At 33.6% G+C, this 144,179-nt stretch overlaps 1 protein-coding gene across 1 annotated transcript; it reads left to right on the plus strand.

The window, feature by feature from the left end:
* The first annotated feature begins 21,484 nt into the window (after positions 1-21,484).
* Positions 21,485-119,661, plus strand: LOC106664718 (AMP deaminase 2). Its single transcript, XM_014390671.2, has 15 exons — positions 21,485-21,702; positions 103,667-103,835; positions 103,892-104,048; positions 106,309-106,489; positions 106,599-106,818; positions 107,718-107,847; positions 109,658-109,852; positions 111,970-112,101; positions 112,175-112,338; positions 112,519-112,645; positions 112,713-112,876; positions 116,839-116,959; positions 117,035-117,208; positions 118,071-118,181; positions 119,130-119,661. The coding sequence occupies exons 1-15, from the start codon at positions 21,600-21,602 to the stop codon at positions 119,271-119,273; spliced, it is 2,292 nt and encodes a 763-aa protein (XP_014246157.1). The 5' UTR covers positions 21,485-21,599; the 3' UTR covers positions 119,274-119,661.
* Positions 119,662-144,179: the final 24,518 nt, after the last annotated feature.

The following is a 144,179-nucleotide window of genomic DNA, read 5'->3' on the forward strand; positions in this document are numbered from 1 at the left end:
CTAGTATCACCAAAAAAGTATCATTGAGGTTTTTGATAAGGAAGAAGAACAGTCCACAGCCCAAACCATTTTAAAGGTAAGGAAAAGAAATTACCAACTTGGGAAAGCCACGACGCGAAGAAATATTGGGAAACAAACAGAATGGCCATAGGAGTATCTGCAAGACCTAAATAGGCCCAAATTTTTTAATTCATAATAAGTTTAAAACGACATTAGAATGGGTATATAATAAAAGAAGAAATCGACTCTAGATGTGACAATTAAAGTAAACAGGTTCAAAAAATCCTCGTCAAAACTAGCACTTTTGCGACATTTGGACTAAGTAAGAGAAGCGGTCACAGGCATCTTAAACACACCTACATGACATACATTCAAAGATAACCATACTCTAGGATTTGTAATAAAAAGAAACTACTACCCTATCTTCGAATGCAAAGCAACCATGGAACAAAACCTAGGCTCCAACAAGACCAAGCAAATATAGTCAATGACCTTTTTCTTTTAAAAGAAAGATCAACTAAAATTAAATGAACTAAAGAACCAGGAAAAATAACAATAAGCCACAAGACTAAAGTGCTTGGGGAATACAATCTATCACTAATAATTCCCTTATCATTATCCTCATCAACACCAACATACAGAAGAACATCTTCCAAAGTATAAGAAATAAATTTCTTTCTGTGTTGCCAGAATTTTTTAAAAATTTTGTGTAGAATAAGAAAAGCGCAAAAGAGACGTGGTCTAAATTTTCATTTAGGGGAAAAAATTAATTTCCTTATCTATATCGAACAAAATTTGCAGAAATTTAATGTTAAACAAATTAAGCCCAAGTTGTTAAAGCCGATGACAAATTTAAATGCTTTCCAATCATTGACGTCATTATTGAAACGAGGTCGAGGTAAGCACTGCACTACTCAAAAATCCTTGTGGGATTAGTAAAGCTCTAGTTAAAAAATTAAGGCTTATTTTTTTAGAAGATTCTCAAAACGACATTCGTTTCATTGAGGGGGACGAGAGAGAAACGAATATTGCGTGTACATTAACGATAAGAAAGTTTTAAATAAAAATTTGTAATGTTTTTTGTAATCCAAGTCTTAGAAGTGTTTAGTGATCCTGGATTAAAACTGAGATAAAAGAAATAATTTTCAATACAGTTCTTGTGAAATATCAACACCTTTGAGTGTAATAATTAAAAAAAGGGTTAAATTATACCATGGCGAAAAATACCAAAAAAATGTTGACCTAACTCTGACTCAGTTCTTAAAATGAGAATATAAGCTCGCGACAGACAGTCTGGGGTGTCCCTTTTCCCCATTTGACGTTTAGAACTTTTTCCACCTCATCCTTTCGATTAATTATAGCAGTAGTAAGATCTCGGTGGTTTAGTGGTCCTCAATGATCATTGACGTCATTAGTGAAACTAGGTCGAATTATACATTCCCCCGAAGGCCCATTTCGGAATATCAAAGCAGTCCGTTTCAGATACACAAGGCGTAATTGGAAATCGGCTTTCAAAATTGATAGAAAGGTTTTTTTTTCAAGTTCGGGTTGAAGGAAAAACCAAGATTTACTAAGGAATTTATAGAAAATGCTTTTTTAAAGTTTAAAATGATTTAAGTTGTTCAGGTTTTCAATTTGACAATAGTAGCTTTAAAGTTTGAACACAAAATCCTTGTCAAGTTTCACCTTTCGTCGTCAGATGTAAATGATTCTCCTTTTTATTCGAAATTTACGTTTACAAATTCCTTCCGTCCACTTCAATCGCAATTACCTTTCCCTACTTTCACACTCGGCCCGAAGAAATTGGGTTAAACATAGTTATTTATGCCAATACTGAAGGAGATAAGAACCTGATTTCGGGAAGAGAGATACCCACGGTTTCAAACAGTTAATTCGGCCGGCTCAAGATGTTATCTTTTAAGTTATTGGTCTACACACACCTACATTGCGGTTTCAATTCATGTTTTTATAATGGGCCGTTAACAAATTGGAAATGCTTAAGTGGAGGAGGAGATGAATTTGCCACAGCTGAGGTGTTGCGACTCGCCCGCGACGTGTCAGCATTAACGAGTACTGACGAAATTCCGCCTTTCTTAACGGCGTTAATTCCCCCCCCCTCGAGTGAAAAAAAATGAATATATCCCAAACCGTTTAATATTCCGAAAGGGTTCGTAAACTGCTTTCCTTACTTGTCAAATTAATTTCAAACTGGCCTAGCACTTAACCGATGCGGGCCCGTTTCAATTTAATAACCGAAGCTGTCCATAAATGACGCGCCTTGAGCAGGACGAACCGTCTCATTACCAAATACCGTATTTTAGATAGTTTCACCCGGCTAACAAACCGTCCCAATGGGAAACAAACTTTTCCCTTTTCTTAAAAAGAAAACACAAAAATCATGGGAAATTTTTCCACAAGCTGAAGAAGAGATCTCTATAAAGCAGTTAAAAACCAAAATATTAATCCACTTGCCAAAAGTCAAGTTTGCGTTGGTCCGTCCTTTAGTGGACGAAGTCATGTTGAACGAATAAAACATAAAAATTTATCACTGAATTCGACCAACTTCAAATAACAACCTGTATTCTTTATTATATATTTCTTGCAACACGCACAATTCCCACGGTTAAATTTCTTTTCTCCTAGTCTTAAAACAGAGCTAAGATCTAGGAAATATGAAAAAAGCGCCAAAATTTTTAAATGCAATCGGGAAAAAAACATTAAGTAAAAATTTATAATCAACAACAATTTTAGATTACAAAACACAAGCATCATTCGATCATTTTTTTTCGTTTTATTTTATCACGAGGATTTTATTTTACGCCACAACTATTGTTATGTATAAAGAATATGAGGTAAATGTACTCTATTTGGCTAAATTCAAAAATTTAATATGGCTTAAATAAAGCTCTCTCTAAAATAAAGATATTGAAAGTACGTATTTGTTAATCTCGTAAATCATTAGAAAATAGTTTCATATTCTTGACGAAAAGGGTATATTTGATAGTGTTTTTGTTTCTTACAAATTCAACTTGCACCCGATATTTTATACGCAATTTAATTAGAAATATTTATTATAGTCAGAGCCAATTTAATTATAAAAAAAGACGGAGATAAACTGACGCGCATGAAATTTGTAATTCTAATTCCTTTCTTCATTTATTAGTACGAGGTCGTACGTAAAAAAACGTATTAGGGAAAAAGTAAAGATTGTTGAATTATTTAGAAAAATATATACATAATACTACAGAGCGGAAAAACGTTAATGTTTAATCCAATGTAAAAAGGGATTAGAAGCAACTAGTTCATAACAATTTCAAATTATGTTTTTTTTTTTTTTTAAGTCATTGTAATGTGCAATGAAATGAACGTAGATTTTGTCCACTTGCATAATATAAATTCTTAAATTTATTATGACTAGAGCCGTAATTTTAATTATTACACGTAGTTATTTAAAAAATCGCTTAAATCATTAGAAATAATTTAAATGAAGAAAAGGTCATATAAATTCGACTTATTCCTCATATTTTAAATTAAATGTATTTATTATTTTATAAAAATATTTCATATAATTAACGCCAATTTACTTATTTAAAAAAAAATCGGCGTTGAACAGAAGCGCGTTAAATTCGTAATTCAATTTTTTTTTCTTTGTTTATTACTGCGACGTCGCAGGTAAAAATGACGTATTCCAGAGAAAGTAAAGATCGTTGATATATTTGTTAAAAATATTTAGTTCGAGCATTTTTTCCCGTTTACTTATTTTAATAAAATATTATTTATAAATCGAGTAAATCATTAGAAACAGTTTCATAGATAAATTGCATCTATTTTATAATAATTTTCCCTCTCTCAAATTTGACTTATCTCTGATCTTCAATGGTGTACAATTTATTTATTACCTAAAGACATTTATTGTAGTTTAGAGATAATTTGCTTAAAAAAACTTAAAAAAAAAATAAAATAAAAAACAGTGGCAATGAACTAAGGTACGTGAAAATCATAATTGTATTTTTTCTTCATTTGTTACTGCAAAGCCGAACGTAAAAGAAGGTATGCGGGAAAAGATCAAGATAATTGATATATTTTAAGAAGATATTATTTGTTAACTGTGTTAATCATTAAAAACAGTTTTAAAGTTTTGATGAAAACACTTTACTGTATTTTTGGTTTCTTTCAAATTCGATTCATGCATGATCTTTTATAAGCACTTTATTCATCATTTCAAAAATATTTATTTTTGTTAGAGCAAATGTACGTATAAAAACCGGTCGGCGATGAACAGAAGCGCGCTAAATTCGTAATTCTTATTTTTTTTTCTTCATTTATTACTGCTAGGTCGTACGTAAGAACAACGCATTCGAGAGAATGTCAAGATCGTTGATTTTTTCTTTTTTTTTAATATTTAGTTCCAGCAATTTTTTTCGTTTATTTATTGTGAGAAAATATTATTTATAAACCGAGTAAGTCATCAGAAAGAGTTTCATAGTAAAGTGCATCGATTTTATAATTATTTTCTTTCTTTCAAATTTGACTTATCCCTGATTTTTACATACACAATATATTTATTATTTAAGAACATATAATGTGTTTACAGGAAAATTTCTTATAAAAAAAATAAAGTCCGCGATGAACTGAATTGCGTGAAATTCTTAATTCAAATTTTGCTCTTCATTTATTATGCGAAGTCGTACATAAAATAACTTATCCGAGAGAAAGTAAATATCGTTGATGTATTTTTAAAAAATATTTATTTCGAATAATTTTTTCCTATATTTATTTTAAGTAGTTGTTATTTGTAAAGCGTATAAATCGTTAGAAATATTTTCAAAGCCCTGATGAAGAAGATGTGATTTTAGTGTTTTTGTTCGTTTCAAATTCTACTTGTCCCCAATTTTTCGTACGAAATTTATTTATTATTTAAGAAATATTTACTATAGTTGGAGCCAATTTACTTATTAAAAAAGTGCGCGATAACAGAAGCTTGTGAAATTTATAATTCTGTTTTTTTCTTAATTTATTACTGCGAGGTCGTACCTAAAAAAAAGTATTCAGGAGAAGGTAAAGATGTTTGATATATTTTGAAAAAAATATTTAATTCGAGCAATTTTTTTCCGTTTATTTATTTTAAGCCGATATTATTTTATAACCGTGTAAATCATTAGAAATAGTTTCAAAGTTAAAGTATATTTTATAATTTTCTTTTTTTCAAATTGCCCTTTTCCCTGATCTTTAATATTTAATATAAAATTTACTTTTTAATTTATTTATTAAAAAGACAGTCGACGGTTAACTGAATCGCGTGAAATTCATAATGGTAATTGTTTTCGCCATTGATCACTGCGAGATCGTACGAGAAGAAAAGCGTGCATGTCTATGATTGTATACACTTTTCTACTCGACCTCGTACTAAGATTTAAAAACATAATATTTATATAAAAATACGTTTCAATGATTTTTCAGATGAAACATTTAAGGAAAAGTATATTGTTTAAAATTGCTGGGCGGGATTTTTCTGCAGGGATGTTTTTATGGATTCCCTTTTTTTACCAAAAGGCAGACGTTCAATGTTTTATAATTCGTGATAAAAATGGAAAAAATAGTAAATAATAACAGGTCTACTTTGTTTTTAAAGTAAATTAACGATGCTAAGTACTTTCTGAAAGTCTATTCGAGGAAAATTATTAAACCGAGTCACTTCATGAATCACGCGGGACGCTGTTAAATTCTCACCTTGATGCACGTATAAATAATCAGTTGGGCCGTGAATCTTTCTATAGTATTAAATGTGCATTAAAAGAAAATATATGTAAAAAATTCCCCGGCTTACCTTGTTTAGAAATGCTCGTCGGAAAGTATCCCTTGTGTGCCTCGGCTCGGCGTCCAGGATGTCAGCGCACTGCCGAAGAAGACGGAGGCGGAGGCGGTCCCGGACGCTCTCTTCTTCCATGGAGGACATTTTAATTTTTGTGTTCGGAGTCGCCGGAAGGCTTTGACTGACCGTTTCGTCCGTTTCCTCCGCCCTGGTGTACTTGTCCGGGTCCGGACTCCAGCTCTGGGTTATGTCTTTGAGGAGGCCGAGGCTCTTTCGACGAGCCTCCGTTCCGCCCTCCATGTCGATCTTCACACTCGGCACATTCGTTTCCATTGTCACAGCACTGGGCGGGATGCCGGCGAGAAAATTATTTGTACGACTCCGCACCCTTGTAATTTATTATTTTTAACGAAGGAAAACGTGTAGTAATTATTTTCTTGTGTAAATTTTATTTCAAAAATGAACAACTAAAAGCGGTTTAAGGGGAAAGGAAAAATAAAATGACGAATACCGTCTTATACCCGATGCGTGAAGTTTTTTAAAAAGTCTGGTGATAGCTGTTTGAAGCCGTGCGGAAGACTGAATGAGACGGGCAACCCTCCATCTGAGCTTTCTATCACCTGGAGAGGGGAGCTCAGATCCGTTTTTTTTTATCATTAATAGTTATTATTCCTATCATTGCAAAATTAATAGAAACGTTCTTCCAACTCTGAATGTCGTCAAGTTCAATCGAAGATCAGGCTGACGGCCCGAGCAATAAAGCTGTCGATCGCCGACAAAATAGAACACGCTCATATTATAATGCTTTACAGCACCGTGTAAACATGCGGGTCGTATAAAATTTAGAGATACATACTTTCACGTGGAAATATATCATAAAAGGACTCGCAATTTATCAACTGTAATGGTAAGACAAACAAAAATTATTCTGACAGCCTTTTGAACGAACAGCTCTCGCATTAAATAAGAAATCAACCTAGGTGATAAATCCTGCAGCTTGAAAAAGCGAAATTATCAAAATGAACGGACATTTCCTGAGTGAAATTGTAAAAAATTCAAGCATACCGAGAAACCTGTTATAAAAAATAATTACAATTTTCATTGCTGTTCTTTACTATAATTTAAAATTTTTCGTCTTTGAAAAACATCGTTATTTTCATTAGAAAAATATCTTGCGCAATTAAGTCAAAAAAATTCTCAATTTTCTTTTTTCGACATTTTTTCGACACAGGTGAGGAAAACTTAATTCCTCAACCACTTGAGCGTTGGAGACTATGGAGTCCTCAAACTCGAATATTTTTTTCTGAAGAGAATTTTCTTTTCCCCCATTCATTTTGCAACAAGCATATATTACAATCAATTTCCTAGAGTTGACAGTGCATTCCATGAGAATCATTGGTATTTAGCCTTCTTCCTAACCCTGACCCTACATAACCCAACCATCTCTAACCTAACCCGCCCTAAACCTACCTAACCTAACCATAAACCTGCAAAATGAAAGAGTGAAATGATAATAACGATCAGGTAGTTAATAAAGAAACATGTCAAAACTCGAACCATACCGATAAAAATGTTATACCTGATACACACTGATGGATTAACTCAAAGTTAAAATTTTGCGTCCTGATGTCGAGGGTTTTGGCTAATAATCATCCACAGGAAGAATATATTGCGCATTATGTTATATCTTTATTTTCGCAACATTTTTCTGAGACCTTCTTCTCCTCGTGGGTGAGGAAAACTTAGCACCTGTACCACTTAAACGTGGTTAGAGTCCTCAAACTAACTTTTTAACCTCAAACTTTTTTTTGTGGAGTCAATTTGCTCTTTAAAGTGCTACTAAAAGGACTAGGCCTAACAATTAATCAGTATATTATACCAAATCATTGCATGTAACGTAACTAGTTTCTAACTCTACCTAACCAAACTATTCTTAACCTATCCTAACCTAACCCGCCCTAAACCTACCTAACCTAACCATAAACCTGCAAAATGAAAGAGTGAAATGATAATAACGATCAGGTAGTTAATAAAGAAACATGTCAAAACTCGAACCATACCGATAAAATGTTATACCTGATACACACTGATGGATTAACTCATAGTTAAAATTTTGCGTCTTGATCATCGACGTCGAGGGTTTTGACTAATAATCATCCACAGGAAGAATATATTGCGCATTATGTTATATCTTTATTTTCGCAACATTTTTCTGAGACCTTCTTCTCCTCGTGGGTGAGGAAAACTTAACACTTTTACTACCTAAACGTGGTTAGAGTCCTCAAACTCACTTTTTAACCTCAAACTTTTGTTTTTTTGTCCCTAATCCTAACTAGGTATAAGCAAACCGTTGATAAAATACTTTCTATAAATCCTATATTATGTTATAACACACAATCAAGATCAAATGAAAAGGTGAAAGCGGAGATGTTCATTTTTCCTCGCTAATGAAAGGTAGAAAAAATGTTCAGAAAAATTGAGAATTCTTTTGGAAATAACTGCACAAGATATTGCTCCTGTGGATGATAATTAGCCAAAACTCTCGACATCAAGACACAAAATTTTGAATTTGAGTGCATTTCAGCAATCAAGTGTTTGTTTGTGTATTATAAAATGTTTTTCGGTATGAAAAGTTCATTTATTAACGTTTTGCTCTTTCAGATTTCAAGATTTATACGAAATATTTTGGGAATAGTCAGGTAGGGTTATTGTTAAGGGCTGGTTAAGCCACATATCATTAATTCGACGCGAGTTTATGTAGAGCGTGTTGATTAATTATTAGTCCTTTATTTTTGTTCCGAAAAATATTATTTGAATAATTTTACTTTATAGATATTTTTTTTACGGTGATAGTCAAATACGACCATACAATGAAGGAGTAGACAGTAGAAACAACCTAGTTCTTTCAAGGTAGGGTTTATTCGATCGTTCTAAATTATGCGGTTATCCACAATCGTCATTACCCAATAAATAATTATGTGCTTGGACAGATTTCAGAAGTTTGATATTAGTATTATCAATATGAACTAATTGTATTAGTCAAATTATATAATATTTGAAAAGTTGTGCAACGACATTCAAAAATATTGAAATTTTTGTCTTGTACACTCAATGCTCAAATAGGCTGCGGTTTTTCAAGTTGTTATATTAATAAAAAGTTAGCACGTTCCAACTGTATTAAGACTGATTTTAAAAAATATTTTAGCTGGTTCTTCATTTATCAAGGCATAATTGCACAATCACTGAATATAACACCTTCCCTCTTTTACATAATACTGAGAAAAATGTTATTAATGATTAATTAAGGTTTTCAGTTGAGATAAAAAAGTCAATGGCACGAGCGGTATTCGAACCCACGACCTTCTGCTAGATACGCCGCTACTCTACCACTTGAGCTATCGTGACTTCTATCCACTTGACTTTGATCGACTTCAAATCCATGCCATTGACTTTTTTATCTCAACTGAAAATCTTAATTAATTGTAAAATATTAATTGGTCAAGCGGACCACGAAACTAGTGAAGTTATTAATGATGCTAAGTTTCAAATGTGAACCCTGCAAATTTTCACCGTTATCCAACTCAACTTTGATTTAATTTCATGTAAAAATTATTCTATTAAATTTTTCATTTATTACTTAGCCAATTGAAAAACCGTTTCGTTACTTTTGCGTAGAATAGTTTATCTGTAACAAATAAAAAAATATTTGTTACCGATATGAGTATAATAGTTTTGTTTATTTTATTCTGTTGTATCGTATTTAACTTTAGACTCGTCTTCGACATTTTTGTAATTATCTTCATTACAATAGTTGTCTCATTTTTAAAATTTCTATCCTTTATATTTTTAATAAAGAACGCTTCTTAATTTTTTATTATTATTCTTTGAGAAAAGATGGAGTGGAAATATTTCGCCTTCAACTACGAGTATGGCAGTCCTGCCACACAAGACCGTCGTGTTAGAGCTATAAGTACGGCGCTGTCTTTTATTATTTTTATAATGGTTGATTGTTGCTGTTTTTCTACAGTTATAGACCGTTATGGACAACAATTATGAATTCAACTTTTAGTTTAAATTACATTAAAAATAAAATAAACGTCAAACACAAGAAAATGCTGTTTTAAGATGCGTTTTGCTTATGTTTTTCCTATTTGTTTTGTTTAATTCTAATTCTACTCGTTACATATTAAATTTGATACGCATTTCTTTTTCAGAAGAATCTTTACGTTCTGATTAACCAAAAAACACTAAAATTAAAGGGAAAGATTAGTTTATGTGGGGATTGGATATGTTAGGTTAAGAATGGCTAGGGTATAAGGTTAGGCTTGGGAGGGGAAATATTAGGGCATGGTTAGGTTTTCAATCCTTTTTAAAAAGATAGTTCCTACTTACAGTAAGTTTTTTGCAACGATCCGGATTTCGAGCCTTTTAGCTCATCATCAGATTGAAGGACTTCTACAACCACGTCTCTCGACATGAATTGCNAGGTATCAGCGGGTTCACTTTGGCAATTCATGTCGAGAGACGTGGTTGTAAAAGTCCTTCAACCTGATGATGAGCTAAAAGGCTCGAAATCCGGACGTTGCAAAAAACTTACTGTAAGTAGGAACTATCTTTTTAAAAAGGATTGAAAACCTAACCATGCCCTAATATTTCCCATCCCAAGCCTATCCTTATACCCCAGCCATTCTTAACCTAACATATCCAATCCCCACATAAACTAATTTTTCCCTTTCTACTTCCTCAAAGAGAGTGTTCCTTCCAAAAGACTAAAAATAATAGTAGTTTTTGTTATTAAGAAAAATGTTCTCTGGTGCCAGAGTTTGGTTACATTGGCTTACATATAAAACAGTGAATTTCGTTTTGATTTTGAAAATTTATCATGCTAGGAGCCCACCTTCCTACACAGAAAAACATAGGGTTAGTTATGGAAAAAACTTTTGCTGGGTAAGATACTCATCGTGTAAAATAAAGAATTTAGAATTGTCTCTGTGTCGAACTCACAATTAGATATGTACGAAATCCACCTTTCTTGGCTGAGTGAAGAATCATTTGGCAGACAGTCATAGAAATGCAACACAATAATCACAAAATATTTTGTAATCCCTTTTTGTGTGTTATATATGTTATTATTATTCAAAACTAACATCATTTTGAAGTTTGGGGAAACAATAAAAGAAAGGCGATTCTTAAATGTCTCAACCATTCCATCAACAAGGAAACCAGAAATCAACCTCTCAATAGGCAAAAATCAAGGCTTTTACACTGGCTATTACTTGTTAAAAAAATGCCTACTCTGTCATCAAGGTGCACATCAGAGCCTTTGGGTTTGCAAAATAATTAGCCCAGAAAAAGTACAGCCTCTTCGGAAAGACAATTTTGAAGAAATAATTAGAGAACGACTGCTGAGGCTTGCAAATAAAAAAGGGACAATTCTGCAATAAATCTTTTAGGTTTACAAAGGAAGACTTGGCTAGAAGTAATCTCGGAAAAAAATATTGAGTCTGCCTTCTCCATGATGCGTTTCAATCCCTTTTGAATTGAGTCATTTTGTAAAACCTATACTGAGAAAGATACACCAAATATAAGTAAATTCACATTTAATACTATAAATGAAGAGCATAAGCCTTCATTAATTAATTATTTGCGTGTTTTGAGGTTTAAATCAGAATCGAACAGATTGGTTCTATTTCATGATATTGTTCTGCAACAAAATTAATCTTTGAATGGTTTGAATTGGTATTTTGGTGATGTGGAACTCAAGCTGGTTGTTAAGTTGTCATTTATATAAATATATTATAGAATATTGATTCTATCTTATGTTTCTATAAAACTACTACTTTTATTTTATTTATTTTATTTCAGTGTTATTTTCTCGTTTTTTGTAGTTATGAACAAAATTAATTCAAAAAATTTTGATTTTTTTTCTGTTTCTAAATATTGCAAGAAAAGCCATGTTACAGGTGAATATTAAAAAAGTTTAATTTTCATTCTTGGGTCAAAATGTTTTGACGATACTCCCAGTTAAAATTGCAAATTCATCATCACAAAAATTTGCAGTCCTCGAAATTTACAATGAATCTGCAAAAATATAAACTACTTTTTTTCACAGCTTCATTGTACAAGAAACAGCAAATTCCTATACACTTTGTTGTACATCACACTCTTTAACTGTTTGTAACTTGATACTTTTGTTTTATTTTTTGTTTTGTATCACGACTCTTATAGTTGTTGGTGGTGGATGACCTGATTTTAATATTAAGTAGGCTATTTAGGATACCTAGGGAAGATGTAATCTCCATCTACATCTATCTAGGAAACATACTTATCATAGGCAATGCTAAAGACCTTTCCACCACAATAAAGGGCACATTTGATTAAACTCTTTCAACTGAAATGCTTCCAAATTAGTATGAAGTTGGTGTGAGGATATTGGTCTGGGTGTCTACCGTAACAAAGCTGCACTAACACCATTCACAAAGAGAAGAAATCTTCTGTAAACAATAGAAACATAACTTTCCGCATTGAGACAATGTATCTGGACATAAGACAAGATCAAAAGGCAATACAAAAAGCAAAGGTCACAACAGGTGTGAGCCAGTGTTGTTGTGAAATATGCAAAAATGTACAATAGTTTTTTTTTTCACTCTCACTCACTTTCACTCTTATCACCTCAAAGAAGCTGACGCCTTATACAAAAATGTCTTTTCTATACCGACATCCTTCCCTACCCCTTCAAAATCCAACGTATATAAACACAAAATAGCAAAATCTCACTGGCTCTCTCGACATGACACGCAATAATGGCACAATTACACAGAAGACAAACACATTGAGTGAATAGAAATAGTTTGATTGAATATATTAAAAAAAATATATTTTGCATTGTATAAATTCACTTTTCCACATCCAAAATGTAATTGTTATATGTAAACAATGTTTGTAAATCACAGGCCCTGAAGACTAACTAACCTAAACTTTCTCGTCTCTAAGTCTAACCGTAACTAACCTAACCTTTCCCGTCCCTAATTCTAATTATAACTAACTTCACCATGCATAACTAACCAACCTTTCCCGTCCCTAAGTCTAATTATAACTAACTTCACCATGCATAACTAACCAACCTTTCCCGTACCTCCCTAAGCTTAACCCTAACTAACCTAACGATGCCTACCTAATCTAGCCTTTCCAGACCCAATGCCCAACCCTAACAAACCTAACCATGCCCTAATATTTCCCCTCCCAAGTCTAACCTTATACCCTAGCCATTCTTAACCTAACATATCCAATCCCCACATAAACTAATCTTTCCCTTTCTACTTCCTCAAAGAGAGTGTTCCTTCCAAAAGACTAAAAATAATAGTAGTTTTTGTTGTTAAGAAAAATGTTCTCTGGTGCCAGAGTTTGGTTACTTTGGCTTACATATAAAACTGTGAATTTACTTTTGATCTTGAAAATTTATCATGCTAGGAGCCCACCTTCCTACACAGAAAAACATAGGGTTAGTCATCGAAAAAACTTTTCCTGGGTAAGACACTTATCATGTAAAATAAAGAATTTAGAATTGTCTCTGTGTCGAACTCACAATTAGATATGTACGAAATCCACCTTTCTTGGCTGAGTGAAGAATCATTTGGCAGACTGAAGATGATTTCAATAAAGATCGAAACGTTGGCACGATAAAGAAAATGTTTTTCTGAAACCTACATCACACCAGACCGCATCTCACGATTTCTAAATAAATATCGATTAACGGTCACTAATCACCACACACAAATGTACAATAGGTGGATAAATGATGAAAAATATATTAGTTAATGATAACTCCATAACAAGCAGCAATGACAGTTGATAGACTACTTTGCAAATGAAAGATCAGGTCAATTAAAATGAAGTAAGAAAATGTGAAAATACAATTTGCCAATATGCGCTAGGGGAGTAATCATTGCTTCCATGTCTCCTCCTCCTCATCATCATCAATTATATAAGGTGAGTTAGGTTTTCCAGTAGGGATAGGCTAGATTAGGTTAGGTAGGTTTAAGATTACAGTTAGGGACTGGTTAAATTAGGTTAGTTAGGGTTAGACTAAGGATAAGGTTAGAGAGGGGATATGTTTTGTATTGTAAGATCTACTTCCATACATTGAAGTATGTGCAATTGAGACATGTACCTAGTTCAATCTGAACAAAGGATACAACAAGATTATAGCTATCATGTCAGATAGCCAAACAGCTATCAAGTATTATAGTCAAACATCATTACCTCAAGGATGGTGTTGAATTGCAAAACTAAACTAAATAGATTAGGTGTGTAAATAAAGTTAATTATGAATGATTGCCGATTGCAGACTTCTTAAAAGAAAGCTCAAGTCAATTGAAATGAACTAGGAAAACCACAATGAGCTAGCAGTTACTTGTAAAATAACTGTATTCTTCCCTCCACTTCATCATCATCAATTATATAACAAGATTTAACAGAAAAAATTTCTACTTGAACAAAATTTAAATAACTTTATGATAACAATACAAATGATAAACATTTTACACAGCAAAGTGAGGTTATTATAAAAATTAAGTAGGAGATGCAAGAATAGTATAAACAAAATATGGAAAAATACTATTTCAAAGACAACATGTCACAAATAATTCTATACAAATGTTTTACATCCTAAATGAGAACTAAACAGAATGTGTTATAATAATAAATGTCAGGCCAAAGCAGATGTCCCCACAATGCACCATTCTTGGTCCCTTTCTCTCTCCACGATACAGATATTTCTGTCAATCCTGGTACTTGTCACATATAGCGAGACACTGCCATACTTTCAGTGAATCCTGTAGCCTTCAGAAACCTCCAGGACTCCTGTTTTGAAGACACAAAAGCAAATCCTAGCAAATAACCTTGCTTCCTCTGCTTTTTGGGACCTTACATAGCTGTTAGGCAAGTTTTAAAACTGCAAGTTCAAAAATATAAATTATCCATCTCTCGTGTGACTTTCAAAAGATAAAATAAGTAACTTCTTAAATGAGAAAATATAGATTAAAAGCATAACATTCTAATGATGTTAAGCAAAACAATAATGCCCATAACGAGTGTGGGCCAAAGGTTTTGTAGTGAAATATCCAAAACTAGTCTGCTGGCTTTATAGCCTTCTGGTCACAAGGAGACTTATAACAGTAAACTTATTATCACTGGCATTGGAACCTGAATTTTGGAATGGTCAAGTGGATGAAAAAACAAATTCAATTATCTGCCAAGCTATCATCCTATTTTAAGGTCATCGTTAGGGCAAAACAATCTTAAAGCTAACAAACCATGTGGAGACAAACAAAAACCAAAAAAGGACTATAATTCGTTATAAATAAACATTACAGGCCAGTACAAAATTATTGAAAATTAGAAACAAAAGATGGAAGCCCATACTTCTAATATTTTATTACTTAGACTCCAGCTAAATAAAACAATGATAATTTTATCAAACAAGTTAAAAATAATATTTAATCATGACAAAGACAATGAACTAAATTTACAAAGATGACTAAACATTGAATTACCCAGAAATCGTGAGATGCGGTCTGGTGTGATGTAGGTTTCAGACCGCATCTCACGATTTCTGGGTAATTCAATGTTTAGTCATCTTTGTAAATTTAGTTCATTGTCTTTGTCATGATCAAATATTATTTTTAACTTGTTTGATAAAATTATCATTGTTTTATTTAGCTGGAGTCTAAGTAATAAAATATTAGAAGTATGGGCTTCCATCTTTTGTTTCTAATTTTCAATAATTTTGTACACCTAAACATTTCTAACTAACCTAAACTTTCCCTATCTAAGTCTAATCATAACTAACTTCACTATGCATAACTAACCAACCGTACCTCCCTAAGCTTAACCCTAACTAACCTAACCATGCCCTAATATTTCCCTTCCCAAGCCTAACCTTATACCCTAGCCGTTCTTAACCTAACATATCCAATCCCCACATAAACTAATCTTTCCCTTTCTACTTCCTCAAAGAGAGTGTTCCTTCCAAAAGACTAAAAATAATAGTAGTTTTTGTTATTAAGAAAAATGTACTCTGGTGCCAGAGTTTGGTTACTTTGGCTTGAATGAATAACAATAAACATTGAATTACCCAGAAATCGTGAGATGCGGTCTGAAACCTACATCACACCAGACCGCATCTCACGATTTCTGAATAATTATTGCATTACCATCTGAACTGGTAGGTTTTCTAGTAACTTGGTCGAGGTAAAGAGGCCAACATTTAAATTTTCTTGAAAAAGTTTTTTTAAACTTAGCTGGCTGCACCAAATAATAATAAATAAATGTCACAACTGATGATGACTTTATTGAGTGGGTTTTTTTTTATTTCTTTCCATCGTTATGCTCCGCCCTATTTTGTTGAGGGAATTGTAAAAACTTTAAAATTTGTTCCTCGTACTCTTTGAACAATCTAAGAGCGATCTATGCTTTTATGCTATATTTTCTCCGCTATGTTACTTATACTATTGCATTTACTTTCTTTTGAAATGATTTACATTTTATAACTTGTGCAGTTTTAAAACATGTCCCGTACAAGGTTAAATAAATGTATCCTATCAGTCTTCCACACACACACTTACTGAATAATAAAATATAAAAATAAAGCAGCCTATGTGTGAATAAGGATTAAATTAATCCTATTTGTACCAGTTGTGTAAACAATAATAAAAGTAAAGAGGCAAAGAATTCTCATTTAACATTTATTGATACAACACTATTTCTTAATTAAATTAAAATTGAATTTTTCCAAATGGTTTCAGAGCAAAGAATCATTTAAAAATTCTCTTGACTGTACCAAGATTCAGATTATTCGTGAGTAAAAAGTGGTTGATACATCTAATACTTTAACTCTTAGAAAACACCTACAAAGCATAGATATATTTTTAGGTTATGTAATAAGGAAGAACCACCCATATTTTTGCAAAGAATTGCATCAATGACCTTACACTTCTTAAGAAAAGAAACGAGTCAATTGAACTGAACTAAGGGACTAGTAAAAGTATACACCAGAAAGCTGCAGTGCTTGGAGAATATCAAATTCCCAATAAGAGCAAAAGTGTGATATTGAAAACAAAACTGCAAGTTTATTTTACAGCCATTATTGAAAGCTGAAAATCAATCTCATTCAGTTCATTCAGTCTACCCATAGCAACAACTAATTAATTATTAAAAGTGGGGTGCCAGTGGCTTTGATTCGAAACTGAATTTGAATCCAAAATTCTTCCAGATGGGCTTTTTACAATGAAAAATACAGGAATCCACTATACTATTTGTTTTCCTTGGGTCACTTTTGACTATAATCTGCCTTTCTTCCCTTGTGACCTAAAAGATTGACCCTCTTTTTTTCCATGTACTGAAACGTGCAGTACCTTTAAAGAAGTTGAGCATTTTTGTGTTTCTCTAGGCGTTAATGTCACCTGTAGTTTTTCAGGCTTATGCTTTACAGTAACTTACAAGATGGCAGAGTTGCAGGTTTCTTGCTAAGTTTTTCTCAGTTTCTTAAGGTGGTAAATGGGCAATGGCCAGTAATGAGGCCTTTTCAATATTTCTTACCTACGAGCCTGTTTTCATTTTTGTATGTCATCTTCTGGATATATGTATGTATACAACGGAGGCAATGGCAGTGTCGCTTCTACTGCTGAAGTTGGGCAAGTATGTTAAGACATGCTAATTGTATTTTTGTTAATTAAATTGTATCTTCTTTTCCAAGGTTTTTGGCCACCATAATAAGTCTCCTCATGACCAGTCTATCCATTGTATACAGCCAGCAGGCTGTTTTTGGATATTTCACTAAAAAATTTTTGGCCCATTTGCATTTTTTATTGTTTTATCTAACAACAAAAGAGTGTTTTATTTTATATTTTCTTATATAAGGCACTTATTTTATGTTTTGAAAGTCACACAGCAGATAGATATTTTACATTTTATTACTTGCAGTTTTAAAACTTTTCGCTGTACTAGGCTAAAAAATTTATCGAATATGTCCGCCCTTTCATTTTGAAATGTAATTAAATTCCCCTGTTTATTTGATCACTTACTGCATAAGAAAGCATTGTAAAAATAAAGTAGCATATCAGTGACTAAAGATTAAATTAATCCTATCTGTACCAGTTGTGTCAACAATAATAAAAGTGAAGAGAAATGAGAGCCTGTAAACATTTATTTATACAACTACATTACTTCTGAATTAAATTAAAATTTAATTTTACCAAATGGTTTCAGTGTAAAGAAGCATTTAATTATTCCAAGTATGTTTTCAACTTTTAGAATTTTGCACTAAAGTGATTTGATTTTTTGTGGCTGGAACATTTGGTTGAACCTGAAGGTTCAGGTCCATCCAAATGGATTGATACGTAGATGAGTTGTTTATTCTATAGTGAGAGTTTCTGTTGTAAGGTTAAATAAATGCATTCTATCCGTCAGCCCTTTAATTTTAAATATATGCAAATTTATAATATTTTATTTTCAGTCAAGTATGGGGTTCCAATTGATTTAACTATGTAAAGTCCCGGACAGAAGAGGAAGTGAAGGTTATTTGCTAGGATGTTCTTTTGCTGAGTCTGATCCTCTACTCCTTGAAACATTCTTCAAAACAAGAGTCTTGTAGGTGTTGAAGGCTACTAGGTCTGGATTTGCCAGAAGTATGGCAATATTGTCTGCATATGTGGCAAGGTCAGTATTGATATATATCAGTAGTGAATACTGAATAGAGTATGGGACCAAGGATGCTGCCTTGCAAACACCCACTTCAACATACTGGCATTTATAAATATTATTCGTTTCGTTTACAACTCACTTAAGATGTAAAATTTTTTATACAACTATTTGATATATCTGGTCTTTGAAATAGTATTTTTTCTTGTTGTATTTGTCCTTGTACCTCCTATCTAATTGTTATATACTTGCTTATTTTACACTGCAATGTGAAATTTTTGTTTGACACTCATGTTGTTTTTATAAAGTTACTATTGGCGTTGCTCAGGGGGATAATAAAAAGTGTTTTTTAACACATTATTTTAAGTCATGTTGAACCAGCACAGGTCACTTACTGGATCTGTCTCTAGATCAAAAAATTTATGGGTTAAATTTATACATTTGAACCACATTCTTTTATTATTCCAGGTTGATTTTACCTTTGAAGTGTTGAGGTTTTAGGAACTTCAAGTACATTTAAGAAAGGTAATTAAATGAAGAAGTTTTGTATATGGTATGATATCCTTACAAACATATTTGTCGAAAAACAGTTATTTTTGGAAATTTATGAAAAGTTTTTCCATTTTTAAAATCCTTCCTTTTGGGTTGAATTAATAAACATACATCGTTGTTTGATAAGATTAAAAATAGCTCCTTCTTATAGAAAATGTAATGTAGTTGAAAATTGGAACAGATGCTCTAGATCCTGAAAAAATGCCAATTTATGGCTTCAAGTCGAGATTTTTTCCAAAAAAACACGTAAAAATTCATAACTTCCGACTGGATTGAGATAGAACAGTTCAATTAGTTGCATGTTTCTCTATTTAGGATGTACTATGACGCAATTTTTCACGGGTTTATGCTAGACCACCCTGTATAATGTTTTGTGCCCAGATTTTCAAATGGTTTTCGTCAGTTTTATAAAATTCAATGAACCTGATGAATCTGTAAATGGGGGAAAAAACTTTACCCACTTATTGCAATGTTGAAAAGTAAACAGTATAATAAATAAAATAAATAAATGAAAATAAAACATATTAGTCCTAACCCTAACCCTAAACCTTCCTAACCTAATCTAACCCATCACTACTTGTGACTGTATCTCTAAACTGACCTAACTAAACCTTACCCGTCCCTAACCTTAACCATAATCCATTTAACCTAATCATTCTTATCCTAACCCAACCACCTGCACTCCCTGGCAACGCAAAATCCATTACACAAAAATGATAAAGTAAAAAGTGTGTATCCAGCACAAAAATTATCCATTTTAAAACTGGCTGTCTCTAAATACTCCACTTAGAAGAAAATATATGTTTTTTATGCATATGCTCGATTTAACCATTTAAATGGTAACCTTATATTTTTTTTCCATAGTTTCCGTCAATGTCATATTTTGGCAATATCTTAGGCTTTTCTGAACCGATGTTCAAATGGTTTTCGTCGGTTTTCATAAAATCCAATGAACTTGATCAATTTAAATGAAATCGTTTGTTACCATTTGAAAAAATGTAGGTTTTGCAATGCTTGAAAGTAGAGCTTATTATACAGAAAATGTACCCCTTTCGTAACCCTATCCTCAATCCATCACTAACCCTAGCCTAAGCACAAATAAATAAAAACTGCACTTACTGCAATGTTTGAAAGCAGAGCTAATAAAATAAAAAAACCTGATCCCCTAACAATATCCTTAATTTAACCAACGTAATTTAATGTGACCCGTCCCTAATCGTAACTCTAGGTTAAACTAACAGTTTCTAACAGTAACTATAACCCACCAAACCTAATCATTCTTAACCTGGTACATTTTGTTTTTTGCCTTATATGATTAAATCATTTTTGCGATATCTGTTTTTCTGAACCGATTTTCAAATAGTTTTCGTAAGATTTCACATGATCGAAAGAACCTGATGAATCTAGAAATGAAAATGTTTGTTACCAGTAAAAAAAGGACTTTTTCCACTGTTTGAAAGTAGAGCTTATAATAAAAAATATATATATTTTAAAAACGTACCTCGTAACTAACCCTATAATTAAACCAATCCTAACTAATCTTTAACCCATTCCTATCAGTAACCATAAACCCTAACACTAACTCAACCCAGCCCTAACCTCATCATTCCTTACCGAACCCTACCCACGCGCCCTCCCTGGTAAAATCCATGACGCGAAAATATTAAAGCAAAAAATATGTATCCAGTCCAAAACTTATCCATCTTAAAACCAGTTTAGGTTGAGCTGTTTTTGAGAACCGATTTTTAAATTGTTTTGGTTATATTTGATAAAATCGAATGAATACGGTTTATCTGCAAATCGTGATATTTCAACCTGTGGTCTGTGTGCTGACGAACCTGAAATTTGGTCCTTTCGGATCATCTTTGTCAGCCGACCTTTCCTGGTATTTGGCCATATTTTAATGCCAAAGTGGCCGGGAGCCCTTGTGTCCGATTTTCATTTGTCTATTTCTTGTTCTGCCTATCCTCGCGGAGTTGGTCTGTCATAGGTTCGGTATTTCGCAGGTTAAGGAGTGTAAGTAGGCTTAAATTATATCATGGGTCGATGGTTCCGTACATATATAAAATTTTAGTGTGCTGTAGGTTTTGTGAGACCTGCACAGACACACTGAAGATGACAGACCAACCCAGCGAGGATAGGCATATCAGGGAAAAAGAAAACAACCGTAAACAAAATTTTGATTAATTATACTTTTTAACTAAGGTCTTGAATAAGATAAAAAGTAATTAAAATAATTAATTTGGTCAATTTTGACTACTAAATACATATGTGTAAATATAATGTTTATGCTAAAAACCGGGCTTAAACATTTTTCANTTGTGCCATAACGAATAAGCATCGTGAGAGACGATCATTTGAGTGGGTGCTGGAGAGGTGACGTCACCGGTAGCAAGAGAGTCGAAGCAAGCTATCAAGCATCTGTTCCAGTGAGTCAGTCGAGTCCCAGGCATTGCGCTGACAACACCCGCTGGATCGCGCATGAAGCCAACGTCGGTGGACTAAAAACGACGCGTTTCTGAATAATAAATCAACCATGGACGACACGTGCGTCGCGCCGAAATCCAACTCGCTCCACTTCAATCATTTCAGACCTGCTGAGGACGAGAGGCAGACAGACGAAATCAAAGAAACAAGCGGTCAGTTGATATTTTCTTAACGCTATTTTTTTTTCTATATTATAAATTATCGGATGGAATTCGCTTATGGTTGGGGAGAAAAATTTTGACATGTCGGATCTGGAGTGTCTAGCATGATCTTTCAACAAAAGGACGGTTAGTTTAATAGCTTAACAAAACAGTAATAAAAATTTTACATTTAAAAATAACCAAAATAACAAATACCTACATATATAATTTTACAACTGCATAGAAATAAATCATACTGTCAGGAAAATGAAACACAACAAATCTGCCTTTGATGTTTAATTATATTTAAAAAATAAGTAAACCAGACAAACTAATATAAAATAATTTAAAATATAATATTTTTTAATAATCTTTCAATGAATTATACAAAAATTACAATCTATACGTGCAAATAAATGACTAATTATCCTATAACCGCAAGATTTAAAAAAAAAGGTAAATTTGTCGTAATATGAAAAATAAAAATAAAAATAAATGAACCAAACAATGTAATATAAAATCATCTAAAAATATAATGTTTTGTAATAACCTGTCAGTAATTTATACGTGCAAATAAATGACTAATTGTCCTATAACCGAAATATTTCAAAAAAACAGATCAATCTGTCGTTCTATGAAAAAAAGAAAAATAATAAACCAGACAATCTAACATAAAATTATCTCGAAATATAATGTTTTTTAATAACTTGTCAGTAATTATACAAAAATTACAATCTATACGTGCAAATAAATGACTAATTATCCTATAATCGCAAGGTTTAAAAAAATGATCAATTTGTCGTAATATGAAAAAAAACAAAAACAAACAGAAAATCAAATATCAAATCATCTAAAATATAATGTTTTTTTATAACCTGTCAGTAATTTATTCAAAAATTACAATCTAAACGTGCAAATAAATGACTAATTATCCTATAACCGCAAGGTTTAAAAAAATGATCAATTTGTCGTAATATGAAAAAAAACAAAAACAAACAGAAAATCAAATATCAAATCATCTAAAATATAATGTTTTTTAATAACCTGTCAGTAATTTATTCAAAAATTACAATCTAAACGTGCAAATAAATGACTAATTATCCTATAACCGCAAGGTTTAAAAAAATGGTCAATTTGTCGTAATATGAAAAAAAAAAAACAGACAATCTAACATCAAATCATCTAAAATATAATGTTTTTTTATAACCTGTCAGTAATTTATACAAAAATGACAATCTAAACGTGCAAATAAATGACTAATTATCCTATAACCGCAAGGTTTAAAAAAATGGTCAATTTGTCGTAATATGAAAAAAAAAAAACAGACAATCTAACATCAAATCATCTAAAATATAATGTTTTTTTATAACCTGTCAGTAATTTATACAAAAATGACAATCTAAACGTGCAAATAAATGACTAATTATCCTATAACCGCAAGGTTTAAAAAAATGATCAATTTGTCGTAATATGAAAAAAAAACACCAGAAAATCAAATATCAAATCATCTAAAATATATTGTTTTCGTCTGAAAAGCTGGTCTATTAAATAGGTTTAAAAATTGTCAACCATTTATTTATTTTTACTTTAAATTTTACATTTTGATCCGTAATTTTATAATACATATTACATAGTAATTTATTGTCTTGTTTGTATGTATTTAGGTTTATTTTGCCTCAATTTTAAATTAAAATTTTCATTAACTTAAGGCTTTTTTTTGGTTGTAATAGCGAATATGGGTTGTGTAATTGACTGTTCTCTCCTGAGATTTTTCCCTGTTTGATTAATTCGATGGATAAACAAATAAATAAAACATAATATAACTTATCAATAATTATATAAAAATATACAATCTGTACGTGCACATAAGTGACTAAACGCTTTGATTAAGAAATGGGTCATTGAAAAAAAAAGAAAAACAATAAACCAGTCAATTTAATATAATAATCTAAAAAATAATATTTTTTAATAACCTTCAACAATTTATACAAAAATAACAATTTATACGTACGCATAAGTGACTAATTATATACTTTTAACTCAAAACTAGTACGGGAATGCCTAAATTATCTAATGGGCCTAGAAGAACACAAATTTTCTAAACACGAAAGTATAGAAAGAAGCCAACTGGGCGTCCAACTATCCAAACAAGGGCCAGTCCATGGGACAAGACCCACAACTAAGCTCACTGAATGGTGTGTCAAAGTTGGATCTGGAAAAATGGATGGAGAAAGAGTAGAAATGACTCCTGCGATACAAATAAATAAATCCAGTTCTAAGGAGAAGCCAGCACAACTTATAGATTGAACTCAGCTTGGACTGATCCCAAGTGAAGAAAGATACCCTTAACTTCCAGAAAGAGGAATTCCATAAATTAATGATAGAACAGGATGTAGGAGTAAAAGAGTCATATTACACCATAGTGAAACCCGTTGAACTCGTTCCAAATTTCTTCCATTCAGGCAGACTTTTAGCACAAAACTAGTACGGGAATGCCTAAAATGTCTAATGGGCCTACAAAAAACAAAAGGTTCTTGACTTTTCGGGAAGGTAGAGAAAGAAACTAACTGGGCAACCAACTATCCAAAGAAGTCCACGGCACAAAGCGCATTGGATAGTGTACTAAAGTTGGATCGAAAAAGAGTGGAAAAATGGCTCGAGAAAGAGTGCAAAAAACCCCTGAGATACGAAAGGAAACGGCTGTGGCATTCAAGCATATTTTAGAAGCAGTTAATAGAACACACCCGACTTCACGGCCGTTCCTTTTATACGAGGATGTGCCCGTGTGGCCTATTCTTAATCTAAGAGGAAAAAAACCGTCTCTGATGCATTGATTTCATCTAACCTGCCATGCCAGTCCTTCTGGTCTTAATCAGTCAATCTCTGTTTATTATTTTTGCGAATACTTTTATTTCTTAGTTTCAATTGACAAGTTCATCATTTTTGAAAGATTTTAATTAAAATATAGGAAAATCGCTAGATTTGTTAAATATCACATAGGAGTATAAAATATTTATTTGTATTAACAGAAGGGTTGGTCTAATATGAGTGGGTTGAATGCCCACTGTTTTGAGTGACACGATCCTAGACAATACTCGATTGATTGTGAGTAGTTCCAGGTCATTGTGCTTTCATCTAATTGTCGCTCGCTCGGAGCGAGCCTGTTTCTTCTATTTCCCAAAAGGGCCTGCAAATAGAATCTAATTTGTTTCTTCAGATGGCCGTCTATGTTTCCATTGGGCTAATGTTAGATTAAATTTAGAACCTTTGATCATTTTGTTAGCAAAGCTTCCAAAAAAAAGTGTTTAAAAACTGTTTAAAAATGGTTGTCGGAAATCTAGAAGAATCTCTTCTCTATGGTCCATCATTTTCCTTCAACTAAAAAACATAGTTTTATTCTATGCCAAATTATTTAAAAGAATGACTTCCGTGTCGGTGTTGAAACTGAATGTATAATTATAGATATACTTTTGCGAGGGACCATCAGACTATTCATTGTGTATTAAAATATTTTCCTCAATTAAAAAATTCCATAAGCTGTGCCAGGATTCGAACCCAGAACCTCTAGCGTTGCAAATGCGAATAACCACTCGAGCTAATCCCCAGTTTAACAATAGTTTAACGAATATTTTATCTACATAAAATGATGAACAGAAAAATCATATAATAATAACAATCATTTGACCTTTTCTGAACCTGAATAAAGTCAATGAGAGTATGCTTTTTGCTTTTTTTAATTTTCAGAAACACATACAATCATAAAAGAATCAATATGATCAGAGATAATGTTAAACTTCACAAGTCAGTAGTTGCCCAAGCCACCGTAATTTTCAATAGGTGGATCGGGTTTTTCTATTACCAGTAAGGCAGAAACTCAGCTGAATCAATTTGTGGGTCATTAAGCCCATGAAAAGTTCTCGTGAAAAACTATTGGCCAGTATTGACTTTAATTACTCAGTCGAACTTACTAACGAAACTTTCATATTGCTTATTGATCCCAAGCCCAACAGGCGAATACCGAGATTAGTAAAAAAACGTTTTTCCTTAAAAATTAAATTTAACGCTTTTTTTTAATCAGAAAAGAAACTTAATCCAATCCGTTTTTTTTCGCATCAAAGGCATACTCGATCAGCATTATCTATACTGTACAACCTTCTTAATTTTTTGAACTTTACTCAAAAGCGATTGTCTCAAAAATCAAATAGCTGGTATGGTATGGTATGGTAAAAAGGATACTAGGAAGCGGAGTTTGCGATCCCCAGGCACTGCAGCCTTATGGCTTATTGTACCTTCCTAGTTCCTTAGTTCAGTGCAATAGACTCAATCCTTCTTCTTAGAAGTATCAGGTCATTGACTGTCGCTGCTACAATTTCATTCCCTAAGTTTTTTCTTATGTTAGGTTAAACCTCCATTGAGCTGTTGCTTCGCATTCGAAGATGATATGAGTGGCTGTTTCCTCCTCCTCATTACATAATCTGCAAATGGGATCATCGTTGTATATGCCCATGTTGTGTAGATGTTTTCTCAGATGCCAGTGACCGGTTAGTAGTCCCACCACTCCTCTGAGTTTGGCCCTCTACAATTGCAGCAATGCTTTTGCCAGTCTTGGTGGGGGTTGTTTCATCATAAGTTTACTACGTCTAGCACCGCGATCCTTCTCTGGCCAGTCTGTCTGCTTTCTCGTTACCCGAAATTCCCCTGTGCTCTGGCACCCAAGATATCAGGTTGTTGTGTTTCCCCAGGTTTTGGAGATTTTGGACGCATTCACTGACTATTTTTGATATGATTCTTTTACATGCTAATGCTTTAATGGCTGCTTGGCTATCAGATCTTATGAGGATTGACCAGTGTAACTTCTTTTAAGATTTACCAGGGCACAAGCATTGATGGCATGTATTTCTGCTTGAAAGACCGAAGTGTACTTCCCTAATGAGTTTGATTGCTCATGTTTTGGGCTTGTACAGAAAACGTTGATCCGGTTCCTTCGTTTGTTTTGGAGCCATCTGTGTACCATATCATTGTTTCTGATTCTCTCCTGTGTTCTTCCTCTCCTTTAAAATCCGTTGAGACTTTATAGGATGATGTGAAGAATGTTTCCGGGGTCATATAATCAGTCCCCATTTCTAATAATGGGTGTCTGATTTTGTTGATTATGGTTGTATGCCCGAAGTGTTTAGTTCCAATTTAATTTTTTCTGGAGCCTAAGTTAGCTTTTCCTAACCTCTCCTTGTATGAATATTTCCAATTTAGGGAGGTTTAGCAGAGTTTCTAATGCATTTTTAGGGGTTGTTCTCATTGCCCCTGTGATACATAGGTTTGCTAGTCTTTGTATGCTGCCTAATGTTTGGGTACATACTTTTTGTTGAGCTTTGTTCCACCAGATTAGTGATCCATACGTTATTCTGGGTCTTATTACCAAATAGCTGAAATAAATACATTGATTTTTTTTTTCAATTTTATTGTTGCTTTTGACAGTATTTATTGGTTAATTACTGATTGATTGATAGATTTTTGTAAGTTAAGGGCAGGCAAAAAAAGTCCAATTTTGTGTACTTTCCTCAAAAGTCATTGTGTCAAAAATCAAATAGCTGGAGCAAATATATCAACATTTTTGATAGTTTTCAATTTGATAGTTGCTTCTGATAGCGTTTATTGGTTAATTACTGATTGATTCGTAGATTTTTTGCAACTTAAAAGCAGGCAAGACATGGAAAAAAACTACCAAATTTGTTCACATTTCTCAAAAATTAATCGAATTATTTAAAATATAATGTTAAATGCCGGTTTTGTGAATGTATGTCTAATAGTTGTGGCAAACAAAATTTTTCTAAAGATTGATTCGTAGATTTTTTGCAACTTAAAAGCAGGCAAGACATGGAAAAAAACTACCAAATTTGTTCACATTTCTCAAAAATTAATCGAATCATTTAAAATATAATGTTAAATGCCGGTTTTGTGAATGTATGTCTAATAGTTGTGGCAAACAAAATTTTTCTAAATTAGCAATTTTCTGTTAACGAGATTTTAAGTTTACTCATAAACTTTACTATATTTTTACAATTCCACAGCCACAAATATTCTAACACATCTATCTAATTATTTTTTAAAATTCTTATCCAAAATCGGTTATTAGAATTACGAGATAAGTAAACTTTCATGGGTGAAAACGTGACTTTAGTAGAACTCACAAAAAATTTTAACAATGATTTTTTGAACCTAAGTCCAATAGAATATCACCGAGAATCGTAAAACCAATTTACGTTTAAATTTAATACTGCTTTCTAATTATCTAAAAAAAAACTTAATTCAATATGCTCCTCAGTTATTTAAACGGCAGGGAGGATTTAAGATCAGACATGATCAACCTTATTTTATGTGGAATAAACCCTTCCAAGTTGTGGCTAACAAAACATTTCCTAAAATTAGTAGTTTTCTTTTAAAGACAGGTTAAATGTACGAAAAATAGTGGATTTTTCCTTACTTGAAACGTACGTTTTTCTCGTAAACTAAGTAATTTTTTTACAATTCCTTAACCACAAATATTCTCAAACGTCTAGCTAATTATTTTGAACTTTTGTAACCAAAATCAGTTGGTAGCATTTAGGGAAAAGAGAGTTCTATGGGTGAAAACGTGATTTCTCAGGGAAAGCAGAAAAATAACTAAAAATCGGCAATATAAAATATTTTTTAAAAAATTTGAAGACAAAAGAATTGTAAAATGAATTAAATTGTTGGTACTCCTGTTTCTTCCAAACTGATAAAAGGTAATTTCAATAGTGCTTGATTTTTTTAAAACACCATTAGATACAGAAAAGCCAGTAAATTTGTTAAATCAAATAATATAAAATCATTTTTTTATCTGCACTTAATTAGCAAGGTGTGGTGATTAGTGACCGTTAATCGATAATTATTAAGAAATCGTGAGATGCGGTCTGGTGTGATGTAGGTTTCGGAAAAACATTTTTTTTATCGTGCCAACGTTTCGATCTTTATTGAGATCATCTTCAGGGCCTGGGATTTACAAACATTGTTTACATTTAACAAATACATGTAGNTAAAGATCGAAACGTTGGCACGATAAAGAAAATGTTTTTCTGAAACCTACATCACACCAGACCGCATCTCACGATTTCTGAATAATTAAATAGAAAGGTTAAAAATCGAAATTTTGAAATCAACTTCGCTGGCAGGTTTTCCGCAAATTCATATTACATGCGGTAACATCCATGTGAAATAGATAAATAATAATAGGTAAGTACAAAACACATCGTGACATTGGTGTGTTAACGATGATTATATTAGAAGATAAATAATGGTCATCGTTAGAAATGAGATAACGACCATATTGCTGAATTTGTTCTTCGTGCTGTAGTTGTCCATCCTCCATTAATAATTGAGTATTATCAATTCAATTATTGTTATAATCGTTGACTTTTATTGATTAGGAAAATAAAAGTCAATGACAATCCAGTTTATTATTTCAAATTACTATACTTAGTCCAAAAATAAACTTAATGCTCATAAGATTTTTGTTTGGCCTAGTGAAAATTACATTTTAAGCTGGTTGATTTGTTCTTGTACGGACTATATGTTATTTGATCCATTAAATTTTTTAAAATGTGAAGGAGTGGACGTAGATTTATTCTAAATTTATTTTTTTAATAATATTAGCTTAATTTGGTGGTAACAATATTTTGGCACAAAGGCTTTTAATTATTATGATAATATGATTTTTCTTTTTATCATTTGGTGCTGATAAAATATTTGTTAAACTATTTTTACAATTGTGGCCCGTAGTAGCTTGTATCGTTATTCATTTCTGCCACGCTATGAAACATGGGATTTTAATTCAGTAAAATAAATATTTTAATCCACAAAGAATAATCTGACGGTCTTTCCCAAGCTGGTTTTGTTCAATAGAAATGTTTTCATTTTCCTGAAGGTTATTTATTTAAATAATTTTGCATTGAATAGAACCCATGGTTTATTTAGTTCAAGGAATACCAGACCATTGTTCAAGGAAAAAGATGGATTTTTGTTTTTCATTTCTACAGGCATTTCCCCACTTTATGGTGTTCTATATTTGTGTAACATAGTTTACTGAAATTCCATTCAAACCTTTGACTGATGCTTGGTATGATCTTTAAGTTATGGCCTGGAAAATCGCCTCTGGCACATAATTTTACCATCTCCTCTCTATGAGAAAATTTTTATATCTATCGTTCTATTTCAAAGATTCTATTAATCGATCCTGATTGGACAGTTTTGCAAATAAATGGTTGTCAATTGAAACCGGTGCATTTACACGAGGACCGACGTTATGAGCTCCACCCACTTATTTTAGTGAAGGCAAATTTTAAAAAAATAAATAAATAAAATACACGTACATTATGGTTTCTGATGTAATTTATTTTGGCTTATACAGATTAAATTTTTTCTCTAAATATTTGCGAATACACCAACCTACTTTTTTTTTCCAAATGGGGCCCTATTACTTTTTTCCAGATTTTTGATAATTAATTAAAGTTTTTAGTTGAGATAAAAAAGTCAGTGCCACGAGCGGGATTCGAACCCACGATCTTCGGCTAGATACGGCAAAAAGGAGCGAAAATTGAAAAGGTGGGGTTGGGTGGTAAGTTAGTGTCTGAGTGGATCGAGGTCACGATAGTTCAAGTGGTAGAACATCGGCGTATCTAGCCGAAGATCGTGGGTTCGAATCCCGCTCGTGACACTGACTTTTTTATCTCAACTAAAAACCTTAATTAATTGAAAGATATTAATTGGTCAAGCGGACCACGGAAACTAGTGAATTTTTGATAATGTTTAGTCTCCTGAACACATAGAAAAAGAATTTTTTAAAATTGGACATGCCTTTCAATGTTTCATTTTGTAAATGTCACAATGTCTCCGTTTTATGTGAAAAACAAAAATATTTTTTTAAAACTTCATTTCTAAATTACCAATAAAAATTAATTTTGAAATAAAATAAAAAAACAAATTTACAAAAAGTCAACAAATTTATCGCCAATAAAATAAACTGTCGATAAATGCGTTGTCGGTAGTTCTGCAATAAAAGGTGGAAAAAAATGAAATAAGTCGGATTGAAACCAACGACCGTCCTTGTCAACAAGGTTGTAATAAAATTGTTGTATAAATTTTTTAAAAATGTTTTTGTTTTCAACAAAAAATTGAAACGTTTTTAAGAAGGTGTGGAGTTGAGAATAAATTTACAAAGCCTTGTAAGATATAAAAAATTCTTATTCGATCTTTTCAGGAGACAACCACTATCAAAAATGTGGAAAAAAGTAATAGGATACCATTTGAAAAAAAACAGTTGGTTGGTGTATTCTTCCATATTAAAAAAAATCTGTATTACACAAAATGAAGTACATCGGATCCCATAAAATACGAGTATTTTATTTTTTTAAATTTATTTCTCTTCATTAAAAAAAAGTGGGTTGAGCACATAATGTCGGTCAGCTGTATATGAATTTACATCTCAAATGACACAACTATCCTCTTAGCATGAAGGATGAAATCTTCTTCGTGATGAGAAACAATCTTTTTTGTTCTGTCAACTAATCAATATTTGATACCTTTGTTTTGTTCCATTTGTACACGTTGGTATCTGTTGTTTCCTTATCGGATCCAAGGCCTTGGATAAAAACGTCCAAAAACATATCGTTATTCGTGACCTTCTCAGCGAAGATAGTAATTGAGGTTCTTGTGATGGATTCCGGAAAGTAATTTTAATCAAATCCACTTTCCACGGCTAATAATCTTAAAAGAGTTCGATCGCAGTCCGTCTGTACGTGTCATGAAAGCAAACATTTGCTCCGTTCAATTTTTTCCTCATGGGATGAATCGGGCCCGATTGAGGTTGCCGAACCCGGCATATTCTTGGAACGAGTCCCAAACCACTTTCGTTTACACAGTGACACAATTCCACCGATGTCCTGGAACCGGCGCCACTTAGCGCACAAGAGGAAGATTGCCAAACGATGTCAACTTTTTACTTTTAATTTTTGAACTTTTCATAAATCGTGAATTTCTATTTGCCAGCCGTACATCGTTTATCGTCCTGTATAACAAATATTGAATGCAACTTTTTAGAGAATTTTTCTTAATCAAAAATATTTTTAGAACTTAAAGGTTTTTAAGGACGAGGGTTGGAGAGGAGTTAGGTTAGGTTAGGGACGGGTTAGGTTTCGTTAGTTTTCATTTGGTTAAAAATAGGGTTACGGTTAGTTACGAGCTAGTTAGGTTATGGTTGGGTTAGGGAGGGCTTAAGTTAGGTTGGGTTAGGCTAGGTTTGGTTAAAAATAGGGTTAAGGTTAGTTACGAGCTCGTTAGGTTATGGTTGGGTTAGGTTAGGTTTGGTTAAAAATAGGGTTAAGGTTAGTTACGAGCNACACACACACATTTATTGAAATTAATTACGTTCATTGGATTCAATCTTTTAAACAAAAAGTAAAATTAAATTGCAGATAATAATATTTTTCGTGCTTTCGTTCCTAGATTGATTATCTGGTTAATTTTCCGGTCTTTTGTCATAATAAACTAGTCGATTTTTTTTCTAATGTTCTGTTTTTATTTGTTTTTATTTCATGTATCTTTTTCTGGCACATTTCTCTTTTCGAAACAATATCTAAACTTTTAAAATTTTGACAGATGTCGGCAACAAAAATGGAGAAAAACGCTGAATTTTTGATTTGACTGAATGTCTTATGCGATGATTTTCATTCAGGTCTTATCTTTAGTTAGTTCCTTTTAGTCAGTGTACTCTTTACCTGCTTTATTATGTTTTAAGGTGCATTCTTCCTATGCACTTTCGATTTTTACCGTATATAATTTAATAATCCGAAATAAGTAATGAGGAAATTCTCCAAGGGGCGTTTGACGGATAACGACCGCCTGCATCGAGCTAGGGACTTCATCGATTATTTGGAGTGTCACAATCTATTATAAACGCTATTTAAATGGCTATTATATAGAAGGTGTCATCACAAAGTTGGTCAGACAGGGATAACGCTAGTTCTATCGTGGTGCACATTTTTTGTTTTTGCAAAGTTGAAGGCGGAGGAGTTAATTTTTCCTTGCTAATGAAAGGTAGGAAAAATGTTGAAAAAAATTGAATTCTTTTGGAAATAACTGCACAAGATATTGTTCCTGTGGATGATAATTAGCCAAAACTCTCGACATAAAGACACAAAATCTTAAATTTGAGTGCATTTCAGCAATTAAGTGTTTGATTGTGTATTTTTTTATACTTTTTTACGAGTGTTCGCAACAGGGTTGGGCTATATCAACCCTCGGGATGGCGGTGTTTTTGAAAAAAAGCCCATTTGTATGTATGTCGGGTTAGAATTAAACGAAAACTTAAGAGATGATATGAAATGTAACCTTGTAAATTATAATTTCTGTATAATTGAGAATTTAAAAAAAATATAAAATAATTGGACGGCCATATGATTTTACTTAATTACTTTTAAAATTAAAAATCAAATGATTCTTCTTTTAATTTGAAAACTTTTTAAAAATACAAAATAATTAGGCCGCTGGATTCGAACCCGGGACCTTTACCTTACAGTGATGAGCGTGTCAACGCTAAACCGTTGCGGCCACCGACGATCCTTGAACGGTTATTATTTTCTTCGTTAATGAAGCAAAATTAAAGATTTATTGCAAGTTAAAAATGAAGCTATTACTTAGTTGAATTGTTTTAATTTTTTAAGTATTATTATTTCCCACTACTTGCATAAATTTGTTAATATTAAATCCATCATGAAAAATGGCAAAAAGAGGGAAAATTCAAAAGGTTGTAGGTTGAGATAGGGAGTTGTCCGAGTGGATCGAAGTCACGATAGCTCAAGTGGTAGAGCAGCGGCGTATTTAGCCGAAGGTCGTGGGTTCGAATCCCGCTCGTGTCACTAACTTTTTCATTTCAACCAAAACCTTACATAAAAAATTTGTTTATATCGCCACGTTTTGGGAGAGCGTTTGACACAAACGCTCGTAAAAACGATTTTACTAAAAAAATATCAATTATTGCAAAAATATTTATTGGATATTAGGATGAAATCCAACGATATTTCATCTTTTTAGACTCATTTTTTGGTGGAAATAATAATCCAAAGTTTTTTTGCCTTATCCTATAATATCAGGCCACAGTAATTTTACAAGGACAACGGACGCCCCGGCTGCCTGGAGGACCCTAGACACCGACAGTGAGCTGTAGGGGAAGGGGACATCTATAACAATCATGTTAACCTTATTTTCATACTGTGACCCCTTTGGAAATTGGATAAAAACCGTTACATCTAGATTGGCATGGAAAAGTTCATATCCCCCAGGTCACAGGCCTAACATGCCCGTATATCTAAAGCGTTATAATGGAGCTGTAATTGCAGGGGCCGGTGGTTGAAAATGATGAAAACTGGTATCAACGGGGCCAGATAATACTCTTGAAAATGACAGATCGTTCGGCCCAATGGGAAAATGGCGATCCTGGCTCTGAATCGAGGTCGGCCTAGTACGAAAATTCCAGCCGGATTAAACCGCTGAAAAATGAAAACCGCCGGTTTTCTTTTGCCAAACAGTTTATGCAGGTTGAACGATTTTCTTCAGAGTTGAATTTAACTCTGTGAAATTAATCAGTTGCAGTTACGGTTCACTCAGACTCGCTTTGTTGAAATAATGTTGAACAATGGTTAAAAGCGTGTCTTCTAGGCATTTTCCACAGGGTATAATATTATCCTCAGACCGTCATCGTTAGCAGTACAAAGATGATCAATCACTATCAGACTGCTGACAAAAAAGCAAACACAATTAACGGCAGACAAGACCAAACAATTATTTTATTTTCTTTAAAAATTTCTCAGGGTTTTCCACATCTAATGGAGTTTTCAATAAAAGAATCACAGCTCTGCAAGTTTTATTTTCATATATTGAATTTAAGTTTCGTAGTTAGGAAGAGAACAATTTGGTCATTTTCATATTCATTTTACTTCTTCAACTCTTCAACATATTTTTTCTTTTGAACTCTTTTTAATTACTTACAAATATTTAAAACAGAATTAAAAACAAATGTGTTTTATTTTTAATTTTGTCCGTTACATTAAGCCTTCTTAATTCGAAATTATACTTTTTAATTTCGAATTAACCCATTTTAAAGCAAACTAACATTTTTAAATTCAAATTCAATATTTTTAATTTCAAATAAACAATTTAATATTTCAAATTAATCCTTTCTTTAAAACATTAAAAAACCTTTGGAGATAGTACGAAATATAAGCATGAAAAGTAAAATCTCTCTATACGTTTGCAATATTTTTTTTAAGTATACAATGACAGGGCTCTCATATCATACACTGACAATCTAAAAAAATGGCCACCCTTAATATTTTAATTATTTTTTGAAATTATTTCTTAAACAATCCTCTAATGATTATCTTACAAAGATATTTGGTCCGTTTTAAAGGATTAGAGGTAAATAAAACACAGATGAAATCTCCAACTTGTGTTTACAATTGGATTTTCTAAATAAATCTTCGAATAGTCAACCTCGTTTTTGTTGGTTTATATGTAAAGCTTCTTCCTAACGTTCCAAACGTTGGTTTGATTATTTTATATTGTATGGATTCTTATCATCAAATACCACATGAAAAATAATTACAATCAAAATGAAAAATTATATAAAATTAAATGTGTAAAAAAATTCTTCTAGTAATTCGAGATTTGTTTAAAGTATCTACTAATCAGTCTATAAAAACATTATTTTGTGTTTTAAAAAAACTAGAATTAATCGTAGAACTTTTTTTAAAATTTCTAACGGATATTGAAAAAAATTGTTTTTAACCATTTTTAATTTCAAATTATTATTAAATATCGTATGAAAAATAATTACAATTAAAATGAAAAATTATATAAAATTAAATGTGCAAAAAAATTCTTCAATTAATTCGAGATTTTTTAAATTATCTACTAACCAGTCTATAAAAACATTATTTTGTATCTTAAAAAAACTCAAATTAATCGTAGAACTGTTTTTTTTATTTCTGACGGATACTGAAAAATATTTGTTTATTTTTATTTTTCCCCGTCAAATTAGCCCTTTTTACCTTCAAATTAACCTTTTTAATTTCAAATTAACAATTTTTACCTTCCAATTAACCTTTTTTATTTCATATTAACCTTTTTAAACTTCAAATTAGTTTAACTAAGCACAACAGTGATTATAAAGATAAGCTCGTTGGTTATTTGTACTTGGCTTTTTTTCCGTCGAATTAACCGTTTTTAACTTTGAATTAACCTTTTTTGATTTCATACATTACCTTTTTTAATTTCAAATTAACCCTTTCTTTGAAGTATTAAAATATCGTCAAGATTGTCGAGTGATTTTTTTATGAAAGATGAAACTAACGTATAACTTTTTGCCGCCAAATTAACCATTTTTAATTTCAAATCATTATTAAATACCACATGAAAAATAACTACAATTAAAATGAAAAATTATATAAAATTATTAAATGTGTAAAAAATTCTTCAATTAATTCCAGATTTTTTAAATTATCTACTAATCAGTCTATAAAAACATTATTTTGTATTAAAAAAAACTCGAATTAATCGTAGAACTTTTTTTAAATTTCTAACGGATATTGAAAACAAAATGTTTATTTTCATTTTTTCCCCGACAAATTAGCCCTTTTTTCCTTCAAATTAAAAGTTTCAATTTAACAATTTTTACTTTCAAATTAACCTTTTTTTATTTCAAATTAACCCTTGCTTTGAGGCATTAAAAAAACGTCAAGATTGTCTGATTTTTTATGAAAGATGAAACTAACGTATAACTTTTTGCCGCCAAATTAACCCTTTTTAATTTAAAATTAACCCTTTGTTTAAAGAATTAAAAAACTTAAACTCTGTTTAATTGTTTTTTAATCCTTTCTTTAAAGCATAAAAAAATTAGGAAATGATATTTTTGAATTAGTTTTAAATATAAAATAATTGTGCCCTCAGAAAATCATATGAAAATTAATTATAATTAAAATTAAAAAGTATTTAGAATTCAATATAGAAAAAAACATTCTTCTTTTAATTTGAGAATTTTTAAAAAGATAATTAAAAAGTTTACAAAAACCCAATTAGTTTATATTTAAAAAACGCATATATTCATACATAATTTTACTTTATTTATATTTCATACCTGTTTTTTAAAGCATTAAAAAGAGGGTTAATTTGACTGACGTTGCCGCACTTTTCTCTGGAGCAGCGGTCGTTTAAATGGGATTCCAGGATAACGTAATAAGGGTTTGGTAGGAAGCGTTTCGTTGTATAAAGGATGCCATGGTCTCAAAACTTATCAAAAGCCTGATCCAGGTACGCACCCCTCTTTGCGATCTAGAGCGACGAGAATGGTGTCAACGAAGCTAAAATCTAGGTGCATCGAATTGGTTGTTCCAAGGATATACAGGAAAAAGGATGGTTGGGCTATAAGAGAACATGTGGTTCGGAGGCTTGTGAGCTTTAGTAATGACAATGACTAGGTTTTCCTTCCAAGGTGCGATGGTGAAAAATACTTTTGCCTTTGGATAAAGTATGGTATAAGATATCTTAATTTGAAAGAAGATGCTTAAAAAAATATCATTGCTACTGTTGCCAAATGTGTCGTAATGACAAGCAATGATTAAAAACATAACAAAAATCGTTCTAAATGAAGGTTTTTAACGACCTTTTGGCTATAATTAAACGTTAAAAAAAGAAGAGAAAAGGCCAGTTTGTAGTTTCGAAAACAATGGTTCTATATGGACCATCTGTTATTGGAATTTAATTCACGATAAGTCATAGTCTTCTTGAAACTGACGATGACCGTCTTGACTCGGTTCATCACTCCAAAGAATACAAGGCGACTCAAAATTACTATTTTGGCTCATAAAATTAAAGCAATGATAAAATGTTAAAGTTATGACCATAATGAATACTTAAAGAGTAAACAATCTGTTTAAACTGTTTAAAGCATTTGCTAAAAAGAGCCCCTTGTTTATCTTCACTTCCCGTGGAGTGTAATTCTTGTATTTTCTCCCTGGTAATCACAATGCACCTCGACGATACGCCATGAGACGGTGTAGCGTTCTAAAGCGAACAGCATAGCTGTGAGAAGTGCGTTTTGCCCAAATCGATAACCCTACGGCCACTTCTCCCTCTCCAACAGCCGAAATTCTCAGTGGCGAAACATTATATTGCCACTGGCGGCTCCACGAGGAAGCGGTCGATTACTTTCGAATTCCATCTGCCTATTTTAACTAAAATTTCTTAGTAAAAATATAAATTGTACAGTATACATCTTTTCTGAAGGAAAGTGGTTGGGGCCTTGTACATCGTCATCGGCATTTAGGTTAACGCAAGTAGATATGCATAATATCGGGACGTCGGATTCAGAAATGAATTACCTCTCTGTCTCTCTCTTTCGAGGCTTTCCTGAAACGAAGCTTTCGTGTCAGACTGGGGTTCTTGCTCTTCAAAGCCATTATTAAGAGAATGGAGTATCCTAGGGATCAGTGATGAGCGTTACACTTTTCTCAGCACCAAATCCTCATCTGAGGCTTGCGTAAGTATCCAGCATATAGAGAAAATAGGATGGATCGAAGTCACGATAGCTCAAGTGAGAGAGCAGCGGCGTATTTAGCCGAAGGTCGTGGGTTCGATTCCCGCTCGTGGCACTAACATTTTCATTTCAACCATTACCTTACATAAAGATTAATTAATTAAAAGAAGTTATTTGGTCAATCGGACCACGAAATATAATGGATTTAATATAGAGAAAAGTTGTTCAATGTGTTTCATTTAATTGAAGGGTGTCATTCCTTGACTCTATATAGGGAGCGAGGAGGAATGTAATCCGGTATGCCTATCTATTCTGATTGTTGGAGGAAACAAACCTTTTTGTATTTTATGTAGTACATGATAGATATTTCGTCTTGTGTCAATTTTTATCTGTATATTCACCATAAATGTATTTATTAGCGAAAATGTGCAGTGTAGTATGTATGGTGGGTAATGAGCCTAAGGCCGGGACCTTTCAACTTCTGGACCTGAGAGTGAAGTTTACACAAGGACATTTACTTTTGGAGCGTAGTTTCGATGTGCCCCGTTTAACTGAATGATGTTGGCTCTATATAGGGAGCATGTAGGAAACCCACCAGGGTACCTGTTTCAATTGTTTGACGAAACAAGGATGTGTTTTACTGTAAATAGTATTCTATAGATATTTCGTGTTGTGTGGAGAAATAAGGAAAGAGGCACTAACTGAAGTGTAGCGCACTTTTTCGGTTATGATAGTAGAGTCAATTTTACAAATCTATTCTAAGTGCAAAAGATCAGTCACCAGTGAACACAAGGGAAACCTTTTTATCTAGTTCTCCTGCTACCCAACTCAAGAACCTTCTATGTAACCTCAACGGACGATGACCCCGAGTCTTTACTTATCATATTAGCCATGCATAAGGAGTTAAATCAACAGACTGAGCGCCATCGTTGGCTTCCTCCTCATAACAGCTGTCAGGAGCTTTGCCATCATTCTTTGTAAAAACATTACTTTTTTTACTGTGATGATAGTTTAAAAGCATACTAGGCACTCCTGGCAGAAAACTGTTCTTCAAACTAGACTTTATTTTTCTTCCTTTTACATCACGGTGATCATGCTGTTTGCATCAGTTATACTGTACTATAGTTGACTTAGTCAATGCCTCTAACAGCAAAATATGTCGAATCATTCCTTCTCTCTGAATCGAGTTTTAAACCGACTGGCAAAAATCGTTCACTGTCGGGAGGGTACGCTTGTCTCCTGGATACCGTTTTTCCGTTGCTACCCTGAGTCAAATAACCTCACGTCAACTTTTAACCTCGTACTTCGTCAAAAGAGTAAGTCAATTTCAAAAGAATTTCACCTTACTCGGCCTGTTTGCCCGGGTTCGCCGCACTTCGTTGTGTGACACAAGCAAATTAGAATTCGAGTTTACATATTCTAAGTCGTCATAAATATGTAACAGCTGTTTCCTTGTCAGTCAAGATAAGGCGGCCTTCGCTCGTAGCCCAGCCTCAGTTAAATTTAGTTATACGGGATACTTCAACGTTTCAAACAGTTGTTTTATATCGGCTTTCTGTCTTGTTTTTATTACAACTCAAGTGCCATTAAGAAAAAGCTGTTGTTGACCAACACATTTGCGGTTATTAGCGTAACTGGGCGTATTTGAAACAGAATCAGTGTGAAGTTTAAAAAATCTTTTGTCGTACAACTAACTCTTTGCTTCAAATTTATCGTAAGTAATACTCGACTTAATTAATAAACCACACTTTTCTTGACCCGGCAATACGAGTCGTCCGACTGTTTAATAACAGAGTAATAAACTATACTATTCATGCTTAGGACAATTCAACTGTAAAAAATCTAATAAAGACATTCAAGTATTGTATACAGTCCTATACAGTTGCACAGTTTAAATATTTTGATAATTATTTGAACATACAGTTTAGTAATGACATAAATAATCCGTATAAAAGCGATTTAGTTGAACAAATTATTCAACATTTTTACTTTGCCTGGTTCGTTCTCGTTGCCTTACGGTCCCGCCCATTATTCAAGAACAATGCAAGTTGGATTTCTAAGTATTGTCAGACGATGACAAGAGGTTTGTAATTATAATTAATGAGAACCCTTTGATGAATATATTGAGCGGTTTGAATGAAATACTGTCAAAATCAGGTTTAAATTAACCCTTTTTAATTTCAAATGATCCATATCTTTAAAGCATTAACCTCAAGTGTTGAGTGATTTTTAAAATGAAATATTAACTAAAATTAACGTACAGCTTTTTATCTGTCTAACTCACTCTTTTTAGTATTAAAATATCCTTATCTTTAAAGCATTAAATTAACCTCAAGAGTGTTGAGTGATTTTTAAAATGAAATATGAACTGAAATTAACGTGTAGCTTTTTATCTGTCTAGCTCACCATATTTAATTTCAAAATTTCCATATCTTTAAAGCATTAAATTAACTTCAAGAGTGTTGAGAGATTCTTAAAATGAAATATGAACTGAAATTAACGTGTAGCTTTTTATCTGTCTAGCTCACCCTTTTTACTTTCAAAATATCCATATCTTTAAAGCATTAAATTAACTTCAAGAATGTTGAGTGATTTTTAAAATGAAATATGAACTGAAATTAACGTATAGCTTTTTATCTGTCTAGCTCACCCTTTTTAATTTCAAAATATCCATATCTTTAAACCATTAAATTTACTTCAAGAATATTGAGTGATTTTTAAAATGAAATATGAACTGAAATTAACGTATAGCTTTTTATCTGTCTAACTCACCCTTTTTAGTTTCAAAATATCCATATCTTTAAAGCAATAAATTAACCTCAAGAGTGTTGAGTGATTTTTAAAAGTAAATATGAACTGAAACTAACGTATAGCTTTTTGTCTGTTTACTTCACCCTTTGTAATTTCAAATTATCCATATCTTTAAAGCATTAAATTAACCTCAAAAGTGTTGAGTGATTTTTTAAAATGAAATATGAACTGAAACTAAAGTATACCTTTTTATCTGTCTAATTAACCCTTTTTAATTTCAAAATATCCATATCTTTAAAGCATTAAATTAACCTAAAGAGTGTTGAGTGATTTTGAAATGAAATATGAACTGAAACTAACTTATAGCTTTTTATCTGTCTAATTCACCCTTTTTAATTTCTAATTATCCATACCTTTAAAGCAATAAATTAACCTCAGGAGTGTTGAGTGATTTTTAAAAGGAAATATGAACTGAAACTAACGTATAGCTTTTTGTCTGTCTACTTCACCCTTTGTAATTTCAAATTATCCATATCTTTAAAGCATTAAATTAACCTCAAGAGTGTTGAGTGATTTTTTAAAATGAAATATGAATCTAACGTATAGCTTTTTGTCTGTCTACTTCACCCTTTGTAATTTCAAATTATCCATATCTTTAAAGCATTAAATTAACCTCAAGAGTGTTGAGTGATTTTTTAAAATGAAATATGAATCTAACGTATAGCTTTTTGTCTGTCTACTTCACCCTTTGTAATTTCAAATTATCCATATCTTTAAAGCATTAAATTAACCTCAAGAGTGTTGAGTGATTTTTTAAAATGAAATATGAATCTAACGTATAGCTTTTTGTCTGTCTACTTCACCCTTTGTAATTTCAAATTATCCATATCTTTAAAGCATTAAATTAACCTCAAGAGTGTTGAGTGATTTTTTAAAATGAAATATGAATCTAACGTATAGCTTTTTGTCTGTCTACTTCACCCTTTGTAATTTCAAATTATCCATATCTTTAAAGCATTAAATTAACCTCAAGAGTGTTGAGTGATTTTTTAAAATGAAATATGAATCTAACGTNCAAACAATATCATTTGGAAGAGGATTAATAAGTGTTGACATTCATACAAATGAGTAATCCTGTAAACGTAAACAGAATATTTTATATAGATTTTTTTTAATGAAAACTTAAAATCCTGCATTATTTTCCGGACAACCCGATAAAATGCCACAGGAAAATTGATTGCAATCAAAATTGTATATAATTGACAGTGGGGACCGCATAGCGTAGAGTAGGGTAGCGTTGCATAGCATCGGGCAGATGTGCACGGGGGTAATGGACCTTATGGAAAATTGGACTTTGGAAATGCGTCGGGTAGCATCGGGTAGCGTTGCATAGCGTTGCATCGGGTGTGTTCACGGCTTAAGCGTTGTAGCCAATAAGTCTCGAGAAATTCGTGTTTGTCTTGTGAGAAGTTTTTACTGAACCTACGACCTTCGACTTATATTTGGTGTTGCGTTTTCGCAGCTTTGGCCGTAAATGGGTTGGGCCAAAAATTGAAAAGGACACAAAGACATTGTTGGTGTCTGACAAATCATTTTTCTAGCTCATCGATTAAAACGACTGTATTAAGTTATTCATTGTTTTATATCTCAACACAATCATATTTTCTAATCTTCTTTGCATTAAATAAAAAAAATCTAGGATCGTTTTTAAAGTTTTTAAAAATGAATCATAGAATATTTATTATTATTATTGATGTTTTTTGTTATTATTATTTATTTTAGTTTTGAAAATTATAGCTGGCCATACATGGCTTTAAGTAAGTCATTGTTGGCTTTCCAGAGTAATAATGTTTTAACTTCGCACTCCACCTTTGCCATGGCCGGTCGTAAACCGCTATACACGGCGTAATTTCTCGGTCTACCCGAGGTCTAGAATTTTTAAACGGATTTTCCCATTTGTATTGCATGTTTGAGACTACAAATCTCGTGCTCGCCCTTTGCTTAGCACTTTCATCCGCTTCCTCGTTAAAATCGATTCCTCCTATTTAACTCCTGGCTTCTAAACCGCCATCTATTTTTGACCAAGGATTGAAAGTTATCGTTTCATATTTCCACTAGTTTTATGTTTTTTAATTGTAAACTAGGTCGTCTATAAGAGATTACTTTTTATTTTTTTACTTGCCGGTATATCCGTAAAAAGGTCAATGGTGTTTCTAAATTTCTAGATTTCACATAGACTCCTTCTCTATCCCTTGGGCAATTTTACAGATAACCCATTATCATTGACCTAACCTAAACTAACATAACCTAACTCATACCTAACTTCAACCTTAGCTTAATCTAACCAAGACAAACATAATATAACCCATCCCTAAATCTCAATTTAGCTTAACCTAACACGCCCCTAACTCTAAACATAATCCATTCATAAAACGTATCCAGTCCTTATACATATTCTTAATCCTACCGTAACTCTAACCTAATATAATGTACAAAAAAAATCGGTGCTTATAGCAATGTTTGAATTTGGAGCTTATAATAAAAAACTTATCTTGTCTCTAACAATAACATTAACTTAACCCTAAGTCTAGGTTACAACTACCTAATAAAACCCATCCATTCATGTAACTCTAACCTTGACTTAACCTACCTAACGTAATAATTTCTAACCTAATTCTTGCGCACTGCCTGGTAACAAAAAATTCACGACACGAAAATGATATTACAAAAAATTTGTATACAGCCTAAAAACATATTCATGTTAAAACTTATTTGGATTGAGTTTTTTAAACCGTATTTTCAAATGGTTTTCTTCAGTTTTTATACAATCAAATGAACCTGATGAATCTACAAATGAAAATGTTTGTTATTGTACTAATCGTATGTAAAAAAACGAAAAGCTTGTATTGTACTTATTAAAATGTTTGAAAGTACAGTTTGTAATAAATAAAATCTCGTCTCTAACATTATCCTTAACCTAACTGTAACCTTGATTTTTCTAACCGTAACCGTGGAGTAACCTAACTTAACCTAACCGTTCGCAACCATAATCATAATATTTTTGCTGTACCTGATTAAATATGTTATTTTTGCAATATCTAACATTTTTCTGAATCAATTTTCAAATAGTTTTCGCCACTTTTCTTAAATTCCAATAAGCCTCGCGAATCTACAAGAAAAAAAAAATTTGTTTTACTATTTGAAAAATAAAAAGCATATTTAAAAAATAAATAACTGTACTTATTACAATTTTTGAAAGGACAGGTTATAACCAAAACCAAGTATAACGGCCTTAAAATTATACTTACCTTAACTTAATTAACCTACTTAGGCGTAACCCTAACTTAAATTAACCTAACTCGGCCCTAACCCTAATCTAACTTGCCAATTTCTAACCATAACAATAACCCCCAAACCAAACCATTTGTACTCTGGCAAATTTTTTACTGTACCTGATCAAATTAGGAAATAGTTTTCGTTCCAACAAACATTTTGTCGTACCCGGTCTTTGAATAATATCGCCTGCAGAGAAAACATGCAATGAAGGCCAAGTAGGAAGAAAAGATTGAAGAGATACACTTTTCTATTTGTGACATAAAAGTTTTCAGGAGCCGGGAGGGTAAAAAAAGGCTTTTACGTCCCGTACCCCCTATTGATCCGGGAGTTAGCAACGACGGTTCCGAGCCATGAGAAAAAATGTTCAATGCCACACTGAAAAACCCTTTTCGAGTCCAAGTAATGAGATATTTTTTAAGGTAGCAATAAAGAGGATTTAGCAGTCATCTGCTCTTTTATCACGGGATGAATTGTCTTTTATGACCCCGTATAAAATAAAAGTTTACTCCTCATGCTATCAAAGAAGATTTCATTAACAAATTGTTATACACTTTACCGAGAGGTGGTGCTTTATTTTTGAAGAACTTGTTAGAAATTAATGATCAAATTCTGACGTTCCCATCAAATAGAGTCCGTATTTGGGTTGAGTAAAATAACCGTTTTCAATTTCTTATTTATTCTGCTAATTACTTGTATGCCTTCCAATATTATTCGTAGTCTTTTATTACCCAGACTAACGCGAATCATTTGGAATTGCTTTCAGTTTGTTTTTGATAATGAATCTGCGTGGGTTTTACGCAAAAAATGATACTGATCTATATAAAAGAACATTTTCAACAGAACTTTTTCTCTTCCATCAAAAGTAAATCGCTACATGACATCTTGAACAAATCCGAAGCTGGAAGGTTTCAAACATGCTGTTAGCTCTTTCAAAGTCCTAACTTAAGTCTAATCTTTTTATTAGAAGGGTTATGTTGATGAAAGGGGACTCGGAAGTGGGGTTTTATATTCCTCGAACACCTTAGTTCCATCTGTCGATTCGATCCTTCTTTTAAAGGGGTATTAGTATTAGGTCAATAGAATTCCCTTACCTTAAGAGGTTTTTTTTTTAGATTTTTAAGTATATATGTCAGCTTGAAAAGCCGAAGTGTACTCCCGTAGTTTGTTTGCTCATGGTTTGGGCTTGTATAAAAAAACGCCAGATCGGATTCATCTCTATACGATATCATTGTATATGCGGTTCTCCTGAATTCTCCTTCTTTGTAGTCCGTTGAGACTTTACAGGATGTTCTAAAGAGTACTTTCAGGATCATGTAGTTAGTTCCCATTTCTAAAAATGGGTGTCTGATTTTATTGATTATTGTTGTTTGCCCAAAGTGTTTAGTTCCCATCTAGTTTGATTGTTTCTGGACCCTAAATGAGCTTTTCCTTGTATAAATATTTTCATCGAAAGTAGCTTAAAGCCGGGAATCCAAAGTCCAATTTTCCATAATATTGAATAACCCCGGTGCACATCTGCTCGATGCTATGCAACCCTACCCTACTCTACGCTCTGCGATCCCCACTGTCCAGGTTTTCGTCGGGTAGCATCGACTACAGTCGAAGACAAAAGAACCGGACACTCATATTTTTATTCAAACTACATGTATTAATGTCGTTATATTAATTACAACATACCTATTTTAATATAAACTAAATTAACCGAGATCATTCATTAGTATTTATTTAAAAAAAAATTAATTTGAATGCTTTGGTAGAAAATTGACCAAAACATTGGAATACAATTTTTTGATATAATGAATTTAACTAACAATTTATTACACGGTTTTGCTCATAAAATTACACTATTTTCGTCGAGTAGCGCCAGAACCGGACACTCGTATTTTTTGTATTTTATTTCGGACTATGTATATGTAATTTTGTCGTTATAAACTTGCTTCTATAATGTAAACCAAATTAAACGAGATCAAAAATTCATATGTTTTTATAAAAATTATTTAATTATGATGGTTATGAAGAAAATTTATCAAAACACCTGAATAACTTTATTTAAAACAATTTAGTTTAATAAACAATTTATTACGTGGTTGTGCTCATAAAATTTAAATAACAATTTATTACAAGATTTTGTTCAAGATAATGCATTAAGACCAAAGACGCGTTGCGGTTGTGATACTGATTATTATGATGCACGTGGGGCACGTGGCATGGATGTGCACACCCTACCAAAACGTGGCAAGGCGTCGGGTAGCGTCGTATCGCGTTAAGCCAGAAACACACTTACCCGATGCTACGCCATGCGACGCTACCCGATGCTACACGACGCAAATCCAAACTCCGATTTTCCATAAGGTTGCATTACCCGCGTGCACATCTACCCGATGCTATGCCACGCTAACCTACCCGACGCTCTGCGATCCCCACTGTCCAGATTTTCGTCGGGTCGCATGGAGTACAGTCGAAGACAAAAGAACCGGACACTCATATTTTTATTCAAACTACATCTATTATTGTCGTTATATTAATTACAACATACTTATTTTAATATAAACCAAATTAACTGTGATTAAAAATTAATTAGTTTTTATTTAAAAAATTAATTTTAATGGTTTGGTAGAAAATTAATCAAAACACCGGAATACGATTTTTTGATATAATGAATTTAACTAACAATTTATTGTACTCGCTTCGGCGGTACATATACTAAAATTGGAACAATTTATTACACGGTTTTGCTCATAAAATTTAATTAACAATTTATTTCATAGTTTTGCTCGTAAAATTACACCATTTTGTAATGTCGGGTAGCATCAGAACAGGACACTCATATTTTTTGTAGTTTATTTCAAACTAAGTACATGTAATTTTGTCGTTATATTAATTACAACATGTTATTTTAATGTAAACCAAATTAAACGAGATCAAAAATGCATAAGTTTTTATAAACATTGTTTAATTATGATGGTTAGGAGTAACTTTATTTAAAACAATTAAGTTTAACAAACAATTTATTAGATGGTTGTGCTCATAAAATTTAACTAACAATTTATTACAAGGTTTTGCTCAAAATAGTGCATTAAGAACAAAAGATGCGTTGCGATTGTGATAGTGATTATTGTGATAAACGCTGTGGAATGTACGCGACGTGTGCTTGCGTCGGATAGATGTGCACACCCGACCAAAACATGGCAAGGCGTCGGGTAGCATCGGGTAGCGTCGCATGGCGTAGCATCGGGTAAGTGTGTTCCCGGCTTTAGCATAGTTGTTTCCAATGGTTGTTTCCATTATCTCTGTAATGCATATGTTGGTAGTCTGTATGTTGCTTAATGTTTGGATAGCTTGTTTGTGTTGAGCTTTGGTCCACCAGGTTAGTAATCGATAAGTTACTTTGGGTCTCATTACTGCCGTATATTCATATAAAAGGATAGATTGACTTAATTCGAACACAGAGATGGATCGCAATCTTCCGGTCGCAAATCGGTAAATCGTGACGTTTCTATGGTTTTGGGCAGGGCCGGTGGATTCAAATACATGACCTTTACCTTACTGTGACGAAGCGGCCGACGACGCCACGTTTATAAACGAAGTTAAATCATCGAAAATAAAGGAAAAGTACACACTCAAAGACAAAAAGCAGTACAATCGTATTTTGTTGTTTATTTCAAAATAGACTGTTCAAAAATGAATAGGGATATTGCCAATTTTGTAGTGCTTACTTTCCCAAGTATTGTTATTTTATTTATTTTGACAAATAACCAAATAAAAGGTTTTAATTCCATTATTTTGTTTATTGGACACAATAATTTTTTTTGAAACAATTAAGACCGTGTCAACGCTTAAACCACCGAAGCCCTTCAACTATAAAACACTTATGGCACATGTTAAAAAGGCAGATTAGACAGCCTTCGCCTCCTCCAACAAGCGTTCTTCAGCGTCGAACCGCTCTTGAAGAATGGGATCTGTTTCACAAGAAGAGATCTTATTATTGACTACAAGACGAAATTATTTTCTTGATTCAAGAGATTTACGGCCATCCGCGAGGCCAGACGTCGTAAAACGCTTTATTAAGAGCAAAACTCGGTAATAAATTGTTAGTTAAATTTTAAACTAACGCTAAAATATTTTTCCAGTGTTTTGTTGAATTATCTTTCAAACCATTAAATAATTTTTATTAAAATTCATGAGTTTCTGATCTAGTTTAATTTGATTTTCATTAAAATAAGCATGCCGTAATTAAATCCTGAAAAATGAATAGGGATATTTGCAATTTATTTTTATATTAATTTAAATTAAATTAACCGATACATTCTTACTAGTTGTACTAACAGAGGACATTTTATTAATTATTATTATTATGATATTAACGGTATTAGTTGTTTAAAAAAAATTATTGTGTCCAATAAAAAAATGATTATTTGGAGATCGTGAGATGCGGTTCTGGTGTGACGTAGGTTTTAGAAAAACATTTTCATTATCGTGCCAACGTTTCGGTCTTTATTGAGATCATCTTCAGGGCCTGGGATTTATAAACATTGTTTAAATTATACAAATAGATGTAGGATGTGAAAAAAATGAATTTATACATGTTTTCTGTCCCAACTTCTTTCCCCACCCCTCCGAAATGACACATCTACACAGAAAACAAACATTTTGAGTGAGTAGAAATACTTTGATTGTGTCTAAAATTTCTAGCATTGTATAAAATCACGTTTTTTACATCCTACATGTATTATTTGTATAATTTAAACAACGTTTATAAATCCCAGACTCTGAAGATGATCTCAATAAAGACCGAAACGTGGCTCGATAAAGAAAATGTTTTTCTAAAACCTACGTCACACCAGACCCCATCTCACGATCTCCAAATAATCATTAACTAAAGGTCACTAAAAACCACACAAATAAACAAAATTATGGAATTAAAACATTTTATTTTCTGTGGTTATTAGTGATTAGTGGGCACTCTCAACACGGCACGCAAGAATGGCACAATTACACAGAAGACAAAAACTTTGAGCCCTGAAGATGATCTCAATAAAGATCGAAACGTTGGCACGATAAAGAAAATGTTTTTCTAAAACCTATATCACACGAGACCGCATCTCACGATTTCTGAACTTTTATTTTGTTATTTTTTAACATCCCTTAATTAAATTTTCCTTCAGTAACAAACACAATAATTTCTGATAAACTTTTAATTTAATTTATAATAAATAAAATAAACATGCTAGGGAAAGTAAATACTACCAAATTGGCAATATCCCTTATTCATTTTTGTGCAATTTACTTTGAAGTATATGAAAAATACGATTGTCCGGGTTTTTGTCTTTGAGTGTGTACTTTTCCCTTTTTTTCTTAATTTTGTTTATGATTTAACTTCGTTTATAAACGGAGCGTCGTTGGCCGCAACGGTTTAGGCGTTGACTCGCTGCTCATCACTATAAGATAAAGGTGCCGGGTTCGAATCCAGCGGCCCTGCATTCCAACCCGACATACTTACAGATGGGCTTCAAAATCATGCAACGGCAGCGTGTAGACCCGACATTTTTCCCTTTCCTGCTCGGTCTCTCAATCAGTTTAACAAGGGTGTAATTTACATAATGTGGATATCAAATTAATTGTAGGTGTATTTCACGTCAATCGTTATCTTTAGTTGCCTTGTATTTTTCCATAATGCCCTCAAAAATTTAAGGATCAACCTATTACAACTTCTTATCCCGATAGTATGGTCAGTAGTTTAGAACTAAGCAGAGTAATAAGAAAGGAGGAAAAGGGAGAATCGCGCTTGTCGGAGGACGGCTAGCGACTGCCCCGTTCGAAAATCCGACCGATAGCCGTCAGTCTCGTCTTGACCGGTCCAAACGGGTTTAGTCTGGCCGGTGTTTCCCCTTTTTTCGTCTCACATTGAAAAACGTTTCGCCCCGGGGACGGCAATCAATCGTCTTCCGTTCGACGCTAATGAAATGCCCGTTTTAAAAATAAATTTCAAGGGCATCATATTCCGTTTGTCGCTTGATACGTTCCGGGATAGGTCTCCCCCTCTATCGAAAAGCCTATCTGACCGTAATCTGTGGACAGCTCTCCGGTTGCACAGTAAACAAAACCACATTGGACGTCGTACTACGGAGCCATGTCGTCCGAACAGCCGACGACTCGGGTTTCCATGAGCTCGGACACGAGCAACCCAGGATCGGATCTCGGCCATCCTTCCCTCTCGTTTTATGGTAAAGGTGAGTTTTACTTATCAAATCCACCGGTTTGAACTTTTTTTTAAGACATAGAAAAGTAAATCGTTACCCTATGGACCTAAGAAAATCATGTCCTGCTTCTTTTGACACTACTGACGCCAGGACCTTTCTTTTTACGATTAAGGAAGTTTTCCTATTGCATTTTCTTAAGAACGAAATCTTCTTGCAGTTTTCTCATTAGAATCCTAAGATCTTTAATTATTATTATTATTATTATACCTAGGAATAATTGCTTTTAGGTTTTTATTTCTATTTTTCTGACGTGTAACAGCATTATTATGAAAATCCTATGCACCGAAAAACTCCTTTACTTCTCGGACCTGTTCATATTACCGAAGGTTATTCTGCCTGTGGGCCTGACAGAATTCACAAACAAATTTGCATTTCTAAACAAAGAGAAAATGTTATAAAATGAATTTTGAGACACCTTGAAACCCGTTTAAAAAGAAATGTTTTATTATGCTTGCCATTAAAAATCAAATAGACATAAAACAAACAGTTTCCGTAACGTCTGCTCTATCTATGAATTTTTAATCATTGAAAAATTAATTCAAAGACGTATAAAAAACACTTGATAGCCTTATCGAACCAATTTTATTTATTGGTACGTGAACAAAACTGGTACTGATAATCGTTTCCAAAATATGCCCAAGTTATATTGAATAAGAAAATAATCCAACATTCTAGTTGATCCGTTTTGTCCTTGTTTGTTTGATGATACGAATAAATATTTATGTTTTTTCAAAAATCTAACGGTTTACTCGGATTGTTTTTATCAAAAACTACTGGTATTGTGTAACATATTGTGTAAAACAATCGTTTATTCGTTTCGTTTTTTAGTTCGAGGAGACATTTTAAACTATCTGAAATAATAGCTATGTTGATTACTATGCAAATGATTCTTTGCATAAATGTTTTAATGTAATTTATGGAGTGTTTATCGATTCGGCTATCTAACAATTATCATTTTGCAAGTAAAAGTGTAAAAATATTTTTCAATCTCCTTGGACCCCATGGTCATATAAATATTACCATTATACCAATATTAGTATAAATATTTTAATAAATTGATTTTTATTTACCATCCAAAAAAAAAACCATTTTATTTGTATCGTCTAACCACGGTTGTTGTTATTTTACAAAATTCGTTTGGTTTTGGCTCGTCTTCCAAAGTTGAATGGCTATTCCATCTATGTAACCATTATTGATTTTTATTTTTTTATTAAGAATTTTCAAAAAATACTTTTAACCAACGTTGTTCGATTTCAATTTTCAATTTTTTTCACAGACAAAATTACTTATGACTGTTTATCTTTGGTCAATCTCGTATTTTGTTTTTTGATGCAAATTTGATTACAATGTATGCTGATAAAAGAAAAGATCTATTATAAGAGAGAAGTCATGACCAACCTGTAATTATTGACTTTTATTGTTTTATGTTCAACCTCATAACTTACAACTCATAAAAAATTTCAATAATCCGAGCTTCATTACAGTTACATTCTTGCGTCATAATTCCCATCGAATGTATTAAATATGATAAAACGTATTTGTTAATTCATTCTAAATTTATGTCTTTATTTTTTCTCTGCTTTAATCACCATTCGAGATAACTTCCGAAGAAAGGGGTCGTTGCTTTTAATTTACATTTTAATCAACAGTAGCGATAACGAAAGTCGAGTGGATTCTTGCTGGGGTTTTCGTTATACCCTTCCGAATTGGAAGACTAAGTAAAATCACTAGAGAATATTTTATCCACCTTTTCATTTCGTCAATAAGTGAGATGGCTTTTAGAAAATCAGAACTTTTCACTCTGTATTCGTTTTCTCATATTTAAACTAGCCCTTTTCTTTAGATTCTTCTTTGCCTTTTCTTCCTTTTTCAGGCTCTGACTTTATCACACAGACAATAAATTATTTTGTTTATTCTTATCATGTGTGTCAAAAAATAGTAAAATACCACTGAATTCTTTTTCATTCTCTCCTCCCTAGCAGTCTCACTGACGCCATGATCTTCTTTTTACTTAATCACTCAGTAACACTCGATTCACTCATCCACTCGATCTACTGTTTACTCGTTCATTCATTCGTATGTTTACTAACCTCCTCACTTACCCAATTATTTATTCATGCACACACTCATGTGCACACCAAGTCTAATCTCTGTAATAATTTCTTTACTTCTCTCTCTTGCTTTCGTACTCAGTCTCTCTTTCTCTCTCTCACTCTCCCTATGCTAACTATGTTAACCGATCTATCTCTTTATTTTTCTCTCTTTCTCCATATCGTCCTCTCACTTACTGACTCATTCAATCTCAAACACTCTCCTTTTGTCTCTCTCTCGGAGTCTATCTTTCTCTCTTTCAATCTCTCTCTCTCTCTCTCTCTCTCTCTCTCTCTCTCTCTCTCTCTCTCAGGCTCTAACATACTCACTCATTCAACCTATAACACTCTCCTTATTTTTTTCTCCCCTCTCTCTCACCCTTTCCCTTTCCTTCCTTCTCCCTCACCCCCCTCTCTCTCTCTCCCTCTCACCCTCACTCTCTCTCTCTCTCTCTCAGGCTCTCACATACTCACTCATTCAACCTCTAACACTCTCCTTATTTTTTTCTCCCTCTCTCTCTCGCAGTCTATCTTTCTTTCTCTCATACTCTATCTCTCTTTCACTCTATCTGTATCTGTCTCTCTTTTTTCTCTCTCAGTCTCTCATTTCTACCCTCATCCAACCTTTTTAACACGCACACACACTCTCTCTCTCCTTATCTTTTTATTTCTCTCTCAATCTAAATTGTAAACTCGTCATTACCCTCTATCTCTCTTTCTACCCCTCCCACTCCCACCTCCTCACAATCGATCACCTCACCCCCTCTCTATCTCTCTCTCTCTCTCTTAATCTTTTTTCTCTCTCTTCCCCCCCCTCTCTCTCTCTCTCTCAGGCTCTCACATACTCACTCAATCAACCTCTAGCACTCTCCTTATTTTTCTTTCTCTCTCAGTCTATCTTTCTCTCTCTCAGCCTTTATATCTCTTTCGCTATATCTTTCTCTCTATATCTCTCCCTTTTTTTTCTCTTTCAGTATCTCATTTCTACCCCCATTCAACCTTTTTAACTCTCTCTTTCTCTCCCTCTCTTGCCCTCTCTCTCTCTCTCTCTCTCTCTCTCTCTCTCTCTCTCTCTCTCACACACACACACACACTCTCTCTCTTACACACTAGTGTGCTACGCTTTTTCCTTATACCTCTGCTTTTCGTACTTTTTGACTCTTATATTAGACTTTGTGTCTGAATTTCCGTTCTTTGCTATTTTCATAAACCCTGCTGTTCCAAATGAATAAATGTTTCTAATGGCTCATCCTTGATTTTGTTTAATTTCTGAGTGTTGTTATATAAAATCTACGTTTGGTAGTCTAAGGTAGATCGTGTAGTAAAAGTAAAATCGGTATCAGAAAAATTCGGAAAGGTAGTGTAAAAGGTCAATGGACCCATAAATCTTCGTGTAACAGGTATTACTGAGGGAAAAACGGAAGATTGAGCGACTCGTGAAAATGCCAGTGAGTAGGGTTGAGTAAACAGGCCACTCCTGGTTTGAGTATATATTTAATAAACCTTCTGTAATTGCCATTTGCCTCGTTATTTATCGATCAGGCCGAACGCCTTCTTCTTTTCAGAGCGACGACACAGTTGTTGAACAGCTCACGCAGAGGGAAGATCCGGCACGCCACTATTCGACAAACTAAATCCGGTTTATACGGCGGATTTTTTTTAAAACTGGGTTGAAATTAAACGGACCAACTCCTCATCATAACATGTGATAAACCATTGCGGTCATGGTGATATAGTTTTAATAGTGCCGAATACTTGAAACCTTAGCACGTCAAGGAAAGAACATGTTTACCAAGTTAAGTACTGTTTTCTGTATATTTGTTGGAATTATTGTATAGAAAAGTTAAAAGACGTTTCATCACCTTGCAAATAGTCAACCTTGAAGAAAATTGGCGTCGATCTGAAGAGAGCTTAAACATTAAGCGCAACATCATAATGGCAGGTCGAGGTAGTATAAACTTAATTCGTACCAATTATGCTAATTATGCTGATTCATCACGATCGGAGGTCTCCTTGTTCAAAAGCACGCCCTTTCAGGGCTGAGCATCATGGTTTTAAATCTGCATTAAGTTAAATGTTGTACGGCCGAAGCTTAACGTAACCTTCTTTGAAAAGCACATCATGATATTAGGAATTTTTCTTTGAAATATGGCTGTGTATGACCTATACAGGGTGTCCTTTTTAGATGGCTCGGCTGAATTTCTCTTCAATGATAGAATATAAACAATAAAGGCAATTAATGTTTATTTTAGTGAAAAAGCCCATTATTGAAATTAACAACTTTTTGCCATAACTTTGTAATTTTTTGACCAATTTAAAATCCGATTGCACCATTGTTTTCGGCGTAAAATATATCATCGTTTACAATGATGGGTCACGATGTATAGGGTCATATTGAAATTTTGATGTTGAACTGGGCCTGAGGTACCCAGTATAATGTTTCTGCAAAAAAATGTAAAAATTTGAAACTGGACTAAAAAAGATTAAACCATTTTTTTGATGGCATCATTCGTTCAAGAGAAATTCAGCCGGGCTATCTAAAAAGAACACCCTGTATACTGCGATTCATTTGAGCTTGCCAATCCACTATCTATTTGGATTTTAGTCACTGGGGTCGGGTGGTGGTCATGGAACTGTTGCATGCATTAGACTCTTGTGCTCTCGACAGCTTTGAGCAATGGAGTGCGTTGTCGTGAGAGCCAGTGGCAGTTGTCGATGAGCCGGATAGTAGTGGTTGCCGATGTTGGTGGACAGTAGTATCTGTTAAACCGACAGTGGGTCCGTCTTTTTGATGCTACTCGGCATATAAGACCCAGTGCCGATTAAACATGTGTTCATCAACTCGCAGGCTAACATCCAATAGCAACTATAATACGGTACAGAATTTAGTTCCTCGGGCAGTCATCACCCATCAAATGTGTGGCTTGTACTTGCTGTTTGTTCATTAGCCATAAGTGACTCTAATTTATGCCGGTTATGCCCCCGCTTGAATGGAGGGATGCATGTCCATTGGGTGTTATTTAGAAAATGGAAGCATTGTCGAAGTAGTGGTGACGCCTAGAAAAAACCTTTAGTTAACCACAAAAACTTAACAATTCTTCAAGACATGACCTTACTTTATTCTGGTCTTACCTGATCTATCAAGACATTCGTGCTAGTTATCACCGAACTCAAGTTAAAATCATCTATTGCGGTTAGCTTGTATATGATCACCTGGTTCGTTTCCATAACTATGTCTGTTTTCTAAAGACCTCTCTAACCTCAAGATCTGTCAGTTATTATGGTCCTTCTAGGTTGGTCTTCTTATTGTTCATTCTCCACACACAAGAATTGTATGCACAAGTCGAGCCGGTTTGCCAGGTTTATTAACGCATGAAAACATCTCTACTTTTTAGCACTGTGATAATGTCATTAAAGAGGGCTGGACGATATGAACAGTCAGCATATTCTAGCAAATATTTTATGAGCAGTTCATAACTATGTACATTCGGACTTATCAGCCACGTGGCTGGCTGAGTGAATAATAAAATAGTTATCGAAGTTTCAAACCAACAATACTTCAACTGGATCCATTTGCCCCAATTGAACTGTGCGCCTGTTTTTAAAAAGTGATTAACTTGTGGGACCCAAAACTCATCCGACGAGCAGTTAACCTGAGAAGAGTTTTTATAGATCTTTCGAACCGCCATAACTATTGCTTTAGTCGTAATAGTTTTTTTTCCTTTGGTATTGGCATTATAGCCATCAACCATGTGACCCTCTTGCCGTGCGCCGTACAGAACGCCCAGCGAACCGCCAGAAAGGGCGCAGCCCCCCCACCCCCCGGTACGGAACCCCTATGAAAGCCAGTACTTCTCCCTAATTATTACTTCCAATTAAGCTTTTCTTTCCGTCTTAGTTATTACCAAGGGCTGACTACCTCCGAAGGATGTGTATGTGTGCCATGCCATTCACACCCTTCCACAGCAGGGGCTTAAACACAGAACAGTCACCGGAAATCCCACCAGAAGCGAGCCGACCACCCCGCAACCAGCGGCCCACCGTGAAGTCCACGCCACCACAACAATTAATTTTAATATATTTCCTTACACATTATGGTGTATTTTATTTAAATATTTGAACAACAAGTTATACACCTTTACACTCCCAGTACATAATATTGTATTATAATCAAACGGCGTCTCTATAGTTTTCCCTAGGGCATCAAACAATTCATTTCTTTCTTGATTATACTTTGCACAGTTCATAATTATATGCTCCATCGATTCTACTTCTGTGCAGTTTATGCATCTCGATAATGGACTCAGGTCTATTTTTGCCAGATATTCTTTACATACGGCATGATTACATCTTAACCTATTTATGGTTTTGCCGAATGCTTTACTCACGATTTCCTTTTTGAACCAATTAACTTTGCATAGTTTTGGCTGAATCCGTTTATAAAATAAACGTTTTATTGAACTACTATATTTCAACTGCCATTTCTGCTGAATAGCCTCTCTAACAATTGGAATTACATCTTCGAAATGTAATTTAAACAGGGAGGTGTGCCCCGAATTCGCTGCTTGTTTAGCTAATGTATCTACTCGTTCGTTAAACTTAACACCTGCATGCGCCCATAATAGTTAGAATCTTGGGAAGTTAACTGAGAAGAAAGAAGAGTTTATCGAAAATATTATAACGTTGAACAGATATGAAGATATAAAAAAACTTGTTGTATATACAATAACAAGATTAACTGCAATCAAAATCTATATGTAGAAAAATACCTTTGTTAAAAAAATCGGAGAACCTAAAGATTCTCTACCGTACTGGCACTGTACCCTCGTTATATGAAGCCAAGGAATGGCAACCTGGAAGCTATTATAGATTTTATCTGCTCTAGTTTTATCACGGCTTTTACTGTTTTGGTATTGACAAGACTTAACTTGAGATAAGACTTATTGTTCAGGGATAATTCTGTTCTTCACGACGGACAAAGTAAAGAACTAACTGTCAAGTTTTACGAACTTAAAGAGTCATGAAGTGTATTTCTTTTGATTTAGTCACAATGACGATCCTGGTATGATTTCTGTTATCCATATAAATACGACGGCTATAATCTTGAGTCCAAATTTGGTGCAATTTTTTGTGATTTTTTTTGTCCATTTGGCATCATAGAATCCGGTAGGAATTTCGCGCGGAAGTGTCCTCCTGCCGGAGACCTAGCCAAGGCACCTCTAAATAACGTAGCTGAGTCCCAAATAATCAAGTAATTTATTAGACACGGCCTGTTCCGTCGAGATGTTCAAATGTCCGTCTGATTTATTTAATCTCATAGCTGCATCTTCTCTACAAAACGGATAAGACCGTTTTAATGAATATTTTATATATAAAACAGTCAAACATTTTTCCTAATCAAAAATACACCTTGGAACGTTAAAAATTAAAAGATCTTTGATCGATAGAAACGCTGGTTCTTATCGTTTTGGGGATTTCCTAAAAAGTCAAATTACGGTTAACACTCTCATTTATAGGTTTCTAGGTTGTGCAATAACAAAATCAAATAATCTTTCAAAAACTTTCGTCCTTACTCAGTCTATCTTCTGCTCTCTCTCTCTCTCTCTCTCTCTCTCTCTCTCTCTCTCTCTCTCTCTCTCTCTCTCTTTCTAGTAATGTATGTCAATTCCTGTAANCAAATAATCTTTCAAAAACTTTCGTCCTTACTCAGTCTATCTTCTGCTCTCTCTCTCTCTCTCTCTCTCTCTCTCTCTCTCTCTCTCTCTATCTATCTATCTATCTATCTATCTATCTATCTATCTATCTATCTATCTATCTATCTATCTATCTATCTATCTATCTATATATCTATCTCTATCTCCCTCTCTCTTAAGAATCTATATCTATTTTTTATCTAATTTTGTTACACAACAATAAAATGCTCTGTATAAAAATGTAACTTATAAGTTCAACTTGTCTCACTTTATTCACTAACTTCATTGTTGATTTTACAATAATTTCTTATTTCTATTTTATGTCTATTGCGACTGGAAACAAATATTATAATTGTAATTACACGTTAAGTGTAAGAAAGGTCCTACAGATCTAACTTTTGCGTGTATTTTAATAAATAAACCGTTAATCTCTCTCTCTCTCTCTCTCTCTCTCTCTCCCCCCCTCTCTCTCTCTCTCTCGCTCACACACATCTTTCTCTTTTCTCTCTTCTCTCTCTCTCGTGCTTCCCCTTTCTCACTTATTCAACCTCTGTATTACTCTTCCTATTCCCCTGTTTTTTTTGTTATTTTCTTGACAGACCTTTCAACAATTGTGTAGTAAAATCAGTAAAAACGTGTGTGGGTTTTTAGTGACCGCTTGTTATTATTAAATTATTAAATTTGTTCGTGAGGAGTGGTCAAGAATGATGAGGTTAGAAAAACACACATCACAACAATTTCACACTACATCAATATGACACCACAAGAACAACAAGCACCACCTTTATGCCTTCAAGATGACCCGAATTAAGGTCGAAACGTCGGCAAAAAAATGAAAACGGTGTTTGCTAAACTACTTCACTCTTGACCGTCCCTCACGCATCAAACAAATTGTTAACAAATTAATAACAATATTTGATTATTTCAGTATCTTATCATGACCAAAAAAAAAAAAAAAAAAGGCTATAAGTTTTACTTTTTTCAAAGTATCGGAACAGTTGTGATTGTGTATCTTGGGTTTAAACAGGACAGAGAATTAAATAGGCTCGAACAAATTAATTTCGTAGGTTAAAAAAATAAAATCAATATGTCTCTTTCTATTAAATCTTACGGAAGTTGTGAAACTTATCATTCTGTTAACGATTATTTGGAGATCGTCTGGTGTGACGTAGGTTTTAGAGAAAAATTTTCTTCATCGTGCCAACGTTTCTATCTTTATTGAGATCATCTTCAGGGCCTGGGATTTATAAACATTGTTTAAATTATACAAATACAAGGAAGTTGAGACAGAAAAAATGGGTAATGTTTCGGCCTGTTCGGCCTGATTATCCTTTTAGGATTATATAGGTAGGGATAATTAAGAAAAAGGAAAGCTGAATTGTCGAAAAATTCGACTATGTAGAAATGTTTGATATGAGGAATGTAATGATCGTTTTATATGTTTAGTGTGATTTGATGATGATATTTGTATGTTACTGATATTGACATTTCACGATCTCCAAATAATCATTAACTAACGGTCACTAAACACCACACTGTTAATGGTTAATCCTGTTTCAGGGAACTTAAATTATAATAGGTTCGGGAGTGATGCACCCTCTTATCACGTTCAACATTAAATTAAACATTATAAATTACCCACAATTAATAAATGTTAGTGTTATGGCAGTCTCTGTGAATTGATGGATGCAACCGATAAATCCTCCCCCTCGGGCGATGATATTATCACCACATTTTACTCACCCACATCGTTTTACCCTCATTCTACTGGCAGCTAATCGGTGAATACGTTGTAAATTAAAAAGAACAACTTGCCCGTGGGGCCAGAGCACTTCCGTGTCTTTTGATCTTTAATACCCATTTACCCGTTTTCTTTTCTTCCTCCTACATTTTGGAAGTATAATACAAGACCTAGACTAAACAATCTCTATTGTCTAAAATTTGATTTTCAATTGTATTCGAGAAATTGCAATTTTTGTGTTACTACAACCATTCACAACTTTTTCCATAGCGTATGACGTATCACATAAAATTTTAGCCGTGATGTAAATTTAACTTTAAGCAAACAAAATACACAGTACTGCAGTAAATCCAGAGAAAAATGTCAGACTTCATTATTCAAGATGGTGGAGAATTTGAACATTTAATTTAATTCCATTGATTATTCTTTTTATGTAAGTTCTTGGTTGAATTCAAAAAGCTAGTGTCACGAGCGGGATTCGAACCCACGACCTTCGGCTGAATACGTCGCTGGATTTAATTTAATTTTTAGAAGGTTTTGTTTTTCATGTTCAATTTTATATCATAAAGTCTACTTTGTTTCATTTGTAATACTATCTTTATTTTTTAATAGTTTCACAAATCTAATGACCATTTTTTTAACCGTTTGAAACGAAAAATCAATTTACATTGGCGAGTTTTTGTTTATTATATTTTTTTTAAGTTTAGGGCCTAAACAACATTGGTTATCGCCTGCCTTCTCTTCCTTAGCTTTGTATTTCTTTTCTTATTTTTCTTGCGTTTTATACCTATCAATTTGTTTTTCTGTTTCTCCAGCTAAGTTACCATATTTTATGGTACCACTCTCTCTTTTCTTTGTCCTATTGCGAAACTCTCTGTACCCCGGGGCCTCGTCAATTGTGGATAAAATAACACAAATACAGCAACAAGATAAAAACATGATAGTCTGGTTCGCATTCACACTACCCATGAGTACTCGATATTCCTCGAAGTAATTGGGGATAGCCCCCCCTTCATTCACACTAATAAATTACATTCACATTTCATTCTCACTACCCCAGAGTACACGATATTCCTCGGGGTAGTTGGTAATGAACCAGTCCATTTACGCTAATAAATTACATTCATTCAGATTACCCCAGAATACTCGATATTCCTCGGGGTAATTGGGGATAAACCTCTCCATTCACGCTAATAAATTACATTCACTCATTCATTCACACTACCCCAGAGTACTCGATATTCCTCGGGGTTGTTGGGAATGAACCACACCATTTACGGTGTAATAAATAACATTCATTCAGATTACCCCAGAATACTCGATATTCCTCGGGGTAATTGGGGATAAACCTCTCCATTCACGCTAATAAATTACATTCACTTATTCATTCACACTATCCCAGAGTACTCGATATCCCTCGAAGTATTTGGAGGATAAGCCTCACCATTCACGCAAATAAGTACATTCGTTTCAATGTACGCATATCACACACATGAAGATGAAAAGATCCAGTTCTATATACAATTCAAAATATTTACGGCACTGAGATATTTGAACAGAGTCCTGTCCTTGCTGCCCTGCCTCACGCAGTGCATTTCGGATGTCGTATTTCTTTCTTTGATGACTTAGTTCGTTGTTATATCCTATAGCGTGATAAGCTCTCCACACAACGTACACCTACCTAGTCTCATCCCCGGAGGTGTCCGTGATCTTGGTATAAATAATTGACGGTTGGGTAATTAGTTACTTTTGTTTAAAAGTCATTATTAGAAACAATTTTTCTGTAAGCGCCAAAATTAATAATAAGTTCACTAATTTCGTGGTCCGCTTGACCAATTAATAAAGGTTTTTAGTTGAGATAAAAAAGTCAATGGCACGAGCGGGATTCAAACATTTGACGACATTTGAAAAATGGCAAAAAGGAGGGAAACTCAAAAAAAGGTGGGGCTGAGATGGGAAGTTGGTGTCCGAGTGGATCGACGTCACGATAGCCTTATGTGGTAGAGCAGCGGCGTATCTAGCCGAAGATCGTGGGTTCGAATCCCGCTCGTGCCATTGGCTTTTTTATCTCAACTAAAAAACTTAATTAATATTCACTAATTTCGTGGTCCGCTTAACCAATTAATGTTTTACTATGAATTAAGGTTTTTAGTTGAGATGAAAAAGACAATGGCACGAGCGGGATTCGAACCCACGATCTTCGGCTTCTCGTCATCGAGAATCCAATCCGATTACACGGTATTTGAAAAATGGCAAAAAGGAGGGAAAATTCAAAAGGTGCGGTTGAGATGGGAAGTTGGTGTCCGAGTGGATCGAGGTCACGATCGCTCAGGTGGTAGAGCAGCGGCGTATCTAGCCGAAGATCGTGGGTTCGAATCCCGCTCGTGCCATTGGCTTTTTTATCTCAACTAAAAAACTTAATTAATTGTAATACCTTAATTAAAACTATATTAATAATAAGGACTTGTTATTATGATTTGACATATTAGATAACCTCCTGAAGTATTGACTTCTTCTCACAGGACACCCTATATAACGGTAAGTGACATCACAACATAAACGAGTATAGTCAATGATGACCATATCTCCAGGTTATTGAATGCTTCAAATGCAAAGCAGCCAACTAGGATATCAAAAAGATCCAGGAAAGGGAATTCAGAAACGACAGTCAACGACCTAATTCTAAAGAGAAAAATCGAGTTAATTGAACTGAATTAAAGAACTGGGAAAAGTGCAATAAGCCAAAAAGTGGCAGTGTTTGTGGAGTACAAAACCCCATTCCATTCCAACAGCATCCCTTTTATTTTCTACCTCTTGGCGAGAGCCCATGTTTATGGTTTCTGAGGGGTTCACAGCTAACAATATTAGCTATTCAAATCATTGGAATAACCAAGAACCTGAACCAATCTATTTAAATCATTATTTGTAGATTTTTATAACCCCCGGTTCTTCGTATTCCATCATGGTCCTCCTGACAGACCATGTTTTGGTTTCTGTGTGATTCACAGCTAATCCGAGTTTTTCCTTTTTCCTACTGCGGCTTTGCATCTACCCCCAATATCCAAATCATCGGCATAACCAGGAACCTACACTAATCTATTAAATATACTTCCCGATGTTTGATTGCCATTATGATCTCAGGAAATTATTTTTACTTTTTTATTAGTTACAGTGCTTGGGGAGTACAAAACCTCCGATTCTATCCGGAAATCATTGTTTGTAGACTTTAATATTTATATTGGATCTACATATCCGGTAGGGTTGTAGTTGGATATATTTTCTACGGTTTATGGTCATTTAGGTCGTATGGGATCACAGGGTTTTAGCAATGTAGCAACTTCTTCGGTTTAATCCACTTCCCCATCTTCATTCTATTCATTCTAGGCACGGAGAGTTAAATGGGATCAAAGGATTTTTTTCGTCACGGATTACCTCGACAGGTCAGGGAAAAACAGATTGCCCGTTTCCAACCTACCTCTTCTCCGGTTCGCGTCGTTTCTCTTATTGTTCGTCGATCGATGATTCGAAGGGAGGACGCCGGGATGTAATTTTAGACCGGCTTTTTGGAAAAGCGCCCAAACGCGGGTTGAAGGATTTTTTCGATTCCCGTGTTTCTCAGTCGAGTGCTATCTTTCCAGGCGGTGAATAACGACGAGTCATGGCGCAGGGGCTCGGATTGCTCGACCCATTAGACAGTGAGTTTTCAACAAATCCTTACACAAGTTAAATCGGCTAACGTGCTTACGTTTTAACAGAGTTTAAATTCTTCAAAAACTATCTCGATAACAGATTTCATCTATTGCGCGCACATAATCAAACACCTTGAAAATTTGCTTGCTGAGCATTGCAGGAATATGCGATATGAACATATCAAACATACGATTATCTTATTTCATCGAATTGCATTTATAAAATTAACTAACCTTCAAATTTAATCGTTTAAATAAATTTACTAATCAATTACTAATCATAAGATATGTAATATAATATCTTAGAGGAAATATATTTAAATCTTAAAAATGAAGAATTAGAGTTATACTTATTTGCTTAATTTAACCGTCGCCTGCAGTAAATTAATAATTAATAAAAAAAAATCAAACTTTAAAAAGGTTGCAATAACGTTAAATTTTGATAAAATCCATAAGACTTATGGATTTTTAAATGGAAGGACATCGGAGTTGAGAAAATATCCCCTTATGGGATTATCAATCATCATTAAAAACTGTCAAAAAATCACAGGAAACATTACAGGTAATTAGTGCCTTACTGAATTTACGGAACTGCACAAACAAGGCCTCCGTAAATAAATCGAATTAGCAAATAAAAATGAAAAGTTTGAGCGTTTTTTTATATCATCAGCATTTTCTCTTACCTATAATGATGCAAAAACGAAAAGTTCTAGATATGGACTCAAAGGTTAAAAACGCAGCTTTCCAACAATCGTATAAAGTTGGCCTTTCCAATGTACAAAGCAGTATTTTTTAGGAGAATTTTTAAATAGAACACCATGTTTTTTGTTTGCTTGCTATAAAAATTCGTATTTAGGTTTTTTTTTATTTGTTTTATTTATTTATTTATTTTTTGTTTTACGAGGGTTCCCAACAGCAGAGGTTATATCAACTCTCGGGGTGCCGGTGTTTTTGAAAAAAGCCCATTTGTAAGTATATCGAATGCAGGGCCGCTGGATTCGAACCCGTGACCTTTACCTTACAGTGATGAGCGCTGTGTCAACGCCTAAACCGTTGCGGCCCCCGACGGCCCTATTTAGGGCTTTAAAATGGGCTTAAAACGAATCTAGCTTTCTTCTGGCAAAAACAATTTTTCGGTCTACCTTTCTAAAAGTATATTTTGGTTTACGTAACTTTTGTACATATCTTATCTCAATCAATACGAACCTGCTCATAACCATGGAAAACTTGACATGGCTTTAGAACGCAATAGAACAAACTAAGTATCCGTAATTAAATTAGAATTCAGAAATTTAAAAAAATTAAATTGAAATAAAATAAAACGGTTTTCGTTGACTTTTCTCACTTGGAAAGACATAAAATCTGAAGTTTGTTTATGTAAGCTGAAAGATGAGATATCGTCCTTTCAAAGGTGGTTTTACGTGGAACAGTACACATCGGCTATAAGAAAATTGACACTGGTTAATCAAGACTAAAAAATAAAATAAAAAATCACAAAATAAAATAATTTTGAAATATTTCCACAAATCCACAGAAATTTACAAGGTTTTAGAACCTTAGGAATTAATGCACAAACTGGGAATCTGTAAATAAATCGGAACCGTAAATAAAAAATTGTTTGAGGAGTTTTTGTTGATTGTATTAGTATTTTTCTCACTCTCTGACATTAAATCTAAAATTTATGAACCTAGGCTAAAATGAGGATAAATTAAGCTTTCTAACTGTTAATTAAGGTTTTTAGTTGAGATAAAAAAGTCAATGGCACGAGCGGGATTCGAACCCACGATCTTGGTACGCCGCTGCTCTACCACTTGAGCTATCGTGGCCTCGATCCACTCGGACATCAACTTCCCATCTCAACCGCACCTTTTGAATTTTCCCTCCTTTTTGCCATTTTTCAAATGTCGTGTAGTCGGGTTGGATTCTCGACGACAAATGGAATGGCCGCGGAGAGCTTTAGTGAAGTATGCTTCATTTTTAATCATTAAATTCACTAATTTCGTGGTCCGCTGGACCAATTACTATATTACAATTAATTAAGGTTTTTAGTTGAGATAAAAAAGTCAATGACACGAGCGGGCACGGCGTATCAAGCCGAAGATCGTGGGTTCGAATCCCGCTCGTGCCATTGACTTTTTTTATCTCAACTAAAAACCTTAATTAAATGTAATATATAATTTGGTCAAGCGGACCACGAAATTGGTGAACTTTCTAACTGTTTTATCAACGCCAAATTTGAATAAAATCAAGAAGGTGTTACAAATTTTTAATTGAATCACCGGACATGGAATACAAGAAAATTGAACCCTGCAAATCTTGCTCCTATGAAAATTCGGAGGGTTTTAAAGAATGCTTGAAGCAAATCCATAAGGTTTTATCAATAAAAAAAATAGATAAATAAATATCCGAAGTCTCCTATATAGACAAATCAAGCAGAAAATATAATTTTTCCTTTTGTCACGATTATGGATGAGAATGTTGACTTTTCCTATTGATTTCAAGCATTTTTCAATTTTTCCCGTGACCCATTTTTCTTCTTCAAACTGTTTTATATATTCTCTTTAATTAAACAATGAAAAACCTCACTAGAAAGAAAAAGTAACAAGTGCTTAAATCAAAGTTTCTTTTCTCCACTTGACACGAGAGATTTGTTATTTTGTCGATGGTCTCGCCTGGTTTAAGGTGCTTTGATTAATTGAAAACCCAAGGATAAAAAAAATACTAAATTGGTTTTCATTCGAAAAGGCCTTGGGTCAATAAGACACGAATCCATATCAGACAACAGCCAGTCTATACTAACGTAATTTATTTTGTCAATGTCTTTCTCGCATTGATTGATCCAAAAGAAGATTTATTTGTTTTATTTATTTAGAAACTAGTATAATACAGGATTCATTTGTCCTATGTGCGCTGATAGGACTATCTTGTTCATAAGAAAGGAGAAAATATCTGATAGTGACTGTACTCGGATCGAAAAGGGGCCTAATCCGTTTACGTTTACCTATTGTTTTGTTATTGCATAATCTCCTTTAACATCCAGGCTGCTTCGGCCGGCTTCTCTCGCCCGAATAAACAACGAAAATGCGACACAAGTTGTGACGTAGTTAACATATGATTGGTTAAATTATTAGTAATATTTTGGATAACTGTGTGGTTTTTATTGACCGTTAGGCAATGATTATTTGGAGGACTTGAGATGCGGTCTGGTGTGACGTAGGTCTTAGAAAAACCTTGTCTTTATCGTTCCAACGTTTCGATCTTTATTGAGATCATCTTCAGGGCCTGGGATTTATAAACATAAAAAAATGAAGTTGTACAATGCTAGAAATTCATTTTTATTCACATCCTACTTGTATTTGGAAAATTTAAACAATGTTCATAAATCCCAGGCCCTGAAGATGATCTCAATAAAGACCGAAACGTGGCACGATAGAGAAAATGTTTTTCTAAAACCTACGTCATACCAGATCGCATCTCACGATCTCCAAATAATCATTTTTGATAAAAATTAATATTGTTAAATTAACCCTACCTGGCAGTAAGAATTTAGCTGATACAGATTATTTGTTTAATTTAAATGCGGATTTCTAGTAAGGTTATAAGGTTTCTAGTTTTTAATCTTCACTTCCCGGATGAAAACTCGGCCCGGGTTGTTTTTCCCGCGGAGGTGAACAGACCCGAGGAAACCTGTTTACATTCTATTTTTGTCCAAAGGATGTCACTTCTCTTTTTAGAAGCACTTATTTGGAGATTATTACACGATATTTTAGCAAGTTTATGTGCATTTGACTTTCTTGGTACAATTATTTTGTGTACCTGAAAACTGGTTTTAAACGCCCGGTTGAAATAGGTTAGATTAAAAAGGAAAATGAAGAGGATTCCAAGATAAACTGATGAAAAAAATTACAACACTAACAGTCTGACAGTTTGAAATATAGATTGAACTAAATAAAAATGCTGCCACGTTTGTGGTATACCAAACCTACTATCCTCATCATTTTCTTTTCAATCTGTCCTATTTTAACCTGGAGTTTAAAACCAGTTTTCAGGTATAAAAAATAATTGTTGAGATCTTACGGAACTGAGTATACCATGATCAACACTGTCGATTGCCCTAATATAGTCAGTGGAAAATAAAAAACTAATTTGTTTATCATCAATACCAGTTTTATGTTATATAACAATGAAAAATGGCAAACAGGAGGGAAAATTCGAAAGGAAGGTTGATATGGGGTGTTGGGGTCCGAGTGGATCGAAATCACGATAGCGCAAGTGGTTATGGCGCAAGAGCAGCGGCGTATTGAGCCGAAGGTCGTGGGTTCGAATCTCGCTCGTGACACTAACTGTTTTAGTCACGATGGTTCAAGTGGCAAGAGCAGCGGCGTATTGAGCCGAAGGTCGTGGGTTCGAATCCCGCACCTGACACTAACTTTTTCATTTCAACCAGTACCTTGTATAAAAAGAGTAATTAATTGAAAGAAGTTATTTGGTTAATCGGACCACAAAATATAATAGATTTATAATATAAATAATTATAATTTATAACAATTTTATTTTAAAAATTTCATTACTACTGTTCGTCCGGTATCCAGCTTAAAATATGTGAACAATATTATTACTTTCAACAAATTGATACAAATTTATGAAATATTTTACTGAGACATAATAAAATATTAATGGCCGAAAATCTGAACAATCACTAGGACATTGTTTTAGGTTTTTAGGTACAGGGGAGGGTATTATATAGGACCATTTTCAGTCTTCGGGATATGTCCCACTATAGACAAATGTGTTGAAGATATTAGCAAAGATATGACTATTTTATTTATAATTAATTTGAGAAGAACGATAGATATTTCGACTGGACAAGTGCTTTTGAGCTTATGGTATTTACACTTTTAATAATTTCTTCGTCTGTTATTTGTTTAAAACTGAATTTTTGTGGATTTATGGTTTGGTATTGTTATAAAATTCTACTAAGCTTTTATTTACACAAATAGTACTTCCCATCGTAGTGCATACTTATTTAACACAGCAAGCGGAATATTGCGGTCTTTCTATCAATTGTTTAAATGTGTTTGTTTATTTACAATTTTTTATAAGTTTTTAGGATTATTCACATTTTTAAATTGGTTGTTTATATATTGATGTCGTTTATTTCTTATAAGGTTTGTAATTTTATTACGTAGCCTACGGTAGTTATTCCAGTACTCGTCAGTCTTATTTCTTTTTGGTATAATATAATGAACTAATTTCAATTAATTAATCTTTATGAAAGGTATTGGTCGAGATAAAAAAGTCAGCGTCACGAGCGGGATTCGAACCCACGATCTTCGGCTAAACACGCCGCTGCTCCATTTGAGCTATCGTGACTTCGATCCGCTCGGACACCAACTTCCCATCTCAACCCCACCTTTTGAATTTTCCCTCCTTTTTGCCATTTTTATTTTAATTGCTTTATCTCAACCAAAACCCTAATTGAAAAAAAATTATTTGGTCAAGCGGACCAAGAAACCTAGTAAAATTATTACTGTTGGTGAAAATCTTCCCATCTCAACCTCACCTCTCGAATTTTCCTTCCTTTTTGCCTCTTTTCAAATGTAGGGTAATCTATTTGATTCTCGGCGACGAATGAAATGGCCACGGAGAGCTTTCGAAGAATCCAGGAGGGAAAATTCGAGAGGTGAGGTTGAGATTGGAAGTTAGTGTCCGAGCGGATCGAAGTCTCGATAGCTCAAGTGGTAGAGTAGCGGCGTATTCAGACTAAGATCGTGGGTTCGAATCCCGCTCGTGACGCTGACTTTTTTATCTCGACCAATACCTTTCATAAAGATTAATTGAAAAAAGTTAATTGATCAATCGGACCACGAACTGTAATGGATTTAATAATGAACTAAGTTTAACTAAATCTATAGTTCATATGAGACAGAGAGAAAGACGAAGAATAAGCATATGAGAAGAAAGGAAAAACTGTTTGAGAAAAAAGAAAGAAAGAAAGAGAGAGAGAGAGAGAGAGAGAGAGAGAGAGAGAGAGAGAGAGAGAGAAGGAAAACGAGATAAAGAAAGAGAAAGAGATAGTGAGATATGTAGAGAGAGAATTTACTGGTTTAGTAACACAGATCCCAGATCAACTTTTGGGAAGGAGGAAGATTCTAAATTCTTCTTTGCTGCTTGGCTGTCTCATAGTATGTACACTGTGAGGCAAAAAATTAACCAACCATAATATTTTTAATTATATCCTAGACAACCCTGCAATGAGTATTTTACAACAACACTTGGTCCGTTTTAAAGGATTAGAGGTAAATAAAACACAGATAAAATCTCCCACTTGATTTTACAATTGGATTTTCTAAATAAATCTTTGAATAGACTTTTCTTTGTTGGTTTTTTCGTCAAAGGCTTTTTCTAACGTTCCGGTGGTTTGATTATTTTTAATTTGAACCATTTTAAAGTAAAAAATTTGTTTGAGCGATGGTTTAAAATGCTACAGATTCGGCTAGAATCATAGCATTGTTGAAAGATGTAAGAGGTCAAGCGTATGTGGTCAGGGTGGCTAACACTCCCAGAAAAAATGTCTGAAGCTTCCATCGCTACCAAGATACCGTAGGTTACTCAAGAAAGCATGTATTACGCATCGTGTCACATCTCAGAGAGATAATCGTTTTATTGTTTCGAATGTACTCCGTAATCTAAATTCTATTCTCTATTCTATTCTATTCTCTTATTGAGATCAAGCAACGTCTTCAACATGTTAGAAATGTTAACGCCAGTGTACGCATTATAAAGCGAAGACTTTCAGAAGCTGGATTCTGTACGAGAAGGTCTGCCACTAATCTAGAACTTCTGACAAGGCACAGAACAGCTCGATTAAGTTTCACAAGAAATCACATCAATTGGTATGAGCTAAAATGTACTAAAATCTTATTTTTCGGATTAGGCAAGGTTCGGTTTGAGGCTTTTTGGCGGCCGATAAAGGGTTTGGAGAAGAATAGTAAAGTGATACATCCCCACAACATTTTCACTCCTCGAGAAGTTATGGTGGTGTTACGGTTTGGGCAAACATTTCTATGGAAGGTGGCACAAACTTGATCTTCATCGAGGGTTCCCTAACAGCTGCTTGATTCATTGAAGATGTGTTATTAGAAGAAGTTGTTCCTCATATGCCACAATTGGCGATGGTTATGTTTTTATGCACGACTTTGCAAGACCCCGCGTAGCTAGGAACGTTGGTGACTACTTGGAACCAGCTTCAATTCAATGTTTGGAACGGCCAACACGAAGTCGGGACTTAAACCCTATCGAACACCTTTGGAACGAGTTGTCAGAAAAGGCAAAAAGTCACCCAGTGATGCCAGAAAATGTGCAGGAATTAAGAACTGAGCTGAGTATGAAAATAGTCCACAGCACTGCTTCAAAACATCATAAATTACTCCGTACTGAATTGAATATTTTCTTTATTTTATTAGGTTTCGTGGTCCGCTTGACCAAATAAATTCTTTTCAATTAATTATGGTTTTGGTTGAGATAAAAAAGTCAGTGTCACAAGCGGGATTCGAACCCAAGACCTTCGGCTAAATACGCCGCAGCTCTACCACTTGAGCTATCGTGAATTCAATCCAATCGGGCACTAACTTCCCATCTCAACACCACCTTTTGAATTTTCCCTCCTTTTTGCCATTTTTGAAATGTGTAATCTATTTGATTCTCGGCGACAAATGATGAAGTGGCCACGGAGAACTTTACTGAAGTATACTTCATTTTGGTTATTACATTTTATTAGGTTTCGTGGTCCGCTTGACCAAATAAATTCTTTTCAATTAATTAAGGTGTTGGTTGCGGTAAAAAGATTTTCGTCATTGTTGCCGTAGAAATTGTTTTACTCCGTTTAATTGTTTATCTATCTTCATCTTATTTTTTTCTTTAAAAATGTCCAGTAAACACCAAAAAAAAATTATAACGATTGACAAATATTCACCAAAAAAATGCGACGGTGGCCACTTTTTTTGCCTCTAAGTACATAGGAGTGCATCAGTGCATTCTGTGCGCGTTATGTTAAGCCAGGAGGTTTGCTAGTTCAAAATTTGGTCCTCCAGCCGCTGTCCCTACTTACCTTTCCAAATTGAATAATTTAGTGCCCTGATGTTCTTTATAAAGACGTCTTGCAACTGACACCTGGCCAAACTCGTTTTCGTTCGTCCTGCCGCAAGTCCGACCGGTAGTATCAAATTTCCAATTATTTAATTATAATAATTATTACCATAATCAATTGGCAAATGGCTGATTTGTGCGTAATCTCTCGTCGTAGGCCATGCTGACACACTCTCATTTCAGCCCCGGTGTGTTCAATATTTTTAATTAATTATATGTCGAAATTGGACGGTGGACAGCGGATTGAATCATTCACCCCTGATTAATATCACTGGTGAGTGTGCCCCCTGGAGACTTGCCAGATTTTAATGATAATATTAATCTCGGCTCAAAGACAATGACACTAAACCGGAAAGGTCCAATTTGACAAGGGAAACAAGAAAAACCGTCAGAACCCCCATGGCGTCAACTTCTTTTTCGAAGGATTTTGAAATAATTCGGTTGATTATTTCTTTGACGGCGGCGTTAAGTTTAAAAAAATATTTATACATATATCGTTTGAGAATTTATGAATAAAGGTTATTTTTGTACATATGCTTTAAAATAGAACGGGTTTAAATGAATAGCGTAACGTATTTCAAATTTAACCTGCCTCCGGAAGCCACTGTCCGACAAAATCTTAATCATTTTCCGTTCAAAAAAAGTAAGTCCGTGATTTCTCCAAAACATTTTGTTAATTATGTACTTTCTCTCGTCTTCTCTCATTCTCATACATTAGAAACAAACCTTTCCTATTAAACTATACAATTCTTCTCTCTCTCTCACTCTCTCTCTCTCCCCTTCCCTCTTTCTCTCCCCATTTTCTCTCTTCTTCTCTCTCTCTCTCTCTCCTTCATTCTTTCTCTCCCCATTTTCTCTCTTCTTCTCTCTCTCTCCTTCATTCTTTCTCTGCCCACCTTTTTCTCTCCTTTCTTTCTCTCATTATTTTATTCTCTGTCTCAACTGAAAAGAAATGTAGAAACATCAGCTATTCTTCTCTACGTTCTCCTCATTGAAACGTTGAACTTTCTCTTACTTTTTCTATTTTTCTTAACTACTCGAAACATACCATGAAAATTTTCTCTCTCTCTCTCCTCTCTCTCTTTATATATATATCCCTATCACATTTTCATGTTGTACAAGCTACTGTTCCTTCCTCCTCCATATTTCCCCTTATTCTTGATAACTTTGTGTAACCAGTTTCGATGGTTTTTTGCCGAAACTGTCCAGATCATGTCAGTACGGGTTTTACCTCTTCATATATTTACAAAAAAGCATATATTTGTAATCGGTGTCTAGAAAACCTAAAGGAGTAATGACCGGTAAAAATGTAGTAGTTGAGTGAACATCAAGCTGAGCTTAGTGCACCAAACAAATAGATAACAGTATATATATTTTCGCCATGGAAATAGATCGACTTTTATATCTTTACATTTGTTTTAATCAATTGAAATCAATTCAAACGTTTCAGGATTATTGGAAGATCGTGAGATGGAGTCTGGTGTGGCGTCGGTTTAGAAATTTTTTTTTTTATCGTGCCAACGTTTCGATCTTTATTGAGATCATCTTCACGGCTCAACGTTTTCGTTTATCGTGGAGATGTGTCATTCTTGTCTGTCGTGTTGAGAATGCCCTGCCACGACCCGGGAACATCTACGCGGAAAACGAAAACTTCGAGCTCTGAAGATGATCTCAATAAAGATCGAAACGTTGGCACGATAAATAAAATGTTTTTCTAAAACCTACGTCACACCGGACCGCATCTAACGATCTTCAAATAGTTTTTAAAATATTTTTTTATTATTATAAGCTCTACTTTCAAACAATGGAACAAGCCCCTTTTTTAATAGTAACAAACATTTTCATTTCCAGATTCATGAGGTTTATTCGATTTTATGAATTCTTACGAAAACTATTTGAAAATCAACTGAGAAAAACATTAGATATCTCACGATCTGCAAATAATCATTAACTAACGGTCGCTAAACACCGCACATTTGTTAAATAACTTTTTTCTGCATGTGTTCTATGTGGAAACTATTCCAAAAATATTTTCTCTTTGCCACATCGGAAGGAGAAGAAAACTGGGTGCACCCATTTCTCTCATTAAAACCGTGTTCACAACGGGCGAAGTCAGAGATTAATAGGGCACACCGTTGCTTCTTTCGATTTATCAATTTCTGGCATCGAAACAGTGAGCTCTGTTTTCTTCTTCTTTGGCGACTAATCGCTAATCAAGATAGTTTACCCATTTAATTTGTAAACAGCATATATATATATTTCTCGTTTCTTGACTTCGGCCAAAACCTGAAGATGAGTAATGTCAAACTATGTGGCGTGTGACGGACGCCCTGTAGTCCTTGGCTTATTGAATCAGCTTAAGCTCTACTTAATTTATTATTTTTAACATTGTAGCAGCCGAATTATAAATCGCAAATTTATTTTGCTGTATTTATTTAAGTTAACAAGGGATTTCAGTAGATTCAAGCTTGGATATCAGCCGAGTTTGGATAAAGCACTTACGGCATAATTAAGCGTTCAAGTACCAGGCAAGGCATTCATATAGTTAAGGCAAACTTCAATCTAGTTTGGCAGTGCCTAAAGGCATTTCGGCGTAGGTCGTAGGTTGGAATGCAAAGTGCTTACTTCCAAGCCGGCGTTTCACCCTCATTGTTTCACACACACACACACACACACACACACACACACACACACACACACACACACACACACACACACACACACACACACACANAGGTCTGGTGTGACGTAGGTTTTAGAAAAACATTTTCTTTAACGAGCCAAAGTTTCGATCTTTATTGATATCATCTTCAGGGCACACCAGACCGCATCTCACGATCTCCGAAGGGAGAGAACTCTCTCTCTCTCTCTCTCTCTCTCTTTATCTATCTATCTATCTATCTTCTTCACTCCCTTTTCCATCTTATCTCTATATCATATACTTACTCTTCTATCCTCCTAAATTCACTTCTCCTTCTATTCTTCTTCACTAACATTTTTTTTCTAATGGCAGGTTTAAAATATGCCATGAAAATATCTCTTTCCCTCACTCACATTCTCTCACTCTCTCTTTCACTCTCTCTCTCTCTCTCTCTCTCTCTCTCTCTCTCGCTCTCGCTCTCTCCCCCTCTCTCCCTCTCACCATCTCTCCCTCCCGCTCTCCCTCGCAATCCTTCTCCTTCTCCCTCATCCTCGCCAACTCCCACTCCCTCTCCTTCACCCACTCACACTCCCTCCCTTGCTCCCACTCCTACTCCCTATCCCTCTCCCTCTCCCTCTTCCTCTTCCTCAACCCCTCTCTCGCAATCTTTTTCATTCTTAACTGTAGATAAAGATGTGGGAAACGACTATTACAGATTCTCATTAATAAATATTGACATAGTGATTATTCGAAGATCGTGAGATGCTGTCTGGTGTGACGTAGGTTTTAGAAAAACATTTTCTTTAACGAGCCAAAGTTTCGATCTTTATTGATATCATCTTCAGGGCACACCAGACCGCATCTCACGATCTCCGAATGATCATTGACTAACGGTCACTAAACACCACATATTGACATAATGTTAACCCAGCAACCTCAGTTGAAGAACTGCGGAAAAGGATAGAAAATGCTCGTCAATCCATCTCCCCTGACTCTATCTCTCTGAGCACCGGTGAAGAGGGGTTAAAAAGAGCAAATATTTGCTTCTTTACGCAAGGCAGGCAGTTCAAACATGAATTGTTATTAATAAATAGCAAAACAAGTGTCTGTTTTTTTCAAACTTTGTAATTTATTGATTAATTTAAAATCCGATCGCACCATTGTTTTCAGCATAAACAATCCTTTAAAATCATGTGTCAGGATGTATACATTTTGAAGTAACTGGGCTTGAGGAACCCTGCATATTTTTTTCTCAAGAAAGGTATAACTGTGAAACTAGAATCAAAAGTATTAAATACGTTCATATTTTTGATAGCGTCATTGGGTCAAGAGAAATTCAGCCGCGCCGTCTAAAAAAAACACCCTGTATACATTTTCCATTCCTTTTCTATTTTCCCTCCACTTTTTTCTATTCTCTACTGTCTGAGCTTACCCTTTGAATTTTCGCTTTTAGCTAAATAATACACATACAGCCGTTCATAAAGAATAAATATTTCTAATCTCACATATCCGTGCTTCCATTTGAGGTAATAAAGTAATTTCTGATAACAGGAACTTCGAACTTTCGTTGGCAGTCGCGGACGAAGAGAAAGAACGATTTTGCAGTATTTTTCCCCCGAATTACTTACATTACACATGTCGGGATTCGAACCCAGAGCCGCTAACGTAGCAAATACGAATCGGACCGTATAAACTCGGCCCTGCGTCCGTTTATTTACATATATACAACACTTTCCCTCCTACGTTTTGTTTGTATACGTTTGTCTATCTTTCCCTCTCATTCCGTCTCTCTCTTTTTTGTATTTTATTCCTATGTGCAATGCGTTTTTGCCTAATCCTCAATCCTCACCTTTTTTCTGTATGCTTTTTGTTTTTTGTCTATCTATTTGGCTAGGGTGAACTTTTAACATTGAGTGGAGGTTTAGTCTAATATCACTAATACAATAAAATAATTGACTCATTTTAGGATTCTAATAGTCTTACCATCTTTAAGATTAGGGTAAATCTGAGGCAACAACATTCCAATGTGATGATGGCAATACTGCCATTTACAAATGGCAACAAAACGGAGGTAAAAAAAATAATTAAACAAGTATTAAGTCGATTGTTTAAAATGCTTGTAAATTGTCTTCCTCTCTCCATATGCCATTGTTTTTTAAATTCTCCACTTTATTTATGCGATGATCGACCCGTCCATTGACTGGTCTCAACGAATCATTGTATTTTCCTTTCTCATACAAGAAAAAATAAGATATATATATATATATATATATATATATATATCAAGCCCGGGAAAACGTTTGTTCTTTTAAGAAAAGGGTGGCCAACCTGTGACACGAACGCCTGATTTTATCACGCGACAGCACTCCGAGAAGAACGCGATGGATCTGGAAGTAACGAAACATCGCCTGGAATATTATCAAATTGATGGTTATTTTATTTTTACGATGTCAGTTTGACTCGTAACTCTATAAAAAATTTCTCTAATGAGAGCTTGAGATGAACGTCGATTCTAATTACATCCGGCGGTTTTTTATAGATGAAATGTATTTTTTTATTTTGCATCTACGATTGACCTGTAGAACTGTGGAATTCGGATTTAGACATATGCTCACAGGATCATTAAATTTTTCGGGTGATACTGGGTCCTAGGAATAAACAATAAATTAAATGTGGTTTTTGCCTCCTTGGTTAAAACCAAATCCACTGATATATATATATATATATATATAGTAACCTTGAAACACACCTACAGGCTTAGAGCATATATTGAAAAACATATTTAAAAAAAAGCTAAATTGTTTGTCTAAATTGCATGCTCGCTCGGACTCTAATATCTAAAGACCAAGTAACATCCAAACAGTCCTGTTTTTAATAATTTTGTTTTTTAAATAATGAGACACTTTTACAACAAATTTAGATTAATAAAAATAATTTACTAAAGTTGATTAGTAATGCCCATGGGTTGGGTTAGGTTAGGATTGGTATGGTTAGGTAGGGTTCGGGTTGGGTTAGGTTAGGATTGGTATGGTTAGGTAGGGTTTGGGTTGGGTTAGGTTGTTTGAGTTATGGTTATGGACGAGTTAGGTTAGCGTTAGGTTACATATTATTTTTGTTATTAAAAAAAGTAATTTTAGTGTTTTTTTGTTATAAAAATTCATATTGAATGGATTTAAAAGGTGTTTAAATGAATGTTTTTATTTTTTGCCTACTTTACTAATAGCCTTTCATGGTTTCTGTAACTTTATACATGTCTCATCTTATTTAATACGACTCTGTGTATTATTTTCTTATCCTATGTAAAAACATAATCGAATGATATAGAATAATATTAAAATACATGCAAAACAGACGCAGGTAACCAAATTAAACAGATAAAATTATGTCAATTATTTTAGAATATACTATACGTACTATATACGACCCATTGTCACAAAAAAAGTCGTATTGCTAGTAATGTACATTTACGTAAATATAATGAAAGTTTGTAAATATTTAGTTCATCAATAATAATTTCCTCAAGTTGATCCTTATTGCGCATGGTCAGGCAGGGTTAGTGTTGGGTTATGATTAGGATTAGTTTATATAGGTTTTTTATTATTAAAAAAAGCCTAAAATAAGTCTTATTTTTTGTTATGGGAGAGATAATAGTAATAATTTAATATTTTAAACATAAAGTTAATTTTTAAGTGAAACCAGGGACATCGGTGAAGAAGTTACTCCTGTGAATCTAGCTCAAAATATTTATTTTTCTATTGCTATAAAAATTCGGATTTAAGGGTTTTAAAGGTTGCTGAAAACGAATCCAAAGAGTTTTTTTTTTCAAAAATATTTTTTTTATTATTTACATTACAGTAGCATCTTTTCATTTTTGTAAATTTTTACTTTTGTAATGTTATTTAATATTATTATACGGCCCTGTATTTTGTTTTCAATCTTTCGCGAAAAGGCAAATTGACTGACATATAGTACAATTGAAATACAAGCACGAATAAGAAATATGAAAGCTACTTAAAAATATTTTCTCTCCTCCTAGGGCCCATTTGCAAAAATGCACAGATACGTGTTTAATATATTGCAACGTAGTATCAACAAAAAAAATGCAATTGTTAATAGTTAACAATTTTGTAAAAATAATGAAATGTACATATTTACATTTCAAAAATAACTTACTCAAATTGGTCCCTAATGAGCATGAGTTAAGTTAGGTTAGGAATGGTAAGGTAAGCTAGGGTTAGTGTTAGGTTATGTTTAGGAATGAGTTAATATTACAGTTAGGTTTTGTAAAAATTTTATTATCTAAAAATTAGTTTTATTTTTTTTTTGACAAGAATAAATGTATTTTTTAAATTTACATTTTCTTTTCATGTCCTTGTTCGTGGAACAGAAAATAAACAATAATATTTAATCCATTATGTGTCGTGGTCCGATTGACCAAATAACTTCTTTCAATTAACTAATCTTTATGTAAGGTATATTATGTAAGATTAGGAAAAATGGCAAAAAGAAGGGAAAATTCGAGAGGTGAGGTTGAGATGGGAAGTTAGTGTCCGAGCGGATCGAAGTCACGATAGCTGAAATGGTAGAGCAGCGGCGTATTAAGCCGAAGGTCGTGGGTTCGAATCCCGCTCGTGACATTAGCTTTTTTATTTCAACGAATACCTTACATAAAGATTAATTAATAATATTTAGGTTTTTTTATGTTTAACTATTTATATACAAATATAACAAAACTGACTTAAAATTCACAACATTATAACCATCGTAACACTTTATTTTTTTTTTAACCTATCCTAAAAGTTAAGTTTCAGGTAAAGCAAGTTGTTTTAATTTGGTATGAAAACTGGTTAAAACTGAAAAACAACTTAAACCTGTCCACCCAACTATTTTTATATTAAGGTACGAATGGGAAAAGTAGAAAAAATTGAGGTGAAGTTTCTTGTGATAAGCGACATCAATTCTAGCCGGTCGATATAAGAAAACGTAGCAATCTTGTTAACCGATCTTTTTTATTATTATTACTATTATTATAAATTGATTAATCTTCTTTGATTGCGAAACTGTCTCAAACAACATATATTGTTTTTTTTTATGCTTATAAACTTAATTTACCGAGATTTGAACTAAGTAAAACTTCACGTAGAAATCACAACTTACCCAGCTCAAACTTTATTTTTAACCCATGTCGACTTCAATTTTACCAAGTTTTATCCAATAGCGCATTGTTTCCTTATCCGTCAATTTACGTCGTCCGCGACCTTTTTCCATTTTTTCGCTCGGTGACCTCAATTTACTACTCCCAATTTTGGGCTTGAAACAAGGACGAGAGTTTTGTTTATTAATCGCAAAAAAAAACGAGCCGGAGAGTAAACAGAATGTTGAATTACAACTTGGCCAACAAGGCAAGTTGAAAAACTGTTTACGATTCGATAAGAAATTTGACAGGTTCTTCCGTCTAAATATCGCAGTTTTATTTAGACTTTTGCGACTTCATGCTGTTTGCTTCCTTCACTTCGTCCAACATTTCTTTACATGAAACGATTGCAGAAGAAAATACGGCAAAAATCATTTTTGCAAAATATCTAAAGAAAAAGAAAATTGAAGTTGGGAAGGATAAAAATGGTTTACTTGTTAATTTGAATTTACAAAAATAAGAAACGTTTGTCATTTCTTTCTGAATATTTTAGGTTTCTTATTTTAGAGATGTAGTCGTGCTGAAAATTTCTAATTCACTTTCAGCTTTCTGGTGCTTGATCGAAGCGACTGTTCTCAAAACAGTGGACCTTTGTTTTCTAGTTCATGTCTCATTCCCATAATCATTCAAACCACGCTTCTGCGTGCGTTGACATTTACTTGGAACTTCACAGCAAAGTTAACTCTAAATCATCAAAGTTGGATAAACTTTCAATAGACTGTTCTGTTCAGGATGAACCTTCACTTATGTGGTCTACTAATAGAAATCTAATTAAAACTGCAATAAATTAATTAAAGGTTTTTTTCATGATAAATAAATTAACAAAAACAAACAATTTCAATTTATTCCAATTAAAAAAGATATTTGACAATTCTTCTTAAAAATATATTCTCATGTTGTTTATTTGTCCGTTCTACCCAACAAAGTATATTTATAATTCCTTTATAATCAAATTTGCATACGAACCGCGGCGGACTTGGTGAATACCAATTTGTATAAAACAGTCGATCCCAAGCATGCGTGAAGGACGTTTTCCCCTGCACGATTGACGAGTTAGGACGGCAACAAATCAACCCTTATCGGCAATATTTAATTTAGGTAATTTAGGATCAAATCTTCTACCGCTTTTAGGATTTTGGCGTGATAGGATTATAGAGATAAGATCCTTTGGACAAGGCTTTGCCAAGGCTTTTGGCTGATGGAAACTTAGATTTTCAAGAATATAATTTTTCGATTAAATTGTGATGCGTGGGTCGAGTGTTTGCAATCAATCTAAAGATTTTTGATTGAGAAAATAGGTCAAGGTTGAGTTTATTTAATTATGATTGATTTAGTAATAATTAAGGTAAAAAATCGTTGGAAGTTAAATGGTCAAAGCTGATAAAATCATTTCTCTCTCTGTCACTCTCTCTTTCTCACTCTCTCCCTCTCTCTCTCTCTCACTCTCTCTCTCTCTCTCTCTCTCTCTCTCTCACTCTCTGACACTTTGTCATCCTCTATTTCTTACTCCTTTTATCACTGTTTTTTCTTTATATATCTCTCCCTCTCTTTTTTTTACGTGCCTAAGCTACATTTCTTTCCTTATGCTCTCCCTCTCTCTCTTTCTCTTTCATTCTCTCTCTCTCTCTCTCTCTCTCTCTCTCTCTCTCTCTCTCTCTCTGACGCTTTGTCATCCCCTATTTCTCACTCCTTTTATCACTGTCTTTTTCTCTTTATATCCTCCCTCTCTTTTTTTAAATACCTAAGCTACATTTCTTTCTTTATGCTCTCTCTCTCTCTCTCTCTCTCTCTCTCTNATTTACAAATCTCCGGGCGTCATGTGTTGGCATTTAATTACAGCCGGACAATCTAGTTCAAAAGCTTGCCTTCATCCTCTATTAACAAAACACTATTTCTCGAGATTAAATCGTTATAAAGTGCATTTAATTATACAATTATACAACATCATAATATTGTAATATGATCTCTATTGCAATGTAATAGTATGTGTAGTTATAAGCTGTTATCCCTTCCATGGTGAAACCTGTATATATATATATATATATATTTCAATTTCTCTCACTAATTTTATTATTACATTCTAATATTAACCTCAGTTGTGAAAAATCCTTATACATGTATTTTTCGATTGCAATACATTCTTCCAGAATTCTATTTATACCCGCTCTGGTCCCAAATTAATGAATTCCTTTCACGATTCAATTCTCTTTGAAGGCGCTAAGTAATGAATATACAAGACTTAAAACAATATTTTTATAGTTAGTTTTATCAATTCTCTTCAATAATGAAAGCTTGTTTTTTAAAAGTCGACAGAGTCAAGCTTATTTTTGCAAGCAGAATGTAAAGTATTTAAGTCTAACTTAAGTCTTAATAGTATTAAGTCAGTTAATTAAGTTCAAAAATCACTTTCCATTCAATTTAATTTCCCATTTTATTAGATTGGGAGAAATTGCGTAGTTGGGAAAAATTCGAGACAAAATTTCAACGTGTAGTTCTCAGATTAGCGACGAAATTATTTGTGGTTTTTATTTGATGGAATTTCCATCCATGCTTTGATTTTTTTTGCACCTACACTAGAATTATTTTACTTAAGTAACAAGCAAAAGGTATATGAAATTAAAATAATAGTCGAGAAGTGGCGAAGGCGGTAGTACAATGAGACTACATTATTGACTATCACTCTCACTGGATAAGAGATCTCGTAGTGTGTAATCGCTTTACCTGTCTGCTAGATAGTTCCAGGGAATTGGTCAGGGTTAAGTTAGTATTTTAGTAGCAATAAGAAAAAACCCGATAAACGTTATTTTATCTCCCATCAGTCATGTACACCGTGGTATCAAAGTAACGCTATCAAGTGATATATTTTTTCACGTGGCATCCGTTGAACCCATCACCTGCCACTAATGATCGGCCGTGATAGACGTTATTCGCGCGATCTGTGGGCTTCTCGCTGAAGAGGACAGGTCCTATCATCCACGCTAGATGCCACCTAGTAATTTCACTTTGGCCATAGCCACCGTATCGATCAGACAGAACAGCTAGCAGTTTTGATTATTAAATGGCACTTTAATAACTTGTGTAGGCCCCCTAAGAGTGAGATATGTATACTTCATCATTGAAATCGGATTTCAAATTCAGACATAACAATCGTAGATTATAATCACTTCAAACCTTATATTTTGAGCTTATATAACACATAACTTGACACTATACTGACACTGCTATTTTACTATTAATTTTTTCCTTTTTTATTGGGTTGTCCGGAAAATAATGCAGGATTTTAAGTTTTCATTAAAAAAAATCTATATAAAATATTCTGTTTACGTTTACAGGATTACTCATTTGTATGAATGTCAACACTTATTAATCCTCTTCCAAATGATATTGTTTGTTTACCTCTGTAGCATTCCGCTACTTGGAAATAATTCAGTCATCCTTATAATGTCAAAGCGAGAATTTCGTACGATTTTCTTTTACGAGTTTAAACTCGGCCGAAGCGGAGCCCAAACGGCTAGAAACATTAACCAAGTCTGGGGCGAGGGTTGTGTTAATGAGTGCACTGTGCAAAGGTGGTTTAAAAAATTTCGGGAGGGAGATTTCAGCCTTGAAGATGAAGAAGGTCGTGGAAGGCCTTCCTCTCTTAATGATGATGTTCTGCGATCAGTGGTGGAAGAAAACCCCAAAACAACTGTTCGAGATCTTGCAGAGCAACTCAAAGTCAGTAAAACGACCGTCGCTGACCACATTTTCCAAAGCCCCCAACTCATCAAAAAAAGGTAATGGTTACGGTATGGTGGGCTTCATTTGGTTTAATACACTACAGCTTCTTAAATCCTGGCGAAACCATCAATGCTGAATCATACTGTAACCAAATTAATACCATGCATCAGAAATTGGCAGTAATGAAGCCCTCTTTGGTCAATCGGAAAGGGCCCATTTTGTTGCATGACAACGCTCGACCACATGTGTCACGTGTAACGTCACAAAAATTATTGGAGCTTGGCTATGAAACTTTGCCTCACCCACCCTACTCTCCGGACCTCTCGCCTACTGACTACCATTTTTTTAGACACCTGGACCACTACTTACAACACATAATATTCAAAAATCAAACGGAACTGGAAAATGCATTTATTGACTTTATCAATTCTAAAAATTCTGAATTCTACTCAGACGGAATTAATAAGTTACCAACACGTTGGGAGAAATGTATTGAGAGTATGGGAAATTATTTTGATTAAAGAACATTGCTTTAAAGTAACTAGTTTCTTTTTTTTTGTTTAATACCAAAATCCTGCATTATTTTCCGGACAACCCAATATATTGTTATGATATAACGTGCCAAACAGTTTCTGGATATACAATTGTAATCTAATACCTATTTCTCTCTTCACTATTTATTTGTTCATAATGTTCTCCATGTTTTTCTCTACACCTACTCAACTTAGTATATCTTTAAATGTAGGCTCTTCTTTCAAACATTGCAATAATTAAAGTTTCCCTCGAATAATTAGAAAAGTGTGTGGTAGGTGTTTGGAAAAAATGATTTACTTTATACACAATAACTGCTCATTGAAGCTTGATTGCGATCCAATGACCTGATTTTTTAATAAATTCGTCCTTCGTTGATCGCAGAATTCGGATCTAATTGAGGACGACCCTCTGTCACACAATTAAAAAAAATCAAAATTATCTTACATGTAGGACTGCATTTACAAAGATTGGAATTCCATTCAAATCAGCCCCTATACCCAGTTTTAAAAATTGTTTTCAATTAAAAAATTATTCAATAATGAACGAATTCTTGGAAAAAACTAAATGCATTTGGAAAAGAAAAATTGCATTTCCTGTGCCAATATACCATCATTTGTAAGCGAGCTACGTAGAAAAGTTGGCAAAAATATTATTTATTTTTTTAGGCGAAACAAAATTGATATTCGTATCCTGCACCTTCAAAATCTCTGAATACAAATTTAGTGGAGAAACCAAAATATCATTTGTTTGCTCATATTTCTGCCTTCCCGACGTTTTAACTTCAATTTCAAATTAACATCTCTTAAAGATTTCAACATAAAAATTAAGAGATGTTGAAAGATGAAATATAAGCATCTAATTCCTTAAATTCACTAATTTCGTGGTCCGATTGACCAATTAAATCATTGCAATTAATTAAGGTTTTTCATCTCAACTAAAACGCTTAATTAATTGCAATGATTTAATTGGTCAATCGGACCACGAAATTAGTGAATTTAAAGAATTAATATGAAGTATACTTCACTAAAGCTCTCCGTGGCCATTTCAATTGTCGTCGAGAATCCAAACCGATTACACGACATTTGAAAAATGGTAAAAGGGAGGGAAAACTCATAAGGTGGGGTTGAGATAGGAAGTTGATGTCCGAGTGGATCGAGGTCACGATAGCTCAGGTGGGAGAGCAGCGGCGTATCTAGCCGAAGATCGTGGGTTCGAATCCCACTCATACCATTGACTTTTTTTCATCTCAACTAAAACCCTTAATTAATTGCAATAAGCATCTAAAGTGAACATTCCTGTATATTTGTGTGTATTTTTCTAGTATAAAATAATTAGATACATTAAACCCCATTTGATAATTATTTACAAATAAAACGAAAAATTATATATAAATTAACTCAGGCCAATCAACGGAAGTGTTTAACTAATTTATTTATTTATTTTTTACGAGGGTTCGCAACAGCAGAGGTTATATCAACCCTCGGGGTGCCGGTGTTTTTGAAAAAAGCCCATCTGTAAGTATGTCGGGTTTGAATGCAGGGCCGCTGGATTCGAACCCAGGACCTTTACCTTACAGTGATGAGCGCCGTATCAACGCCGAAACCGTTGCGGCCACCGACGCCCCTCAAGTGTTTAACTAATAATACAACTATAAATAAACAATAAAACAAATAATTTTACACAACTTATATCTATTTCTTTTTAATTCCGCCGTCGGCCCTCTGACTCATTCAAACAAACAATAAACTATATACATACAAACATATACACAGTAATAAAAAATATTGAATTTAAAAATGGGAAACACCTCCGTTTCTCTTAAAAATCGGAACAGGGACCCAACAACCCATTCTCATCCACTCCTGGACTCTGAACAAACAATTCTTCTATAAGTCCGAGATTTTTTAATAATATTGTATAATTATTTTATAGAACGATTATTTTATATTTTTAACATATATTAAATATATCGATTAAAACATTTTGAATTAATAGAAGAACCATTTGTTTTTATATTTAATTTTATATAACATAATTTTAAATAGGTATAATTAATTTTCATGTAGTACTTTGTATATGAACATTTTATATATTTTTTAAATTCTCCAATTAAACGAAGAATCCTTTATTTTTACATTTATTTATATATAACTTTTCATTTTCGTTGTAATTACTTTGCATGTCGTATTTTATGAAATTAAAATTTGAAAATAAAAAATGTTAATTTGAAGTTAAAAAAGGGTCAATTTGAAATGAAAAAAGGTTATTTTGAAGTTAAAAAAGGGTGAAATTTAAATAAAAAGGGACAATTTGTAATTGAAAAGAGTTAAATTGAAGTTAAAAAAGAGTAAAATTGAAATTAAAAAGGGCAAATTTGAAGTTAAAAAAGTTAATTAGAAGTTTAAAAAAAGAGGGAATTTGAAATTAAAAAGGTTCAATTTGAAATTACCAAGGTTAATTTGAATGAAAAAAGTACATTTGAAATAAAAAGGTTTGATGGAAAAAAAAGCTATATCCTAATCTTAAAATAAATGGAAAAAGAAAGGAAGAACCATATTTAAATTACGTAAAATATTGTTTTTTCGGTTTCCAAGGGCCATTGGCATAAACGCTCGGGCACAACTCCTTAATATATTGCTATATGGTATCATAAAAAAAGTTTCATTAAATTCCGTCATCCCAGTTGGCATCTTCTCTTTGTAAGGGGATAAACTGGGGGTTAACTTGTCTTTGCACGGGAAAAGCAAAATTTATTATTAGGTAAAATTTATTCATCTTTCAATATGAAAAAAAAATATATGAGATAAAAAGATTGCCAACCCAAATTTTTACATGTTAAAAACCTTTTAACCGTAGATAATATTTTTTTAAAATTCATAGCTTAGTTGCTAAAGTTTGAATACATAATATCCATTAGGAGTTCATAGAAAATAATTTCAGAGAATCAATAACAATTATACTCAATTTGGGGTGGGACAAAAAGATCACAGTTATTACGAATAATTAAATTCTTTATAAAGCACTTTAAAAATAATACAAATTAAATTAATTAATACTTGTGTACGCATCACATTTTTTTCCTATCCAGTAATCATGCGATTGGGAAGGGAATCAAAATGGAGGCGAATCAATTCTTGAGGGAATTTTGCCCACTCCTCCTGAATTTCTTTTTTAAATTCATCATCGTCTTGAAACTCTCGGCTACCACTCCTGGCAAGTTGTCCCAGACATTTTTAATTATACTAAGGTCTGTGGACCGTGCCGGCCAATCTAAAATTCGAATATTTTCTTTCCTTAAAATTTCTCTTACAACTTTTGCCGTGTGTAATGGGGACATTATCTTGTTGGAAAATGACGTTTTCTTTCGGAACCATTTCCAAATACTTTTTAAATTGATTTTCTCCCACTGTGACATAATCTTGACTGCTCATTTGGCCAAAAATAAACACAATCAGTTTTGCGCAGCCAATGCCATCCCATATCATAACGTTGCCTCCCCCCATTTGTTTATCAGATATTAGTGGGCCCAACCATCAAGACCATCGAGATTGATTGTTTTTTTTTCATCGGTGAACAGAACTTCCTACCATTGATATTTCCATTGGACATCGTGGGCAAACTTCTTCCGTCCTTCTTTAAGCGCCGTACTTAGGGGTTTTATCCCTTTCATTTTTTTCCTTTTGATGAGAGGAGCTGCGAGTTCCTTTGAACGTTTTTACAATTTGTCTCTCTACCAGCTCTTGCAACAATTTGACCGGCCGTTAAAGTAGAGTTGGAAGCTGCCCTTAAAAGTTTTTGTCGTGTTGTTAAGGCTTTCTGGAGATTTCAAAAAGCTTAATTAACTCTTCAACTCCGACCAGTATTTTTTGAAATATTAGACATTCAAAATCCTCGATTTTTCCTTCGGTGAATAATATTTTTCGTAACTGATGTTTAATATTTTCCTGAGGGGCGTCGGTGGCCGCTACGGTAGGGTTGACACGGCGCTCATCACTGAGTAAAAGTCCCGGGTTCGAAACCAGAGGCCCTGCATTCGAAACCGACATACTTACATGTGAGTTTTTTTTCAAAATCACCGATACCCCGACGGTTAACATGACCTCTGCTGCTGCGAACCCTCGTAATAATAAAAAGAAGAAAAAAATTTTGTTCGTCCCCTTGCACAGGTAAATGTTATCACAATGAAAGCAGAAACAGAACTGGATTAGCCTTATTTACCTGGAGGGATTCCTTTTTATCTCGAAATAAACAACAAGCGTGCTATCTTTTTGTCCCACCCTTAATCGAGTATTAATTATTCATTCTCAGAAATTATTTTTTATGTGTGGTGTTTAGTGACCGTTAGTCAATGATTATTCGGAGAATGTGAGATGCGGTCTGGTGTGACGTAGGTTTAAACTTTTTTTTTATCGTGCCAACGTTCGATCTTTATTGAGATCGTCTTCAGAGCCTGGGATTTATAAACATTGTTTGAAAAAATATTTCAATTTTTTTTTTAATCTAAAATTTTCTAGCATTGTATAAATTCATAATTTTTTTCCACATCCTACATGTATTTGTAAAATTCAAAAAATGTTTATCAATCCCAGGCCCTGAAGATGATCTCAATTATGATAGAAACGTGGCACGATAAAAAAACGTTTTTGTAAAACCTGTCACCCCAGACCACATCTCACATTCTCCGAATAATCATTATTTTTTATTAACACCTAATGGTAAACATTTTTTAAAGTGGAAAAAATTTGAGTGGGCTATCTTTTTGTCCCACCCCTAATCGAGCATTATTCTTAGAAATTATTTTTCATTAACACCGAATGTAGATAATATGTTCCAATTTTAGCAAACTAAATTTTGTATTACAAAAAAATGTAAAATCAAGGGTCAACATTTTTTAAGAGGAAAAAATCTGAGTGGGCTATCTTTTTGTCCCACCCCTAATCGAGTATTATTTATTGATTCTTAGAAATTAATTTTCATTAACACATAATGGAGATATAATGTTCCAATTTTAGCGAAATAAATTTTGTATCACAAAAAACTGTAATATCAATTGTCAACATTTTTTTAAGTGGAAAAAATTTGAGTGGGCTATGTTTCTGTCCCGGACCTTAGGTATCGAATATTCATCATTCACCCATGGTTGGGTTCGATGTCCGGCCTGTTTTCCGTTAAAATCATACCGTCCAAGGCAATCGACCCGCGGCGGAAATAAATGTGTATTGTCACAACAGCTGGTCTTGGGTCTATAAATATCCTTAAACCTTAGTTGTTCGGGACCGAAGCCAGCCTTTAGTGTCTGGTTGACATCGGTTGAACTGTGGGCATGTGCTCCCGTGGAGTTTACTACGATTTTACCGACACCGGTAGCAAAGGCAGGCGGACGCCCGTCTATCCGGGGGAGGACAGCTTTCTAGAAGAAGGTAAGCAATTATTGGCATATAGATTTACCTTGTTTCCCCTCGATATTTTAACCGCTTTGTCAATCAAGTGCGTCCAATGGTTCTAGTTTCAAATATATTTCAATGTGTACATAGTGATAAAAACAACTTGGATAAAATTTGATATATCACTATTTATTATTATAAAGTATTATCAAAATTTCATTTATAGACAGGGTACAGAATGGGCCAAATCGTCTGACCAACTTTTTGTCACATTATAGCATTGCGATACATTTTGATCTATTGGGTTTTGTTAACTAAAAAATTAAAGTACATTTTTTTCAAAAAATCCGACAAGAAAAGATTAACTATGTATTTCTAACTATTATTTTAAAAAACTCAAATAGTTAATTTATCAAATATAGTTAATAGTTTTCAGAATACCTCCTTATACTGATAATCCAGAAAATAATTAATTAATTTTGAAAAAAAATGCATGTTAACCACCTTATTCAATTCCCATGTCAAAACTATAAAAACAACATAATGGAGATGTATATTTCGTTTCAGTGTATTTTTTAAGCTATAATAATAATTCCACGTGCCAAACCTATTCCATGCTAGAAAAAAATAGGGCCGAAGTTATTACGGTTATTTTTACACTGGCCAGAGACCGTTTTATAAAAAGCAAAACGCACGTCTTCTTATTCCCAAACAAAAACAAAACAACAATTATGTATATATTACAACGTTTATTTGCTTGCAGAATTATCAATATTGACAAAAAATGATGAAATTATTATAGAATTTGTTCAATGTTTCAAAAGATATTACATATACAAGCTAACCTTCTAAATATGAATTGAAAGAGACAATTATTTTTCCTCTAAAAAATAACAGTAATTTTACACTTTTTAAATAATAAAAACCCTGCCTAGCCTAACAGTAACCCTAAACAGTTCCTAACCATAACCTAATCCTAACCCTTCTTCCATAACCATTCCTAACCTTACTGACCCATGCGCATATACAATCACCTTGAGTAAATTACTTTTCATAATTCTAAACTTGTAAAACTTTCTCATTATTTGTACACAATTGTAAATTGCTCACTAGGAGGAGGCCAGGGACCGATTTTAACAAAACCTTTTTTTTGGAGTACTAGGTCGAAAAATATTAGTCACATATCCTAGCGTTCTTGCCAATCCCCGGACCTGACAACAACATTAAAATAGTTGAGTATAGGATCGACCACAAATTAAAGCCAGGACACACTTACCCGAGCTACGCCATGCGACGCTACCCGACGCAAATCCAAAGTCCAATTTTCCATAAGGTTGTATAACCCCCGTGCACATCTGCCTGATGCTATGCTACGCTACCCTTCTTTACGCTCTGCGATCCCCACTGTTCAGATTTTCGTCGGGTAGCTTCGAGTACAGTCGAAGACAAAAGAACCGGACACTCATATTTTTATTCCTACTACATGTATAATTGTCGTTATATTTATTACAACGTACTTATTTTAATATAAACCAAATTAATCGAGATCAAAAATTCATTAGCTGTTTTTTAAAATTAATTTTAATGGCTTGGTAGAAAATTTATCAAAACACCTGAATACAACTTTTTGATATAATGAATTTAACTAACACTTTATTACACGGTTTTGCTCATCAAATTTAACTAACAATTTATTTCATGGTTTTGCTCTAAAATTGCACCATTTTTGTCGAGTAGCGTCAGAACAGGACACCCATATTTTTTGTAGTTTATTTCAAACTATGTATATGTAATTTTGTCGTTATAATAATTACAACATTCCAATTTTAATGTAAACCAAATTAAACGAGATCAAAAATTCATAAATCTTTATAAAAATTATTTAATTATGATGGTAAGGGAGAAAATTTACCAAAACACCGGAATAACTTTATTATTTAACGAACAATTTATTACATGGTTGTGCTCATAAAATTTAACTTACAATTTATTACATGTGACTGTACATGGCGTGCGCTTGACGTCGCATAGATGTGCACACCCTACCAAAACGTGGCAAGGCGTCGGGTAGCATCGGGTAGCGTCGCATAGCGTTGCATCGGGTAAGTGTGTTCCCGGCTTAAAACGTGTTTAAAACGAACCCAAATTGGTTTTTAATAAACAAATTTTTTGGATAACTACTCATAGCGTCATGTATCTAAATCCGTTTAATACGATCATGATTATTATTTAATTATCCACGGTTTATTACCACTTTAGAATAAATGCACAACGAAGCCAGAAATATATATTTTAAAAAAATTACTTGATTTACTCGTTGAAAAATAATTTTTCGGCTCCTAGTACCAATTGGCAACAACTGTCAGATACGAGTCGACACGAATAATTTTCGACCTAGTGTCATGAAAAAATGTCCCATTAAAATTAGTCATCCAATGTCCTTAGTCAATAATAGAGAATAATTAATAATGGAATTGGAGGGTTTATATGTAGGTGAAGAAGGTAAATAATAGATTCCAGCCACTACAGTCTAAATATCATTTTTTCATTGCAAACCGTTTGAATAGCCGTTGGGGGGGGGGGGCGTTGGTGGTTTAAGCGTTGACACGGCGCTCATCGCTGTAAGGTAAAGGTCCCGGGTTCGAATCCAGCGGCCCTGCATTCGAACCCGATATACTTATAAATGGGCTTTTTTTTTTCAAAAACACCGGCACCCCGAGAGTTGATATAACTTCTGCTGTTGCGAATCCTCGTAAAAAAAAAATAAATAAATAAATTATTTAAACACTTTCGTTGATTGGCCTGAGTTAATTTATATATAATTTTTCCTTTTATTTGTAAATAATTATCAAATGGAGTTTAATGTATCTAATTATTTTATACTTGAAAAATACACGCAAATATACAGGAATGTTTTAGATGCTTATATTTCATCTTTCAACATCTCTTAATTTTTAAGTTGAAATCTTTAAGAGATGTTAATTTGAAATTGATGTTAAAACGTCGGGAAGGCAGAAATATGAGCAAACAAATGATATTTTGGTTTCTCCATTAAATTTCTATTCAGAGATTTTGAAGGTGCAGGATAGGAATATCAATTTTGTTTCGCCAAAAAAAATAAATAATAATATTTTTGCCAACTTTTCTACGTAGCTCGCTTACAAATGATGGTATATTGGCACAGGAAATGCAATTTTCTTTTTCCAAATGCGCTTAGTTTTTTTCCATGAATTCGTTCATTATTGAATAATTTTTTAATTGAAAACAATTTTTAAAACTGGGTATAGGGGCTGATTTGAATGGAATTCCAATCTTTGTAAATGCAGTCCTACATGTAAGACAGTCTGGCCAAGGAAGGCTCAAATACTGCGTTTGTCGGGCCACAACCGTTATTACCCCACTCTTTAAGCACAGCGAAAGAGAGTATAGGTAGCTGGGGCATGAAACAATTCTTTAAGGAATGGAATATGTCCCCCGGATGCAGGCAATCGAAGGAGTTTCTGAAGGAAATCAAACCTAAAGAAACGAAATGGTTACTCTCTAACTCTAGGAGGGGAATAAGGAGGCTGATAGGTATCCTAACGGGCCATTGCCCCTTGAGAAGACACCTCTTTATAATGGGTACTCTACCAGACCCCTTCTGCCGCTTCTGCGAAACAAAAGAAGAAACGGCTCGACACTACCTTGCAGAATGCGATAGGTATGCTAGGGCAAGATTTGATACTTTCGAAGGAGAGGACATAACCAAAACACTCCCCAGGATAAAATGGTCCACAATGCTTGGGTTTGTGAATAGGTCCAAAAGGTTTATGCAGGACTCGTGAGCCGACCAGGTCCCGGACCTTTTAGGGATGGGGTACGGGCCTACCCAGGCTTTTAACCCCTCGGGTCCTGGTCGCCCGCCCTGCGTAATATATAATATATATATACTTACAAATGGGCTTTTTTTCAAAAACACCGGCACACCGAGGGTTGATACAACCTCTGCTGTTGCGAACCCTCGTAAAAATAAAAAGAAGAAAAAAATTTTGTTCGTCCCATTGCACAGGTAAATGTTATCACAATGAAAGCAGAAACAGAACTGGATCTGGATTAGTCTTGTTTACCTGGAGGGATTCGTTTTTATTTGGAAATAAACCACAAGTGTGCTATATTTTTGTCCCACCCTTAATCGAGTATTACTTATTCATTCCCCGGTTCGAATCCGACATCCTTACAAATGGGCTTTTTTTCAAAAACACAGGCAAACCGAGGGTTGATATAACCTCTGCTGTTGCCAACCCTCGTAAAAAAAAAATTATGTTTGAACAGCCGTATTTAATATTTATTTAATATTTACATTCAACCCACCACATGAACCCCATGAGCGATATTTCGATACTCAAACTTCAATATCTTCAAATAATTTCCAATTGTTCGGTTATCTTATCTTCCGTTCCGGTTGTTGTGAAACACTTTTATTTCTCAAATTCCAAAAACGTCAGGCGACAACTGCCGTCCGGAGATAAACGGTATTAAAATTTGTTCAAAATTTATTGCCAGTGTTTACAAAAGGTGTTCTGTAGCCACTGTGTATTCATGACATGAAAGGGGGGTCCGTTGCATAATCGCCGACCACACTATTATTCCTCCTTCCACTACTCCCACTAGACGCAGTTCACTGTTGAATTGCCACATATTTTCTGCTAGCTTTACAGTTTCTTTTCGAACGCGGCGTTGAAAGGTTGTTTATTGTGCATTGCCCTTTGAATAATGACTTTCGTCTTGTTCCTCGTTGATGTGCCTCGTTGACGGTCAATAAAATGAACCGTAAGTACTTTTTATTAATGTTTACGACTATTGACAAATTGACTTTTTGATTAAAAAAACAATAAAATTTAAAAATAGACAGATTATAAAGATTATAGTATATCAATGTTACAAACAAAAAAGTTAATTTCTGATTTTTTTTAAATTGAATTTTGGAATTTTATTACTTGTGACCGACGTATAATTATATAAATTAAATTTTTGTAATTTCTTGGCTTGTTTTTTAAGATGTTTAAAAAAACTACTCAACACCTTTAACAACAGGCATAGAAATAACAAAAATAAACAATTCATAAAAATGAAAAAAGAAGTAAAATAAAGTAAAGAAGAATATATATTAAATTGATACACAAAAAAAATAAATTTTTTGATTGAATCTCTGATTTTTTTTAATGTATACCTAATTTTATAATAACTTTGCACATATAAACCTCTTCTCTTAATTTACACTACTTTAGAATATACAGGGTGGCCCCAATCGATTCAGCCACACTTCCAGATCTTATAGGAAATTGAAAGCTGAGTAAAAAAGGTCCTATGAACCTGTGTCCGCAAACCCTTCAGTTCCGAGCTACAGGGAAAAAACCACGAAAAACCACGTTTTTTGACCTTATTCGTGAAATTGTTAGTAAACCGTTAGCCTGACCGTAAAACAGCTCGAAACATCATCTGTAGAGGATTAATTTCTGCATCGAATGAGATTAAAACCAGCCTGATCGGCCAACAATTTCATTTTTGGCGATTTTTCGAAGTTAGGAGATTAAGGGGTACACAAAATTCACCATTTCTGACATTTTTATCGAAAATTCACAACTTGAACACCCTATCAAAAAATTCTCCGTTACAAACCTCGTTTGTTGGTGATCGAATTCTCCGTCACTTTTTTACTCAGCGTTCAATTTCCTATAGGATCTGGAAGTGTGGCTGAATGGATTGGGGCCACCCTGTATAGAATATAAAAGAAAATACGTTTATTACTTAAAAAATGATACTGTTGAAATCGCCAACATTTTATAATAATTATTGTTCTAAAGTAGGTAATTATAGGTAGAGAATAATGTAACTTCAAATTAACTCTATCAAAACTCCAAATCAACCCTCTTTAACTTGAAAATAACTTTCTTTAATTTTAAATTGATCCTTCCTTTCCTTAAAATACACTAAAAAATAAACAAAATAAAAAAGTAAAATTCCCGTATATTGACAATTTTTTAATATGTAATGGCTGGCCTCTTAAAATAAGCATTTAAAAATAAATTATTTTTAAAATTAAAAATAATGAAGATAAATACAAAAATAAAGAATTCTTCATTTCATTGGAGATTTTTTTAAATATAAAATGGCTTCTCAGCAAATTAATTGCAATTATAATTAAGAGTTATATAAAATCTTTTAATTTGACAATTAATAAAAATATAATAGCTATTATCTAAAATACAACATGAGCATTAATTAAAATTATCATGTCATGCCTTGACTCCCTACAGGGAGCGTGTAGGCATGCCATCCAATCTGAAGATGGTACTCGAGCACTGCAGCGAGTTTCAGTGCCCTGTTCCGCTTTTTAGGGGAAATTGGGTTTTTTTTTATTGTATATAATATGTCTTATGTGTTGTGTGTCTATATGTTTTGTCTGAGTGCATGTATTTATTAGCGTGAATGGCGAGGGGTGAGGGTGAAATATAACGTCATCATCGCCCCTCAAACGTTGAGAGCGTATGGGTGTGTGTTCGAGGTCGATGTCGGAATATTTATAAAACTACCCCACCGACCAAACGGAATGAGTGTATTGTATGGATGTATTTATGTGTCTGAATGTATTTATTTGTATGAATGATGATGTTTGAAAGTGTAAATAGAATATAGACATAGTTGGGGGCTGAAATGACCTAGATGTCGGAAGCCCCAGAAAAAAAAATTAACAGTTTAAAATAAAATGTACAAACGATTCTTCTATTAATTCTATATTTAATAATTGGTCTAAATAATTATTTCGATTTAAGAGAAGAATTTCCATTTGATTTTACATTTAATTTTATATCATTTTATCTCAAATTAAAAGAAAAGTCCTTTATTCGGATATTTATTTTTAAATTTTAATTGTAATGTATTTTCATATGGTCTTCTAAGACCATATATAAAAATACACGAGAATTTTATTTAGAGGGTTAATTTGAAATTAAAAAGCGTTAATTTTAAAGTTAAAAAAGTTTATTTTGAGTTAAATAGGGTTAATTTGAAATTATAAAGGGTTAATTTCAAGTTAAAAAAGGTTAATTTGAAATTAAAAAGGGTAATGTGAAGTTAAATAGGTTCATTTGATGGGAAACAATAATTTTCACTTGGTCTTATAAGAGCGTAATTCTTTTACATTAAAAAATGTTCAAATATACGAGAATTTTACTTAAAGGGGTAATTTGAAGTTTGTTTATTTATTTCTTTATTTTTTTAAAGGCCATATGACTTTTGTATATTGGCCAAGGAACGGTATATCTCATATGTGATGAGCGTTCTTCTTCTTTTTTTTTTCTTTTTTTTGGGGGGGCGTGAAAAAAAGAGCTATGCACGACGGTGGGAATCGAACCGGTGGGAGCTCGTTCTAAAGCCGAGAGTCTATCATGCTGATCACGTCAACTGCGGTCGCCTAATTTGAAGTAAAAGGATTAATTTGATATTAAAAAGGTTTAATTTGAAATAAAAAGAAGGTTAATTTGGAAGTTATGAAGTGTTAAATTTAAATTAAAAAGGGTAATTTGAAGTTAAAAAGAGTTGAAAAATGGCAAAAAGGAGGGAAAATTCGAAAGGTGTGGTTGAGATGGGATGTTAGTGTCCGAGTGGATCGAGGTCACGATAGCTCAAGCGGTAGAGCAGCGGCGTGTCTAGCCGAAGATCGTGGGTTCGAATCCCGCTCGTGCCATTGACTTTTTTATCTCAACTAAAAACCTTAATTAATTGTAATATATCAATTGGTCAAGCGGACCACGAAATTAGTGAAGTTAAAAAGAGTTTTAATGAAGTTAAAAAGAAGTTTAATGGAAAAAGATATAAAAATGTTTTCCATCTATTGACAGATTAAACCTGTTATTAAAAAATAAAAATGGAAAATGAACCATTCCTGAAGATACTAATGATTCATTATATTAAAGGTAATAAAATATTATGAATTTATCATTGAATGGCTAAATTATTTTTAAATTTTATGCCTAATGACGAACATTTTATGATACGTTTGGACATTTAAACCTCTTACCATAATTTAAACTTCTTTAGAATATGTAGAATATAATAGAAAAAGCCTTTATTATTTTTTAAAAAATTATTACTTCAATAATTAAATCATATGAGGATATTGAGTGATATTGACGAAATTGCCAAAATTGTAAATTATTTTTTTAAAGGTACAAACTAATAACCACAATAAAATCCTACAAAATAGTAGTGCTCGAAGTCTTCATTTCTATCTAACAATGTTTTATTAGTTCTGTTTGTTGTTTACAACGACAAAGATTGCATTAAGTAAAATATTTTAATTTTTTATTTTATGTGTGATGTTTAGTGTCTCACACCAGACCGCATCTCACGATCTCCAAATAACAATTTTTATTTTATTTTAATCAACTTGTCGTATGTCTAACCTTTCACACTGAAACCATTTCATTAATTTTCTTTGATGTCTCGGGGCTAATTTTGTTTTGATTGTTTTAAAGACGAATAGGCATGGAATTTATTGTTGTTCTAGGAGGTTATTGTATATACTAAGTGTTTCATGAAATTTTGTATAAGGGTTTTGATTAGATCCTATCATATGAATAGCATAAGTAGACGGGTTTTGATTGGGTCGAGTCATACGAATAGCATAACTAGACGGGTTTTGATTAGGTCGTGTCATATGAATAGCATAAGTACCATAAAAAAACGTTTATAATTTGATGGAGAATAATGGACTGAATAAATTTGAATCCTACGTCGAGCCCATACTTGACAACCGTAAAATAGGTCTTATAAATATAATTTTTTTTATTGATTTTAAATTTATTTAAATATAATTTTGATCGCGGAGAAGTAGTTTTTTAATCGAATTTATAACGTGGGTTTAGGTTTTTCTTTTCACTCTTGTTTGGATTCCAAGTCAGTCGGTTGTCCGTGAAAAGATAACGGACAAGGTGAGCGATATGTGGGGTTCCAGGAAGACAGTTGCTTTTATTTGAAAGGTAAAATTTATCTGTAAATTTTGTGAAGCTTCAATTCATTCAGGCGTTGTGTTGAGGTTTGGGGGTCCAAATTATCCATTGAAATGTTAACATATTGGGATATAGTGCAGTATATACATATTGAAAAAAGAATTGAGCCAAGTATTCTTCCCTGAGGAACACCCGCGCTGTTTCAAAAGATGAAAATTCAGTTCTCTGACGTCAGAATCCAGTTTGTCCAATTCTAAAAGTTTGTCCCAATGAGGTCTCTGACCATATTATTCAATCTTGTTTAAACTAGTCACAGGATTTTCAAAACAACAACAATGCTCTTGCTCTGCTATATCTGCCGTATTTTTTGTTGTGGTGGCTGTAAATGTGTCTAAATTTCTAAAATGTTTCCAACCATTTCCATATGTTTATATTCCCCATTAACTTAAACTACTGATAAAAATATGCAACAATAACTGATAAGAATTGTCAATAAGACAAAGCGATAAATATAAATTTCAAACCGTGTTTTGAAATACTCAACACAGTTCCCTTTGGTAAACAAATATTGATGGAATATTATAGATATTCAACTAACCTTGATAGTTAATTAAAAAAAATACTTATCTATATATCAAAACTATTTATATAAAGAATGCGTAATTAAGTATCGCTGATTCTGTCTCATCTGAATCATAATTGAATGGAAGGGGGGATAATTTTACATTTTTAGAGATCAATATTTTTATTTTACCATCTTATAACGATTTTGGGTGGTTAAAAGTGAACATTCCTAAAACTTTTTAGCGTTTCTTGCCCCTTTTGCATTTTTAACTATTAATTCCATTTAAACCAGTGATGACAATCAGAAATGATACACAACTACGATTGAGCATGAAATCCATAGGTCGTTACACCCATCAAATATCTGTTTTTTTTTTCCTCAATAACAACTTGGATGTGTTTAAAGAAAACGTGTTTAACACTAGCATTTTCGTCCCTTTTCGCATTTTTTAATTACTCATTTAATTTAAACAAGCGATTAATTAATTAGAAATTATGCCAAAACTGCAACGATTGAGCAATGCAGAGGTCGTTATATCCATCAATTTTTTTTCTTAATAACTGGGGTGTGTTTAAAGTAAACGTGGCAGAAACTCTTTTGCGTTTTCCGCTGTTTTCCAATTTCTTTAATTAGTCATTTAATTCAAGCGACCGATAAAACAATCAGAAATGACGCAAAAATTAAGATTGTGCACTTAATCCATAGGTCGTTATACCCATCAAATAATGTTTTTCTTTATTTTGTTTATTCTTAATAACAAATTGACCATGTTTGAAGTAAACGCGAGAAAACCTTTTTTTGACGTTTTCTACCCGTTTTGCCTTTTTTTTAGTTAACCATTTAATTTATGCCATGGATAAAATAAAGAGAAATTATGCAAAACCTATAGTGTCTGAGATGTTATACACAACCAATAATAATGTTTTATTTATTTGTATATTCTTAATAACAAATTGAGCGTGTTTAAAGTGAACATCGGAAAACCTTTTTAACGTTTTCTAACCTTTTCGCATTTTTTAAATTAACCATTTAATTTATGCCAGGGATAAAATAAAGACAAATGATGCAAAAACTATAGCGACTGAGATGTTATACACATCCAATAATGTTTTTTTAAATTTTGTTTATTCTTAATAACAAATTGACCGTGTTTGAACTAAACGCGAGAAAACCTTTTTTGACGTTTTCTACCCGTTTTGCCTTTTTTTTAGTTAACCATTTAATTTATGCCAGGGATAAAATAAAGAGAAATTATGCAAAAACTATAGTGTCTGAGATGTTATACACAACCAATAATAATGTTTTATTTATTTGTATATTCTTAATAACAAATTGAGCGTGTTTAAAGTGAACATCGGAAAACCTTTTTAGCGTTTTCTAACCTTTTCGCATTTTTTAAATTAACCATTTAATTTAAACCAGAAATAAAATAAAAAGACATGATGAATAAAAACTATAACAATTGAGCATTAAATCCGTAGGTCTTATACCCATAAAATGTTAATGTTTTTATTTATTTTCTTTATAACAAATTGTGTTAAAAGTAAACGTACCCAAACCTTTTTAGCATTTCCTACTCTTTTTACAGACTTATACATTTTAAAAAGGATTACCTTTTTTTGTATGAGTTAACACGAATGTAATGTGTGATCAGAATGAATCTAACTCTACAGTATGGGCCATCATAGGCCCGTGCATTGGTCACCAAAATGGGGCCAGCATGGTCACTATGGCCTATAGTTGGTTACTTTTCCTTTGCCGTGATGGCTAGCGATGTCGTGAAAATCGCTGCTGCTACTTTGTGCTTGGCTAGGAAGTATAAGATGGGATTGGTGTACTTGAACGAATTATGGAGTTAATTTTAAGGCCTAAACAAAGGATTTTGTCTAGGGAGCAAGCCTAAACTCGACAGTCGCGTGCTGGGAGCAGGGCAGCCTCCACGTGCAGGTCAGGTAGACTTTAAGTTTCGTAGTATTTTTTATTATGCCATAAAGTCAAAATTTTGAAAACGGGCACTGTTTTTGAACGCTTTGGATGAACTAGCTTATCGGCTGATGGCGAAATTGTCTGTGCCAGACAAACCGGAAGAGAAGTCTTATGAAGAATTGGCTAAGCGGTTCGATAAACATTCTGTCGAGTCGACCTTCACTGCTCATTTTAAATTCCATCATGCAGCCAAAGAGCCTCAAGAAATCTTAAATGAGTGGTTGGCCAGGCTTAGGGAATGAATCATGACCCAAATAATTGCAGATACAAAAGTTCCTCTTGTAGACAGTGGGACCACTTAGAAAGGGTTTGCCGCAGTAATCCAGTAAAACATGAAAATGTAGACCAGACAGAAAAGCAGTCCTTATTCCCTAAAAAGATAACAAGCTGGAAGGAACCCATTTTGTGAGAGAGGAGTCAGGTCAGATAGCGAGGAAAATTTATTTAATATAAATTTATTTCATGTCTAACCTCGAAGTCAGGATATATAGTGGAAATGTAGCTAGAGGACATCGAGGTTGTGTTCGATCTTGATACGGGATGTTATAGCACAATAATACCACACTCATTGTATTTAGAGAAATTGCCACATGCTCATTTGGCTCCATCCACAAAGACGTGCGTCGCATTAAAAAAAAATAATAATTTAAAAAAAACTTCATCCAAGGTCACTTAAAAATTGGAGTAAATTATAAATGAAAGTGCTACTCGAATATGGTATGCAGTGGTGGAGTCTGAGGGCCTTCATTATTGGGACAGTAGTGGTTTGAGAAACAAGGGTTCCAAATTGTGGATGGTTCAGCCCAAGCATTTTTTTTCAGAATGATATCGATTAACTGTGTGGAAAGCTGGGCCTCATTGTACCCAAAAGTTTTTAATCCTAGGCTTGGAACAGTTAACAAGGGACAAATAAAGTTGGAGTTGGTTCCTGATGTACCAAACATTTTCTAAAAGCTTGCCCTATCCATTGCAGGACAAAGTTAATGAGTTAATGGTGGAATAGACCAATTGGCCAAGAAAAGAATTATACAGCCCATTGAACCTTTTGCGGGGAGGTATTTTTTGGTAATGGCAGACACCCAATCTAAATGTTGGAAGCCTTCGAAACAAAATCTATGACAGCCACAATCACAATAAAACTGCTGCTCCAACAGTTAGCTAGATTCAGGCTGCCCAAAGTCCGATGTCAAATAACTACTCGTTGTTTCAGTCAGAAAAGTTCCGGAGCTTCCTCAGGAGGAACAGAGTTAACTTCAAGAGTGGAGCACCTCCCCTAAGACCAATGGGTTGAGGCTTTGCTGGACTTTTGAAATACACCTCATATGACTACAGGTGTCTCCTGCAGAAGCCTCAATGGTCGACTATTAATGTTTAGATTGGAACTTTTACGTCCTATCATGGGAGACAAAGTGGAGGAGAAACATAGGAAACAACTGGGCATTATGAAGATGTCAGTACAGAATTAGAAACAATTAAAATTAATGAGGTAGTCTGGGTTAAGAATTACCAAAAAAAAAAAAAAAAAATGAGGAGAACTGAGTGAAAGGAACCATCACATGTAAAGTTGTACCGAGGATGCTACTTGTGTTTGTGCCACACCTTAATCATACGTGGACAAGGCATTTAGACCTAGAGGTATTTCGGAACACGCATGGAACACTGGAAACCTCAGATAAAATAACTCCGAAACAAGAGACAGTCTGAGTGCATGTATTTATTAGCGTGAAGGGTGAGGGTGAAATATAAAGTCATCATCACCCCTCGAACGATGAGAGCGTAAGAGTGTGTGTTCAGGGTCGATGGCGGAATATTTATAAAATTACACCATCGACCCCAATCTAGAGGTCGGTGGAGGAATATCAAGTACTCCACCGACCAAACGGAATGAGTGTACTACATGGATGTATTTATGTGTCTGAATGTATTTATTTGTATGAATGTAGTGTTTGAAAGGGTAAATAGAATATAGACATAGTTGGGGGCTGAAATGACCTAGATGTCGGAAGCCCCAGTCAAAAAAAAAAAAAAAAAAAAAAAAAAGTTCGACAGGGAACATGGAAGCTTCTGTATACTCACTAGAGAATGATGAAGCTAGTTGGCTAAGCGATTGATTGTGGACTTGAGATTTCTTTAAACCTGTGCTAAAATAATAAGAAATTATAAAAACTATGATTGTGCAATTAATCCATAGGTTGCTACCCACCAATTTTTTTTTTAATATGTTTATTCTTCTTCCGGATCAGTGGTGACTAAAGACCTTTTTTCCATTGCGACCAAAAGGCACTATTGTGGAATCGACCCTTGTTTATTCACCCCCCCCCTATTTGCTTGTTTCTTTGGTGTGTGCCTTTCCGAAGAGGCGGGGAATGCTTTGCAGTCACATAGAACATGTTCCGACCTCTCTGTTTCATGGCATATGGCATAGTTAGCAGGTTTCTGTCTCAGTCCCCCCCCCCCGGAGGTTGTAATTAATTGGGCAATGACTAGTAGAAAAGCCTATTTTCCTTAATTTTTGTTTTTGTAGTTGAGATGTCAAACGTCTTGGATTATTTTGCACCTGGTGAATTTATCCAGTGTTTAGAAGATAGTTAAATAAAAAAAAAAATTAACCAGTTTTGTGACATTTTATACTGATGTATGTTCGATTTCAGGGAGCGATAGTCCGACGTTTTTAAACCAGTCTGGCCATGGAATGTTTGGGACAAGTGAGGACAGGCAGCTGTCTTGTTCAAATGAGATATCCGCCCCTTACGAAGTCCCGCAGTTCCCTATTGAACAGATCGAGAGCAAGCTTGCTCGCCAAAGAGAACTTACCTCCAGGTAAAAGTAAAATATTTATGAATAATTTTTATATACTGACGCTATTTCTGTTTTAGAGTTACGAAAGATTTCGTAGGAAAGCGAAGCAATTATGAGCCATCGGTTGTCGGCTCGGTTACTGATGCAGAGGGAGACAAAGCCTTCAACATCGACGAACATGATTTCGTTCCCCACTTCCAAAGGGTTTCCATCAGTGGAGAAGACACAAGTGGAGTTAGTTTCATTTCAATCACTTACTGAAATAAAATTTACATCTTTGAACGTATTTCAAACACTTTCCTAATATATATAAAGTGGAAGGTTTATGGGCCGACAAACAGCTGAGGTCATCGCCGGCCCTCTGTGTGTTTTCCTTCTTTTTCTTTTCTTTCACGCATATTTTGTTTTAAACTGCAGCCATTTGAGCATCTCAATCTGGTTACTTACTCTCTGCTTTTACTTGTATATTACGTCGTTATTTTAAAATGCTAGCCTCTTGTTAGTACCTCAGGTTGTCAATTTAAAAATAGATACACAACATACAATATATAACATATATATCGCTACAAACATAGAAGTCTGGTCACATTCCCTCCCCCAGAGTACTCGATATTCCTCGGGGCGGGGCCGAACCCACTCCATTCGCGCTAATAACTTACTTTTGCCCCCCAGACATCACACTCTCACCCCAGAGTACTCGATATTCATCGGGTCGGGGTAAATAACCCCTTCCTTTCACGCAAATAAATTACATTCATCCTAATGTATTAACATAAACACCACACAAAAACTTCAGACACAACACAAACACACATAAACTATATACATTTGAAGATCCCTATAGCCCTGAGGTACCGGTACAGCGATTTGTGCCCGTACTTTCCTAATAATTATTCACATAACATTGCCAATCTTATTGAATATAAGCAATTTAAAATAATTAATTAAGTATAATAAAAATTAAAGAATACGATTTCATAAATGCCCAATAGGTCACCTGGAAAAATCTGTCAATGTTATTATTATTTTCCTGTTAGCTTATTTTTGAAGTGTTTGGTTCTTTTAATTTACCAAACTGATGAAAATTGCACAAATTAATTAGTACTGTAGGTTAGTAGTAGTCAGCCTCTTTAGGACTTTGCACCCTGCAACCAATATTCGTCTAATGTGCAAAATTATTACTGTAATTAATTTAGTACTTTTTAAAGTATTTTCAATATTATCTATGCTAATGCATTACCCATACAAACAAGGATTGAAAGCTGTGGCAGCTTGGCAGCCAGGCCATGGGAGATTACAGTGGTAAACTTAAGATTAACACTAAAATTTTATAACATGGTAAAAATGGATTGAAGATACGAATTTTTTTGAGATACGAATAAAATAAATTATGTGCCAGTTTTTCTTTTGCAATTTGGATGTTGGCGCATTTTAGTAAGGTTAAATAAGTTTGTCGTTTTATATGAAGGATGTAAGAGAGCCTAAAGCTGAAATATTTTTTATGCCTGTCCGTATAATTTGCATTTTTGTGGGGCTATTCTGCAGTTAAGGGCACTGCGGTCTGTGAACAATAGTTTCCAATCCACCCTTTCTACGGCACACTAGGATGACATGGTCCAGTTCAGTACATAATGTTTTATCACATTCACAGTTAGGGTGATTTAAAAAAGCAATTTTGGCCAGATGAAAAAGTAATTGTTTGTGGTTGAATTGCAATCTAAAAATGGTGGTAAAACATTTTCTTGGCATATTCCTGTCATGTGATACAGGAGGGCTTAATGTCCATCCTTTGGGTGTCGTGGATGAGGGATAAAATCACTTTACAATACTTTCCCTCTTTTATTTGCAATTAAAAATCTATGAGTTATGTTGGGATTCGAACCCAGGACTGCTAGCATGGCAATACGAATTGGATCTTCTTGGCCTATTTATTTGTTTGCAGCAGGACTTCCGTTGGCCATAATCTTGTTGCCATTTCTTTCACATATATATTTCACAGTTACAACAAATTTATGTGGCATCCCATTTATCGTTGCTTTCTTTCATGAGTTTTTATTCTTCTGATGGGTCGTGATAAAAATAATGTGTACGTCTGTTTTTAAAATCAAAGATTTCAGTTGCTAAGGGATATTTTTTCCTTGATGGATGTTTACCGTTCAGTTGGGTCTGCATGATTTAACATTGAAGATGGAGAAATTAACTTTACAGAACACACAGAGAAATCTCAAATTCATCATGCACTAATACCATTTCCTTGTAAATATTTCTTTATTTAATTAAAATGCATCAATTTTTTTACAAATCATGTTTTTAAACCTATCTTAATCTCAAAAACTTGAACTAAATTTAATTTTTAAACGCAAGCATCTGTTTATTTTATTTTCTAGTTCATGTTTTTCTATTAAGTGTGCTGTTAGGGAAATCACAATGCTATGATTACAAGATTTGAAATTATTGAGTGTTGCTCATTTTCATTTATTGTCAATAATTCTAGGTGCCGTTGGATGATTTGCACCGTGCTTCCAAGATGTTAATCGAAGCCTTGTACATAAGAGAACGCTACATGGCAATGTCTTTCCAGTCGTTTCCACTCTTAACATCTCGCTTTCTCAGAACGATTGACAAAAAGGCTCCAAACACTTGCTATACACATGAAGACAAAAAAACAATTGCAGGTTTGAACACGATTTGGAATTGTTTTGTCATTGGCGTCGTTTAGTGTTGAACAAAACCATAAAATCCTTTTTAATATTCATGCAATATTAAATTGTACGTCTTTTCCAGATCATCCAGTTCATGCCCCGCAAAGTGTCGGAGATCCGTGGGAATGCGATTTCCCCCCAGCAACTAATTATATAATTAAACCTAAATCGGGTGTATTTCAAGTTTACAAAGACCAGGAATCTTTAGAAAAGGGCGAAGCCTTAGACTACAAATATCCAAATTTAGCTACATTTGTGACTGACATGAACAAGCTTTGTGTCATGATTGCTGATGGACCACTGTGAGTAAAAGAAAAATTATTTTTTATATAAAACAAAATTTTACAATAAACTCACTAATTTCGTGGTCCGCTTGACCAATTAATTTATTACAATTAACAAAGGTTTTTACTTGAGATAAAAAGTCAATGCACGAGCGGGATTCGAACCCACGATCTTCGACTTGATACGCCGCTGCTCTCCCACTTGAGCTATCATAACCTTGATCCACTCGAACACTAACTTCCCATCTCAACCCCACCTTTTGAGTTTTCCCTCCTTTTTGCCATTTTTCAAATGTCGTGTAATCGGATTGGATTCTCGACGACAAATGAAATTGCCACGGAGAGCTTTAGTGAAGTATAATTCATTTTAATTCATTAAATTCACTAATTTCGTGGTCTGCTTGACCAATTAATACATTACAATTAATTAAGGTTTTTAGTTGAGATGAAAAAAAGTTAATGGCACGAGCGGGATTCGAACCCACGATCTTTGGCTTGATACGCCGCTGCTCTACCACTTGAGCTATCGTGACCTCGATCCACTTGGACATCAACTTCCTATCTCAACCCCACCTTATGAGTTTCCCCTCCGTTTTGCCATTTTTCAAATGTCGTGTAATCGCATTGGATTCTCGACGACAAATGAAATGGCCACGGAGAGCTTTAGTGAAGTATACTTCAATTTAATTAACTAAATTCACTAATTTCGTGGCCACCCAAGCCGAAGATCGTGGGTTCGAATCCCGCTCGTGCCATTGATTTTTTTATCTCAACTAAAAACCTTAATTAATTGTAATTTTACAATAAATGTAAAGAGTTTCAAAAATTAAAAGTACTCTATGAAAGTCTATAAAGTAGACGAATGAAATGTTATATTTTTATACTGTTTTTTATATACGTTGTTTGTCTATTTTCAGAAAATCATTTTGCTATAGACGGTTGAGCTATTTGTCTTCCAAGTTTCAGCTACATGTACTTTTGAATGAACTTCGTGAGCTTGCATCACAAAAAGCTGTACCTCATCGAGATTTTTATAATATAAGAAAGGTAAAGCAACTGTTAATAAATAACTCTGGTTTTTATAATTAGATAATGTTAAGAATGACAATTTTAAGTAAATTTATTGTCGATAATTTGTAGTAATGAAATTAATTTTTTGTGCATATCTCTCTCTTTCCCTTTCTATGGAAATAATCCGTGCCTAAACCCCAAACTTTCTAGTCACATATCCCTAAATGTGATATGTCAGACTTCCGGTGATATCTGAAATCTAAAGATTCCTCACCAATTCAGCTTCTGTTCTTGTCACTTCACGTCATTCAGTTGTAGATGCGGTATGCTTAATAGACTGACATGGAATTCCCACACTAGACTAAAATGACAAGAACTGAGTATAAGATTTGGTTGACTAAGAAGACTGCTAGAACCAGTCATGACTGAAAAATCCATAATTTTTTTGGACATAGGATGCAGAACTGAGGGGTATGACGAAGTCATCCAATATCAAACCCATCCAATCATTTGATTCAGAAGTCCCAAGAAAAATCCTACAAGCTTGCTGCTACATCACCATCCATAATGACCTCAACATTCCCTTTCTTTCAAGACTTCAAGACTACATCATTCGGTCACAAATTACGTATTTCAATATCTACAATCACCTTGGGTAGCTGCCAAATACAATTTCAACGTAGCAATCAAGGGATTTTTTTAAAGTTAGAGAATATTAAATATTCGTCTTTTGCACCCCTGAAAACTCCTACTTACAATTTTTTGAAAAATAAAAAGAAGAAATTCAAAATTTTTGCCTTGCTTCTGATTTTTATTCAAAATCACCAAAAAGTTGATAACTTTTAAATGACTCTGTTGATCTACCAGAATCTGTACAGAGGTTAAGAACAACCCACATAAACTATACATAATGGCTCAAATCTTACCTCCTGAAATAAATTAGGACCGGAGAAATAAAATGTTTTAGTTTTTGTCCTTTTTCTCTCGTTTATAATGACAAGATATTAAGATGTTGTTGACATAGCATGAAAGAAAAAATATTCGGATTTCAAAAAATAGTATAAACTTTAAAATTTTGGAGGAAATGGAGAAAAGTTATGAATTTTTAAAAAGGACACTGTACATCATAAAAAAATTAATTAAAAAATCGCATGACGAATCGAAACAAAAATGTATGTTTTGTTTATTGTGATGAAAAGTTGTATTTTAGTGTTAAAGGGTGTTTAAATAATATATGCACAACAAAGGTAGAAAAGCACATTTTAAAAAATATGTTTAAACTAGTTAAAATATTTTTTCCTTTTCTCCTAGGGCCCTTTGGTAAGAATGGTTGAACATATGCCAATTATTTTTTGATCTAGTATCACTAAAAAAGTTTCATTAAAATCTATGATCCTTCATATGTATTCACCAGCCTTGTTAGTTTTTGGAATAGAGTAAAAGTGGAAATGCTTGAAAATCCCCAAATGAGTTAATTATTTATGTTGTAATATCAGAGTTATTTTGGCTTTAAGCGATTGACATCAATTATCAAGAGTACTGCGCGGGCCAAGTGGTTGGGGCATCGTACCACCATGTATTGCTATGGGTTCAAATCCAAGCAAAGTCCAAGTCTTTTTGATAGAAAATAATATGAAAAAAAATATTGTTGTTTGAGCCCTTATCCCGACTACCCAAATCTGTATGCAATTGTTTCACACACAATCTTACAAACGGCCATATTATTTATAGTTTTGAAAAACATTAATGATGTTGAGAGTTAGTTAACTTTCTCTAATCATGAAGACATAAAAATTATCACATGTAAAATTTATTTCTGCAACTCCTAATTATTTTTTATTTTTAGGTGGATACCCATATACATGCAGCGTCTTGCATGAATCAGAAACATTTACTGCGGTTCATCAAGAAAACTCTGAAAAACCATTTGGATGAAGTGGTTACGCAAACAAAAGATGAGAAAATGACGCTGAAAGAAGTTTTCCAATCGATGAATTTGACATCATATGACCTGACTGTAGACATGCTAGACGTACACGCAGTAAGTTAAATGGAATATAAAGCTTATCCAGATAAGTAAATTTATACCGAAAATCTATAAAAAAAATTTGAATGAACATAACAAAATCAATTTGAAATATTTTCTATCGAATATTGTTTACGATGAGGACGTTTTGTATTCCCAAATCACTGTAGTCTTTTGACTTTTTGTACTCTTCCTAGTTCATTAGTTAAGTTCAATTGACTCCGTCCTACATTTAAGAAGTTGTAGGCCAATATTTTTTCAGGTCTTCTTCATACCCTTAGGTTATGTCTTCATTTTTCATTGAGCGGATTTCATTAGTATACCTGGCTGTTTCTTCCTTTGCATTGCATAACATACAAATTATGTATGTAAAAAAAAACTACAATACCCATTACTACATGATGTTAAATCCATGTTGTTAAATAAACAATTATATACTTCACCATCACATATTTCAAATTAATAGTTTTTTAATTTCAAAGTAACTCTTTTTAATTTCAAGTTAACTTTTTTTAACTTCAAATTAACCCTTTTTAATTTCAAATTTACCTTTACTAACTTCAAATTAACCCTTCTTAATTCCAATTAATTTTATTTAAATTTACACTTTTGAGTACCACTATTAAACACTCAATAATGAGGATTGAGACGCTAATAAACCTGTTTAAGAAATGTATGTGCTTGAGAGTCAACCCTGTCTACACCAAGACTTGTGAAATTAGGGTTAATTAATAAATTAACACAGTATACTTATGAGTATGTCTTATTATAATTGTGCTGCATTAACCTTTTTAATTTCAAAGTAACCTTTTTAACTTAAAATTAACCTTTTAATTTCAAATTATCCACTTTTAATAATGAATTAACGCTCTTAAACTTCAAATTCACCATTTCTTTAAATCATTAAACCAACTTAGGATATGGTATGAAAATAAGCATGTAAAATAAAATCTCTGTGTATTTGCAATTTTTTTGTATATAAAATAATTGGGCTTTTAGATGACTATAAAAACTGATAAAAAAACATATACATATAAAAATAAAGGCTAAGACAAAGAAATTGAAAAACTAATTTTAATAACGAATCATTAGCAGTAAGAATGTAGCTTTCTCTCTCAAATTAACTTAAAAAATCAAAATGTTCCTTTTTAATTTCAAGTTAATCTTTTTAATTGCAAATTAATCCTTTTTAATTTCAAATTAATAGTTTTTTTAATTTCAAAGTAACTCTTTTTAATTTCAAATTAACTTTTTTTAACTTCAAATTAGCCCTTTTTAATTTCAAATTTACCTTTACTATCTTCAAATTAACTTTTCCTAACATCAAAGTAACCCTTTTTACTTCAAATTAACCCTTTTAAATTTCAAAGTAACTTTTTCTTAGAAGGATTAAACACACTTAGGTTATAATATGAAAATATGTATGTAAAGTAAAACCTCTATCTATTGGAAAATTTTCTTTCATATGTAAAATAACTGGGTTTTTAAACGACCTTATACAAATTTACTAAAAAAAGTATATGTATAAAAAGAAAGGATAAGGCAACATCTGGACAATAAAAAAGAATCATTAGTAGTAGGAATGTAGCTTTTTTCCTCAAATTAACTTGAAAAAAAATGATCCTTTTTAATTTCAAATTAACCTTTCCTAACATCAAAATAACCCTTTTTACTTCAAACTAACCATTTTAAATTAATTACAATTAAAACTTATGTAAAATTAAATATATAAACAAATGATTGTTCTATTAATTCTTGATTTTTAACAAATATACAATAATTGGTTTTTTAAAAACCATGTGAAAAGTTAATAATAAAGTCACTATAAAAACATACGATTCGTCTGTTCATTCTACATTTTAAACAATTTAAAACAATTATTTTTTATATGAAACGTTTATACTTTTAAAAACCTTGAATCAAAGAAGAACCATTTGTTTTTATATTTAATTTTATGTAATCTAATTCCAATTTTTAATTAATATTCAGGTGTGTATTTTAGATAAGAATTTTCAAATTAAAAGAAGAACCCTTTATTTTTATATAACTTTTAATTTTAATTGTAATTAATTTTCACATGGTCATCTATTAGCAATATTGATTTTCAGTGTATTTGTTTTTTTCTATAATAGGACAGAAATACCTTTCATCGTTTTGACAAATTCAACGCCAAATACAATCCAATAGGCGAGAGTCGTTTACGAGAGGTGTTCCTTAAAACTGACAATTATCTAAACGGAAAGTATTTTGCAAGGATAATTAAAGTAAGATATCAAAATTTCTACCTCAAACTGCCAAATGCACAACAAAATGTATTTTACAGTTAATCAATTATAGGAGGTCGCTTCAGATTTGGAGGAAAGCAAATATCAAAATGCAGAACTTCGTTTATCTATCTATGGGAAGAACATAAACGAATGGGACAAATTAGCTACTTGGGCCATTACATATAATGTATACAGCGATAACGTTAGATGGTTAATTCAAATTCCACGTTTGTTGTAAGTAATTTTCAACAACAACAAACTTCAATTTTATTTTGTTGTATGCTTAGTATAATGATATAATTTAAAATTCCCTAGTTTATTAGAAAATAATTATCTTTACCTTTAAGTTTATTGATTGAATTTTTCATTATTCTATTATTATGTGCGATTAATGTGTAATTGTTATTTTTATAGCGATATCTTTAAATCAAACAAGTTAATGACAAATTTTCAAGAATTTCTCGATAACATATTCAAACCGTTGTTTGAAGTGACAAACGACCCTCACAGTCATCCTAATCTGCACAGGTTTTTGCAATATGTAAGTTGACTTTTTGTAAATTTTTTTTAAATATTTTTTTTTGTTTGGTTATTATTATAATTTGCAGGTTATTGGTTTTGATTCTGTCGATGATGAAAGCAAACCAGAAAATCCGCTTTTTGATAAAGATGTCTCAACTCCAGAACAATGGAGTGACATTGAGAATCCTCCGTATGGCTATTACCAGTACTACACATTTGCAAACCTGACAGTTCTAAATAACTTCAGAAAGTAAGTAGTTTTTCACTAGTTCAAGTTTTATTATTATTCATTTATATTTTGCTTAAATAAACTCATACACATATTTAATCACAACTGATCTTGTATAAGGCTTGAATCTAGGAGCCTGCCTTCGTACCTTGACTGGCCCTGATACCATCGGCATACACTTTCAGCTATTTGGTCATGCAAGTAGAGGTTGAACAGTAGTGAAGATCAGGACCGATCCTTGAAGAGATTCCACCTTTATATTTTTGCAATACAACTTACTATTAACATCTGAAGTACTATGGGACCCCCTGTATACCTAACCCTCATCCAAAATGAGACTTTTAGTATCCTTAGGGTATAAATAATAATAATAATGATAATAAATCTTTATTTGCAACAATATAAATTTATAACAAAAATAATATTTTGGTACATCTCTGCCTGCTGTCAAAAAGCAAAGCTTGTACTAGACAGCATGAGTTTTTTTGTAGATCTTCAAAGAAATAAACAGAATATATATTTACAAAAGCATAATGAAAAATGAAAAACAAACAAATAAACAAAAATAATAAAGAATAAAGGTGTAGTATGAACAAAACCAACCAAATTAAATGTTAACTTTAAAATATCTTAACTACAATTTAAAATTTTTGAAATGATAAATTGTTTGCATTCTTTGTAGTTTTTGAAATTTTGAATAATGATCCTCTTGTTATATATTTTAAAATAAAATTGCCATATTTAACATATTTAATGAAAAATTTATAATATTACCTAGGTTTTACATTGTAAAAATGTGAGTGTATATAATAAGACCAATTGTCTTGTGTTATATTCACTGATGTGTGATTAATTTACAAGATGATTGATAACTAACTAAATGAACAAAAGTATTGATCTTTTCTAGTTTCCTCAACTACAAACTTAAAATTCTTTCAAAAAAGTTAGTTGTCCCAGGGACTGGTAGGAGGGTGAGGATTCACATGGGACTACTGGCGATTTATGTATTAAAATAAACGTGTGTGGTGATTAGTAACCGTTAATCGATAATTATTCAGAAATCGTGAGATGCGGTCTGGTGTGATGTAGATTTCAGAAAAACATTTTCTTTATCGTGCCAACGTTTAGATCCTTATAGAGATCATCTTCAGGGCCTGGGATTTGCAAACATTGTTTACATTTAACAAATACATTTTGGATGTGGAAAAATGAATTTATACAATGCAAAATATATTATTTATTTTCAATCAAAGTATTTCTACTCACTCAAAGTGTTTGTCTTCTGTGTACTTGTGCCATTCTTGCGTGTCGTATCGAGAGTGCCAGTGGGATTTTGCTGTTTTATGTTTATATACGTTGGATTTTGAAGGGGTGGGGAAGGAAGTGGGTATAGAAAAGACATTTACTTAGAAATCGTGAGATGCGGTCTGGTGTGATGTAGGTTTCAGAAAAACATTTTGTTTATCGTGCCAACGTTTCGATCTTTATTGAGATCATCTTCAGGGCCTGGGATTTGCAAACATTGTTTACATTTAACAAATACATTTTGGATGTGGAAAAATGAATTTATACAATGCAAAATATATTATTTATTTTCAATCAAAGTATTTCTACTCACTCAAAGTGTTTGTCTTCTGTGTACTTGTGCCATTCTTGCGTGTCGTATCGAGAGTGCCAGTGGGATTTTGCTGTTTTATGTTTATATACGTTGGATTTTGAAGGGGTGGGGAAGGAAGTCGGTATAGAAAAGACATTTTTGTATAAGGCGTCGGCTTCTTTGAGGTGAAAAGAGCCGACGAAGGGAAAAAATGTGTTGGTAATGGTTCGGCCAGATTATCCTTTCAGGATTATATAGAAAGGGATAAATAGGAAAAGGAAAGCTAAATTGTTGGAAAATTAGACTATGTGAAAAATATTTGATGTGTGGAATGTAATGTGATGATATAGGTATGTTATCTGTATTGAATTTGATTAATGATATTGGCGTAGCTGCGACTGAGTTTACATATATCTGTTCTGTAATTGATGCTGTGTTTATCTCTTTTGATATAAACCATTTCTAATAAATTACGTTTATGTTTGTTTTGTTCTGTATGTAATATTTTTGGATTTTTGAAGTCGAAACATTTCTAAGAAATTACGTTTATGTTTGTTTTGTTCTGTATGTAATATTTTTGGATTTTTGAAGTCGAAATTGTGTTGGTGTTCAAAATGGTGGGTAGCGAGTGCTGTAGGATTTTGCTTGAGTTTTTTGCAATCATAGATATGTTGCTTTACTCTCTTGTCCAGATATTGGGATGTAAGACCGATGTAAGTTACCGGACAATTTAAACAGTTGATCTTGTAGATTACGTCAGATTTATTTGTTTTTGGTGTGGGATCTTTAATTTTGGAAAAACGTGTTTGGATTGTTTTATAATTTTTGAAAGCTATTTTGATTTTATCGGACGAGAGAAATGTGTTTAATAACAAAACAAACATAAACGTAATTTCTTAGAAATGGTTTATATCAACAGAGATAAACACAGCATCAATTACAGAACAGATACATGTAAACTCAGTCGCAGCTACGCCTCATTAATCAAATTCAATATAGATAGCATAAGTATTCTGAAATCGTGAGATGCGGTTTAGTGAGATGTAGCTTTCAGAAAAACATTTTCTTTATCGTGCTACGTTTCGATCTTTATTGAGATCATCTTCAGGGCTCAAAGTGTTGGTCTTCTGTGCAATTGTGCCATTCTTGCGTGTCGTGTTGAGAGTGCCCTCTCGAGTAGCTATCCGTAATTTGGCCGAACCATTACCAACACATTTTTTCCCTTCGTCGGCCCTTTTCACCACAAAGAAGCCGACGCCTTATACAAAAAGTCTTTTCTATACCGACTTCCTTCCCCACCTTTTCAAACTCCACGTATATAAACACAAAATAGCAAAATCTCACTGGCACTCTCAACAGGACACGTAGGAATGGCACAATTACACAGAAGACAAACACTTTGAATGAGTAGAAATACTTTGAATATAAAAAATATATTTTGTATTGTATAAATTCACTTTTCCACATCCTAAATGTATTTGTTAAATGTAAACAATGTTTGTAAATCCCAGGCCCTGAAGATGATCTCAATAAAGATCGAAACGTTGGCACGATAAAGAAAATGTTTTTCTGAAACCTACATCACACCACTCCGCATCTCACGATTTCTGAATAATTAAAGTAAACATTGAAAGATTCCCAAGAAAAACTAGTAATTCATATGTGCTCAGGAAGACTAAGCATTTTTAATTTGTAATGCAATTCTCGGTGCTACAGTTTGTCAAAGGTGTGTTGTAGATCTATGAGTGCCATTACTTGTGCTTTTTTTTAACTTTGACTATTGCATCCATTACGTGGTACATTACGCGTTGCTTGAAATTATAATTGGTATGTTGGATTTCACCAAGCTCTTTCTACGCATTGTAAAAGGCTGTTCTACTTGTTGCTGTTCAAAGATTTAGCCTTTTTCCTTGTTTTAAGAATTTGCCTAAGTATTTCTGGTGTTTTACTTTCCTGTGTACCTCCAGTAACTTGGCAGTTTAGTTGATTCAAATCGGCTATGTGATGACGTTGCCATAGTCTTCTTCGGTTATTATTCTAGATGGGGTTAACTAAACTATACACAAAACGAAATAAAATTTTCTTCTTATACAAATGAAACTACTCAATATACAATAAAAACTATATGTAACACAACCCTTAACAAAAAAGAAGCACTGGGGAAAAGGACTAAATAGAATGAATTGACATGCAAGGTGTTTCCTCTTTGAGCTCCAACATCAGAATACTTCATTTTTAATCCTCTCAGTTTAAACTTGCAATAAACGCAGTAAATTATGGGATATGTTCTGAAAATTTTAAAATATTATTTAAATGATATATGTATAACAATTGCATTATTACATCTTGTAAAATTGGTGTCATTAAAAAGAATTTCACATTTCAGGGAAAAAGGTTTGAACACTTTTGTCCTACGGCCACATTGTGGAGAAGCAGGCCCAATCCAGCATTTAGTATGCGGTTTTATGATGGCAGAAAATATATCTCATGGACTTCTCCTGAGAAAGGTAACAACTGATTTTTGTTTTTAATTATAATTTAATTTTTCCACTATCAATACGATAATGATGTTAATTTTCAAGGTCCCTGTCTTACAATACCTATACTATCTTGCACAAATTGGAATTGCAATGTCTCCACTGAGCAACAATTCACTATTCCTTAACTATCATAGGAATCCATTGCCTGAGTATTTGGCTCGTGGCCTCTGCGTTTCTTTAAGTACTGACGATCCATTACAGTTTCATTTCACTAAGGTATGTTTTTAAAATTTATGATTATTTTTTTTAACAAAGTTCTCTCTCTCTCTCTCTCTCTCTCTCTCTCTCTCTCTCTCTCTCTCTTTCACAGTCTCCCTCACCCACTCTCACTCCCTCTCCCTTTCCCTCCTTCTCACTCCCTTTTCCTCCCTCCTTCACTCCCATTCCCTCTCCCTCACCTTCTCCCTTTCACTTTCCCTCTCACTCACCTCTCCCACTCCCACTCTCCTCCCTCTCCCGCTCCCTCCTTCTCCCTTCCTCTTCCTCCCTCCTTCACTCCCATTCCCTCTCCCTCCTCTCCCTTTCACTTTCCCGCTCACTTACATCCCCCTCTCCATCTCCCACACCCTCTCCCTCTCCCTCCTTCTACCTCTCTCCTTCACTCTCATTTCCTCTCCTTCACCCTCCCCCTTTCACTTTCTTTTCACTCACCTCCCCCTCCCCTTCTCCTTCTCCCTCTCCCTCCCCTTTCCCTAGCACCCACAGCAGAATCATCTGATTTCATTTTCCCGCAAGTTTGAGATAAGTGTCCTCAGACAAATGTTGAATTGAAAGTTGAGAAGACTAAAGCCTTCAATGGATGTCTGAGAATATGTGTACCTTTTAGTCCCTTTTTTTAGACATTTCTTGTGCACAGAGTTCTATTGCATGTATCACACCTTGAAGGTTTCTCTAGGTCAAGATTTGGGCCATCGCCTCCCTCAGTCCATGTTCCATTTTGGATCTATCTTTTGTTACATTTATTTGGAAGGAAAATGTTCTTACTTGTTACATACATAACGTTTCTGACATCTCTCTTACTTTTTTTGATACTTCAAAATTTGAAAATTATTGAAATATGGAATTCTCTGTGTTTCAGGAGCCTTTGATGGAAGAATACAGTATTGCTGCACAAGTTTGGAAATTGAGCTCGTGCGATATGAGTGAACTAGCCCGTAACAGTGTACTAATGAGTGGATTTCCCCATGAGGTCAATATACACAACATATTTAACTTTTTAATATAAAATTAATCATTTATTTAAAGCGTTCAAAAAACTTGACAGTGGTATTGAAATATAAGCATGTAAAGTAAAATTTCTGTGTATTTGCGAATTAAAAAAAAAAATATATATAATCTAATATAATTGCGCTGTTAGAGGATCACATAAAAATTAATTGCAATGTTAGTTAAATGGTATATAAAATCGAATATAAAAATAAATTAAATGGGTTTTTATATAAAATGCCACATGAAAATTAATTACAAATAAAATTAAAAGTTATATATAAACAAATGCTTTTTTTGTTAATTCAAGATTTTTTAAAAATAATTATTTTCTAGACAAATTATTTTATATTTAAAAGGCATTCAAATTAATAAAGCATCTGGTTTTTATATTTAATTTTATGCAACTTTTACTTTTAATTGTAATTAATTTGTTTATGATCTTATTAGAACCCAATTATTTTATATTAAAAAAAAATCACATACATCAATTTTACGTTACATTTCATATCATCTAATTTTTTTTTGATGATTTAAGAAAAGGATTAACTTCAAATTAAAACGTGTCATTTTGAAATACAGAGCTAATATGAAATTAAAATGATTTAATTTGAAATTAAAAAGGGTTCATTTGAAATTTAAAAGGCTCATTTGACATTAAAAGAGTTAATTTGAAATTAAAAAGTTTTAATTTGAAAATCATAGATTTTATTTGTGATCAAAAACAGCTCATTTAAAATTAAAGAGGGTTAATTTGAAATTAAAAATTTTAATTCAAAATTAAAAAAATTTCATTTGAAATTAAAAAGGATTAATTTAAAATTAAAAAAGGTTAATTTGAAATTAAAAAGGGTAATTTTGAAATAAAAAAATGCTACCGTCTTACTTCTAATGGCTCTCTCTTTAAAGGATGATTTTTTTTCATTTCTAGATGAAGCAGTATTGGTTGGGGCCAAACTACACGAAAGAAGGAATCGCTGGAAATGACATAACTCGAACCAATGTACCAGACATTAGAGTAGCCTACAGGACTGAATCTTTGATTGACGAACTTTCAAATATTTTTAAGTTTTAAAGAAACAAATTAATGTGATGAGTAGATAGGAAACCAATATTCAAATCAATATTTGAGTGAACTACATTTGCTGATATTGTGAAAAGGGAAAAAAATAGTTTAGACGTATTTTCTTAACCTTTACAACCTTTAGAAATTCACACAGTTACTTCCCCCATTTAAAAATAATGGAATTGATAACCAATATACCTTTTATGGCATTACTCTTTTTCATGATTACATATATTTTGTATTTTGTCGGATTTAATAAGTTATGTTTTCAATTTTATCAATTTTTACAATTTATGTTGTGAAGCTTTGATATGTGAGAGAAATATTTTTATATCCTTTTATGATCTTTTCATGTTTTTTTTTATTTTATGATTTTATTGGACACAATTTATATTACTTAATGAAATAAAATATTCAATGGCAGATAACGATAATGCTGGCCTGAAGATTTATTTACCCTTTAAAACCAAGCAATTCCAAAACTATTGATGCACGATTGTCAAAAGTGCACAGTAATGTTGCTCTGTACCTTGCCAAGCTTTTGGAAAGATTGTTGGCTAGAATAAACCTATCGTGGTCATCTAGTTCTCTACAAAAAAATTGAAAATATTGATGAAATATTAATTACAACAGAGACAATTTGGGAGAAATGTTGCTGCTTTGCTGAAAACCTGATAAAATAACTTAATAAAAATGAATTATGCTGTAGGCAATCAACGATTGGTTCCACTTTATTCTATGTTTAACATTATAATAGTAGGGTAATCTCAGTTTTGAAAATCCTTGGCCCATCATAGTGCACACCTCATTTATGATTGAGCGACTAGCGAAGTTAGTTATTTTTTATTTTTATATTTTATTTTTTTAAGCAAGAAGCAAACTTGATATTCGTTTTTTTGCATTACAAAAAACCGTGGAATACAAATTTTTGGAAAAATCTAAACATTTGTTTATTCAATTATTTGCCTTACAGCACACAGCAACCTTATTGTCTTAGATTTTTGTCTAAAATTATAAAAATAAAGATAACTTTTAGTTCCTTCTAGCTTTTAGAACTTATAAAATATAACTTATAAAAAAATTGGAACTGGACCTATAAAATAATACATTTGAGGAAAATTCACTAAATTCGTGGTCCACTTGACCAATTAATATATTACAATTAATTAAGGTTTCTAGTTGAGATAAAAAAGTCAATGTCACGAGCGGGATTCGAACCCACGATCTTCGGCTTGATACGCCGCTGCTCTACCACTTGAGCTATCGTGGACCTCGATCCACTTGGACACCAACTTCCCATCTCAACCGCACATTTTGAATTTTCCCTCCTTTTTGCCTTTTTTCAAATGTCGTGTAATCGGATTGGATTCTCGACGACAAATGAAATGGCAAAAAGGACGGAAAATTCAAAATGTGCGGTTGAGGTGGGAAGTCGATCTAGTTCTCTACAAAAAAATTGAAAATATTGATGAAATATTAATTACAACAGAGACAATTTGGGAGAAATGTTGCTGCTTTGCTCACGATAGCTCAAGTGGTAGAGCAGCGGCGTATCAAGCCGAAGATCGTGGGTTCGAATCCCGCTCGTGCCATTGACTTTTTTATCTCAACTAAAAACCTTAATTAATTGTAATACATTTGAGGAATGTTTATTGAATTCGTAATTATTTTTTCTTCACTTATGACATAAAATTTTAAAATTATTGAAATAGGCTAAAATAAGATGAATTCAGCTTTCCAAAAGATGTATTACTGTGGACATTGGATAAACTCCAAAGCAGTTATGCTTTTTTTTAAATTGAAACACTGTATATCAACTGTGATTCCATCCAAAAAATGTACATTTTTTAATTCTATGAAAATTCTTATTTAAGAGTTTTAAAGATGATGAAAATAAATACATATTACATCGTGATTATCCCTGGAGTCATCTTAATGGAGGTGTCAGTGGCCAGAATGGTTTAGGTGTACTGAATAGGGGTACAGTCAGAAGAAACACTATGCAGATACTACCAGGAATAGGAGGAGACTGCACAACACAATTTCTATTTTGTGAAGGTCTTTCTAGTTGTAAATTCTTGCTTCCAAGAGAGGAAAAGACGCAAGCAAGATCCTACACTAAGAAGCTGCTCGCAAGGCTATGCAGGTTGATTAACAACTTGAAGCTGGCCAGTGAATTATAAAAGCAGCGGAGCACAACATATCTACTCAGGTTGAGGTGCAGAAGGCCTTGTGGTACCCTATTTTATCCCTGTTCCTTAGGTGTTGACATGGCGCTCATCACTGTAAGGTTAAAGTCCCGGGTTCGAATCCAGTGGCCCTGCATTCAACCCTGACATTCTTACAAATCTTTTGTTTTTTTTCAAAAACACCAACACCCCTTGGGGTGATATGACCTCTGCTGTTGTGAACCCTTGTAAAAGAAAAACGAAAAAAAAAAAATAAAATAAATGCTGATGTAAACTATTGAGCTACGCATCGGACCCTCTCTTAAACATCATGCCTAATCTCTGCCCAAATTTGTAACATTTATTAGAACTCTTTTATTGAATGTATATTAATCCATATTTGCTTAGTGGTCATAATTGACCATATTAATTATTCCAATAAATTATTCTTTTTATTTCAGGTGTTTGGCTGAGATGAAAAATTAGTGTCTTGAGCAGGATTCGATCCCACATGAAAATATGGCAAAAAGAGGGAAAATTCAAACCGTCGTAGGTTGAGATGAGGAGTCGGTGTTTGAGGGGATAAAAGTGACGATAGCTCAAGTGGTTAGAGCAGCAGTGTTTTGAATCGAAGGTCATGGGTTCGAATCCCACTGGTGACAAAATTTTTCATCTCAGCTCTCTTTATTGGAATAAGTAATTTGTAAGGTTATGTTAAATAAAGTTTTTAAAAACTCAAAGAAACTAGAAACCTTAACTTTCATAAATAGTTGCCAACTCTACTGGAAGCACATTTTGGTTTTGTAACATTTTGTATATCTGCTTTCTTTTTATAGTATCCTATATAATTTCTTATTCTAAGGAAAAACAAATGAACAAATTTATAATAACCTTGTAATAGGTGCACAACAAATGCAGTAAACAATATTAAAAAAATGTATAATAGAATTATATAATTTTATGTATCAGCCCATTGGGAATTATGCTAGGGCAGGTTTCTAATATTCTTCCTCCTTGTATCACAAAACAAGTTACAACCTGTAAGCTCTCCTTGTAAGTGAAGAGTATTCTTAAAAAATATGTTACTTTAACGAAGCAAATTATGGTCTAATAATGTCAAAATATGGAAAAACTAGGCGACTGTTTATATAGCTTTTGAATGTCAAATTAACATTTTTCAATTTCAAATTAACCTTTTAATTTCAAATTATCCCTTTATTTAAAACATTAAAAAAACTATAAGCATGTAAAGTAAAATTCATGTATATGCAAATTTTAAATTTCAAATATACATGAATTTTACTGTACTTGCTTATAGTTTCATACCACCTCCTAAGTTTATTGTTTTAAATAAAGGGATAATTTGAAATTAAAAAGGGTTAATTTGAAATTGATAAAAATATGCATGGGCAAATGAGCACACACGTTGTGGTTTGTTTATTTTGCATACTTTTATCCAAGAAAACTTTTACTTCAGAATTAAACCAGTACTGTTAATCCAAACATCCATGTGTGGAACCATTTTCAACTCTGAAAAACTGCTGACATCCACAATAAATCAACGAATCTAACATACATCTAAAGTGCAATTCTGCCCTGAAGGCCGAAAGATTGGCATGTGATTGCAGTTTCTTTTGTTCTTTTCGTTTTTTTTCTCGTTTTTTTACCATAACCAAATCCACACCTTACAATTCTTCTTTAAATTGGAAATTTTTTTTAAAAATGTAAAATGGTTTACAATTTTTATGCAAAGTGTGGTTGAGATGGTGGGACTCGGAACCCACGACCTTTGGTTAAATACGCCGTTGTTTTAACCACTTTGGCTGTCATGATTTCAGTCCACTGAGGCACCCTCATCATCTCAACCTACAACTTTTTTGAAAATTCCCCCTTTGTGGCAAAATTGAAGGTCGTGGGTTCGAATTCCGCTCGTGACACTTATTTTTCATCTCAACCACACTACATAAAAATCATAAATCAATAGAATAATTACTTTGGTTAACTAGGACCAACTAAAACACACACACACACACACACACATATATATATATAAAACGAAAACTACTTAACCAATTTCGTTGAAACTTTCACACTTTGTTTTTATTAGTACCGGGCGGGTTTAGAGACTATAAAATGGGCATATAACAAATAATGGGCATCAGAATTTACAAAAAAGAGAAATAACACTTTTTATTATCTCCCTAGGCAACGCCGGGTTATAAAGCTACATACCATAAAATGGGTTTATATCCAAAATGCCACATGAAATTTATTTACAATAATTATAAAAATTTAAATAAAATTACTGCAGAAAGCGAACAATTCTTCTATTATCTCGAGAGATTTTTAACTATAGAATAATTGATCTATAAAATAGATATTAAATATTTTTCAAAATCCTCAAATTATTGGAATAATAATTTGTTTTTCAAAAATCTCGAACTATTAGAAGAATAATTTATTTTTATAGTTAATTTTATATTATCTTTTCGTAAGATTTTTAAGAAACGAATTATTCTATATTTGTAAAAATCTAGAATTAATAGAAACATCATTTGTTGATATTTTTAATCTATGTACAAATTTTACTTGTAATTGGTATAAATTTTCATATGGTTTTTGAAAAGATCAATTATTTTACATGTTAAAAAATCCCGAAGTCTAACAGATGAAGAATAATTGGATTTTTTATATTTAATTTTAAATAATTTTTAATTATAATTATAATTAATGATCATAAAGGGTACATGATTATATTTACATTACATCTTATTTAAATTTTATTTATTTATTATTTTAAATTTTATTATTATTGTAAATTACTATTTTACTTGATTATATGTAATACCATCTACTTAGGTTTTTAATGCTTTAAGAAAGGGTTTATTTGAAATTAAAAAAGGTTATTTTGAAATTAAAACAGTGTAAGTTGAAATTAAAAAGGGTTCATTCGAAATTATAAAAAGTTTACTGCGAAATTAAAAAACGTTATTTTGAAATTAAAGATGCTATATTCTTACTTCTAATGATTCTTTCTTTAATTTTTAGGAGAATCAATATTGGTTTGTTAAAAAAAGTTAATTTGAAGTTAAAAAGAGTTAACGTTAGTAATTTAATCACGTAGTGCAGGTTTGCGTCGTTCGCCCCTACTTCATGTGCCAGTCGGTTTTAGATTAATTTCGCCTTTAGGATCGTATTTTCAATGCAAAAAATTTTGATTATGCAAATGTTGTACAACTCCTCTGGAACAACTAATTCCTGGTTTTATTTTGTTTGTTTTTTATTTAAAAGTTTTTAAAGCCAACTTTCGTGAATTCTAGGATGTTAAGGATAAAAAAAATCAATTTGTTGAAAGAAAAAATTTGGCGTAGTAATAGAAATGAGAGGTCAAACAAAATAGGATCATTTGGATTAGCCAACTGGTGGTGGATAAATGGACCACAGAGGGTACATTTAGCCTAAAACGACGATAGCCTCAAGACATGGTGTCTGTGTTATGACCAGGAAAAAAAACATAAACAAACGTGTTGTAGTTGTTACAATATTAAGCGATATTCATATAAAAGTGTAGAAATAGTACTAATTGCAAGAATGTTGAAGAGAACAACCAAAAAATTGTAAAAATTAAACATGACCAGGCTACATTAAGGCAAGGATAACTATGTTGACGTAAATATCTGTTGTGTTGTGACATGTCAGAATAGAGGAAACAAATTGCCCTCTTAAAAGGTACAGTATTAAATGACTTTAAAAAAAGTCGGTAGTTGATGTTGGCCGAAATTACCGTGTTTCTTGCTAAACGGCGAAGCCTAAGTGAACAAATGGGAAGAAGAAAAGATCAAAAGTTAAATAGCCGGGCCGTTGTGCCTAATTACCGGCCCGGTATAATTAAAAGCTCTCTCGGCGAAATATTAACTGACAATGGAGTTTTTGTTTGAGCGACCCTCTGCTTTTAGACTTTAAGAGTGCTTCAACTGTGACAACTCCACATGTACGCTTAAACATAATTGCGACTTTGACTTTTCCTCAGGTAAATTTTACCCGACATAATGAGAAAGACTGGAGAATAATAAAAAAAACGTCGGAAAGAATCAAGGAAAAAGCTCTACTTATGTAAATATTCTCTTTTAATTGAGTTATTCTTTCTGTAAAAACTAATAACCTAATGACTTTTTAGTCATAACATCACTATTTTTTCAGGTTGTTTCTAGATTATTTAATCATATCTTATATTCCTAACTTGCCTATATTTTTTGAGCGATTTGAACGAGCTAAGAGCTTGACACTTTTGCTACATCCGCCTGGAAAATTAGTCTGAAATGATCAACGTGCGGATGAAGAAATGTTTGATCCATCAAAAGAAAGTGAAAATATTGGAGTTAATGACGAACAACCGCACAATTCTTCTGTTAGTTTTTCTAAGCCTGTCGTTTTTCGAATTCACTCCGTCTAAACCTATTCTTGAGCAAGTGAGCGAAGAAGTGAAAACCCCCGATGGAATAAAAATGGCTTTCGACTTTCTCGAAAAGTTTTCCGCTGATAAAACAAAACAAACAGTAGCAATCAGCAAAAAAGAGTACAAGGAAAAATTAACAAAATTATCAACGACACAAACTCAAATCAGGCCCTACTTCTTCTCCCATCAAACAGACAAACAAAATTCTTCAAGAAACACTCAAACAAAAAGAAATTGACATATACACCTACAAATCACTTCAAAACAATTCTCCAACGCCCCCGAAAGTATACGGATCTATAAAAACAAATAAACCTGAACACCCTCTAAGACCAATAATTTCATTTGTAAATTCCCATACATACAACATGACAAAATACCTAACCAACATATTGAACAACATCAGATATAACACATACAACGTAAAAGATTAATTTCATTTCATTAACAAAATTAATAATATTCACATCCCCTCACACTACTCTCTCATATCCCAAGATGTTTTATCATTGCTCACCAACATTCCAATAGACACAACACTGAACATTATGAAAGATAAATGGCTCAACATAACACCACATACAGGGCTATCAACAAACACGTTCATAACAATGGTTCGACACTGCTGTATTAACGTATATTTTGCATATAACAATCAATTTTATAAACAACTATTTGGCATAGCCATGGGTAGCAACCTAGGCCCGATATTTGCAGACTTAATTATGATACATCTATTAAACACAGTTATAACAAAACTTCCTTTCACATTATCCTTCCTCACTAAGTACGTAGATGATATATAGACAGCAGTTCCCACAGATCAAATTTAAATAGCTTTCACCGGCACCTGCTCTTGGGCCAAAGCACGCGCAGGTGCCCCTTATGCAGAGAAAGGTTGCTCGATGGGTCCCTCATACTGGAAACGTGTCATGCCTTGACTCCCTACAGGGAGCGTGTAAGCATGCCATCGAATCTGAAAATGGTACTCGAGCACTGCAGCGGGTTTCTAGGTTACCTGTTCCGCTTTTTGGGGGAAATTGGGGTTTTTTATTGTATATAATAAGTCTTATGTGTTGCGTGTCTATACGTTTTGTGCGAGTGCATGTATTTATTAGCGTGAATGGTGAGGGGTGAGGGTGAAATATAACGTCATCATCGCTCCTCGAACTTTGAGAGCGTTGGGTGTGTGTTCGGGGTCGATGGCGGAATATTTATAAAATTGCTTCATCGACCCCAATCTAGATTAGTTTCGAGTATAGGTCGGTGGAGGAATATCAAGTACTCCACCGACCAAACGGAATGAGTGTACTGTATGGATGTATTTATGTGTATGAATGTAGTGTTTGAAAGGGTAAATAGAATATAGACTTAGTTGGGGGCTGAAATGACCTAGATGTCAATTTTAGATACACTCGTAATAAAACAACGAGATGGCACATTAATCACAGATAGGTATAAAAAACTAAGAAACACAGATCGCTACCTCAACTTTACATCTCACCATCTTCTTCACACAATAATAAACACGGCCAAAGGGCTACATCACAGAATTATTACCCTAGGCCATGAATCATTTCACCACAAGAACATAAAGATTTACAAACATATCCTCCATAACAATCGCTACCCTAAACACATAATCAACAGAAACAACACTAACACCATCCACTATTACTTATAATACTACACCAAATCTATCAAATACAGACAAATCAACATACATTTCCATGCCATTCATTCACGGCCTATCATATAAATTAAACACACTTCCCTTTTCAGATAACTTTAAAATAGCTTTCAAAAACTAAGAAACAATTTACACACTTTTTTCCAAACTTAAAGATCCCATAGTAACAAATAAATCTGACGTAATTTACAAAATCAATTGTTTAAATTGTCCGGCAACATACATCGGTATTACATCCCAATATATAGATAAGAGAGTCCTACATGTATTTGTAAAATTTAAACAATATTTATAAATCCCAGGCCCTGAAGATGATATATTTTTTTTCTTTTAAATGATATTTTATTTTAAGAAACAAATACAATTGTATGCACAGTGAGCCCAGGACAATACCTTTTTTCACCACGCAATTTATTGGCAACTTTGTTGTCATTGGTTGTCATATATATATACTGCTGGGGAAAAATTTAAAAAAACCCTACGACTAATATTTATTGTGATACGTGTCTAGTCTATGTACAATATAATGTATGGGTCCCTAGTGTATTTAATTAATTAAATAAATAATAAATATAGGTACATATAAAATAAATATAAATACGTACATAATACATATTGTTACACCCAAAAGTTGTTTGGGGTCAGAGCAAAATTTATCCCGGTAGCTCGTCGGGAGTGGGGGGGGTAAGAGTGGAGGGACAATACACAAAATATATAAAAAAAAAATAAAAAAAAAAAAATATAACTACCACATATAACTACCTATTTTTTATAACAAAACTTACAATAAATAAGTAGTAATAAATATACACATAAATACACGAATAAATAAATTATATATAATCAAATGAAATTAATTAATTACAATAAATAAGTTAATTAAATAACTAAGTTAGGCGTTAATAAATTTAAGCCTCGCCTTGAGGTCCCATAGGGTTTTGTGTTTGGCTCTGGGTGCACGTTTTTGTCCGATATCTCGAATTAATCTTATAGCGTTACCAGGACATCTATCAAAAAATCTTTGACAATTTGTTTCTATGAACTCGCGCCGAAATTGCACTCCGGAGTTTATGTGGAGTTCATCTATCTTTGTTGCTAATGGGCTGTTAGTGCATAACCTTAGGAACTTATTTTGGGTTCTTTGCAGCTTTTTATAATTAGTGTTACAAGTTAAGCCCCAAGCAGCGCATGCATACGTCAACTTGCCTTACTATGGTTTTGTAGATGAGTAACTTGTTTTGCAGAGTGGAAAAAGTATTTTTACATGTGTTTTCCCTTTTTGTATTAGTTCATTGATATGAGCTGTAAACGTTAATTTAGCATCTAGCCGAACGCCGAGGTACCTTATTGAGGGAGACCAGTTAATTTCTTAACCAAGGTCTACAATTGGACGTCTTCTCGTGAAAAGTATGGCTTCAGACTTACTCCTGTTCACACTTATTTTCCACCTCGTAAAGTACCCGATAGTCCTCTCCACTGCCCTGCTCAATCGGTTCGCTATGGCACTCACCCTCCATGATGATGTATAGAGCGCTGTGTCATCAGCGAACAGAAAGAAACGGAAAACAAACACTTTGACCACTGAAGATGATCTCAATAAAGATCGAAACGTTGGCACGATAAAGCAACTGTTTTTCTGAAACCTACGTCACACCAGACCGCATCTCACGATCTCCGAATAATCATTAATTAACGGTCACTAAACACAAGACATTTCTACACGAGAATAACGAAGAACATGGGATTCTATGAACAGATTTCAACTACATATGGACACCAAGCAAAGAGTATTCTGAAGGACGTCGCCAACAATTAGAAGAAACTTGTCACACCAGACCGCACCTCACGATCTCAAATAATCATTAACTAACCGTCACTAAACACCACACATTTCTGGAGAAAGTTGGCGAGACTCCATAAAAATACGTTATGAAATTTTTAAATAACCACCTATCAGGGTTGGACGAGACTTACGGAGTACGTTACGATGGAAACCAATTAACAATAGGTGACAGTATAGTCACCTGTGGGAGATAATGAATTGGAGATTGGCGAAGATCGTTATATCGCCACACCAGGCCTCATGGAATTGTTATTCATGAAAAAGCAGAATTTGACGCTTGCGGATTCTGACGATAGGAAACAATATAAAAATATACTAGCACATACAAACTCACACAGAAAAATTTATAGTAGCAGTGAAGAGGTAAATGCTATAAGATCCAAAGTTGGCAGTGATATCCTCTCTTTTCAAATACGAGCCTCGTGAGCCAAGCCAGAACCTTAAAAAAAAAGCCAAACGTGGATTCGGGACGGTAGATTTTAACCAATTGATACAAAGATTAAAAACTTTATTGACATATCGAGACAAGAATAATCAATTGGAAATCAAATTTATCGAAGGAAAACTTCGAGATACTCGAATAATATTATAAAACCCTCCATATCATCCCAGTGAACACCATTTACTCAGTGTTCTCTATACGATAAACATGTTAAAGATTAAAAAAAACAACGTGGAAGAAATTCATAAACCGGCGAGAAAAAATTTCAAAAGGCGTAATGTAATACTGAGGGGAATCGACGATTTATGGCAAAAAGGTAAGGGAAAATTTCACCCACTTGTGATATAAATTGATTTGTATATATTTTTATGTACTAATTAAAGTTTCACGTTTGGTAACGTTTAATAATTGAGTCTTTGTATAAAAAAGTAAATTGCTAAGGATAATGAAAAATGAAAAAAAGGACAGAAGGACAGATAAAGAACTTTTGGTTTGTTCATCATCGGTGGTGTGTAACTATTATTTTTTTTTTTGATACCAGGGACTTTCTTTTTGTGGTTAGCAAGGTGGCTATCCTGTGGTTGAGTCAACATCACTGGTTTGTCTTTCGAACGTCAACTTAGCCGTGCTAACTTAGATAAATTGTGATATTCTTCTTTGGAATGTCCTGGATAATGAATTTTTAACATCAGTCGATCATCAGTGGTGTATCTTAGTTATACTTATCTCTGTTAGGTTTGGATATTAACTACTGTAGTCTGTAGGGCAGCTACGATAAATTGTGAACTGTTTTTTGGTCTAACAGACTGGCTAGCTTTGTTGAATTGTGAGATTTCGCTTTTCACTTTTCCTGGTTGATGAACTTTTGGTTTGTTGATCATTGGTGGTGTGTATTTTTTTTTTTTTTTTTGATACCAGGGACTGGAGGAGTTCCCTCCTGAGCACTGCAGCTGAGCTGTACAGCTTATCAGCTTATTGTACTTTATCCCTGGCTCCATATTTTGGGGGAGGACTAGCAACGCAAATGTGTTGGGAACTTGAGCCCCCGTTGTACTGGTGTTCTTCCATCGAAAAAACTCATTTTTGAAGTGGGTTGGGACCAAATTCAGGGTCGCTGAGATCCGATCCCGCCCCTTCCATTGATGAGTGCCGTATCAATTTCTTTCAATTGCGACCACCGGACCCTTAGGCGTCAGAAAAAGTCCAGAGGCGACGGTGGGGATCGAACCCACGACCGCGGGATCTACTAGTCGAGAATCTGACGCCTTAACCACTCGGCTACCGCCTTTCCTCCTCTGGTTTTGTTACCCTAGGCCCAGTATTTCGAAAACTTCTAACGGTGTCTCGCAGAGTTTCGTAGGAAACTCCGATGGCAATACGCGCATACCTGATGGAACGTCTATCATCAATATGTGCCACACCACGCGCAACATCTGCATCACTAAGTGGCATTTTTAAGTTTAAAAATTGAAATTAACAAAGCAAAGATGAAAACAAAACAGTTTATTGCTGCAGAATTCAAACGAGATTGGATAAACATTTTATATTCCGTAAAAAGTAAACATTGAAAAATCATTTATTCTTGTTTTGTGTGTTTCCCTCTAATTGATATTCCCAATTTAAAACATAACATAAACAAATATTATTGGTCAAAACAATGAGTCAAATTAAGCATAGAATTTTCTTTTATCGAGAAAAAAAAATTGGATGGAATTTTTTTGCCTGTCAGTGTATAATGGGCAAGTGAATTGAACCAAAAACAAAATAGTTTTGATATCAACAGATTTTTCATATGTGCTGTTTAATTTCGTAAATAAAATTCCTACTGCTATTCCCCTGGGAGGATCTAGTTAAGTCACCAAAATTTATTGCAGCGAACAAGCCAATCATAAACGTGTAAAACAATGACAACTTTCGCTTTAAATATTCGATAATGTCTAAATACGTTGATTTTAACCCACATCGAGTGGTATCATTTTTTTAAATTTTTTTTACGAGGGTTCGCAGCAGCAGAGATCATATAAACCCTCACGGAGCCGGTGTTTTTGAAAAAAAAAATTTGTAATTATGTCGGGTTTGAATGCAGGGCCGCTGGATTCGAACCCGGGACTTTTACCTTACAGTGATAAGCGCCGTGTCAAAGATTAAACCTTGCGGCCACCGACGCCCCTGGTATCATATTCATATGTCCAAAGTGCATATGATTTTTCTTCTGTAAACTTTCCTACACCACTAAAATATGTTAAAGTTTTCCAGCCCGTCAACAATTTATCCATGAATGTATTTGGACAAGATGAAAAGAATAACGTTTATCAACTTAAATTTTTAAATCGTGAAATGCCAGACCATCGGGACTTGCTGCTACTGGAAAAAGATTCAATTTTCCATTATTGTTATTCAAAAATTTGGAGGTAGATGTGAGGTGGTGCCAGGACCAGCGTTTTTCTTCTACGTACCGCAATAAGAATTTTGTCCATTGACGTATTTAATAAATGAAAATTAGGTTAGAACAATTTTTTTGGGGATTAATAAATAATAATACTTTTGCAAAGTGTACATTTGGAATTTATCATGGCTCAATAATAAAATTTTCCAAGTTGACATCGCCTTGCGTTAGATAGGTTGAATTCGATCCTTACGCCGTCCCTGTAACAAAACGTTTTGAACAACATGTGGATTTTGAAGAAGCAACCCCTGGGCGTAGGTGCAAAGGTTTTTCTACGCCTTTTTAATATTCGCCAACTTTTATAAATAAGGATTGACAATTGAATGCGACAGACCTACTTCTTTTGACAGTTGAGGAATATTTTTTGAAGGATCTACTTCAATAGAGTCTCGTACAGACCGTCGGTTCACTACATCCTCAACGTTCCCATTTTTTCTCTTTTGGCACGCTTAGATTTGCCACATCAGAATTTTTCAAACCACCTTTCCGCATAATGCTCACGTTGGTTCGGTCGATATCAAAAATTTTTCCTTTTTTCTGGGTCATCAATGAACTGATATATGAAAAGCGATACAGATACCATAAACGTATAAAAGCGAAAAAGAATACAGAACTAAAAAATTCCTTTTATTGTAAAATTCTCAAAAAATGTTGTTAAAATAGTTCAAAAGTATTTTCGATCGAGACCATCACGTAATTGAAAAGAGGCAAAATGACTGAGAAAAAAAGCCGCTGCCCGCTTGTAAAGGTGAGGGAATGAAAAGAGTCAGACTATGAAAAAGGAATTCAAATGATCCCAGCTACCATAGGACAAAACCAACGACAAAGCATTTCCTTTAAGTGCACGTCCTGTTGTCCTCTTCTCGCTTTATCTTTTACCTATTTTTTCTTGTTAATTATTCTCACTCTTTTACTTAGATTTCTGGTTTGTGAAAATTTCGCGCGTGATTTTTTGCATATATGCTCTTAAAATATGACTTCATGAGTTAGTATATAATTAGTATATGTGTGTTTCTTAGTGCCCTGTTGTGGCATAGTTTGCTGAAGTCGTGAGGAGGGGTCAAAAATGAGGTAGCTTAGAAAAACACCTTTTTCATTTTTTTTGCTGACGTTTCAACCTTTATTCGGGTCATCTTCAGGTAATAAAGTGTGGTGCTATTCTTGTGGTGTCGTATTGGTGTTGTGTGAAAATGTTGCTTGTGCTTCACAACACTTTTGATATCGCACCCAATATCTCGACTTAAACTACACAAATTGATCACAAACACATAAAACCTACTGAAAAATTCATATAATATTGAGCCAAATTACCTCATTTGTAAAAACAACTAAAATGGTGGAAATATCAGATATCTGTGGATAAAACTGTTCTTACAAAGTGATGTTTGTCACAACACATTGATGACATTTCTCTCTCTCTCTCTCTCTCCTCTACTCTCTGAAAACCGGATTCATGTAACAATAATTAAATTCTGAATATTTTTAATGATCCTGCAAAACCAACTTCACAGATATCAGAGATACTAAATATCCCGAGTCCCTGTTATAAAATGAATTAGTTCTTCCATAGGAGTCCTGGCATCTTTCTGATGGAACTTCTACGATATAATTTCTACTCTACTCATTTTAGCCCCTCCACGTAATGAATAATGTTCTAAAACTGTTGCATATCCAACGCATACAAATTTAGAATAACCTTAGTTTGCCGGGTTTCAGTGTACTCGATATTCCGCTAAAGGCCCGCCCTCATTCATGCTAATAAATACAATCATACTGATTGTAACCTATCATACCATATGTACAGCTAAAACTTGGGGAGCCTCTTGGTTATTAATAGCCCATTTCCTCCCCCTTCACTTTAAAAACACTTAACCTAAAGCTAACCTAATTTGGTGGGTCTGTGGGGTACTAGATATTTCACCACAAGCCCACCTGCCCATACTCAACTATTCACGCTAATAAATACATTCATTCAAGAAAACAAAACGCAGAGAAAAATCCTAACCTAGCTCAGTGGGCCTGTAGGGTACTATACGTTTTATTAGTGGTGTAAATACATTCATTTCGAATAAGAAACCACGTGAGGGAAAGCATCAATTGTAACGATATGCATTTGTAAGCGCGTCTCTTCTGTTTTGGGCCCAACCCTGAATTCGGAGAACCGAAAACAAGGTCTCAGAGGTTTTATATGATCGGACCTGACTACATTAATTTAATTTAATGATCAGGCACCTTTTTTTGATATACAAATTCCAATATTCAATTCAAACCAAAATAAATACGAGACCAAAATATTAATTACGTTTAAATCTTTTATCACAATTTATTTTCAAAAAAGATTACAATTTCTTTTATTAATTATTACTTTTAATTTAAAGAATCATTTATTCTATAATAAAACCTATTTCAGAATGTACAAACATTAATTTTAAAATCGACGTTAATTCTCGTTTTATAAAGAAAAGAAGAAGTAGAAAATACAAGTAATATTTTAACATAACTTTTAAAATCAAATGTTATCTCTTTTAGTTTTCTTTATAAAAATATGTTTTTTGTGACAACCCTTTTTTAAATTAAAATACAATTATTATTTTTAGTTTTTTGACGTCAAAATGTAAAATTTACTCACTTGAATTGTGCACACCAAATTTTCTTAATTACAAATAGACAGTTCTTAAAATGTGGAGGACAGAAAGAGAATTGTTTTTTTACTGAAAAAATAGCCCTTTCCTAGCCCCTACTCCTTTCACTGTCAGATGTGTGTGGAGGGGCATGGCGGTACATTCAAATCGAGACGTGACAATACTCCTTCAATTACCCAAAAGAAAAAGAATAAAAAGAAAAAACTTTACGTTTCGATAGGAATTCTAGGAAAGGGCTAATTTTTTCAGTCAAAAAAACAATTCCCTTTCTGTCCTCCATGGGTTAAGAGCTGTTAATTTGTAATAAAGAAAAATTTGGTGTGCACACAATTCTAGTGAGTAAATTTTATATTTTGACGTCAAAAAACTAAAAATAATAATTGTATTTTAATTTAAAAAAGAGTTGTAACAAAAAATATATTTTTATAAAGAAAACTAAAAGAGATAACATTTGATTTTAAAAGCTAAGTTAAAATATTAATTGTATTTTCTAATTGGTGGTCAAAAATTAATAATAATAACAATAATAATAATTTCCTTTTTTCTTTTACTTTTCTTTATGCAACGAGAATTAAATTCGATTTTCAAATTAATGTTTGTAGATTCTGAAATAGGATTTATTATAGAATAAAAGATTCTTTAAATTAAAAATAATAATTAATAAAAGAAATTGTAATCTTTTTGAAAATAAATTGTAATAAAAGATTTAAATTTAATTAATATTTTGGTCTCGTATTTATTTTGGTTTGAATTGAATATTCGAATTTCATGCATCAAAAAAGTAGCCTGATCATTACATTAAATTAATGTAGTCAGGTCCGATCATATAAAACCTCTGGGACCTTGTTTTCGGTTCTCCGAATTCAGGGATGGGCCCAAAACAGAAGAGACGCGCTTACACATTTAAATACGTTAGAGTTCGTGGTCCGATTGACCAAATAACTTTTTTCCATTAATTAATCTTTATGCAAGGTATTCGTTGAGATAAAAAAAGTCAGTGTCGAACCCACCTTCGGCTAAATACGCCGCTGCTCAACCATTTGAGCTACCGTGACTTCGATCCACTCGGACACCAACTTCCCATCTCAATCCCGTTCGTGACACTTTTTTATGCATTTATTTTCTTCAGGTTTTCGATCAATTTTTTGCCGCAGTCTGCTGTGTTTTAGTATCAGATTCCCTTTTGCATCGTAATACTGAAAACAAATATCATTAATTAATAGTAATAATGTAAGACCATGTATTGTAGTACCATGGCCTACGTATGTGGCGCCACGGTCTTAAGTGGGGCTAGAAGGAGGTTTTTATTATGTTTATTATGTTCTTGTGTTCGTGGTTAATATAGTTGTTCTTCTCTAAGACTGTTTTTCTAAACTAATTCCACCTTTTCCCAACAAAATCAGAAGTGAGATTCGAACCGAATGTAGGACCATGTAGTACCATGGCTTAAGACCGTGGCGCCACATCCGTAGGCCATGGTACTACAATACATGGTCTGACAATAACTAATAATTTTTTCATTAAAAAATGAGAAACTTTTACCACTGTGTTTTTTATGTATTTATATTTTTATATTATCAAGACATCGGTTTAATAAAATATACAAAAAGCATATAAAAAATTTTGTTTTATGATGATTGTAAGTTTTTATTTTTATATTTACGTGTAATATTTGAGCATCATGGGGCTCGTTATAAACGACAAAGCGAATGGGAAAAGGGAGCGGATTTTCTAGTTTAGGCCATTGTTGGTGAAAAATCGAAGGTAATTTCTTAACGCTCTTCGCCCGCTAATCAATCATCCACACCGCAACAGATATTGTAGGAACACCGGTCCCGCTCGTAAAATACAACAACCTTTTCCGTTGCTTAATTACGCATAGTATTTCATAAAAACATCTAAACATTATTCACCAATAATCGTGTGTTTGTGCCTTTCACTCGTTTTTCACCGCTTTGTGAGTAGATAAAGCGGTGAGTATTACAAACATAGTGAACGTACACAATGTAATCACAATGGAATTCAATTTTCCGACTAGATCAGTTTGAAATGGAACCGACCAACATCATTTTCTCAACTAAGTATTTGAATCTATCAGGGGATAAAAGCTTTATTCAGTAATCCTTTCATTAGATTGCTGAACCCAGCTATTTATTTATACTAGCGTTGAATTGTTAATTTAAAACAATAAGTAATTATCTGATTAAAAAAATATAGTTTTAATTATTTTTATATTAATATCCTTCCATTAATCATTCTAGGCCGACCCAAAACGCACGGTTTTCCTCCGGCGTAGGCCCATCTCGCGGCGCGAACCTCCTGCTTTAAGTGCTCTCAGGACTGCTCGAGACGTTACGTTTTAAAAAATGTAGATCTTCGGGGAGGTCCTTAATTTATTGGTGATTAAAGCGGAGCTTATGAAGCATGAGTGAGAAATAGCAAATGAAGGTGGTTGCATTGAACAAGAAGTAGACAGTGAAGACAAAAATGCATCTTTATCGAATGACCCTTTCGATCGAGTAGGACCCCTTCCAACTTAATGCTGATGTAGATTCAGAAAATGAAGCTAAAAACATTGATTTAGTAAACGATAATAGTCTTCTGGGACGACATCGTTTTCGACAAAAAAGACAACATAAGTTAACAAAGAAATGTCAATACTTATCTTCCAGTTCCAGTAACATGCACTCTGTGATTTGGATATCCTCAGTGGAGTCTTGGTAGTACTAACATTCTTACTATCTGTGATGATTTTGGATATTCCTTGTGGCGGTTTGCAGGGTGATGCAAATTTTTGGTCTTTCTTATTGGTCTTTTAGTAATAATAAGAGCTTATCCAGCTGAGTTAATTGAAAAGATTCCCTGTTGAGGTCTTTTGCTGATAAACATGTTGTTAGGTCATCTCTGCGGTGTGTAACACGAACAGCATGGATAGCTATGTTAAATTGTGATCTATTTTGTGGTCTGCAGGGTGATGAGACAGTGGATAGGACATCTTCAATGGTTTGTCTTAGTAATAATAACTGCCTGGCAATCTGTGTTAATTTGTTATATTTCTTTTTGTAATTAGCATGGAGATGATCCTGTGGTTGAGTCAGCACTAGTGGTTTGTCCTTCTAACAAAAGCCTAGCCATGCTAACTTAGATAAATAGTGATATTCTTCTTTGAGGTCTGCTGGACAATGAATTTTTAACATGTTGATCATCAGTGGTGTGTATTAGTTATACTTATCTCTGTTAATTTTGGATATTAACTACTGTAGTCTGCAGGGTGATGAAGATTTTTAGTCATTTTCGGTGGTGTGTCTTAGTAACACGAACAGTATGGATAGCTATGTTAAGTTATGATATATTTTGTTGTCTGCAGAGTGATGAGCCAGTGGTTTGGACATCTTTGGTGGTTTACCTTAGAAATAATAACAGCCTGGCTATCGTGTTAATTTGGTATATTCCGTTTTGTGGTTAGCAAGGTGGTTATCCTGTGGTTGAGTCAACATCACTGGTTTGTCTTTCGAACGCCAACTGAGCAGTGCTAACTTAGATAAATTGTGATATTCTTCTTTGGAATGTCCTGGATAATGAATTTTTAACATCAGTCGATCATCAGTGGTGTATCTTAGTTATACTTATCTCTGTTAGTTTGGGATATTAACTACTGTAGTCTGTAGGGCAGCTATGATAAATTGTGAACTGTTTTTTGGTCTGCATACTAACAGACTGGCTAGCTATGTTGAATTGTGAGATTTCGCTTTTCACTTTTCCTGGTTGATGAACTTTTGGTTTGTTCATCATCGGTGGTGTGTATATTTTTTTTATAAGCTTTTTATAAGCTGTATAGCTTATTGTACTTTATCCATGGCTCCATAGTTTGGGGGATGGCTTGCAACACAAATGTGAACTTGAGCCCCCGTTGAACCGGTGTTCTTCCATCGAAGAAACTCATTTTTGAAGGGGGTTGGGACCAAATTCAGGGTCGCTGAGATCCGATCCCGCCCTTTCCATTGATGAGTGCCGTGTCAATTTCTTTCAATTGCAGCCACCGGTCCACTTAGGCGTCAGAAAAAGTCCAGAGGCGACGGTGGGGATCGAACCCATGACCGCGGGATCTTCTAGCCGAGAGTCTGACGCCTTAACCACTCGGCTAACGCAGCCCCCTCATAGTAATATTAACAGACTGGCTAGCTCTGTTCATTTGTGAGATTTTACCTTTTGACTTTTCCTGGTTGATGACCTTTGGTTTGTTCATCTTCAGTTATGTGAATTAGTAATACTAACAGGCTGGCTAGCTCAGTTCATTTGTGAGATTACCTTTTTACTTCTGCTGGTTGATGAACTTTTGGTTTGTTCACCATCGGTGGTGCGTCATAGTAATATTAACAGAGTGGCTAGCTATGTTCATTATCAGATTCCTGCTTGACTTCTGCAGGTTGAAGAACCCTTGGTTTGGTGATCTTCAGTTATGTGTCTTAATAGTACTAACGACAGACTGGTTATCTTCGTTAATTTGAAATATTCCCTTTTGTGTGTTTTGCAGGGTGCTGACCATTTGTGGTGATTGTCCACTGATGATTATTCTATTATCTAATAAGATATAATATTAATAAGATTATTATATTAATTTTGCTAAGACGCATCACTGTGTCGCACTATGCAAAATTGTGATCCATTTTCGATTTTTTAACCCACAACTGAAGGTTTGTTCGTCTTCAGTGGTGTCTCTTAGTAATGCTATCTTGGCCTGCCTGGGTGGATTAAACTGTGAGATTCGATTTTGAGGTCGGCAGGGTGTCTGTGGTTGGTGCTAATCAGTGGTGGGTCGTAATAATACTAACGTGGTCACGCAAGCTATCATATTTGTGAATTTTTCTTTTGTGATGGTTTTCCGATATGTTTTCACGTTCAGTTTTTTGTCTGCTTGTTATTCTGAATGTTTTTAATTAGTGAATCTCGGAGAAACGTTTTTGACACCCGAAAAAACGAAATGAGCAAATTAAAATGAATTTAGATGGTCAATTTATGTTGTATTCTTAGATTTTCTGTCTTCATTTATCATCGCTGAATAAATAATTTGATGTTTAATTTTTTAGCGTAATTTTTGGTACAATTTTTGTTTTCCACCTAATGCTGTTTGGGGACGTTTAAGCGGCCCATTCTGCCGCGGATGAATATTCTATCCCTCTACTAAGCAATTAGTACAATCTTGCTTAAAATAATTAACGTTTGGCCGGATGGTGGCGGCGGAGCGGGGGTGGGTGGTAAAAGCTCCGTCCAGTAAATGAACTTCTTAAACTGATCCCTTTACATCTCGGAATTAAAAGCGCAGACACTCGAAAAGAGTTTGCACATTCATTTCGGTGCTTCTTTTCGCTTTCACAGCGCTCCCAAGTTCGGTGCAATAGGAAAATACAAAAGAAGAAATTTATTGGTTTTTCCCAACTCTTTTAAGACGCCGCTGCATTCTTTCACTTTTTCCTTCTTTGAGTGGAATATCTGAAAAACAGATTATATTCCCGGTTTTCTCGCTCTCACTTCCAATATTCCCTCGAATCAGTCACGAATTTTTCAACAATTCTTTTGTTATTGAACAAGAAAATTGTTATACTTAATTAATAATTATTTCTCTGTTAAAAGTTATGTTCAAAAGTTAGCATCTCAACTCTAATTATTTTTTATGTATGTCGTAATACATATATGAAATTAGGGCTATCCACGATGTTTGTAAGATATTAACTCGTGTTAACGCGTATAGAGAAATGTCCAGTAAGATCGTGAATGCCCCCTTCGTTTCTTAAAATTTAAAGTTTAAAATTTAAAAAGATAAATGTTAATTTTTCCGCAATGCTACTCGTGGCGATTGGTGAAACCAAAAATAAAGCTATAACAGTTCTTGAAAGATTGTTTGTTATGGTTTTCTTTTGTGTTAAATTGTAAGATGCCAGAAGTTAATAAAAAAGGAAAATTAATCAACTCTTTCAGTCAAAATGGTATATATGCACTCGAAAAGAACTAACAAATGACACGCTTCAATCGTGCTGACATACCTAACCTTTAATAGCCTACAACTTCATTGGATAGGGGATGTATCTATTACGAATGATAGTATGAGGGCAGGTGAGAAATTAACAAAAGAAATATATTGGTCTAATGCGTATTTAAGAATAAAGACTCCTGTAAACAAAAAACAGCTGTTGAATTCATGGCTGCCATGTTGGTTACCTACGCCCTAACGGATAGCAAAGTGACTACATTTTCGACCTAATATCCATCATTAGCCTGGCCTGTTGGATCGAGCAATGTTAAATAGCCGATTCTTATAAGTCTACGTCATCAATTCTCTCACAGGACCTAATAGACTTAACAGGGTTAACACAAAGATCGTGAATACCCCTACTACTGTCATGTTTCATTTGTTAAAAAAAATCATCCTTATCAAATTATAGAAAGCCCCTTAAAAGATTAAAGGATTTGGTAAGTTTAAAACGTTTTATGATTTTATTTTGAAATATTTTACTATTAATCGAGAATTTACTTTGTATTTTCTCAATTTGGAAGTAGACAGTCGTAGCCATTATGCTGTGACGAGCAGTGAGACGGAACGGACGAGGATGTCCATTTCTGATCGACCACTTGTCGTGTTCTCATCAGAATTGGCAGAAAACGTTTATGTAAAATTATATAAAAGCTATCGTGTTGACAACGGTCTGTCCAACTAGTAGGATAAATGCGTTGAGCCGAAACTCGTCTGAATGCAGATTAACAACGAAAATACGCGGACCATAGATTTCCACTTGCGAACAAACTGTAATCAACTGCACATCGAGTTGTAGACCTCACAGTGTAATTACACAGTGGTTACCGACCTGTTTCGCAAATGATGATTGTTCCTCGTTTCACTTGACTCCTATTATTTATGCCTGTAATTTGACAAATTTTCTTCTAAATTTACCTATTTTGGCATCTTTTACTATTTATCTTTCAGAATAATCCTGTTAATAAATTGCATTATCATTTTATCTTGATTGAACCACTACTACAAAGAAAATTGTTGGTATGCTTTGAATATTAATAGTTTAAAAAGTTTCGTGTTAAAAACATATTGTGAATTTTTGCATTATTGCAGCGCAAATACATTTTTTTATTATTCAACCTCGGTGAGTTGTTTGGTATGGTTTTTCCCAGTTCGGTACTGTGGCAAGTCCCATCTAAATTCCCACTACCAGTGTCAAAGTTAAAAATTCTTTCCACCTACGAATTGTTCTTCTGAATGCATAGTTAATTAATTAAGCAGGTTTAGTGGTAAAAGGTGACCAAGAATTTTTAGAATTCACGATAAAGCAAAAATATTTAGTTGATCTAAATATTTTGACGAAGTATTTTTACGTCCAATTCAATGCAATATAGCCTTTTCAATGTACTTATACATTCGTGAATCTACTATTCATTATATTAAAAGCAGACAAAACCAACGCTATCTAAAAGAAAAAGATCCCTTAATTTTTGTTAACTTTTCTCAGAAACTCTTCAATCAATTTGAATACAATTTGATTTGCATATTTGCATATTGTAAGAAAATCTTTCTAAAGTAGGTTTATTTTTACATGTATTTGAATTTTAGAAAAAAATTGTATTTTCAAATGTACAAGCTACAAATAAATTAATTACATTGAAAAAAGTGTTAGGACGGGCAAGGTTGTATTAAAGTTATGGTTAGGAACAGGTTAGGTAGGTTAGAGTTAAGGATAAGTTAGGTATGGTCAAAGTTCGAGATAGGTTAGATTGTTTAAGTTAATGTAATAATAAGTGTAATAAGTTAGCGTCAGGGATGGGTTAGGTTAGGTTAAGATTTGGGTAAGGGACGGCAAGCAATGGCTGGTTTCTCTTTACCCTCCACTCAAATTGTCGATTTTTTTTAACTTGAAGTATTTTTATCATAAACAGTACATTGTTTTTTTAATTCCTTGCCCATAACTATTCTATATCTTTTTGTTAATGATTCTCAAAATTCATTTTAGTAAAATGATACTTTAGTTTTTTGAAAATCCAAAATTTTCCCTGAAACGACAAATAAAATGATGGGGTGATTCAACAATAAAAACGAGAGGAAATCTTTCGTATTTCTGGGAATTATTCTTATTTCAAATATGCGTTATAAAGCTTACATACACTTTTATGCAATTTTTTTTTTAATGGTTATATAATTGTTTTTGTGATAACTTCAAATCCGAATATTACGTCATGTGCTGTTTGATTGGCGAAACATCATGGAACCAAACGCTTGGATTTTTTTTTATTGATTGATTGGTATATAGAAACGTATCAGGTACCCTTTGAATACAAACTAGCAGATGAAAAGAATAGTCCGTCTACATCAAAATCAAGAAATACAGGGAAGAGGAGGGGACTTTGAATACAGCCCTGACGAACGCTCGATCTGACTCCAAAAAATCCTCAAATTCCCTGGGAACCACTTAGTGACAATGATGATGTTAAAAAATTGTACTATTAAAGGGTGATATCAATTATACCGAAATAATGCCTGACCCCAACCTAACCCAATCCAAGTGAAAATCATGCAACAAAATGTGTATCCAGATGTTAAAATGTCAGATGAATAATGTGTAATTTACAAAGCTATGAAGACTTTTTTTTGCACAGTGGACTTTTGAAAAAAAGGGTGGAACTTTACAGTTTTTAAGAATGGATCTGATTTTGTTACAACTAATAAATGTTTTCATTAAAAATGCGACATGTACGATGTTCTTGTGTTGCTGCTCTTTTTGGGTTCGATACACGTTTTTTAACCTTGCAAAGGAGATTTCACTAAAAAAAGAGTTCTAAAAAATGTAAATGTGAGTACGTCCGTGGAGTAGTTATAAAATAAGGCAACTTTGGGGAAATCCGAGAAAATTTTGATGGAAAAGTCATTGAACGAGCAACAATTGTGTATTTCCAAAAAACATGGGTTTTGCCATTTTTTATTCTTTGAGCGGCTACTCAGTATTCGGAAGCGCGAATTTTACAACGGAAATGGTTTCATCTTGTGAGTTTGCAAAATAATGGTCAGATTTTATTTTAATGATTGTAAAGTTGAGAAATTCGATTTTAAACTAAAATCATAAATATGTTAATATCTCAGGAAAGAGTCGAGGTAGAAACCTCGTTCTGGTGGCACTGAACTACGTTTTAATTATTGAATCAACCATGGCAGTATTTAACCCTGAACACCCT

Source organism: Cimex lectularius, unplaced genomic scaffold, assembly GCF_000648675.2.
Source record: "Cimex lectularius strain Harlan isolate CLEC.00 unplaced genomic scaffold, Clec_2.1 scaffold102, whole genome shotgun sequence".
In the NCBI taxonomy this organism is placed as follows: Eukaryota; Metazoa; Arthropoda; class Insecta; order Hemiptera; family Cimicidae; genus Cimex; species Cimex lectularius.

Excerpts from the sequence above, each read along its gene's own strand:
- LOC106664718 (XM_014390671.2), top strand. The coding sequence starts at position 21,600 with ATGGACGACACGTGCGTCGCGCCGAAATCCAACTCGCTCCACTTCAAT. Across the intron at positions 107,848-109,657 it reads ATTTTTATAATATAAGAAAG|GTGGATACCCATATACATGC; the intron begins GTAAAGCAACTG and ends TTTTATTTTTAG. Across the intron at positions 117,209-118,070 it reads TACAGTTTCATTTCACTAAG|GAGCCTTTGATGGAAGAATA; the intron begins GTATGTTTTTAA and ends TCTGTGTTTCAG.